The sequence below is a fragment of the Molothrus ater genome, chromosome 6 (genome assembly GCF_012460135.2).
Source record: "Molothrus ater isolate BHLD 08-10-18 breed brown headed cowbird chromosome 6, BPBGC_Mater_1.1, whole genome shotgun sequence".
Lineage (NCBI taxonomy): Eukaryota > Metazoa > Chordata > Aves > Passeriformes > Icteridae > Molothrus > Molothrus ater.
Genome location: NC_050483.2, coordinates 56,790,316 through 56,933,089, shown reverse-complemented (window position 1 = coordinate 56,933,089; position 142,774 = coordinate 56,790,316). Strand labels below are relative to the sequence as shown.

General features: G+C 45.7%; 1 protein-coding gene across 1 annotated transcript; it reads left to right on the top strand.

Annotated features, from left to right (window-relative positions):
* Positions 1-28,898: 28,898 nt before the first annotated feature.
* Positions 28,899-142,333, top strand: PRKCH (protein kinase C eta). The gene is made up of 14 exons (XM_036385078.1): positions 28,899-29,302; positions 55,598-55,661; positions 74,841-74,991; positions 75,797-75,831; positions 76,787-76,875; positions 78,472-78,601; positions 79,469-79,596; positions 81,719-81,862; positions 82,614-82,787; positions 97,789-97,943; positions 122,767-122,905; positions 123,780-123,968; positions 139,885-140,028; positions 141,323-142,333. Exons 1-14 carry the CDS (start codon positions 28,943-28,945, stop codon positions 141,467-141,469), a joined length of 2,049 nt encoding a protein of 682 aa, XP_036240971.1. The 5' UTR covers positions 28,899-28,942; the 3' UTR covers positions 141,470-142,333.
* Positions 142,334-142,774: the final 441 nt, after the last annotated feature.

The following is a 142,774-nucleotide window of genomic DNA, read 5'->3' as shown; positions in this document are numbered from 1 at the left end:
GATGTTTGTCAGTTCTTATCGATGTCACAGTCTCACAAAACCTGAGTTTTACAGCACTTCACTCTAACAAACTAAAAATGGGACTCTATCCCTCTCTCTCCAAGGTCTTTTAAGGATCAACTGTTCAATTAAGAAATGACACCTAAATTATTTTTACTTTTAATCCAATAACCAACCATCCCCATCTTGCAATGCAAACTTTTCTGTCCAATTACACAAAACCACCCAAACTCATGAAGGAGAAGATGAAGAAGAAGGACCAGCCTCTGCCCTAAAACCTTTGCCTTGCTTTATATATGTTACTGTATTCTAAAACCTTAAACTCTTAATTTTTCCACCACGTGATATTACACACTTCTAATCAAACTCCACACCCACAATCCCAGTTCTATCATTTCATTTTGGAAGCCTTTTCCACGGCCTCAGGTCAAATGCAGTGTTCTCTTGGAGGTCAGTGCCTGCCAGCACAGAAAGTCTGAATTTCTCAGCATCCAGGGTTCCAACAGGTGGAAAACCTTAAACTCTTAAGTTTTCCACCCTGTGATACTACACACTTCTATTGAAACTCCACACCCACAATCCCAGTTCTATCATTCCATTTTGGAAGCCTTTTCCACAGCTTCAGGTCAATGCAGTGTTCTCTTGGGGGTTGGTGCCTGTCAGCACAGAAAGTCTGAAATTCTCAGCATCCAGGGCTCCAACAGGAGGAAATGCAGAGGTGCAGCTCCATTGGGACTGCACCCAAGGTGCTGGAAATCTGTGTTTGTGGGCTCAGCACCAAAAGGTGCTTTGAGATCAAGCCTTTTGTGACTCACTCAAAGCCACAGAGGTTCTTGGTAAAAAAGGGAGCTCAAGTTTAGCAAATATAACACCCCAGTACCTTGGCCACAGGGCTGTGATGTCTCTGTTAACACAAGAGTAGAAGTGATCAGATTAAGGATGAGCAAGAGATGATTTTTTCCCCTAGAGAAGTTAAAAAGAGAACCAGCACATGGCAGTGCTACCGCCAAGGAAGGTGTGCCAAGGGAGGAGAGGAGCAGGACAAAGCCCAGTTTTGGATGTGGAAAGTAGAGGTGTGGTGCAGAAAGAAATGTAAGGTTGGATTTACCAACCAGGGATTGGTAAAAATTTGATTTACCAGATCAGGGAAGGGTTACAAGAGGGTCACTGCTGCTCCATGATTTCCACACACAGTTCTGAGCATCCTAACAAGAGGCAAGGATGGGTACATGGCTGTAGTAGAAATGACACTCAATTTAAAGAAATGGATCAGCTTAAAAGAATGAACAGCTTCTTACTCCTCCAAAGAACTGTAATTGAAATCAAGACAACCTACTACTTCCTGAGGGCTTTGTCATTCCATTCAGATATCCTGAGGATCCATAATTGGATTTTTACCATAAGCAAGCATTGAGAAATATGTTTCTTATTTAGGTTGTTCACGTGCTTTTTTTTTTCTTCCCTTAGTCAAGGGAATTTCTGTGGACACAAATGGGAGCAGGAAGGGAATTTGTCATGTGGGGAAAGGCAAACTTCCCAAAGTCCACAGAACTCAAAACTATTAACCTATTTTGGGTATTTAGACAATAAAATGTTTACCCTCATAAACTTGTTTTGCCTGTATTTAAACTCATTTTCTCTCCCATGCCATTTAAGCAGATTACATTTCAAAACCAAACAGATTTTCTAGGGAGCCTGCTTATGTATTAAAGAAGGCTGACAAAAGCAAAGCAGCCACAGATCAGTCCTACAGAAAGGATTTCTGTATTCCCTGCCCTCATATTTTCTAATATTTCTTCTGTTGGAAAGCATTTTAGATTTTTTTTGTATTACATTAAATATTAAATTATATATTATGCAAATTCAATAATACACATTAAATAATTTTATATTTGTATTTGTTAAATCTATTGCTTGTATTTATTTGTAATTTTGTTTGTATGTATTAAATCTACTGAAGCTAATGTTTTTTTCTCTGCCTTTCAGTTTATTGTGTCTCTGTCAACTTCCCCCAGCAGTGCATGTCTTAGGGAGAGGTTATGCTCTGTTTAGAAAACATGAATCCAATAATATGGAGAATAACTTTCTAATTTGTTGAAATTGTCAAAGAATTTGGAAAATTTGGAAAATCTCAAACTTTAAGGTCAAACCAGCTGAGAAAGCAAATATTTAAATATGCTAAATCATGGAAGATTGTGGGTTATTCTTCAAACTTCCCTTTCTTGTTGGTCTCACTTTGATGCTTAAAACTGATTCAGTTTTTGCAGACAGGGTACTGTGAATGGGAGTGAGATTCCTGTTGTATTACAGTGACAACCAAGCAGCTGGTAATGAGAAGGGAATTTTCTATTGTAAGTCAAGAGGTGCTGGAGGGAAGAGCCAAAGCTGAGCTTTCAGATCTAACTTTCCATGTTCTGACAGTTGTGTATTTGATTTTTCAATGTTATGGTTTACTGCTAGCCCAAAAGACTATAATGAGAGTTTGGAAGCACGGTGATAAAATTGGTTTGTACCAATTGTCTCTGAAAGTAAATAGCATGAAAACAATTTGGCTGCAGAATTTTAATTGAATTTAACTGAATTGAAACACTTTATTTTTTAAAGAACAGGACCGTTTGTGAATCTTCTAACTTTTTAACCCACATGCTGTATTTTTGTGCTTGTTGTGTCTTCTAAAGAGTTACATTTTATTCCTTTATCTATTCAGAAAGTTTTTGAATGTATCACTCTCAAAAAGCTCAGGGTGCGTGGTTCTGAAAGCAATTCTGAAGAACAAGTCCCATGGAAATCTGTGGATGTATTCTCACCCCATGGACATGCAAAGCAGGTCTGGATTCCCAGTGGGTCTGAGTCAAAAGCTCACAAAATCATTCTGAGCTTTCCCTGTGACTCCAGTTGTCTTTGGCTCGTGTTCAGTGAGTGGGGAGTCAGTTGACTTGCAATTCTGACCCCAACTTATTTTTATTTATTATGAGTGGACACCAGCTGCTTCTTTGTTGTCTGAAATATACTGTGTGCCCTTGAACTTTGACATCTTCCTTCCAAGAGGATGATTTAGGCTTTGTCCAGGGTTTGCCAAACCAGCAGGCTGCCCCATACTTTTGGACTTCCGACAGACCACGAGGGACCAATCCCCCACCTCCCTTTGGAGTGGTGAATAAAGTGAAATAAGGAAAACATAAATGAGGCCTTATGGAATGGAACTATTGATGGACAGGGCCACAGCTTGTGTGCTACCTTTGCTGAGATGTTCAATTAACAGTCCTGTCAAGGAGAACCTGGCTTTGGTCACTCAACCTTACTTCATTTGAGTTGATAACCCTCGATATCCAACAGTGGGATAAACCAGATTCCTCAGCTTTGTTTGTTTTGGCCTACCGTGTCTCTTTATGAGGAAAATGGTCAAAGTAAAGTGCTTCCTCTGTGTATTTTGACAGGAAACAGTACTAATATGCTTTCCTTTTGTCGTATGCCTTGCTCTTTTCTCCTGGTGTTGTTTAAATATTTTCAGTCCAATGACATATTTATTAACCCACCACTCTCTGCATGGGGTAAGACTTTGATTGGCCCATCTGTAAAGACTCTCGGTTAAGGTGGTTTTTTCAGCGAGAGTTAATAATATTACTACTATTCACGTAAAACTCTGAGACAATCTCTTTAAAAATGGAGCACATTTATCTAAAACAGCTGGTTAAGAGAGCGTGAGGGCCCAGCTAGAGTCGGCAAGGTCGGGGGTCAGGGTTAACACCAATCTCTCTGGAACTTTGAAGCTGACATTTTACAGATTATATGTGTCTCAGTGCACAGTGGGCATGGCATATAAATTGGTCTTAGAGGCCCCTATTTGTTCTCTGCATTTTTATGAGCCTACAGAGTTGTTCTTTGAAGCAGCACACACAGAAAATAAAAACTCATTTTAATGTTGTGGAACTATTTGCAGTAAATCATGTTAACATCCTGGCTTTTCTTTAGAGAGATGCAGGGTGTTTTTCCATGTTCTTGGGTGCTGTGATTGCCTCTGATTAATCCTGTAATTTTCCTTCTAATCTCACATCATACATCTTGTCTTCTCTCCTGTCCCCACTTTGGTGTTTGCACAGTTCTCCTGTGTGCCTGGCTGGTTTTAAGCTCCAAGGACACCTTAATTTTGCTCCATGCAGTGACTCAGTTATTGTAAGTGCTTACTCCCTCCTCTATCAAAAATCCCCTGGCACTATAAATCCCTTGCTATTGTATGGCACTGCAGCCTTAAAAGAAAGCATCTGATTTCAAAGAGACCAAGTTCCATTCTGGAACTAATTATATCATTTATTTTATGATTTTTTTTTAATTGCTAGGTGTTTTAACTGGAAAATGTTGAATTCTGGAGAGCCACAAGGAACAGACACTGTTAACAGAATCTGCTGGAGGTATTTTAGCCACCTAATTAATTTTCAATAAATGCTTCCAAAAGGTAATTTGCTTCTGGCCAAATGTAAATCAACTGGAGACAAATAGGGTTAAAATTGGAAATGTGTGATGGGGACAATGTTTATGGACAAAATAACCTGGCACTCCTAGAAATAACTTGCTGACAGTAATAGAAAATTGGACCACACAGATGCTAACAAAACCTGAACACTGTGTGTCTGTCACATGGCCCTGGCAGAATTTCTCCAGCTGGACACACAACTGGCTCCTGTGTGTGGGTCTCACCACACAAGGCCTGTTTTTCCTAATCCTCCTTTGGAATGGATTTGGAATGACATCCCTCAGTCTTCCTGAACCTGGCATCCTTCCTAAGGTGCCTTTTCTCCATTCTCTTTTGCAAAAATTGACTTTATCATTCTCTTGAATGTCCACGAAGCCTCAAAGACACTCCAGACAGTACAAACATCCTCTGAAGAGCTCCAAGCTTCTGTGTTCTCCAGGCTTAGGGGTCATATTTTCAGAGGTACATAACAGGTAAAACACAGACAATTGATGAATAAAGTTTTCTAATTTTTTAATTAATAATGGTACTAATCTACACCATCTCCTGAGATAAATTTAAAATTGCATATTTGCTTTTTTTAAAGTTTCCTCACCCTTTCCACATATTTTTCACTGCTAATTCCATGATAAATCCCATTGTCTTCTCCAGAAAATGAAGTCAGTATCTGTCCCTTCCCAAATGGGATGGTAAAGATTAATTTTGTACTTCCCAGTGTTTCCATGACAGGCAGCCCTTGGACAGAGCTGTCTCATGGCCAAGGTTCCCCATGAAACAACAAACTGCCCAAGTCCCTTTCCTGCCCTTAAATCCAAACTGGAAAAAGTCTGACCTGGGCAGAAACAGACTCTTGATCCATGGAAACCTTCATATGAAAAGAGAAGTGTTAAGGTTTGATGCCTTTTTATTATGGATATTAAGTCACTCATAATTTAGAATAAATCAGACAATTTGTTTCAGAGACAATGACAGGATTGAGTTACTTGCTCCTGGTGTGCCTGTGGGTGCTGGGAGAGACTTCAGAGCAGATGCCAGCTGCCCTATGAACAGGGAAATCTCCCAGAGCTGGTGCTCATGGGCAGACCAGCAGCATCCCTAATGAGATGTGGTGGAGCTGCAGTGACATTGCCATCCTGAAAAACAGGCTACAGGTAACCCTGTGGCATGAGGTGTGACAAACATGGGCTGCTGCCAAATAAACATAAGGACAAGGAGGTGTTTGGAGGTGTTTGATTGCCCTTCTTGCTTAAATCTTGAGAATTTTCTGAAAGCAAAACTCAATGTGTGGGCTTGCAACTTTTATAAACTTCTCTAAATGTAAAGGTGACAAAGCAAATTATGGCAATTATCCTGCCATTTTTCTAATCTCTGTTACTGAAAAGGCACTCACATGGTCTCAGAATTTTTCTAATTTTAGTGGATTTAGGTCTGGTCATACTCTATAGGTAGGATCTCTATCAACTTCAGGAAAACGGCTTGGCAGCACATTTTTTGGTTGATCTAGCAAATCTTTTAACACTGTAGAATCATGAGGGGGTCTGGAAAATCTTGTTCATCTTTTTGAAGTCCCACAAAGTTTATTTCTGTCACTTTTATTTTGCTGTGATGGGCAGTGTATGGAAAATGGCAACGTATCAGGCTCCATCCCTGTCTCAAGCAGCCCCAAACAAGGCTGTGTGCTGGCTCCCACGCTGCTTTCCTTCTTTTTCTTGGCTTTGCTGGCAGAGGCATTTTGCTGACACTGAGAGAGGAGTATTTATTTAGTTCTATACCAATGGAAAGTTTCTCCATCTGCAGTGCTGCTCATCAGAGATCTTAGGTTTTTTTTTTTTCAAATGGCTCAATGCTGGCAATGCCTTCAGTCGAAGATGTTTTCTCGGTGTCCCTTTTGCTGAGCAGGCAAACAAGTGGGTTTCATGACTGGACTGAGAGAGGAGGGTTTATTTAGTTCTATACCAATGGAAAGTTTCTACATCTGCAGTGCTGCTCATCAGAGATCTTAGGGTTTGTTTTTTTTTTTTTTTTTGTATTCCAAATGGCTCAGTGCTGGCAAAGTCTTCAGTCAAAGATGTTTTCTCGGTGTCCCTTTTGACACCCTTTTGTCTGAGCAGCAGACAAGTGGGTTTCATGACTGGACAACAGGATGGGCATGTCCAGCCTGCTCCTGCTTCTCTCCAGTCTAGATAACTTTGCTGGTTTGTAAGAATGCTGTCACAGGAGCTGCCCAGGAGATTACCACTGCAAGGCTTTGTGTTTTGACTGTGGCCACACCTCTGTTTCAACATTGTGCAACTGAGCAGTAATGACAATGTCTGTCAAAATGTCCAGCTCATGCTGTTCCTTCCTCCTTGTAAGGCACAGTGTTGCTCTATCAAAACCCATCCTAAAGAGCCTCTATGCTTTGGTTTCAGCTATTTGTGAGACTGTGTGGTGGGGTGAAATACCTAATACACAAATCCTTCTATATTGACAAATTGTTCTCAGTGAAAGCAGAAAATGCCTAGAGACCTTACCATACAGCTTGAAAATTCTTAAGGAAATACTTTATGATCAACAAAACCAAACCAGCTGTTCCCATTTTGCTGGGGTAATGCAAGCCCAGCTGGAAAGTGAGCTGGACTGACCCCTGCCCTGAGGAGGCAGCAGCCCACAGCAGAACAGGGTGGTGGCACCAGTGCTGTAAACATCTTTGCAAGAAATTCTGAATTGAACAAAAACAGAGCACCGTTCCTTGATTTCATACTTCTGCTTTTCCACATCTAGCTACTCTAAAGACTTTTGCATAGCTCCAGTTTCCAATGTACCTGTCCAAGCTGGGTTTGTCCTGTACTCAGGAATGCTGAAATCAGAGTGAGTTTCCCTCATTTTTGATGAGATAACAAGAAAGGCAGATAAGAGCTGAATTCAACAGGATTGTGCAGCTTGATGCAGAATCCCAAACAGATATTTCAGATGCGCTCCCCAGAGCAATATTCTAAAGTACCTAAAAAATTGATAAAGGAAATAACTGGGCAAAAATATGTTGTAAAGATGGGGACAGATTCTCAACTGGCCTAAATTTCTGTAGTTCTGCTGAAACCAATGGAGCCTTTTCATACTTTGCTATACTGGTGTTTCAGCACATAAAGCTGTAATTTTTTGTCCATCATTAATTATGACCTGTATTTTTAAAATTCATAGTTAGACAAATAGTTCTGTAATTAACATTGTCCCTAAACATGCATTTAGGGTTGCAGGAAGAGGGACCAGTTAATCTAAAGACCAATAAAAGAGCAATTCACATGAGGAAACAGAAACTGATTCTGCATGGCATTTTAAGAATATTTTTGTTCTGTATCATGAAATAGATTGATTAATTAACCCTGAATCACATTTAATAATCAAGCAATCAATTATGTGTTCCAGGAATTCAGATTTTATGACCCATCTCCCTATAATAGCAAATTACCTTTACTTAACTGTGTTTAAGATGGAGTTACCATAAATTTTTTTGACTGCTAGAAGAGCTGATGGTCATAACATCAGACAGATCAATCAGTTTTGGATAATAATCTCGAATTTTGGAGGAGGACAGTTCTACTCCTAGAATTCTATTAAGATAAATGATAGCAAGTTTTCCTTAAGCCATGTTCTACCCAGTAGTACAAGCTAGTTAATGAGGGACTTAGAAGTTGCTGGAAATACTTTATTTTTGAGTTTATGGACATTTGATACAGTGCTGAATCCATATATTGCCTTTAAATCTAAAAAGCATAACAAAACTCTACATTTTCTGCATTAATCTAGATGTATTTAATTAGCAGTAAAGCACGAGGCTGGGAGCCAGGAGGTCTGGGCTGTAACTGCTGTGGGGATCCTTTGCAAGCCTTGCCTTTGCCTGTCACCTGGGAATAAAAGTCTCTCCAGGGAGCATTTGCCACAGTGGAACTTAATTTACTGATGTTTTTAAAGAGCTTTAAAGGACTGAAATGGGAGGCACAGGAGAAATGAGAATTGTGAGGATCTATTGTGCATCCCAGAACCCTGGCAGCTGTTAATGATGGACACATGGCAGTAAGTTTACAGAATAGCTTAGATAGCCACATATTTGGGTACTTACCAAACACAAAGCTTGCTCCTGCTGAAATCAATGGAAGTCCTGTGCTAAACCTCAGGAAAGCAAGACCAGCCCTTGTTCTCTGGGTCTGTGTCAAAAAAACGGTGCAGACATGTTGTCATAAAATTTTCCCACCGGGACCGCCTTCATCACATTGAACTAGAAAGTGCAAAGGAAGAGGGAAGCAAGATATGTATCTCTTTACATGAAATGGAATTTTATTTTTAATCTCAAGACAGGCTTTTCTTGATTGCTGTGCACAAATTTGTTTTACTTTGCTATTGCCAAATTTCTTGAGCTACTGCCAGTTGTAATTCATCTGAGCTCCCATGTCATGATTAAACACGTTGAGTGACTGAATGAAGATGGGAAATGCCAGTGCACATAAATCACAACAGAATGCCAGTTGTTCTCCATTTGCTTCCTCCTGCTCCTCCTCATTGTCTCCCAACACCCATGATCAGAGCTGTTTCTTGATTGCCTCACTCACATGTGTCCTCATCCTGCCTTTCTTCCAGCTTAGTTTTCAAAAGCTTCTCTCTCATTCTGCCAAGTAATCCTTGTTTCTGGGGAAAGCCCATCTGGAACACTCAGGTGAGTCAAATCTAGTGGCTTCCATTAGCATTGCAGGGATATGTCCACATTAGTGTGAAAAACCACCTGGAAAAACCCATTCAGCTTGGCATTCCAGCCACTGAGAAATGCCACTAATCCACATCTCTGTTCTCATGCTTCTGCCTCAGCAACAGCTCCCAGCCCAGCCCAGCCCAAAGAGTCTTAAACTCACAGCCAATGGAGGAAAGTGCACAAAAAGCTGGGATTACACTTCAGCCTAGGCTGATGAAGATGAAGAATCGTGCTCTGGGTTCCTGGGAGCTGTTCCTTCCTTTGGCAGCAGGTCACAAAGATGATAAGCGAAAACTTCGAAAAAAGTGGTAAATCACTCAAGGAAAACTACATCTATTTTGTTTTGTCCTGAAGTGTTTCATTATAATCATAAACTATAAGGTGTTAAAGGGGTTAACAGGCTCTCAACTCATTGTCAACTAATTATCTTTAAGGTGTTGTCATCACATACTAATCGCTGGGTGAATGCCAGTCCCACCACGGGGAGGTGCCCAACCCCAGGGTGACCTTCTCTCACCTAACAGATGCTTACTTCATTAACTTCAACCATCACTTGCACGAAAAAAAGCTTTTAGTGGCTTTCATCTTTTTAAAAGGGCAGGGAAAAAAACCCTAATAAACTGGTAGCCTGGTTAGCAGTAGGGGACAGCTTTAGCTTCAGGCACCATGGGTGGCTAAGATGTATGAGAAACAGATGTAAGGCCTTTGGTGATAGGTCTGCACTTTCTATTTATTGACAAATGAAACAGGCAATAGAAGGCAATTAAAAGCCAATGATTGCACACAAACAGTGCAAACCACAACAGCAGAGAGGAAAGAAAAGCAACAGCACAGTGCAGCTCAGCTTGTTCAGGGCCAAGTGACATCGATTTGGGAAGCAAAAATGTGAATTCATTGCAAAGAAAATGTTTTGAGTTTAAAGCTGAAGAGGTTTGATAGCTGTTCTTGCTTTTGTATTCTGTTTTTCCCTAAGGGCTGCCCAGTTACAAGGTACTTCCCAGCTGTGTGACTCTGGTTTTCTTTCTGGGGTTCAAAGAGGAGCTTTAGTATTGGTTTTAATTGATGGAATGGATAAGAAAGATAATCAAATGTGAACAGACAGCAAAGGGACAGTCTTTCATTGCTGTGACTGAATGTGACAGTGTTTTGATACCAAACCTCAAGTTTGACAACCTCTCTATATCTTAATATTTTTTTAACAGGCAGCTGAGACCTGGACACGAAGAGATAAATTCAAATTCCTCTACTCAGGTTCTCTAGAGAGATTTATCCCTTTTCATTGCTAATCCTCTGTCCTCAGGAAATCAGCTTGCAAGATAGTTTATCTCTGAAAGAACTCGAGGAGTGTGTGCTCTGCTGACCTCCCTGATCCCAGAGCACACAGATAAGGAATGCAGGGAAGAGGGGATCTTCTTTGTGGGCATTTTAACAACCAGACCTGGGATAACACCTACTTTTCACTTAATATGATGAAGGTGCAAATCCATAGGCCCAATTTAAGTGAGTCTTTATTCTGCAAACTATAATTTTGCACCAGAGGCAAGGAGCAAACCAGCAAACCCTCCCAGGATGATGTTACGGCCGAGCAGAATCTCATTAAAAATCAATTCCTCATGTCCATAAAACAAGTTTATTTTATCTTGTGGGAGCCTGCTGTTAGCACTCACACAGTCCCATTGTGTGGAATTCCTGCCCCTAGTTGTATGCCAAACTGCACAGTGTACCATTAACAAGTTTCAATTTTATGCTAAGCTTTTCAATATTTTTGGTGTCATTAACCGCAGGTTATTTTGCCAGCATGTGGTGTCTTATAACATATGTTATTAATAGTGATGACATGTTTAGGTTCTGAAGGTTTAAACAAGACCTCCAATATTTACATTTATAAAAGGGGGAAATGATGAGAGCAGGGCTGCCATTGGCCACTGAAGGCTCCAGCTGTGCAGGTATTCATCCTAACCCTCACAGGTCAAGGCTTGCTGGCCAACTGTTACAAAAACATAATGCAAACCACATTTTATAAGCACCACAAGACAAGGCAGTACATGTTAATTATCTATTAATCTGCCCTTTTTGCAGAGGGTAACAGGAGGGACATGTGTTTGGCCTTGTGCTTTGCAGAACCCCACCCACCCAAGGCCTGCAGGGATGATGGCACCTGGGTGATGTGGGTGCCATGGGCCCAGGTGTCCTAATCACTTACACTGCCTTAACACCACAGAATAGCCAGAGCTGGAAGGGATTCACAAGGACTTTTGAGTCCAACTCCTGGCCCTGCACAGGACAGCCCCAAAAATCACCTGAGATCATTGTCCAAACACTGGGTGAACACTGGCAGAGCTCAAGATGCTCAGCAGCTCTTCTCTCTTCTTCACTGAGACCATGCCATGAAAGCAAGGTAAAATACACTCACTTCTCAAAAAGAGAGGTCTGAATTAATGCATTTGATGTCTTACTGCAACAGATTAAGAATATGCATGTGCTCAGTAAATAGTTTTGCTGACCTGTAGTGATTTAAACTTCTGTAACTTGATTGTGTCTCTGGGCCTTTCATCTACAGGGCTTTTACATCTCTCTCTTTCTGGGTTCTGGTTGAAAAATGGCATTTGGGATTTTTAGGCACTATTGTAAGTAATGAATAATGGTTTCATAATAATTTAGAAATGTCACTTTTGCAAGCTGTGAAGAAAACATCATATGTTCAAAGTATTTCTAATCTTGCATGTGTGTGTTTGAGAAGAGAGGATGGAATTGCAGTCCTTGGTACCAGACATAATTAGGATGATTAGTCAGGGCTGACTACACTGTAAATTATAGGGAGCAAAGAATGGTGCTTGAATGATGCTTTGTGGTGCTAGGAAATGATTAATGTCTAGGAAGGATAAACACAGAGTCTTAAATGAATTATCATATACTGTATTTAGTTATAGTGACAGAAGGAGTCTAATTTTCATTTTTTTAATTTATGGTGCACCTAAGATTGCAGGCTTAGGATTTTCAAAAGGACACATCCAGCTCTGTTTAGGCAATCAACTAATTGACTTTGTTTACTTAATTGAATTTCCCTTAGAAATTCCAGGGGCACTGATTTAGGTTTTTGGTTCCCAAAAAAGTACAGGCATGGAAAAATGCTGCATAAAGTGGAATTTCCTGTGAACACAGAATTGCTGTGTTTCTAACAGGTAAGTGTAGACAGCAAGGAAGTGATGGTCACAAATGTGCCTGTGGGCCCAGCTGCTGAACAGAACCAGGCATGGGCAGGGGACATCCACTTTTCATTCTTTGCATAATGTTTGTGCTTTTTGTAACAGTGATGTTATTTGCTGTAATCTTAAATGCTTCAATTAAAATACAGGTAATTTAAAATATGACATGACCTCACACTGCTGTCTCTGAAATGAATGGTCATGGAGCACAGATAAGGACTTGGTGACACATCACTTGTTTGGGTCACCAGGGAGCCCAAGATCTCTGTTCTTCAAACCTGTCTGGGCATAGCAGATGTCATGGTCAGTAAATTGAGTTTATTTTCCCATTATTTTAAATCAAAATTTCACAATAAATAAAGTGAGGGATAAAATAGAGCTGAAGTTATCCTTATGGTTTTGTATAAGGAAACAAAATTACCTGACACATCTCATGTTCCCACGTCTGTATTTTTGGCTTCCATTCATCCAATAAAAGTTGTGTGAAGTTTTTAGGGAATTTCAACCAAATCAGACAAACAGAAAGAAGATTTAAAGAAAGGATTCACAGGGGATTCCTACAGGTTTTATAGCAAGTGATGTCTGTGTAAAATGAAAACTCCTTTCAGTACTTCAAGGGAGCTTATAAAAATGAGAGTGACTTTATACACAAGCAGATAGAGGTAGGACAAAAGGGGAATGGTTTTAAACTAAAAGAGGAAAGGTTTAGATTGAAAGAAATTCTTCCCTGTGAGGGAGGTGAGGCCCTGGCACAGGATTCCCAGAGAGGCTGTGGCTGCCACATCCCTGGAAATATTCAAGACCAGGTTGGATGGGGCTTGGAGCAACCTTGGGATAGTGGAAGGTGCCCATGGCAGGGGAATGAGATGATCTTTAAGGTCCCTTCCAACCCAAGCCATTCTGTGATGATTCTGTGAAAGATGTAAATAAAAGCTCCCCCTGAGAGAGACAGGCAGCAGCACAGCTCCTGCTGTACTGACAGAAATGGGAAATACCTGTGAAACAGGTATAGTTCCCATTTATTTACCCCAAGATACAATTCCCCAATACATTTCCCATTTATTTACCCCAAGAAGAGGAGAAGCCTGTGCTGGAGTTCCGATCCAAGTATGAGACACAGTCACAGGTTTCACAAGTTATGGTGTTTACAGAACCCCTTGACTTTAGACTCTCACTCCCAAGAATTAAAATTCCTTTTGAATTCAGCATCATAAAATAGCATCTATGAAATGGAATACTTGCAGTGTGGTCAGGACACCGAAGAGTGAATTCTACTTTGTTTAAAAGGCTTGTTTTTATGAGTTTTCTCAAAGGTTACACACAGAAGAAATAATTTGTTGTTACAGTTGTTAAAAGTCAAGAAAAATCACCCAAATTTTATTTTATTTCTAGTTAATGAATTTCAAAATAATATTTATCGGAGTTTTTCAAGGCAAATGGGCAAGTTAGGCATGCATCTCCCGCTGCCTTTCAGTGGGGACTCAATAATTCATTGCCATAGTTTTTCTTTAAAAATCTCCCCCACCACTATGCAACTATTCATTTAGGCAGGGCTGATTTTGTATAGAAGGAGTGCCAGAACATTAACACAACTTGTAAATAACAGAGGGCTCTGCTGGGTGGTGAAATAGGTCCTGCCTCACCATGCTGCAGCCCTCTCACAACAGCCAACCCTGGATTCAGGCATCCAGCACTAGGAGTGCAAATTGAGAAATGCAGCTGGTGACTTTTTGCTTCATTTTTGTTTTTCTCCTCCTCTTAGAAGTCTCCAGCTAGAATTCCACAGCAAGGCTCCCTGCAGACAGCAGGAGCAAAGTAGTTGGTGGGGTAGGAAAATTTTGGAGAACCAGAACGATCTGATCTACATCGTTGATCCTTTGTTCATATTTATTTCTGGTTTGGGAAGTGTCACTGCCTCCCTAAAGCATCTCTTAAAGGTAACCTGTGGAACTTTTTGGAATTTTAAGGGTCTTCAAATTTCTCCATCTGGTGACAAAAGGATGGGCTGGCACAGGGCTGTGCCCAGGAAGGCTTGGAAGGAAAGTGTGACCTGGACTTGGGTGTGCCAGCTCCTGCTGGGGCCAGGGGTGTGTCCCTGGCACTGAGCTGGCTCTCCCACATCCCTTCATTCAGTGGGGTCCCTGCCCTGCTCCCAGCCTCAGCACAGGCTCTTGCCCCTTCCCTGACATGGGATTTACAGCACAGCAGCTGAACAGCCTCAGGACTGGTGTTTTTCTTCCTTTTTACCTAAAGCTCCTCCTCTTTACCCTTTCCAAGGGCTCTGCCCATGCAGGTCACTGTTTAGGAGGAGCACACAGAAATTTGGGTTTTGCAGCAGGTTCTAAATTCAATTATTGCTTTGAAGTCATTACAGTAATCAACACCAAAAGCACAGGGACTCAGATGCATTTCCTTGCTTTCCTCACTTTTGGGAGCTCTTTGGGATTGAGGCAGAGTTCTTGCAGGTCTGGCTCTTTCTCATTCTCATTACATCTTGTCTTCAGGACCTGGGACCCTTTTCTGTTCCTCTCTTGAACACTTTCTTTATGTCAGCTGGTCCTGAAACCAACATTCTTCAGGATAAAATCATCTCCTGTTTCCTGCACATGGTGTCTTCCCCAGATCCTACAGTCCCTTTGGTCTCTTCATTTGCAATTCCCTGCCACTGTTTTCTGCTATTCCCTCTGTTGTCAGGTGGCCTCAAGCAGCCTCCAAAGTTATCCAGGTCCCCACCTGATGATCAGCAGCTGAGTCTTCTTCCCTCCCAGTCCCTGAGATTTTCATCATGCTTAAGAGGTGAGGTAGCAGCTTTCTCCTTGTCCATGGCTGTTGCAGTGGAACAGACTTTTGGCAGCAGTGAGTGACCCCTTTTTTTATTAGCCCTGTGAAAAGGCATTAAAGTTTCTCTCATCACCTCCTGTGGATTCTGGGACACTCTAAGCCTGAGGGAGCCAAGAAAGAAAAAGATTCCCTGCTCAGAGTAGGTTTTGTAGCCTCTCAGACATGCAGAGAGAGTCCCAGAGAGCAAGCAGAATTCACAAGCCTGTGTGTGGAGAGATTGCCCAACTTGTCACTTAACATGAAATTTTACAGCCTTTCCCTAGGAACGTATATTACTTTAACAAAATAAAAAGCCCATCCCCTTATCAAGCATTATTCTTTTACATTTACAGTTGGCCTGACATACAGGAGTAATATTCCATGGTTTGCTACAACTTGTAAGTTTATGACCCTTCTGTGGCAGATCAGACTAAACATAATTCATTCACAGCTACTTAGTGTTCTGGGAAATAAACCCCTGAACTTAAATAACTATAGTGTGACCTCTGTAAAATATTATTTATGGGTTAAGAACTGTTATTATGTACATATCAAGATATGCCAAAGGTTATAAAACAAACACTAGTCAGCAAACTGCACTGTTTACTGGCCAAGTCACTCGTGGCTTGCTTTCTGGTTATAGTCCTACAAATTCTGTAAATGGAGAAAAAATATGACTTGGCTGCCTTGGTAATTAGAATGAAGTTGAAGCTATTGACCACTAAGGATTCAATAACAAATAATTCTCTGTCATAAACAGAATGCCAAAATATAACCAAGCAATCCAATGGAAACACATGGTGTTTTCCATTAAAAGAACATTGATTGCCACAAGGGTGCAGCCACTGTCCCAGTCAGCAGGGAATGACAGCCCTTCACCCACCACTCATTTTGTAAATCACTCAGGAGAAAGCTCCAAGCACACATGTGATGCCTCCAGAAGGGAATTTCAGGTTCTGGTTTTGATATCTGGCATCCCACAGGGGCTTGGGGAGCACGTGAGGGTGTATTCATTGCTCTGCCTGTTCCTGTGTAATTTACCTCTGTCAGAGCACATCTTGTGCACAAGGCTCCTGAAATGTTTTACAGGCAGGGCTGTGCAGACACATAGATCAGAAATGTTCATATCAGTCAAAACCACATCATATAATTTTATGTGAGAAATCTGTCATGGTTTATTTCCCCTTCCCCTTACTCCCCCCTTCCCCCTCCCAAATAATGGTAATAAAAGAAAAAAAAAAGACAATAAAGGTATGAATGAAAAAATGAACCACTAACTTTATCTGGACAAATCTTGTAACAGTCACATTTAATGTCATAGACAGACCCCTCTATCACTTTTTCAGACAGAGAAGTTCCCCAGGAATGTCAAAGGGATTTTAGTAATTTCTGCAGTAAGGACAAATGTAAGTACCTGCACACAGATTTTCCTGGCTCTCACATCAAATCCAGTAATGCTCAGCTCACAAAGATCCCTTTCAATTTGCTCTTTAGATATCAGGGAGGGGTTTAGGCATGTAAAGTAAATTTGTAAGGGGAAATGAAAAAATTTTTAGCCCTCTAAAGAGAAAATTTGTTTGTTAATAACTTATTATTTTGTTATTAACTATTTTCTCTTGTCTTACTACAAAACTACCACGTAAGAGAGCTGGTACCAAAATAGCCAACAGCCCTGTGGTTAGGACAACCCCTAGAGATGGTGAAGACTGAAATTCATGTTCTTTTGCAAACTTTGGGTTTGCCCTTGGTGTGCCACATCCCATGAGAGTGCCTGCTGACCAAATTCCCATGCTGGGCTGAGCCAGCTTTTCTCCTGGGAGCTGGGTGGGAACCAGCACCTTTCACTGGAATTTTTCAATCCATTTTGTTCAACAGGTCTCTTCTGCCCTGCTAGTTCATGCTTTTTCCACAGTGTTTGCACTGAAGTACCTCAGTGTGTTGCATTTCTAACATTTCCTTCCTGACTCGATCCCATTACAGGAGTGACCCTGGCGGTGACTCTGGGTATATTTAAATAAAGACCATTTTCATTGGATTCAGGCTGCTGAAAGATCCCAGTTTAGCAGCAAGGAGAAAGCAGGTCTTGCATCAATATGATGCAGTGGGAGGAGGGAGTTTGCTGCTCTATGGTCACTTCTGGATGGAGTTGCATGAATTCCAGGGTGATATCCCCAATCTGGGTGGAAAACTGGCTGTTAGCATGTGAGCCAAACTGCTCACTAAATCCCTCTGAGCTTCCCTTAGCACATGGGAAGTGCAGACTTAGCCACCAGTCTCCAGGGATATGGGAGGTGCTGGAACAGGCAGAGTTTGAAGTGCTGGGTGTATTTTCCTTTGAAAAATTGAAAAGAGGTGGCATTTCCAAATATTTGGTTGCTTTTGCTAGGTCACAGTTTAGGTTACTGTTTACTCATGCTCAGTGAGTAAACATTTCCTGTGCATCCATGTCTGTATCCTATGAGGAAAAACCCAAACCATGGGGAAACCAGGGCCCACTGTGAGCACAGAGCACCTGAGACAGTGTGAGCCAAGCACAGGAGCCTGGCAGGGGAACTGGGTGACCTGAGTCCTGCTCCTGGCTCTGTCCCACCTGCAGGGTACTCTCAGGCCACCTCTTTTCCCCTCTTTGGTCTGTTTTCCTTCTTCTCTTGTGCATTGTCTATTTTGATGGCAAGCTCTGGGGGACAAGCTGTGTGTTTCTTCCTAGGTGTTCACCCAGTTCCTACCACAGGGCAGTCCTATGCTTATTTCACTCCCCTAAGGCACCACTAAAAAGCAAGTAACATGAGAGATCTGAACATTTCTGCTCTTATGTATTTAATAAGATTGAATATGTATTTTACATATGAGCTCCTGCAGGTCTCCTGGGTTTTTTTCCTTTACACCCCAGAGTAATTTTTGTCTTTGATTGCACAGGAGGCTTTAACATTTATGTCCTTGGAAGAGCTGGAAGTTGAAAGCACAGCCCTGTGCTGCTCAGTGCAGTCCCAGCCTGCCCAGGGGGCTGCTCTAACTAACCAGAATCAAATTAAAGTGCATCATAAAATTACAGCGTGCTTTTCTGTAAAGTTTTATTTTTACTTTCCTGGGCCTGGCCTTCAGGTTTCATTAGGAGCAGTGCTCAGCAGAGCTCCCTGTGGGCTGAGGGTACCCTCTAGAGGAACAGGCACTGGCAGCAGTGAAACAGGGATGCTCTGTCTTCCCAGGGGCTTTTTTAAGGCTGATGAGAAATTAGGGAATATGAAATGCTGACTCTGGATCCTGCCCTTATGTGCTGCTCACTCTGTGCAAGGGTGACAGGGTGCAGGTGGTTTTAGGGGTCATGTTAAAGGGAGATGTGTGCTTCTTCAATCCTCCCAAAATCTGGGGTTTGTGGTTCCCAGGCCTGGTGGGAACAGTGCAGTGCAAAGAGGGACACAACACTTGGTGTTTCCTCCTGTGCATAGTGCTGGCAGAGAATCATTTAGGTTGGAAAAGACCTTTTAGGTCACCAAATCCAGCCATTGTCCCATTGTCAAGGCCACCACCAATCCATGTCCTCAAGTCCTGCATCTAAATTTTTTTGAACACTTCCAGAGACTGTTATTATTATTTCACCATTTCCCCAGCCTGTTTAGGGCAGCTTGACCACCCTTTCAGTGAAGAAATTGTTCCTAATATCCAATTTAAACTTCCTCTGGTGAGGCCATTTCATTTTGTCCTATCTCTTGTTCCCTGGGAGCAGAGCCTGACTCCCACCTGGCTCCACCCTCCTGGCAGGAGCTGTGCAGAGCCAGAAGGTCCCTCCTGAGCCTCCTTTTCTCCAGGCTGAGCCCCTCCAGCTCCCTCAGCTGCTCCTCATCAGAGCTGTGCTCCAGATCCTTCCCCAGCTCGATTCCCTCCTCTGCACCAGCCCCTCAATGTCTTTCTTGCTGTGAGGATCCCAAAGCTGACCCCAGGATTCGAGGTGTGGCCATGGTGGTCCCCTCAAGGCTTGTTCTCCAGGCTCATGGGATCATGCAGCCTGAGCATGACATTTAGGCTGTCAGCCCTCTTCAGTCTGGCCAGCCCTGCTGGGAAAATTGCTTCCACTGTCCATGGAATGGGGTAGGTCCTCCTGAAATGAAACCCCACTTTATGGGAGGAAAAGAAGTTCTTTGTTATCCAAATTTTTGCAGCGCTTCCCTCTTCATAGGGATATTCTTTAGATTCAGATCTCAGCACCCTCCAGTTGAATCTGTCTCTTCACCCCCAAACAATTGGAAGGAGTGACTCTTGTAAGCAAGGGCACTGGTAACACAGCTGGTTTCTCAAAGAGTTATGGAGAAGCTGACAGTATCTAATGACAGCACAACATGCGTGCAAAATAATGCTCCCATTCCATTCTCCCCTTGCAAATGCCTAAATTTAAATTAAATTCCCATTGCCTTGCCTTTTGGCAGTACTTCAGTGGCTCTTGCTAGATTTGAAAACAAAAGAGGCAGCTCCATCTAGAGGTCTGTGACAAGGGAAGAAATCCTGGTTCTCACAGCTCTGCTCTTAGGAGTTTCTGTTGATGCAGCATTGTGTATGTGGGAGAGCTTTCTCCTGTTCAGTGTGGCTTTTCCTTTTGTTTTCTAAGTGTTTTATAAATTCTAAGATTTTTGGAGCAAGGTCTTGAGGTTTTAGAGTGATCCTGAGCTATTCTTATTTCCCCAGCCTATTCAGAGTGAGCTGCAGCTCAGCAAGAGCATCCCTGTGTGTAGTTGGCTGCCTGTGTGCAGAGTTTGGGACAGAAATGGGATGGTCAGGGAGGTCCTGAGCATTGTTTCTCCCTGATTCTTTACAGACATCTGAGAATTTCTCAATACAGAGTGGGAGAGAGGACTGTGCTCAAGCCTGCACTGGTATTTTCTGGCTGAGTGCACACCCTGATCCCAAAGAAGGGAAGAGTTCCCCTGTGGGAACCACCATGGAGTGGGGATGGGGACAGGCAGGTAACTTTTACTCATAGGTGTGTAACAACAGAAATGTTATTTTAAGTAATTAGGAATCAAACAGTCTGACTCAAAGGGTCCTTGGGATGGCATCTTCATATCCCAGAGCTTTGGGCTGTACTGAGATTTTAAAGATCTCAGTAAAGGTGCATAGAGAGCTTTTTTCCTTCCTCTCAGTGATGATTAAAGCAAAGCCACAGAGATACATCCCAGAGTGCAGCCCTGCCACAGCCCTGTAATCCTGTGCTGGGGGCTTGTGTTGGGGTTTGGTTCTGAACCGAGGGGAGAGTTCTTTGTAATGGACTGAAGAATAAAAATCAATATTCCTTAGATGGAATTCAAAGGTCAATAATGCCCTATAGTTCCTATGTGTTTCTTTTTCTCCTGATCATCCAGTCCAGGTAATTTCTCCCTTCTCCCTTTGAGCATCCTTCATCATCATTATTTTCTCTATAGTGTACTCTCATTAGACTACTTTTAACTCCATTATTTCTAACCCTTTCCTGCTGCCTTTTCTACTTCCATCTGTACTATAGGTATTGAAGATGATAGATCTTGTGATTGCTAGAAAATGTACAGACAAACAGAAATTATTGGTCAATGCCTGCATTTCAGCAGAACAGAGTTCAGCTCTTGAGAAAGAATATGCAGTTCTTGGCAGATAGGAGTTTGTTCTACTGAGAAAAAAGAAATTTTATGAGAGACATGGCAGGAAACTGAAACATCAGGCTCAGTCTTGACTGAAAAAAAGGACTTTGAGAGCTTGTTGATCCTTTGCCAGTGTTAAAGGAGTCAACTCAGTTAAGTATTCTTAGCTAATATAATGAGTCTACAACATGTAGACATAATAGCCCCATAACATTATTACATTTATTTTTTTTCTCCTCTTTAGTCTGCTTAGTGTTAAACAATGTCTACTATTGTTTTAGCTCAGCTCATAGTTCAGTCTTTGGGGGACTTAAAAAAATGCAAAGTTAAATTATTCAAGAAATTAACAACACCCTGCTTCTTAAGGAATGACATTAATATTAAATAAACATTGCAGAGACCAAGGACATCTTTAACCAGATCAGAGCCCCATCCAACCTGACCTTGAATGTTTCCAGGGATGAGACATCCACAGCTTCTCTGTGTCAGTGTTTAACCACCCTTGTTGTAAAAAATGTCTTTCTTATACCTGATCTAAATCAACCCTCCTTTAGTTTAAAACCACTACTCTCATTGCAACAGGGTCTACTAAAAGTTTGTCCCCATCTGTCTTCCAAGCCCCCTTTAAGTATTAAAAAGTCTCCCTGGAGCCTTCTCTTCCCCAGGTTGAACACCTCCAACTCGCTCAGCATTTCCTCACAGCAGAGGAGCTCCAGCCCTCTGAGCACCTCCACGGCCTCCTCTGGACCATCTCCAGCAGTTCCACGTCCTTCCTGTGCTGGGGACACCAGAGCTGGATGCTGCACTCCAGGTGGGCAAAGACTCTGGGGTCTTTTCAGTGTTTGAACAGTCCTGCTGTTCCTCATGGAAAATCCCAGGATTTATAATGTTCCTCATGGAAAATCCCAGGATTTATTATGTTCTGAGCTGACCAGAAGCTGAAAGAGGCAGAAATGCTCTTTTATTCTACCCCATTTCCAAAAGGTAAAGAGAGTGCACACACCTGCCAGTCTGGGGCCATTCCCAGCAAGCCTCTGCTGTTCAAAGGCATAAACTGCACATCCCTGGGCTTCTTAAATACTTCTGGATTTCTTGTCCAACTGGTTCTGTTGCACAACATGTTAGCACGTGCTGGCTTGGGAAGGAGGGTGGGAAGGAAGTTGTTATCAGAGGCTGATAGGAGGGAAGCTGTACCCCAAGTGCTTGTTTATAGACAGGAGCAGATAAGGTGACTCATATCTCTGAGTCCCCAGCACTACAACGTCCCCATGCTCATACCACGTGAGACACAGGCATGGGCATACACAAGAGGCTTTAACCCCTGCCCCAGGGATGACAGAAGCACTTTTTAATCCTTGGTTGTACAAACCAGCAGTGTCTTTAGCCTGTTCTTAGCAAAATCTTCCACCTTTTTCCTCTTGATACAGGATCCATTGGCTGCCACAGCATCTGAATGGGCTTGCAGGTAGCACTGGGCTGATGTAATTTGACCAAATTTGAAGTCCATGCTTGTCCTCTGACCACTTTGTATGTAGCCAAACCATGATAAGATCCCATTTCACAAGCCAAACAGGAACAGGGCTGGTGAGGCACCTCCAGTGCAATGCATTCAGACACTGCACTGTGAATCACTTCATTTGGAGGAGTGACCTCTCCTCTTCAGAGGGTTAAGCATCACATCTGCCACCAATACCCTGTGCTGGTTGTGGACCCATCTGATCGATCCAAGCCTTTAGTGAGCAGGTTGGATCACCTACACCAGCTGTGCCTTTGTAGGAGAGGACAACTTTAAAAGTACCATTAATAACTGCAGTGTGCTAGGAAGAGACCAACAGCTCAGAAATTGAGTTATTTCAATACCATTAAATACACCCAACCACAAAGAGGGTAAAGCTCAGTCATCTCACACATCTCCACCTCTAAAGTGCTGGAAGTTGTCTTGTAACACCAATTCCACCAGCTGGAGTCCAGAAGGTGGTGTTCCCAAAGAGCACTAACAATGCATTTCTGGGTGTCTCCTCCCTCATTTGGGTGCCATGGCACTGCAGGTTGAAGAACACTGCTCAGACTGCTCCATGACAGCCACTTCCATGGCAAACTGCTGCCAGGCCTTCATGGCATTTTGACACTGGTGGTGCTTTCCCATTGCTTTGAACTGCAAAAAGGGGAAGAAAGCAGAGACAAAAGTGGATCAGGGGCCTTCAGCATTCAAAATGTGGAAGGGAAGGGCTTTCATATCTCACATGGGCAATATTCCTCACGTGCAGCCATTTGCAAGATTGTGGCTCTAAGCTTATTTGTCAGCCAGAAGAGAACTGTACAATTATCTGGACTAAATGTTAATGAGGGACAGAAAGCATTGACCCTTAGTTGACACAACAGTCCCCATGGAAGAGGAAGTAAAAGACATTTTTAAACTTGAATGTTGGATTTCAGTAGATTAGAAAGAGAAAATCATGAATGAAGCAGAAGATTCTCCAGCCTCCTATGTACACGCTATTCGATCTTTTGCTTAAATCTCATTATTACATGCACGGGTGGAAACTGCTGCCCAAGAAAAAAATACAGAAAAATCAGGAAAGTAGAGGGCACTGCAGATGCTTGGTGCCTCAGAGCTCTGTGGTTTAGAGGAGAGGTTTGTTGGGCTCAGGGGTAGGGGGCTGGCATGTGAACTGAGTGTCCACATGGATGCCTTGAACCCATTTCTGAGCATGTCCATCATGTTCGGGAATAAGTGAGAAACTAAATTATAAATAATAGAGCAAGACTGCTGGGAAAGAAATAAACCCCAGTAAACCAGAACAATCAGTTTGTTCTCCAGTGTTTCCTGTACAAGTAATAAAATCTAATAACTGAGTTGCTGTTAACAGTTAATGACCACTGCATTTGTTAATGGACCCAGACAAATGAGAGCAGTTTAATACAACAAACAGGCCATTAGCTGTATTAATGGTTGGCTTGTAGGAGTTAGAGCTCTTATAAACTATATTCTGCAGTTTATAATACCAGCACTTTATAAAATGACCCGGTGTTTTCCAAAAAATAAAAAATAATAAGGATCAGGTGAGCTACAATTTAAAAAAAAATTTAGTTTTCCAAAAAATAAAAAATAATAAGGATCAGGTGAGCTACAGTGTGGACAATCAGTATTCATGGCAACTAGGAAAAGCTGATATTAGGCTACAATATATTTTTCTCTTTTGCACTGGAATAAATCAGGATCAACAGCAAACACACAAACCAGACCTGATTCTTGTATAGCTTAAATGAGTAGCAGCTTTGCTTTTGACTCAGTGAGTTTTGGATTGATCCTATAATGATTATTATTAGAGAGGAATTTGATTTCTTTTTTCTTTTCTTCTCCTTAGACTACCAACGATTCCACATATGGGATATTCAGTCTTCAGCAGCTGTCATTGTTTAAAGGTTTAACAAGCAGTCTTATAGAAAGAACTATAAAAGAGAAGTGATATAAATAGACTAAAATTAATAGAGGAACAAAATAGAGTTAGTTCCTACTTCAATTGCCTCTACAGTTCTCTTAATTTTTGTATTTTTATAGTGATTTAGCTACAGTTTCAGTTACAAAAAGTGTCACTGGCACTTTTTGCAATGGTAATTGTGAAAGACAAAATTCTTCCATTGCTTTACAGACTCACTGCTGAATGTAACCAGTGTCTGGTAGAAATTTAATGTGGAGCAATTTAAGACTTTGCCCTTAACTTGCCAAATGAGGATGATGCTAAATTGTTACAGAATTATAGGGTACTGGGGAAGGGAATAACACACAGTTTTGTAGGAAAAAGAAGTGGAAATTTTTACAGGGTACATGAAATGGGCTCTAATTTGTGTATATCTGTAGTGAGATGAGGCCAGACTTAAATCATAATGTTACAACAGGACTTGGCCAAGCTCTTTGGCTTTGTTTGTGGATCTGAACTGGAGGTTTTTCAGACAGATTCCCAAAAACATAAGAGAGAAGTTGCACAAACTTGTCCTTAAGGTTACTGTGACCTGAAGGAAGAGTGGAGGAGTAAACTTTGAGAGTTGTTCCCATCTTTGACCATTCACCCACCTGCAGGGAATGGTGCCTAAGCCAGCCTAAGGAGGTGCCATTCTTCAGTTTTTTACTTAGATATGGAAATTGCAGTTCAGAGGAGCATAGCATGCTGACTGTGTCCCTCCTAGATCCATCATGCCTCAGCCATGCTGTCCCATCGCCTTCCTGTTGATTCCTTTCAGCTGCCAATTTGTGGTTTAAGACATTCCTGAGCCAGGGTTTATCTCATGGTCAGCAGCCACTATTAGGTCTATCCTCCATTAACACCTGCTCCTGGATAAGGCTGTTTATATTTCTGGCCTCCATTTTTTGCAATGAACTCCAAATTATAACCATGCACTCTGTGAAAAGGCATTTGCTCCTCTATGTTTTTAAACCTCTGACCTCAAAACAATTGTAAGTGTCCTTTAGGTCTTGGCTGGGAAAGAATGAAAAACCCTTTCCCATTCATACAGCTCATGTGGTTTATGATTGTACAGATCTTGCTCATATTTCCCTTTTGGTTTTTTGCTTCCCAGACTTAGAAATATCAAGCTAGGCAGTCTCTTTCCCTTCACAACCATGTTTTGTGCCTTTCATCACCTTTGTCATCTTTTTCTGTGCTTTTCCTAGAACTATTCTGCATTTTTTGAGATGGAGGGAGCAGCAGACTTGCACACTATAAATGGTATGAGTGTGTCATTTATACAGAGCCTGAGTGACAGTTTTGGCATTTCTGTCAGTTGTTTCAAACAATTACCAACAGTCTACTTGTCTTTTTGATTGCTGGTGAGCTCTAAGCTGTTTTATTTCCAGGGGGTTTTCCACTACTACACTAAAACCTTCTCCAAGAGTGCCAGGTTAGTAAGATTGCCTGTGCTCTGACTTGTTTATCCTGTAATTTACCCATAATTCAGATTGCACAGCCTTTCTGCTTTATTTTCTATTTGCTGCCACTGCATGTCTCCCACCACTCTGCTGCTCAGGCACATCAGGAGATCCTGTCAGTGGGTTCCTTGAACAGCTCTGTGCCACAGGCTGACTGCTCAGGGGACAATCCAGCTTGGCAGGAAGCACTGGGAAGAGCTCAGCCTCCCTGAGCACTGGAGGGCACAGAATGAATCACCCTGCCACGCCTGGAGCCTGATCTCCAAGGTCCTGCTGAGGAAAGGAAGAGAATCCACACTCCTGCAGACCTGGCTGGCCCCCAGAGCTGTGCAAGGAGGATCAATGCAGCCATCACCAGATGGTGCAGCTGCGTTCAGCCTTGCAAGGTCATGGTGTGCAGGGATGTTTTGATTCTTGGAAGAAAATACCTAACTGGGGATGTTTTTCCACTGCATGGATGTCTGGAGAGTAGGCAGGGTAGGTTCTGACTTCATGTCACTGCTCAGTTCTCTTTGAGAACAGGACATTTGGGCTTTGGCTGGGAGTTCAGAATAGGGGTGTGTTCAGATGCTGTTCAAGATGATCTGTTCCAGACTGGTTTGAGTGGATAAACAAAATTAATTAGATTCACATCATATGAGTCCACAGGATTGATTTTTTCCTGCAGCAGAAAACTGGCTTGCACTGCTGTTCACCAGAAATATTTAAAACTGTGGCTCACCTGCTTTTTTCCATGAGTTTTTCAGTACTTGCTAGGTTTATTTGAAGTCTGGGTAGAGGAATCACATGATTACATGAGATTCTAATGAACCACTGTATAGAAAATGTTCTTTAAGTCCTCATTACTATTATGGATGAAGCTCCAGCATGGCAAAGTACTTCACCTTGTGTGATTAAGCAGAGGAAATGAGCCTTTAACCATCAGATTTTTGTCTTCTCCCTGTTTCTGACAGTAAATATGTGAGCCAGCCATTACTTCTAACAAGTAATGCTTGGGATGACTTTCATCTCTGCCTGCTCAGGAAACTGAGGAAAAGGTAAAGGGAAATTTTGACAGTACTATGGCAGTCTGTGATTGTAATTCATGTTTATCTCTTAAGTTAGACTCTTAGTGCCTAACATTCTTCACTGCTATTGCACTGAGCCCTTTGAAAGGGCTCTAAGCAAAGTAAAATCTATATTTGATGATTTGGAATTTAGACAGTGAGTGCTCCAGCCTTTCTAAGGCCTTCAGCCTTATCCTTTGGGTACCCATGCTGGGTGCTTTAAAGTTTAGGCTGTCTTTAAACCTTGTGTGCAGCCCTGAGTGAGTCCTGGTGAAGTTTTCTAAGACCTCCAGGTTTCCCATGATGGTCAGCGTGGATTCTGCCCTGGCTTCAAGGGATACCTCATAACTCAGAAAATCAGAAGTGGTGAAAGTACAAAATGACAGATACTGATCCTCTTGAAAAGGTAAACAGGGGATGTTTTTATTTTATGGTGTCATAAGGAAGTGGTGAATCCAGACATGAAAGCAATAGCTGATGCACAGCTGATAAAAGGAAATCTTTATTTCTGACCAGCTCAATGCTGTGGGATACTGGAATCCAAGAAGGTATAAAGTTTAAAACCAGGGAAAATAAAATTACCTAGAATGATCACAGCTAATGCTAAAATGCATTTCAGAAGGAACATCAACAGAAAAATCCCAAGTCTACAAGTCTTTTATGAGAAGAGAGTACTCCATGTTAAAAGATCTGGAGCTGGTCACTCCTGGAAACAAAATTGCAGAACCTGGGGTGGCAATTTCTAAAACTAAGCCTGTATTCCTCCTCAGGATGAGCTGTCCTAACCAAGCTCAAAAAAATTTTAAACACTTGTCTTCTCCAGTTAATAGTGACAGAGCAAGGAACTTAAAAGCCTTGAAAGGAGACCTGTCAGAAGTGTGATTTAAGAGTCTACAAGTTTTTCTGGCAGAACAGTTGCTTCCATGTGAGGAGTGATCACATTACTGAACCTGTTCCACCTGCTCTCTCCAGAGGAGGCAATCAGAGACAACCTGCTTTCTCTGAGGCTTGGAAGGAGCCTTGGCTCGGTGCTCCTGTGAAACTTGGACTTCTAGAAGAAGAAAACAACGTGGAGAAGGGGGCAAGCGAGGAAAGGGGATGGCAGAAAACAGAGACGGTCTGCTAGGGAATGTGAAAGATGGCAGAGCTGAGGTGAGAGGAGTGGTCTGGAAAAGAAAAGAAAATAAAAAAAGAAAGAAATACATTAAAAAAAGGCTACCAGCTGTCAGCCAGTCTTGGCACCATCCAGCTGCGGTGGGGTCACTCAGAGGACCGCATCTTAGGGAGTGCAACCTCATTCAGATGATGCCGGCTGAACAATGCCACCGGGAAGGCAGGATTTCATTGTTCCCTACCCAGCTCACACCGCTTTGCTGTGAAATCTGCAAAGCAATTACAACTAATTAAATTCCGACTTTATTAAGTGCGATCAAACCCCCGAAGACAATCCACCCTAGAACCAAGCCTGCACGCCGAGTGCCAGGCACGTTAATCAGCCGCAATTAACCCCCGAACACATCCTGGTGTTCTCCGCGCACGTTCTCCCGGCGGAGCGAGGCGAGGAGGCGCCGCTGCCCGGGGCGAGGTGCGGGGGCAGCGCTGCTGCTGCTCCGGCTCCGCGTCGCTCCCGTCCGGGCCGCCGGTCCGAGCGGCGGGCGCAGCCCCAGCCCTTCCCGGGAGGGGCTGAACGGGGAGCACCGGAGGCTCGGAGCCCCTCGGGGGTGTCCCGGAGCTCGCCGCAGGGGCTGTGTCCTCTCTCGAGGCAGGGCAGGGGCTGCTCCTCGCTGCGGGCCGTACCTGGGCGGCAGCAGCAGCGGGCCGGGCTCCCCGCCCGTCTCCGCCCTCACGGCGCGGCCCCGCGGCTCCTCCCCGCCCGCCGCCGCCCCACGCCCAGGTGTCCCCGAGCCGGATCGCGCCGCTCCCCCGCGGCAGGAGCAGCCCGGGCCGGGCGGCGGGGGCGGGCGGGGCGGTTCCGGAGCCCCGGCAGAGGCAGGGCCCGGGGGCGGGCGCGGTGCCGCCGCCCGGCCCCCTGAGGAGGCGCGGCGGGGCTGCGGCGGGCCGGGCCGGCAGGAGAGGCTGGTGCCTCGCCCGGCGGGAGCGGGCTCTGGCTCTCCTCCCGGCTCCCGGGCGCCCCGGGGGCGCGGCCATGTCCGGAGCCATGAAGTTCAGCGGGTACCTGAAGGTGCGGATCGGGGAGGCGGTGGGGCTGCAGCCCACCCGCTGGTCCCTCCGGCACTCGCTCTTCCGCAAGGGATACCAGCTCCTGGATCCCTATGTCACCGTCAGCGTGGACCAGGTGCGCGTGGGGCAGACCAGCACCAAGCAGAAGACCAACAAACCCACCTACAACGAGGAGTTCTCGGCCACGGTCACCGACGGCCATCAGATCGAGCTCTCCGTCTTCCACGACACCCCCATCGGCTACGATGACTTCGTGGCCAACTGCACCTTGCACTTCCAGGACCTGCTGCGCTCCGCCGCCCCCAGCGACACCTTCGAGGGCTGGGTGAGTACCTGTCCGGAGGAGAAGCCGGGAGGGCTCCTCTGGGCATGGATGGAGGGCACTCGCGGAGCCGGGGCTTGTCCTTGCATGCCTGTGCCGCAGACACGCAGCCCGGTGTGTGTCTGCAGGTACACAGGTGTGTTCCTTCGCGCATCTCTTTGTGTCCCTCTGCTTCACATTTGCTGTTCCTCGGGGACCCTGAGGACCCTCAGCTGTTGTGGCTTGAGGGTGAGGACGCTGTAGTCTCCCCTGTGAAGTCTCTCCTCATGTTTGTAAATGAACAGAGACAAGACCTGTAATACGTAACTTGTAAACGACACCAGCAAATTACACAAAGGTGTTCCTCCCTCCTTTTGCTCAGCACACAGAGGCGCACTTGGAGACTTGGATACCTGGCTTGGATGTATTTCTGCCCAGCTCTACACATGCTTGCACAATAGTTTGATGTGTGCATGCGGATTTCTTTGACTTCTTAGCAGAATGGCAGGACTAGTCTTGTGTCTGTTATGTACACTGCTGCTCTGGGTCAGTGCAGTTTCACTCTGAGCTAATTCTAGGTTATTTTCAGGTAAATGTCACTTGTATGCAGCCCAGAGAACCTCATTTATGGATTAGTTCTGATGGTGACAGAAACAGTACAGTCTCTAAGGCTGTACCTTTGCTTCCAGTCTTGTAAAGGAGGATGAGGTTACTGCATTGATCCAGACAGTTTGCTGGTAAGAGTTAGTTTAATAAAAAAAGGCATTTATTCTGAGTAGAGAAGGTGCAGAAGAGCTGAGAATGTTCAAGGCTGTGATGGGTATAAACTTTTTGAGGCTGAGGAGTTCAGGATGTGTGGTCAGATAACCACCACAATAAAACCAGATGTTGAGGCTGACAGTGTAGAGAACAGATAAACATCTTGATCCTATCACTGGGGAGAATGCTGGGACTTTCTGCTCTCTGTGTCTGAGGTGTGATGCTGCACCTTTGGAGTGATAACAGACAATGATTAATTCATGTATATTGGGGCCATTTAGTTAGATACCTTGTGGATAGGTGTGAGGTTTGTGCACTGGAGGTGTTCTCTCTCAGACGGTCCCTGATGCAGTTTTTGGGTCAGACAGAAAGGTCCCAGCAATTCTCCAGTGGCTTAGCTGAGGTGCTGCTCCTGACAGCCCAGCCTGAGCTGAGGGCATGAGCTTTGCCTGGTGGATGCATGCTCAGCTTCCCAGGCTACCTGTGCCCCTGGAAAGTATCTGCTCAGCTCCTGGGATTCGTGCTAGGCCAGGTTCAAATACAGAACAGACCCCCATGGGCAAGGCAGAGGAGTGAGCTTGGGATAGAGCTATGTGTTTTTGAGGGTTTTCTTGATTTTTGAGTTGCTGGGGATGTTTGCTATTGAGAGAGGCCCAGTCCTATAAGGAGGCTGGAGTCCTGGTCACACTGGAGCTGGTGACATGTGGGGTGACATGTGCTGCTCTGCTGCAAAGGGGGTGGCCTTATTTACATTACTAAAATACCTGTCATAATACTGCTGCTGGTGTGGATGCACGTACATTTCTTTCATTTAGTCCATCCTGCAGTGCTGATTTTTAGGGCAGATGCAGACTGTGGCCTGAAATGTTCATCTGAGGTGAGGGAAAAGTTTCTAATCCTTGCAGGATAGCCATGTGTTTTATGAACTCCTGTACCTGTGAGCTGATGGGTGCAATGGGGTGGGAAATCAGTGAATTCTTTTAACTAGATTGATGTAAACTGGTTTTATATCTGGGCATGTAGACAGAGGTTAAGAGCTGCTGCTCTCCCTTTAAATGAATGTCTGAAACTTACAGCTGGGGTGGATTTAGAGGGGAATGAGCAAATGTGTGCCTTCTGTTGCCTTTCTCTCTCCCCTCCCTTCTGATTTGCTTTGTTAGCATCTCGCATAGCGTGCAGCCTGGATCACATGATGACAGGGAACAGCATCTTGCCCTGATAATTTAATATGTCTTGATAAATCCAGCAAGGCTGTCACGGGAGTTTGTGTAATCAGAAGGAGAGGAAATGCTGGTTTGTACTAACCCAAGGTCTACGAGCTGCTGGCACAATGCAAAACACCACAAGGAAATGTACATTATTTGAATCACCTCCACTCCAAAATCTTTCATTTCTGTCCTTTTTTCATCCCCAAAATAAAAGCACAGGTAGGCAACTAAGGAGTGAATCGGGTGAGAGGAAAATTGATGAATCTTCCCAAGTTTGACCTGGCTTCTGCTTACTTGGCTGTGCACAATTTTTCATTTTGATTTGAAATAGAACTTTTATGTTCACTTTTCAGAGACAGGTAAAACAGTATTTTGGTAAAATCCAAGTGATTAATAACAGGCAAACAGGGCAGTTGGCTGCTGTCAGCTCTCAGGCTCATGCTGCTCTGTTTATAAACATGGATTTTCTCCTGCTGGGAAAAAAAAAAAAAAGAAAAAAGTGATTAGTTGTAACATTGGTCAGCACCTTTTGTGAGAACTGTTGGAAGTTTCAGCGAGAGGCAAGGAGGAGCAGTTGGTGTGTAAGAGTTGGTGCTTCCCAGATGACTTGCAGGTACATCACTGCAATTATGACCTGAACACTTATGCAGATGAGTAAGTGTATGGACATGAGCTGTCTCATCAGTAATGCTTATACACCTGAGTCATCCCACTGGGTGCTGGGGCAGTGTTCTCTGTTCATGGTTTGCTTTAAAATTCATGTTTCAGAGACTTCAAAACGGACCCTTTTCCTTCCAACCATTTGGGCTGTTTTCCAAAGTCTTTCTAGTAAACACATTAGCATGGTCCGGATATCTTCTAATTTGTGAGTTTGTTGTTACACACATTTGACTAATTTTCCACAGATCAAATTTGCAAGAGCTTATTAGCTTCAAGATCCTTCTTGCTGTTTCTCCTTTCTTATATTAACTTGTCAGGTTTCAGCAAAGTAGATTTTACCAACATTGCCAATTAAATGCCATTGTGCTTTCAGCGTGCTGTGTGGCAGCCACAGCTGAGCACCATCTCCCCAGTGCCATGTTCTGGCTCTGGTAGGCATTGCCTGTGTGGGTGTGAGGTTGTGCAAACCTGAATGGTTGCATTTTACCCAGGTGTGCATGACCAGGTGCAGGGAGGGAGCTGAGCTGCCTGCTCTCTGGAGCTGTTTGCTGGGATTTACATTGGGGTTGAAACTTGCCTCTTGAAAGCATTTAATTTTGCACTAGCCTCTGCTAGAATCTTTTTACTTCACATATGCACCTTTGAAAGGTATTATCTCCTCTTTGACTGTCTCTGAGTGCAGTATAGGATGCTGTCATATATCAGTGAAACAAATGGAGCACTCAGTGTAGCTGAAATGGGAGATGTTTACAATACCTGAGTTTTATGTAGTAGCTGAAGTGATTTTTAACCTTGGGGAAAGACTCTTTACAGATACTGAATAGCATTGTTACGAGGGAATTATTTATTCACAATTGTAAAAATTATTAGTCCCTGGGCAGAGATGCCATAATTTGTAAGACTTTAACAAGGAATAGACATTTAAACTTTGAAGTAGCAAATCATGAGAGTACACAGAAGGAAATCACATAACAGATGGGCTATAAGATTAGTGAGCCAGTCACAACTTCCCGATGAATTTGTTGCTCGTGTGCAGGAAGAGATTAAGGCAATTCTTGTGAGTTCCTTCACTTCAGCTCTGTCCTTCCCTTTTTTTTTTTTTCTTAAGGCAGAAATAATTGTGTTTTACCCATGTTTACATACAATTGTATTTTTTGAATGTGAAGTTCAAGAGTTAAAAGATAAGTCACCTTCTCTCCAGAGCATCATGGCCATGAGAGAGAGGCAGGGTGCTGCAGGTCAAATATAATGTTTGCTGCTTCTTTTGGCTCCTGCTTGACTGCAAAGTTCTTCAGGTGGGCAAAAGTTGCTTCAGGAGGCCAAAATACTTTATAGCTCTTGACAGAGGATTTTGTGGTGCAGTATTTTGTGTCTGTCCAATTGCAGAGATAAATTAAGCTTGTAGAGGTGGAATAAGTGGTGTCTCCATCCACAGGGCAGGAGCAGGCTGGGGTGAAGTCCATTTGACTTCTGTTTCCAGGCATGTGACAGTGATGTACAAAGTGAAGATCTCTGATCTGTGTGAAGGTCACACTGCATATTAATTAGGCTTGAGTAAAATGAGCTCCTTCCCTAACTTTTTGGAAGCCTTGTTTCTGTAATTGTTATTGCTGATATGCAGTTACTGTGTTGAATAGGACTCGTGGAGAGAAACACCCACTGCAGAAGGTAAGGTAGGTCTGAAAGCTACTGGAATTTCAGCTTTTCTTTCTTTGCTTTAGCATAAATTTGTCCTTTGACCCTATGAACAGATCCCCTCAAAATGCCAAGAGCGACCTATGCACCACAGCTACCTGAGAGTGCCCTGCAGCCTAAAACAAAGGCTGTGATAACTAAGGGAAAAATTGTTGCTATTTGTCAGGTGTTTAATAGTCCGTGGGGGTGTGATGCTAAAAACAGTTGTTCTGATGGAGGCAGATGAGACAGCTGACTGTCACAAAGAGCTGCACATGTCCTGCCCTGTTTCAGCATCAGAAGTGGAGCTATTTGGAGTCCTGTTTCTTGCTCCTCCCCAATAAAAGGCCTGGCTGGCAGCTGTGAGAATCCTTGGAGAACATGGAGACTGTGCTTGAGAGTGTGAAGATTTGACCCAAGCATGAGAAGAGCCAGTTTCCAGTGGTTGGGGCCAGTTAGGGGGGTGTGGGACTGGAGATCATGTCCTGGCTTTGAACTGAGTGCAGCAAGATGTGGGTTTGGCTATCAAGGTTTTCTGGGGGGCAGTGAAGTGACAGTGTTCCTGTCCCCTTCAAAGATGCTGTCACTGCATTCTTTGGTGGCTGTGGCTGAGGGGGGGGGGGGGGGGAGGAATTCTGTGTCTGGGGCAGAGCCAGAATTCCAGGAGTGTAGGACAAGGCAGGACAGAGTCCAGGCAATCAGGTGCTGCAGTGACCTGGAGGGAAATGGTCCCATGGGTGATGGGCACCCTTTGGGTACTCCTGCCACCAAGAGCAGTGGCAGTCACCTCGAGGTGACTGGAATGATGTGCTGGAGTACTGGATCCATCCCTGGGAGCCCCAATAAAAGAGGAACATGGACTTTTTGGAGGGAGTCCAGAGGAGGCCATGAAGATGCTCAAAGGGCTGGAGCAGCTCTGCTGTGAGGACAGGCTGAGAGAGTTGGTGTTTTTCAGCTTGGAGAAGGCGAAAGGGAAGCCTTACAGCACCTTCCAGTGCCTAAAGGGGCTAAAATAGAGCCGGGAAGGATTTTTGACAAAGGCATGGAGAGACAGCAAAAGAACAATGGCTTTAAACTGACAGAGGAGAGATTTAGATTGGATGTAAGGAAGAAGTTTTTTTACAATGAGGGTGGCAGAGGTTGCCCAGAGAAGCTGTGGATGCCCCATCCTGGGCAGAGTTCAAGACCAGGCTGGATTTGGCTTGGAGCAACCTGGTCTGGTGGAAGGTGCATGTGGCAGATGTGGTGCACACATGCATGGTGTGGAATGAGTTGGTCTTTAAGGTCCCTTCTGTTCTGTGGTTCCATCAAGCCCTTGTTGATGTGGTTGGCTGGAGTGGGGGGCTGACTTTGATGCCAGGGGTACCTTTACATTCCTGCTGATGGTGTTGCTGCTGAACCAGTTGAAAGCCCTGGTTGGAGGGAGAAGAGGCAGCCAGGGGCTGATGCCCACATTGCCTTTGGTCATGTTAGAAGCTCATGAGAAGGTGTTTGCAGACCTGCACCCGCAGCCCTGGGGGTGCTTTTTGCAGAGAGGCTGTGAGGAGGAGGAGGGGGCAGCAGGGAGACCGCAGCACCAGTGAGCTCCGTCCCCAGCCCTGCACCCTGCTGGCCCCACCTCACCCTGTTGGTGGTTTATATTTAGCTTTTTCCACAGGTCTTTTAGTAAAGCACATTTCACCCAGACTGTCAGAGGCTTTTTGTTTGGAGTATTTTCTGAGTAATGATTTGGTTTCTGGCCATTTTGAGCTTATAGGCAATAAACTCTGCAGAATGGATCGTCAAGGGGACCATTTGAGCTATTGAAATGCCATTAGAAAGTCTACTGATTTACAGGGTAATTCAATATGAGAAACATATCCCTTACTGAAGTGAATAAGACTCCCACCCTTTCTTCACAAACTATCAAGGCTCCTTTGATGTTTTAGGCTTTAGCTATTGTGCTTTGCTAATACAGCCAGGAAATTGGGGGCCTTGTGTGTAACCATGGAGAAAAAGATGAACAGCAGAGTTGCCACATGAAATGAGTTACTGGCAGCTTTTATAAGGTTTCTGGATCAGCCATTGCACCTTCTTGCCTCCAGATTTCATCCTATTTAAGCATGCAGTTAAGACATGTCAGACCATGCTGCAAATTTAATTTCTTCTGGAGACAATGAGCAATCTTTGCTCTGATTGCTTGCTCCACACCTGTGCTATTTGTAGGGCCGTGCTGGACCCGGGCTGGAGTTGTGGATAACTAACCTGGTGCCGTGTCCTGGTGGAGATCACCACGTGGCTGTTCCTCTCCCAAGCCCTGCCTTTCTGCTGGCTGCTTGTGAGGGAAAGCCCTGCTTTATAATAATGATATCAAAGATAAATGTGTATCTGGAACAAAGAGCATCCAGAAGCATCCCATTAACATTGCTAAGCCACTTAGTGTAAACCAGACAAACAGCTGTATTTCTGCAATGCCAATGATATTTTTGTATGCTTTGATATCATGAGATGTTCTCATCACTTAGGGAGGTCAATTGCTGAGGAAACCATCCTGCTTTAATTTAGGAGCCAGCACCACGAGCAGATGTGAGCCAGCTTTTGTCATGTTTGAGCAATGCTGCGTGGGAACAAGCATCTCCCTCAGCAGCTCCTGTGCTCTTGATACTCAGTGTCTGTGCTGGGCCCAAGGTGATGGAAAAAATTGCTTTTTCACTGCCCCTGCAGGACCTTTTGTGCCCTTGTTGTGCTAGACCATGTAATCAATGCCCAGATCTATCCCTCAGGCTGCCGGAGCAGTCTGACTGGCTGATGGCCCCGCTCCCTGCGCTGCTCTGTCCTTGGGCTCCTCCAGTGTGGGGCAGGCTGCAGGCAGAAGAGTTGTTCTGGTAACTGCCAGGGTTCTTTTTGGCTGGTCTTCCTTGTGAGACCCACTGCATCTCCAGAAAGCCTCGTGCTCTCCAGCCCACCGGTGCTCTGTGTGCTGATGGAGAGATGCAGCCCTCAAGACAGCGATGAGGTGCCTGTGACCTGTGTGACAAATGGATGTCACACCCTGGGCTGGCTCCTCTGAGTGCCACATTGCAAAGCAATTAAGCCCATCCTGGGGAAGATGCTGTCCTGGGCTGCAAAGCCACAGGGCTTTTGGGAAGTCAGGTCTGGGATAAGATTTTCACTTGCTGGCTGGACCTCCGTGGCTCTGGATGGGAATTTCTGTGCTCCATCATGTGGTGTGGAGCTGCCCTTTGGGTCAGCACAGCTCACACAAAACTGAAGCCCAGCTGCTGAGACTGTGCTTACCCAGGAGCTTTGCCAGTCCAAAAAAAATGTTGGCAGGGGAAGAAGGAGGGAGGGAGGTATGAATCTGTTAGATGGCATTACATAAAGGGTTTTTCTTGGTGTTCACCTGCCCAGTTTCGTAAGTTTTGAGTTTTGTGAGTGAGTTGGTTGTATTTGTATCAGTGATACAGTGGCAGCTCTCCAGACTCCTTCCAGGTGGGATCTCCTTTCTGTGGAACAGGCAGGAGATGAAGTATTGGTGCAGAAACACAAGCTGGGCAGCTTTGGTAGCTGACTTCAGTTTGTGAAATGGGAGACAGAATAAATAATCTATTTTTTTTTAACCATGCAAATACTATTTAGGCCTTAGTGGAATTTCTCTCTTATTTTTATTTTTTTACTTTTTATTGTAGTACAGATATTTCTGTCAAAATGGGGAGAGGAGGAAAATGCATCCATGCAGGACACGTTTCTAAATGTGTGATTTGCTGTATGAGTGTTGCATGTCTGCTGTATGTTTAAAAAAAGATGAGTACAATCATTTGCAGTGTGAAATCACTTAACAGATCAGTAGAGCCCAGTAACCTCTGAAAATGAGGCAGTAAAGGACAGGATGTGAGAAATAGGCTGTGGGTCTCTACTGTCCCAGGACTTTACATCTAATAGTAAGAATCACAGTGACAGATTGTCTGATACTGTGCATCCAGGGGCTGAGGAGAGGTTTGAGCTGGAACCTCCATATCTGACACTGTGGTGTTTTTCCTGCCTTTCTCTCATATATTCTATGTTAACCATTCTCAGAGACAGGATTTTGACTTGCCAGCTGGTCTCATTTGGTGTGAAAAAGCAGCTCACACCTCTCTAACACCACCTCTGTTTTCTAGCTCTCTCTCACACTCTGGTCTGCTCTGTGGTTTTTGTTTTGCCTTTGCTTGTTTCTTTTTTTTTAATTCCTTCAGTCTGCATTTTAGCATAGCACAGTCTTTTGCATGTTTTTTCATGAGAACATTTAATTTTACTCTGTCGTGTAAGCAAGACATCCATTGGAAATTAAATTCTTCATGTACATCTCCACTTGCTAAATTTAGTATCTTAAACCTCCTATGATAGCAGTGGTTTAGGGAACCTAAACCTTAGTTTGGGAATCCTTTTGTCATTTTTGGATAGAAAAATGCTTGCCATCCTTCACAGCCTTATAGATGCTGTAGTGGGTTCAAGCAGGACCAGTGGTGCTGGGTGCTGTGGGTGTGAGTCAGAAGGAGAAGTGCACAGTCAGAGGGATCATTTAGGGTTGTGGCAGCTCTCTGGAACTGGCTGGGTCCACAGTCGGGATGGGAAATAGGATGACAGTTTAACTATGACAGTAAAAGTCAGCATGGGATGTCTGTGCTCCAAAGTGCTTTTATCTGACAAAATAGTTGCAAATCAATGCTGTCTCTGATAGCATTGGAACTGGCTTGTCACAATGTGTGACTTAGTTCCTAGAGGGATTCTCTCCACCTAAACTGGTCAGTGTGCTCATGCCATGCTAAATGTGTTCAGTTCTGGGCTTTGCTCCTTCAGAATAACAAAGGTGTTTAAATCAGGAATGACTAATGCAAGACTAGCTTGTCCTGTTTGAATTCCTGCTTTGTCCTGCATTTGCTTTCTTGGTAAACAAGGACATATAGCTTCTTGGCCTTTTCTCCAGGGCTGAAGAGCAGAGGAGAAATAGAGTTCCAAGTAGTGAAATTTGGGATTGATTTACTGCATGTTTTCTTCTATCTCATATCCTTCAATTCTTTTAAATTCTACATGCTTTACATGTTATCCTTCCCTCACATATAGAGTGCCACATACATGAAGCTCTCCATACCTCACTTCTTTCTGGCATCAGTTTTTAATAACATCAACGTGAAAGTTGCCTCCTTCCTTTCTCACTTGTTTTTTAAAACTTTGCCTGTGTCTTCTGTGAGATTCCAGCAGAACAGGAGCCTGGTGTTTGCTTCTGCTGTTGTTTGTGAGGTTCACATCAGCAGATTCCCCATGGCTTCCATGGAATTACACTGCCAGCTTTGCACTGGCTAACTGGGAGAAGACCTGGACACGTTTCCTTCCCCCTTCTTGCATGCAACACGAGTTGATAATGATGGCTGGGTTGTACATTATTTATTGGGCACAGTGAGTGCCCATAGTGCTCTGAGGAAGGGGAAGGAACTGGCTTCCATCAATGAGTTTATTATCTAGGTCATTCACAGACTGAGGCATCTCACATTAATGTATTCAATGAAAATTTATTCTCTGAGGCAGTTTGCTCATGAGCCTGGAGGAAGATATAACCATGTGAGGAAATGTTCCTGTGCAGTCCAAATCCATGGTGGGATTTCTTGTCAAAGCTGCTCATTGGAACACACTGCTAATACAAAAGTTGCAGAGCTTTGTGTAGGATGAGCTTCCATCTCCTAATAGGGCTTGGTGGGAGTATTGCTGCTGATAATCAGTTTTCTACATGGAGGCCTATGCTTATCACTTCATTACCTGTTTACTCTGTGAAAAGTCCAGCGTTAGGTACTTCCCAGGAACTGCTCACCAGACTGGTTTGTATGGAGGGCAGTTTACTGGAGATGGTTGAAAATGACCCTGCAACGTTTTCTTTTATAGAAGTTTGTCCCTTGTTTCTGCAAGGGACTCCTGATGTGGCAGGCAAGAAGAAATGCTGGTTTATTTAGCCTTCTTTAATGTGATGGGATGTAACTATGGTTATTTAGTAGCTACTCTGCAAGAAACTAAGCTTTTCTCAGCTTAGAGTGGAGCAGAACTGGGTGGAAAAGATAAGTCATCTTCCTATCAGAAACTGCCCCTGTTACAATAATCCTATCAATACCTCATGATAGTAACTCATTTTTACCAGGCTTTCAGACAATTAGCTTGAGTATCATCTAGCCTGTCTTGCCAATAGGGATGATGTTTTCACCCCGTTTCCTTCATTCTAGAAAGGAACATGTTCTGCTTTCCTCTTGCTGAAAGGTTTATCAAAACCTAGATCTTCAAAATTCATGCTCATGTCCAAGAAAGGAGCAAAGTCTAGAGCTGTCCTCATGAACCCAGACAGTGAGGCTTTATTCTTTCCCTTTGAGGGACAAAAAGGGTATGATGTAGGCAAAGTAAATGGTAAAGGAATAGATAAAAGTTTCTTTGGCACGTTTGCACTTTAGGTTGAGGCCGATTTCTCCAGCTCTACCTAAAGCACAGTGGAATCCCTCCCCATGTTCACTCTTAAGGAGCTGTCTCTGCAGGCCAGGACTCCTTGTGTCCACATCCTTAGGGCTTGTCATCCTCTGGGAGTGACAGTGTTGAACTGAAGGGCAGACCCCTGGATTCTGGAGGATCAGGAATAAAGCATCAAAAATCCAGGCTATGCTGCACATCCTCCAGAGTGTTTTTGAGCCCCTTGGAGACAAAACATGTTCATGTGCTAGTATGACCCTTTCCATCTGGGCTAATATAATACTTAGGAAGTCCTCCAGTGTAGGAATGAGTTTTGTGTTTAAATGTGATGGAGCACTTTTTCAGCAGCCCTGTGGGCTCTGGCAGTTTGTCCAGGGCAGATCCAGGAGGGCACCCAGCGGGTTTTTGCCCTCCTCTGCTCCACGGGCAGTCACTGTGCAGCAGGAGTGGTGGAGAGCTTCCTGCTTGAGTCTCTGCTTCTCTCCTACCCCATTTCACAGCTGAGCTTGCTAAAGAAACCATCAGCCAGGCGCCAGGCCAGTCAGTGTGGGGGGCTGTTGGCTGTGGTTTTGGAGTCGTGCGAAAGCGCCCGTCCCTTGTGCTGCCTCTGCACGGGAGCGGTGGCGGCCGGAAGAAGAGGCGGGAGCAGAATTTTGGGGCAGCTGGGGCCCTTAATCTGCTTTTGGTCAAAGCTTGATGCCAGCATGGCTTTTCCCTGTATTTTGTATCTACCAAAAGCCTTGGTTAGTGATTTATCAGTTCACAGAATCACAGAATGGTTTGGGTTGTAAGGGACCATGGCAGGGACACCTTCCACCAGACCAGGTTGCTCCAAGCCACATCCAGCCTGGTCTGGAGCACTTCCAAAAATGGGCCAGCCGCAGCTTCTCTGAGCAAATTGTGCCAGTGCCTCACACCCTTGTAGGGGGAAGAATTTCTTCCTAATCTCTAATATTTACCCTCCTTCAGCTTGAACTATCATCAACCCTGTGCTTCCCCAGCAGTTTCTGATGACCACGGTACCAAGCCCTGTTCTGAGGTTACCTGTGCTCCTCTGGATGGGTGTTGGGAGCTGTGGTTGCTCTCCTCTCTGTCTTGGGTGAGAGTTGCTGCCTGTGGCTGCCCATCTGCAGGAGAGCAGGGTGTTGGTGCTGTGGTGTGGAGCTGCCTGTGTGCTGTGGCACAGACAGGACACGATGCACCTTCATTTTAGTTCTTGCTTGGTGCTGTGTCTAGCAAGGAGAAACCCTTTTGGCTGGTTATGTTCTTTCTGGTTAGTACTATCTTGGTTAAAATTCTTAGAATTGAAAGCTTTAGAAATTCTGAGAAGGAGCTTAGAACTGAAGCTATGTCTAAAATCATCACTTGATTCATTTTAGAATTGCATAATTCTGATTTAGTCAAGAATAATATTGCAGGATCTGAGTGGATTTCTTCTGAGGAGCAAAAGATCATTCAAGTTGTCACATGTTTTGGCTTATGTGGATGTGATCTCAGAAGGTTTCTGGTGTGTCCTTGCAAGTTTGTCATTTCCCTTTGTCGTGGAGAAAGCTGTGTCTGTGATTAATACGAGGTCACTGATGTTATTTCTATATATAAATAAGCTTAGTGCAAAGATATTGCCTCAGCAATGCATATGCCATACTCATTGTTTTTAAGCAATGCACTTCTTATTTTAGCAACATTTTTGAAGCTCCTGTTCCTGTTTTGGACACGAACATTAGGTGAGAAAAGAGTAACTGAGCTTGCAGGTTTTAAGTAGCCCTTGGTGTCCCTGTGTTTGGCTTCTGAAAGTTTGCTCTGAAAAAATTTTGTGACCTCAGAAAAGCTCATCAGCATTTTCTCAGTATAAGTTTTGTGGTTCATTTCTAGGTTGACTAAACTATCTTTTTATATTAATAGTTCTGGTCGGGGGAAATTTCATTTGCAGAAAAATTTGCAGATCTCTCATCTCTGGAGGTGTGAATTCAAGGCCAGGTTGGATGGGGCTTGAAGCAACCTGGTCTAGGTAAAGTATCCCTGCCTGTGCCAGTGGGGTAGGAATGAGATGATCTTTAAGTCCATTCCAAACCATTCTATGGAATTTGGGTTTGCTGGTTTTGGGGTTTTTTTTGGTTTTTTTTTTTTTTTAATTACTCCAGTTGCACAAAAATATGCTGTTTCAGTGCCTGATAATGTTTTTTTTTGCTGTTAACAATAAGGAATTTTTTCTCTTTTGAATATATATGTATATTTTAGTCAGTAAATGGGTAGTTGCAAAATTCTGTACACCTATAGCATTTCTTCTTCCGCCATCTCTGACAATATTAAGCAAGTGTTTCCACAGGAACAGTGCTCTTTACAATAGACAGTGTTGTGGCTTGCTTCAAAGCCACAGCCAGAGCATGTAGGTGTTTGAAGAGTACCAGATCTTTCCATCTCTCGCTGTGAATTTTCCAGTGGGTCAGTACTTGTTCAGACTTTCTATCTCAGTATCTGAAACCACCCCCCTGTTTCATGTTGCTCTGTGTGGTAATGCCCCAGAAGCCTTTCAAACTCTGCTGGGCTGCAAGAGGAGTTTTTTTAGAATCACAAAAAGTTGAAATTCGTGGTGCGGCCAAGATCTAGTCAGCAACTCCAATATCAATTGTTCAGAGCCAGGCTGGACAGGGCTTGGAGCAGCCTGGTCTAGTGGAAGGTGTCCCTGCCCATGGCAAGGGGTTGGAACTGGATGATCTTTGGGGTTCATTCCAAACAAAACTGTTTTATGATTTTTTTTTTTTTATGGTTCCATCAAACCCCTTGCTACTGTAATCTTATCTCAGCTCTGTCAATGTAAAGTATATCAGGAGTTGAACAGTGTTAGGTGTTTTTTTATCTTTCTTAGGGATGTGTGTTTGTAATGTTTCCCTTCACTGAATGTGGGTCAGTCATTAAAAGGGACTGGATCTCTTAATTTACTTCCCTCCAAGGTGGCTGCTGAGAGGACAGGAACTGAGTGGCTTCTTGGCTTTGTATTACAGGGCTTGGTAAATCTTAAAGAAGGAAGGGAATTTACTTTATTTTCAGAGGACATAAATGCTGTCCAAGGGATTTCTGTCCTCAGCTGGTGAGAATTAAGGTAGAAGACTAAAACTGATGTGACTTTTCCCAGAGTGAATAAAATCTTGCTTTGGGAATTATGGGAACATGTCCCCACATACAGCCAGGGCTGTTTGTCTGCAGGAAGAGGAGCATGAGGTCCACATTAGCAGTGCCACCCAGGTGGGGATGTGCTTTTTTCCAGGAGGGAATTTCTACTTTAAACACATTAGTGTGCTGGAGTTAAAAGCTTATGTGTTTGTATATAAACCACATGCAACACTCTGGCACAGATAAAATGCCAGGCCTTCCATTCACAAAGAAATAAAACATTAAAACATTGTCAAGGAGGGAACATGGCAACAGTTGTCCTAAATATGACTGGCTTTGTAGGTGAGGCCGTCCTGCTCTTGGCTTACCCAGGATTGCCATGTGCTGGGGCTTGTGGCAATCCTCAGCAAATCTTTGTTTGCAGAGCAGAAGGCTCATCTGCAGGTTTGTGGGTCATGCTGAGTTTGGAATGGGAAATGTGGTCAGCACCTAAGTTATGTTCTCGATTGACCTGTCAGCAAAACCACTCCAACCATGTTCTGACCTTTTCCTCTACATACCCTTTCTGGGTGTCTCAACCCTCTGGTTTATTTAATCCATGGTAAATCTTGGTCACGTTGGTTCCTCATCTCGAAACCACACTTTGGAAAGAGAAAAAGAAATACTAAAAAAGGGGAAATACGTGACAGCGTGCTGCTGGTAGGTCCCAACAAGCTGCCTGTCAGCTTCCAGTTGTTCACAAAACCCTGGAGAGCCTGCTGTCCTTCAGAGGGAGGCAGCTGGGTCAGCTGAGCAGCACATTCCATTGACACTGCACCTCGTCACCATCCGGTGGCTAGCACCAGCCAGTGCTGTGCAGCTCCTTCCTGCCTCAGCCTCATTGCTGGAGTCACAGCTCTGACTTTATGGTCACAAGTGGGTAGTGAGATCATCTCTCTCATGAGGTAGATGAGGAAAACTGTAATCACAGACTTGATAGGAATAAAAATTGCTTGGTCTTGGACAGTCTGTCTCTTATTGTAATGCTTGGCCTCAGGATTTCAGGACAATTTTTTTTTTCCATATTATTTTTGGTACTGATGTCCAACCCACTGTCCTTCCTCGTGAAAAACCTCACTTCTGCACCCTTTTTTTCTAACTGCTGTTTCACAGAAATTCACAGAAATATTTTGATTGTACTCTTCCATCATCCCCACAAAAACAAAAAGCCTAAACAGAAAACCAAACACATAAACAAAACCCACTGTACAAATAGGATATGATCTAACTTGGCAAAGCAAGTGTTGGCAGTGGCGTGTCCTTTCTGGGTGTTGTCAGCTGCAACCTACATTCTTTTTGCTGCCTGAAGACTTGATTGTGGCTCCCAGCACTGGACCTCATGGGATTGGAGCAGAGACATGAGCAGTAACATCTGGACACCAGGAGCAAGCATCATACCTTCAGGAATGCTGGGGGAGTGCATGCCTTGGCACTCCTTTTTTTTTTTTTTTTTTTTTTTGTACCTTTGGAAGTATCTAATTGGCTGTGCAGCCAGAAACTGCTGGTGCTTTTACATGATGTTCTGGGATGTGTGTACCAGGGATATGGGGCAATCCCATAAGTGGCTGTCAGGGAATGGGAGAGGGAGTATGTGGGCTAAAGTACTTTTAAACCTTTCTTTTCATCTTTCCCTGTGTCCCAAGCAGGTTCTCTCCTGTGACATGCCACTCATATTTGATAGTTTGCTTTTCTTCCCTGTCTCAAATCATTGGGCAGATCATCTTGCAACATGGAGAGGGGACATGGTAGATTAATACTGGCTGGGTATAAATGTTAGTACTTTATAATTTCAGTGCTAAGAAACTGCCAGGTGAGGAAGTGAGAGGAGGAAGAAGGAAGTCACTGTGATCAATTCCAGATCTGGGAACAATTATCAGAGCTGAGGTGCTTAGGCTTTCCCATGGTGTTACAGCCCATGCCAAGGTTTAAAGTTTCTGGATTTAATCTCTCCTTTTTGTATCCTCACTAAGGATGGGTAATGGGATTAGCACTGTAGGTGAGAATATGAGCTGTGTTGGGAACTGTACTTCTAAAGACTGCCATGCCCTTGAGACACACCATTTGAAATCTTAGGATTTCCCAGAAATATTCCTGACAACTTGATCCTGCACAGAAATGAATTCATTGTGATGCTGGCAGGGGTGGTGTGTGCCCCTCAATCGCTTGGCTCAAGGCTTTAAAGTCATTGAAAAGACTGAGGGTTCTGGTGCTTTGGAGCAATTGACTCTTCTTGATGCCTGGACTTCTATGGAGTCCAGGTACACGTTGTTTATGTGGGCTTTGCTGAGTTTCCCTTGCACTTTCCAAGCAGTGTGACTGCTGTGCAGTGAGCTAGGTCTGTTTCTTGAAGACCCAAATCCCTGTGTCTACCTCTGCTCCTGCCATCCCCATACATTGCTTTCCTTTTCTGTGAAACGGATGGTGTAAGATTTGCTTGGCACCCAGAGGGGCTTTGCTGTCTTTGTTTGGAAAGATGGAGATGTGTGGGAAGGGTTGGATGTGGGTGATGTGTTTGGAGTGCACAATCTCCTGTGCAGCTCCTTCCCTCTGTCAGTGTTGGCTTCCAGCACCGTAGGAATGTGACACCAGCATGGCAGCCTGGGTGACAGCCAGCACTGTGGGCCTTCCTGAAACTTCTACATCCACTTTTTAGGGGTCCAGCTGTCCCCAGTGCAGTAAAGATCAATAAAGGTCTTTTCAACACTTGGTGTTGAAGGGAGGGGAGAAGAAGGAAGGTGCCTGTAAATCAGGCCCTCTGCAGAGCTGTTGGTTTGTGTCTGTACCTCTGTGTTGTGGAATCCCATCTTCCTGGCATCGAGATGCTGAGCACATCTCACTCCAGAATCCTTCTTTTGTAGCTTACAGTGCTCATTATTAGTGATCAAGCATCATAAATGACTGAACTTTTCCATCAGACTGCCTTTTGCTGCAGCACCAGGACTTAACTTTTAACTGTTGTTAAAAGGATGGTATTTGGCTCTTCAGTATCTGACTGAAATGTTTGGAGTAGGAGACAGTTGTGACCTTTCCCCTTTTTACCTGAGGTGTTGAGAAATTTGATGGATTATCTTGAGGACTAATGGATTTTAATGGTTCATGATCTCATCTGCTGTGGCCTGGTTTTAGAAAAAAGAAAGAACTATTGGACAAAAATGGAAAAGCAGCAGTACACCAAATGAATTACATGTAGTAGGAAGATATTTTAAAAATAGTGACACACCTAATGGAGACTCAAATGAGAATAATTTCTCAGAACTTTAGGATTATGCAATAAAGCCTATGAATAACGAGAAAATATTTCCCAGCACTGAATAGTGGAGAACAACACAAATAGGTGAGTGAGCAAAGTTCTGGGGAGCCAGCTGCAGAGGGGATCTCTGCATAGAGATGCAGCTGGTTTAGGGGCTCCTGCTCCTTGGGTTGGGTCCATGAACAGGGTATTGGGGGCTCTGCCCTGTATGCTGTACATCAGTACAACCAGTGGATTGCCCCTAAGTCACCCCTAAATTCTGTCCTGCTGTAGCTGTGCAGTGATGGTCCCTGGGCAACCAACGAGGCACAGAACCTCAGACCATGTGCAGACTGTGCTGCTTAATGTAAAGTCATAAATGATTCATAAAGTCTGCCTAGATTTGTTAGGGAGGTTAATTAAAGCTGAAGGTGAATGCTGTGCCTTGGATGACTTCTCAAGATTGAGAGAACTGTTGTTGCTTCTCTGCCCAGTCTTTTTGTTTCTCCTTCTGTATTTCTGCCTGGTGGCTGTTCTGTTCCTCTCTGGGGCAAACCCAGGTCTCTGGTGTGCACTGGGCTTGTTTTTTCACTGCTCTTTCCTTCCTGGGGGGCATTGCCTCAGTTCTAAGCACATCTGTGTCACTGCTTTACTTTGAGGAAGCTCTGCTCAGCATCTCATTGTGGTGGCCCTTGGAATGTTTCCATGTGGGAAGTGCCACCAACTTGCCTACTTGGCACCAGTCAATGAATTTATTTCTTTATAACTGTAAACAGAAAAAGTGGCACAATTTCCTGTGTGTTCTGCCAAGTTATGTTGGGTTTGTGTAGGAGACAGAAAATACTCTTGTTGATAATCTCCAGATCTTGGAGATAGAGAAGAGCAATTCCTCTATTGTGTGCTCAGTGATAGACCTAAAACGTGAGCTGTCAGGATCATCCCTTTGCAACTCCAGCTCTACAGCTATGGAAAGATTTTTGTTTTGCTGGTAATAACTGGTTGTTGAGGTTTATTGATATGTTGTCACTGATAATTGAACGGAAATAGAAGATTTTTGTTGTTTGGGTGTTGGTCAATGCTTTGAAGTCCCCTCAAGAGCAGAGACCCTGTCCCACTGTCAGCCTCTTTTACCTGCAGTTGCACACACAGGTGTCTGCAGGCAGATTTCCATACCTTGCATATGCAAAGCTGATAGCCTGATAGCAGCTACTGAATGTCAGCATGGGTGGATTTGCTGTAATCAAGTGTTCAGACAGCTGAAAATGAAGCCCTGCATTTGCCATCCTTTAATTTAGTGGTCCTGCATTGATGTCAGCATTTGCCTTTGGGAAATTAAAGTAATCTATGATTTTCCTTCCCATCCCTTCCAAAAAAAAAAAAAAACAACTAGCTGTAGGAGGAGGACAAGAGGAGTTGGAAGGAAAATACAGTGATGGACTGGACATGATGGTATTTGGCATGGTGTTACAAAGATGCATGGTGAATAATTAAGGTTTAATTGTGCTCAGCAGAGCTAAAGCTGTGCTTGTATGTGCTTGTGGTAGGGAAAGGCAGCATCCGTCCTGCCCACACAATTCTGGTTTCACACGGGCTGTGGGAGGCAGCTGGGGGGTTCCTGCCCCTTCTCTCTGCTCAGGGAGGCTCAGAGCAGCCTTTTCTCTCTGCCTGGCATCTCCCCTGGCCACCATGTGCTGTCACTGGGGGGTTCCAGCAGCTTTGCTGTTCGTGGCAGTTCACAGAGTCATCCCACGCTTGGCATTTCTGTGCCCTCAGGAAAGGGACCCTCACTAGCAGGGTCTGGTCATCCTTCATGTTTTCTGCTCAGCCCATTGACCAGCCTAGCCATTTCTAGCCCCACACTTGTAGGAGGTTGTGGATGAAAGCTCTCCCCTGTTGCAGACTCCAGTGTGTGCATGACATTATTAGATTCTCCCACGTCCCCCCCATTTGGTTTTGAATTTCACTTAAATTTCTAAAGGAGTGGGTTTTTACTCAGTGCTGGTGCTGTTGGGATCAGTGCCTCGTCTTCAAAAAACTTCAGTACCATGGGGTTTGTAAGCAGGCAATTGTATCCTCTGCCCCTGGCACATAACTTGGGGAAAAGAGTAAAAAATCCCTCTGGAGAGTTGTTGTTGTTGTTTTCTTTGAAAATATAAGGAGAACAAAAACATAATAGTCCCTGAACCAGTTGAGTCTGTTTCTCTCTTTATAACTTTATAACTTATTAATTTTTTTTTTCAAATATGCTAAAGAGCATCTTCCTGCAACCATTACTTGTAAATCATTCATTGCTTTAGAGGTATTTCTCAAAAGCAATATAAATTGCTGTAACACCATAGGAGCAGGCTCTAGCTCCTGCTTTCAAAAGTTGTTGTGGTTTTTTTTTAAGATTTGAAACCTCCTTTTTTATCTGTATTATATTTGTAGCTCTTCAAGCAGGTTTTCTTGACAGGAATTTTCATGGGATAAATAAATCTTGTTCCCACCTCAGCAAATCTCCTGTAGAGGTGGGTGATCTCTTGATGAAACCAGACTAAAATTGATTAAAGAGTCCAGGATTGGCTAAGAGTCATTAGTTATGCATACTTGTTCATGGCTGGTGCAGAGCTTATAATTAGGCAGCTCGAATGAAAACAAAAGTAATATTTTAAGCAGCTGTCCTGAAACAAAAACTTAGAATGACAATATTACAGTAATAGCTGGAATAACTGGTTGTGGGAGTTTTGAGAGAGACTGACTTTCCACCCATGTGTGAGTTCAGCTGCAGAGTATGAAACTTTGTTCAGGTGAGCTCTGAGGGCTTTAACACTGGGGGTACCCTGGACCTGCTGACTGCAGGTGGGACTGGCAGCTTTTCCCAGTGCTGTCCAGGTCTGCCCCAGCACCTGTGGTGGGAATTGCTGCCCTGAGCACTTGCCAGCCTTTGCAGCAATAAGAAGGTACTTGGTACACTGTTGTGTGTGTTTGCTTTTTTATTTTTTTTTTAGGCACCCTTATTTGAATCTTAAAAAGTGCATGCTGTGCATTTGTAGGAAAAGCACTTTAATGTGTCGGTCTGGAAATGCAAAATCCCCTTTGTACTAGACAGCCCTGAGGATTTTCGAAGGTGTCTGACTTGATAGGCAGGTGTCTGTCAGCCTCAAAAAGTATAAGAGGGACTGATTAATCCAGAGACTGTGTATTTGGCTGAGAAAATTGCCATTTGACCTGTCCAAGGAGGTGCTGCCTTATTAAAATACAGAAAGATCTGACATTCCATAAGCATGATCTGGTAAGAGCTTAAAACAAGAAAGATGACAAGAAATAACTAGAGGCATGTGAAAAACCAGCTCTAGCCTAACCCAAATTTTCAGCTCTTTCGACTGAGCCTTGGGAATTGCCTCTACAAACGACTGATTACATATGCAGTTCTGTTAATTAAAATAAAAATTATGGAAGTAGGAAGTCAAAAGATATAGCTACTTGTTTAATTAAGCTAATGAAGTCCCTAGGTAGCTTTTATATTTGCTTTACTCACTCCAAGTGTCTGGCCTGTTCTGTTTTTGAAGCCGTGTCAGCATTGACATGCCTCAGAAAAAGGCTGTACTTCTAGGATGGGTATGGATTGTGCCTGTGGGGAAGGAAGGACAGAGCAGCAATGGCAGAAGGGATGTTCTAGGCTCCAGGGTAAACACAGTCATCTCCTGTGTCTGATCCAAACACAATAAAAAGATTCCCACTGATTCTGATGTGCTTCAGATCAGACTTCTCAGACTGGATTATCTGTTGAGGGGATGGGAGGGGGAGAAAAAAAAAATCTTATAAACTTATGTGAGATGTAGTGCTCTTGCCAGGTGCAGTGTTGAAGATGTCTTTTCATCCTGGAGGCCCACCTTATCTACCTCATCTTGAGTTTGGAGAGTGAGCAACTTGCAGGCAGGCACCCTTTGGATCTGCCTCTTCCCATCCTTTCCTGGGGCAGGCTGGGCTCTCTCAGAGGCCAACTCACTCTACCTGCTCTTCAAGTTCAGTGGATGCTTCAGCTGGGTGTTGATATGTTGCCTGAGAGATTACCCTCCTTCTGAATTTGTTTTCCAAACCTCTTCCATTGATGAATCACGCACGGCCAGTTTTTATTATATGAGTGAAGGCATGTGATTATGGAGCCTTGTTTTGGTCTCCCTGCATCTGCTCTGCTCCTGTACTGATTTCTTTTTTTGTAATGCAGAGAGGGGGAGTCAATAACACCTGGCCTGTTGTTGGGAAGGATGTCAGCACAGCCCTTTCCTGGGGAAGGTGTGTGAGATGGTTCACTGGGGCCCCTCCTTGCGGGAAACCAGTCCCTGGCAGCTCCCTTTGAAGTCACGTGGAACAGCAGGATCCCAGCAAGTTCAGGCATGGGGCACCATGTGAGTGGTTTGGGTTAGGAGTGCAGTTCCTAACTCCCAGCACAGTGTCCTGGCAGAGGCCTGTGCCTCACAGTGGAGGTGTAATGAAGCCATGGCTGAACTCCTCATCCTTACCTGCCCCTTTCCAGCCTGCCTGCCAAAATCCTCCAGTGCTTGTTTTCCCTGGTTGGGCTGTGAAGTTCAGCAGAAGTTAAAGCGTGTGCTTAGCTCTGGGCCAAAATCCTGTGCTGTTCTCACAGGTACAGCTGAGCTCCAGCAGTTGATCTTTTCCACCCCTTGTGCTGTGGACCAGCGTGCTGCCTTCATTTCCTTGAGGGTGACTAAAGGATTTACTACACTGATAAGCACACTTTCCTCTCCCAGTGAGCTAAAACTTGGCCAAGTTACCTCTAAACCAGCCAGAAAGTCTGTGTTTTTCCCCCTGGTTCTTCCCTGGGGAACCAGGCTGAGGATGACAGTTCTGGAGAGGAGGGGGTAAGGTGATGATTGTTTACAGGTCTGCCTGCCAGTGGTATGATGCTGCACACCACCAGTTTAGTTTGATTTATTCTGAGATCACTGCGCCTCACAGCAGTCACAGTAACAGGCATGCATAGAATTTCATAATTCTCCTTTGCTCCCAATACAACAGGACTTTCCTTTGGCTTTGATACTAAACCTTCCAGGCATAAGCTTGTGATTCCCTAAAATTAGTTATCCCATGCCAGATCTTTGGCATTAGGAAACTTTGTACATATTACCCTTTGATGATTGTGTCAAATGCATCTGGATGGTTACATTCCTGTATCACTTCTCTTATGCTACGGTGTAGGAGTTCCCCCTGAGCATCACCTGTGCTGCCTTCAGGCTGTTGAGCTTCTCTGAGCCTCTCCTGCTTTCTTTAAGAATGAATATCAGCTGCTTTGTTGACCCAAACTGATTTCATGGTCTACTTTGGACTTTATCAACTCTGTCAGGATTAATACTGCAACACCCTGTTTCTCTGTAAAAATGGAGGGGTTTTGCCTTTAGTGTCAGTGCTGGGAAATGAAAAACAGAGAAGAAGTGAGGAGTAAAACTTGGCATCTGCGTGGTGCTTGTGTTCCACCCCTGCTGCTGTTGGGAGGCTGGATCCTGAGGGTGTTTGCTGGTGCTGGGAGGTACTGGCATCCCTGGAGCTGTGCCAGCATGGAGTCAGGGCTTGGGCTGCCAGCCCAGCTCGGGTTATCCCTTCCATGGCTGGAGGGCCAGTCCTTTGGCAGCTGCTCCCTTTGGAAGTGCTCAGGTCTTGTTAAGTAACAGAACACGGTGAGAAGCCCTCTCTGTCAGTGAAAGTAGGTGCTGGTGCTGGAAGTGCTTTGGTCACTGGAAAGGTGGTTGAAGGAGGGCTGGTATCAGGAGTTCTTTCTTTTGGGGACACAGTGGAGTGCCAGACTCCTGCTCTGTGGGTCTCTGGTTTCAGCTGGTTCTGGACAATTTCTGCGTGCTCAGCTCTGGCTGCAGTTGCTGTGTCAGGAGAGTTTCCCACAGTGTGTGCTACAACTGTGGCTGCACTGCAAGGCTGAGAGCGGTGCTGAGGGTGTGAAGGTGATGCTGAGGGTGTGAAGCAGGGGCAGGAGCACCGGAGGCTGTGCTGCAGAGCTGCCTGGGGTCACCCCCAGGGCCTGAGCAGGGTGCTGGCTGTTCACACCCAGCTCAGCTCGTGGGGCTGCACCAGCACTGTGGGTCCAGCAAGTGTGAGCAGCTCACAGGTGTCAGCTGCTGCCAGCACGGGGCCGCTCTGGAGTGTGGCCATGGCTCTGGTGTCCCCATGATGGTGGGAAGCACGTCCTCTCAGGCAGGTGCTGCTCTTGGGGAGCTGCTGATGTTTCTCAGGCCAGCTCAGCTCTGTGGTCAGACGTTTTCCTTTCAGGTTTTTAGGTCAGGCGTTATTTTCTGTTTCGGGCACATTCCACATGTCTGAGAGTTATCTCAGGTACCGAGTTGGCTGCTACTTAGCTGGTCAAATTCATCCTTAAAGGAGATCACAGCAAGCCCAAAAGCCACTTTTCCCTGTGGTCTGTTATTTCATTTCATGGTATGTTATCTTTTGTTGTTTTGTTGCTATCAATTTAAGACTAGAGAAGCCCTTACGACTGTCTGGTTTAAACCCTTGTCTAGGATAAGAATTCCCCATTGGTCCTGCATCCATCAGCGTTGCTGTGCCAAAGTTTCAGCAGCTCCTGGCAGGCTGGGGCTTCAGCCTCATTTGGAGCCTTTCAGCTGTAATTTTTAATTAGATCGCCCTTAGATGTTCTGTAAGAAGATACTGAGTGTAGCTCAAGTCCTCTTGGCTGAGTGCTCTTGGACTGTGGTTCAACATGAGCACAGCTGCTTAGTAGGTGTAGGGGATTTGACTGGTCTTTAATCTTGGAGTCTGGAGGGGAGAGAGATTGTTTTATAACCCTCATAAATCTCCTACTATTGCTTTCTGAATTAGTTTGTTTCTGTTTTGTGAGACTGCTGTAGGCAGAGGACTGTGCTGTGCTAGGGGCAGAGGAATCCTCTTTGCAGAGATGGAGAACAAGGTGTGTCAGGACTTGGGCCAGTTTTTGTCTGTGTCCTGTGTTGAAGGTGGATGATGCTTTTGTTCCATCTCCTGGCCTCATCCCAGATGCTTGAGTCCTGACAATCCTTTGCTTTCAAGACTGAATAAGGAGTGCAGGATTTATTCCACATCCCAGCAGAGATACTGTGTGTCAGAAGAAGGGAGGAAGGATCCTGTTTGTCATTGTGGAAGCAGGACTCTGACATATCCTGTATGGAGACTGGCAGGAAAATGATAAGCACTGAAGAATGGTTTTGGAAACCTAAGTAAGTAAGGATTTTTTCCATAAAACCTGAATTCTTGGTATCCCATAAATCAATTTGCATGATTCTATATTATTATATATTATTATATATTTTGGAAGGCACTATCTCTTTAAAAAGCTGCACATCCCTCCAGGGAACTGAAATTTAGGCAAAAATGATGCATGATATTGCTGGAGTTGAAATCTATTTGGGAAATGTCTTCAATATTAATGGAGGCAGAGGGTTGTTCAAACACAGCTTCCTGAAACCAGTGTAATATGCAGTGCAAACAAGGACAAAAATTAATATTGAGTCAAGACTAAATATTTGCTTTAAAATTTCCCTGTGAGACTGATTTTAATTATTATGGTTTTTTAGTGGAGAATGTAGTGTCCATAAAATCAGCATTTTGGTAGGATTTTCCCAAGCAGTTGTAGCTTCCCTCTTTTGTGTCCCACTGATAGGAGTGTGTGTGTGGACCTGACAACCATAGCTGGAATCATGTGAATGAGATGTTTGCTCATTCTTTTTCCTGAAAATATTTCTTCTGCTCATCCTAACAAATCCCCAGCAGCTTAAATAAAACAATCTCTCTACTTCTGCAACAAATTGTGGGCTAGGGCAATGTATGGCTGGCTGTGCTTCCCCTTCACTTTCCCCAGAAGGCTGTTTTCTCTGGGCTGTGTCAGCATTCTGTTCCTTAACCCTGCAGAGTCAGCCCAGCTCAGACACCTCCTCTCACCTACACTTGTGCAGGTGCTTTGCTTCCATTTCTGGCTCGGCTGTTTGGCTTCTGTTCAGGGTTCACCTTTCTGTTTTTCAGTATTTTAACATTATTGCCTGTTAGGTTCATGGCAGCGGCGTTTTTTGGAAACCAGGAGCAAATGTCTGGGTCAGGGGTGGTCCACAGCCCTGGCCTGGGGAGCTCAGGTTGGTGTTGGGGGTTTATTTCAGTGATGTGCTGGGTGTTCACACTGGAGAGGAATCAAAGGGCTCACAGGGTACAGGAGGCAGCCTGAGCTCATCATTCTGTGGTTGTACAGGAGGAGCAGCGAGGGTTTGGATCAGCAATCCAGCAATTCCCCCAGAAATCTCCATTTTCAAAACTCCTGTTCTGCACAGGTGATCCATACCCACCACGTGTGATGCTCCTCTGTGCTAATTTTTACCTTGAAATTTGTGGGAAATCAGGGTGTGCCTTGTTACTTCTTTCTTTGTTTTTGTTTTTTTAAGTGAGATTTCTGTGTGACAGCCTGACTCAAACGTCAGGAATCCTTAGCTGGTAAATAGAAAAGAATAAAACAACACCAAAAGCAAGACCTTTATTAAAAATGTATCTCAAAATGAAAAATCTACTCACCAAAAAATAAATGCTTTCTTTCAAGGACAGGCTGACTGATGCTGGGATTGAATCTCTGATCCCTAAAATTATGTTCTGTATCTCTATCTCTATCTAATTTAGATTAAACGACAAGAAGTCCTTAGGTAACAGCACTAACAATTTTCTATTTCCTATGGTTTAAGGCCAAAATGTGATTTATGTAAGAAATCAGCATTTGCCTCAGCAATGATGGTATTTTGAGAGACTGAAACAATTTCACTGAGATAAAATATAATAGAGAGGAAATATCCATGTAGTTCTCGAAACAGCTGCACATGGATCTTTTCAGAGAATTCAGTGTTAGTCCTGCTTCATTCACCTCACAAATTGGAACACTATTAACTGTATTTTATTTTTTTTAAATTATTTTTTTCTCTAGCAAGGCTGAGTTTGTTCAGCACTTCCAGGAAAAATGTAGGACTCAATTTCCTTATTTTTTATGGAGCCCTGAATGCTGAACAATTTGGGCACCAGATGCTTGATTTTTTTTTTTTTTTTCAATTAAGGTGTGCATGAGAATATATACACCTTCAAATATTATCAAATTTCTGCCTCAAAGAAACCAATCTTCTAACATTTCCTTTCCTTTTTTTTCAGGTGGATTTGGAGCCAGAAGGCAAAGTGTTTGTTGTCATAACTCTTTCAGGAAACTTCACAGAAGGTAAGGGACTTGCTCTGGCTTGTTTCCTTTCAGAGCTGGACTGCTCTGTGTCCCTGCCATCAGTTCCAGAGCAGTGCAGGCATTTGGATTTTTCAGGGGCCACATGCTGGGGTGTGCCTGAGGCTTCCTGAGTGATGGGGGAAATCTGGAAGGGGCTGTTGGAGGCAGCTGGGGCTGTGTGTGCCCTCTGCTCTGATCTCAGACCTGGGGAGCTCGCTGGTTGTGCTCTCTGGTTTATTTCCCTGAAGCTGTCCTTCAGACAGGCTGTTTTTGTCACTGGTGCTTTTCACCTGGCTGCCTCTCCAAGGGCAAGCTGAGGAGAAGGCAGAGCATGTTTAAATGGAACATGTTTAAAACATCTGGATGGGTTTTGTTCTTTAATTGTTCACATCTACTTCATGACCATTTCTGTTTCCTGGGTTCACTTTGCACAGGAAGCTTGCAAGTTTTTAGTGTGACAGCTGCCCTAAAAAAGTATCTGGGCAGTCTTTTTTTTGGTAACTGTATTTAATAGTGTGATGGTTTTGATATCCCTGTTGTTTATTGTGGTACCAGTTATAAGTGTGGATGTGAGCTGTGCTGCAGCAACCCAGGAAATCTCTGTATTTGTAACCAGAGAGCAGGAGAATGCCAAGGTGTGCTGGGGAGGCCTGGAGGAATTTCTTGCAGGGATGAAAAGGGCGTTAGAAATTGGCTTTAATGTCCTATGACAGAGCCAGGGATGGAAAGAGAAGAAACTGGAGGGCTTTTACTGACTTACATCCCAGTTAGTATCCACATGCAGGAGTGTCATGCTTGGCCATTTAAAGCATGGTGGGCATGAGCATAAATGCAGAGCGTGTTTCAGACCTGTGCTGGTGGCTGAGCATGTTGCTGACAAGGTCTCAGAGGCGAGAAGTGCAGAACTCAGATGTTTGTACAGCTACTGCTTTCCGAGGGGAATGGAAAACGTTGGAAATCATTTACTTCTCTTTCCTCTGTTGTTCTTGAGGATGTGTAGACTTACAGAACAGGAACATCAAAGGTGGCTCTTGGGTTTTTTCCTGTCTGGTTGTTCTCATGTATGGTCACATTTAGAGTTTCCAAAAAAAGTCTTAATCCAGGGCAAGCCTGATTGCAGATACTGACTTTTCCCAGTCATTGGGTAAAGGAGGTATTCATGAAGAAGGGGTTTCCCTCTGATACACAGAGAGGTCTTGTTCATAATATCATATTTAATTCTGCTTTTGTCTCTTTTGCTGGAAGTATGGAGGCTCTGAATGCTATTTGAAATTGTAAGGGTTTTTTGGAAAAAAGTCTGAGAATAATTCACGACTTGAAAGCTCAAAAAGTGGCTTCCCACTCGTTCCCCTGATCTGGAGGGCAGCCACTGCCACATCCTTCCTGCTCCCTATGACTTCTTATGCTGAGATGGTTGTTTTGGTTATGGAAATAGCCAAATTCACAGGGTCTCAGGTACCACTGTCTACCTCCAGTAAAGTAAAAGGCAAAAAAATGGGAAAAGAGAGGGAGGAAGTAGGGGGGATAGGAATAAAAATTAGCAAAACCCAAAAAGCTCCCAACAAAACAATTGAGACTGGGGTTTTATGCCCATGTGAGACTGCCTTATTTTGTTTGTCCTGTTTTGCTTACTCAAAACAGGCAGTCCTGGTGGTGCTTGGACTTTACCTTAAGGAGTGGTGGTTTTTTGGTCTGATCAAAAGTTCTTCTGACCAAAACCTTAATTTGGTTCTGCTCACCTACAGCAGGGATGGGGGAGCAGAATGTGACTCCTGGGAGTCTGACAGAGGCATTTGAGGACTGTCAGGATGTGAGGGCAGTATAGCAAACATGCAGCTGCAAAGGGGTCAGTTCTTTGCAGGTTCCCATATGGCTCTTCTGTCCATCACTGCTACCCTGCTGTTTTGAGGCAGGGAGATCTGCCTGTTTGATGTGCTAAAAATACATGTAGTTTTTCAGCAAAAGAAAGGAACAGAGCAATAGGAAGTGAGGGAAGCCTAGAGAAATTATACCTGCCTCTCTTTATTTTCTCTGCTTGCATATACTTGCTGTGCTAAGCTGTATTTGATTATATTAACTACCCTCATTCAGCTGACATTTCCTGTGTAAAGCAACCAGTGCAAAATTAAAATGAAAATCTCCTTACCTTGGGAGGAGATTACCTGTCACAGAAATCACAGAATACTCTGAGTTGGAAGGGACCCACAAGGGTCAGCAAAGTCCAACTCCTGAACACCCCAGGGTGACACATCCCTGGTGGCCCTGGCACCCAGCTGGGGTGGAGGGAAGCACCCTCTCCCCCAGCCATCTCCTCACTGACCCAGGAGCTGTTTCAGTCCAGGCTGTTTTATAGAGAAGGTGAGGACTGACTTCTGCCTGCCATGCTTCAGGCATTGCTTAGGGATTGATTTCCTGCCTCTTCTCAAATGAATTTATTTACTGTTTTCTGGGTTGTCTTTCTTTCACCCTTTTAGGATTTTTTTTTTTCAAGTCATCAAATTTTTTTCAAGTCATACAATTCCTTTTGAAAACTTTCTTATTCCTTTTACTCTGGGTATAAATACGATTTTCCCCCCCACAAGGGTGTATTCAGCATTCCTTACCTCTGTCTCTGTGTCTCCTTGCTTCTGCTCTCTTAAAAACAGTGAATGTGCCTTCTCTGAGGTGTGTTTTTGCTGTGGTTGTGTTGTCAGCTGAGGAGCTGAAACAGGAGCAGGGTGCAGTGTGTGGGACCCCACCAAGCTCTGCCCAGCCCTGGGGACTGCAGGAGCTGTGGTTTAACAGAACCCAGAGAGTCCTGCTTCCCTCCCTCCCTGTGATCCGTGTGTGTGCCAGGAACTCTGAGATAATCCACAAGACCTCAACTCTTGCAGGCCCTCTTTAAAGGGAGGAAATCTGCTTTTTTGCTCTCTTACACACGTAGGGCTCTTGAGGTGCCCCAGAGGGTGTTGCTCAGCTGGTGGCATGAATTCAGACCTGCTCCCCAGTGCTTGTTGCTTTTCCCACTGAATACTGGTTTCAGCTGTGAAAGAGCAAACCCTGAATTAGCTCTTCTTGGGCAGGATATGATTGATTTAAAATAAAATCCTTGCAGTGAGTGTGGTGAATCCCTGCTGTGGTTTGTGCCTCCGGGCCCCTGTGAGAAGTTAAAAGAGATTCCCCAGAGCTGGTGATGGTGCTTGGGCCAGGCTGTTTGGCTGCAGCAAGGTCAGGCTGGACACTGAGAGGCCCCAGGTGTGTCCCTGGATGGATTGAACCTCTCCCCTGGAGTCCCAGAGCAGCCCAGGCCCCTCACAGCTTTGCCTGCAAGGTGCCCTCGGTTTGCCACCTCTCTTTCTGTTTGCCCTATTCAATTCTGAGCAAAGCTAATTAAATTAATACAAATGAAGTATTTGACTGAATTAATTAATGAAGCAAGTCCTGTAGAAAACAGAGTGTTTCTATTTTAGTGCTTTGAACTCTTGAAATGTGCCTTTTTTTTTTTCACATTGTCACTCAAAATTATAATTCTGGCTTGAAGTTCAGTTTTAATTTCATCGTTCTAAAATAAGTAATGGTTGTTTCTTTTCTTTCAGTGTCTGTAAAGACAATGACAAATTTGAGTTCTGGGCAAGAAATAGAAAGACAAGAATATTGAAAAGCCAAGTGAGTCGGCAGAGTGGATATAGCACCTGTTACTAAATATTTCATGTTGGTAGGGTTTGCAGCAGCAAGGAATCATAGAATCATATTGGAAGGGACCTTTAGGATCATCTAGTTCCATCCCCCCAAGGGGGAAGCTGAACCTGCTTACCTACAGGTAACCTAAGAAGCAGGTTCAGGAAGCCCAAACCTGTTTCTGGACCAGGAAATGCTTCTTTGTTTTGCAGCTGGCACATTCAAATAGTTTGTCCTCAAACACAGAGACTCCTGGTCTTTTGCTGTCATTTTTCTCAGAATACATTTTTCTAACACAAAGTTTTTAAAAAGAAATAATGTTTTCTCTGACAGGTACCACTAAAGATCTGCAGCCTTGAAGTGTCAAGTGGAACATAAATATTGTGTTAACAAGATCCTTGCTCTGCACTATAATGTAGCTCCTCAGCCCCATAAAATTTCTATTGACAGGTCTGTTATCAGGTTCTTGCACAAGAGGGAGGAGAAAAAGAGTTTTACCAATCCTCTATAAACTGCAATAATGACTGCTTTCAGCCTGTCTTTTATAGTTAAGGGAATAAATACTGGAAACTAGGAAGCAGGAATAAAAAAATGCCCTGTTCTCATGCCCTGTTTTTTTGGGCCACTCTTCTCTTTTGGTTTACATTAAAAGCAGAGTTTTAAAGCTTGTAGTAGCCACCACCTAGAAGACCTGCTGGTCCATACTGAACATATCAATGCAGAATAAGATAAAGTTCTGCTGTCTTTGGTTCACAGTCTGAGGACATGGAAGCCTTTAATGGCTAGCCCAAGTCTTATGTGGCAGAGACCAGCAGGAGACTTGCATTTCTACACTCTTGTATCTTTTTTCCAGTATCTACAAGCTTTTTCAGTGCTTTACACTTGTCACACCTGTGTGCTGTAGGCAAGGGATTTCCAGATCCACTCCATGTTGATTCAGCTCTGCATTTTCACATGGAGATAGGTCAGGACAGTTTTGAGTCCCATGGGGGAGAAAATACATCCTGAGTGTGCCCTGAGAAGACTGAGCCCTTGCAGGGACCAGGAATGTAATCCACAAATGCTCTGCATCTCTGTGGGGCAGGCAGGAGAACTTCAGTGGATCCCCAGCCTTGCTGAAAGATTTCAGTCAGGTTAAAAAATAAAATGCCAGGTTAAAGAGTAAAAAGTTTCCAGAAGATGATCTTGAAGTCCTGAGCAGGTATTGATCTCTTGGAGGTCACACTCTGCACACCCCAGCAGAGGTTTATCAGCCAAGCAGGGGGAGAAAGAGCAGCTCTGTCCTTGTCCTGAAGCCTCCATGAGTTTCTCTTTTTTTGTATTTCAAAGTGAAACTTTCAAAATCTGCACATTGTGTTTCATGTGTAAATATTGCTGAGAGAACCCGAGAGAACTTACACCCTGGAACTCTGATATCTCACATGTGTCTCTCTGCCTTTAAAAAAAAAAAAAAAAGGAAACAAAACAAGGCAAGTTTGTTAAATTCTGAATTTTCACAGGGAAAAAAAATTCAATAGGGAAGTAAACAAACAAAGCTGTTTATTCCTGGTAGCAGGAAGAGCCAGACCCTAGGAAATTAAATGATTTGCTTGGTGTTTATGGAGGGCCTGTAATGCAGAGGCAGGAGGAGAACAGCACCCCAGCCTGTCCCGTATCCACAGGACTGCTTTTATTTTTCAGAAAATGGTCCATGTGAGTCCCACAGCTATTGCAGTGTGTCTAAGGCCAGGAGGTTTTTGTCAGTATTTGTGACTTGCCCAGATCTGCCAACTGCAGAAATACCCAGGCACTGTAAAAATGCAACAAACAGCAATACCAGGGTTAACTTCACTTCCTCAGTGGGCTGTGTTTTGTCTGGGCTCTGAAACCTAGAGATAAATACCCAAGCTTGCAATCAGTGGGATTTCAGTGTTCCTGGCTGTAATGAGGAACAGAGGTTGCTCTGCTTTATTTTCATGTGGTTCCTGGAAGAGGTGATGGTAGTTCCCAGGGGAGATGAAACCTCCTTGGCCTTGGAGGACAGGGCTGTGCTGGAGCTGGTGTTTGTGCTGCAGTGGGGCAGGATGGGGAGTGTGGGATGGAAGGAGAGGAACATGAAGCTATAGGAGGTGAGTGCTGGGATCCAGGGATGATGGCACAGCCCTGGTTGCTGCACCCTGATGCTGCTTCATGGCCATCCCTCTCTGGACCCAGTGTGGTTGAAGGCACCTGGATGGTACCCTGGACTGGGATGAAGGGGATGCCCTGATAGTAGCACACCTCAGACTGTGCCTGAATTTCCCAAGACCACAATTTGTGAGGTGCCTGACTGATGGAATAGGTAAATGGCTGTCCAAAAGCTTCAGTGCTTTACCAGGGGTCACTCTGTAAATCTGTGCCAGAAACTACAGGGAAAAAAAACCAACAAAGCCATGCTGTTCATTTTTTCATCCATCTCTCTCTCTCTCACTATATATATATATTTACATATACCTTCAGCTCCACCAACTATCAAATTAATATCCAATTTAATATCTGTATCCAGTTTAATATCTGAGTCTCTCAATTCTGGCTGCTGGGGGAAACTCCTGATTTAAGTGGTACCACCCTAGTCAAGGGTTTTCCTTGTGTCTGGGTGCCTGGCAGCCCAGCCTGTCCAGCATGCAGAAGTCCTTGTCCCCTGAAGGTAACAAGTGCTCTTGTGCTGCAGTGTTTAATTACCTCAGTTTACCTGAGAGGTGTTCAGGCATGGTGAGTGCTCCTGGGGAGACCCAAGGGTCCCTCTGGCTCCACAGACATGAGGAGGATCAGCAGCATCAGTCCTGCTGCTTGGTGAGGGGGTTGTGCAGTTCAATCCTGCACCTCACTGGAGGGGGACAACATGTCCCAAAAAACAAGGGCTGAACTGGGTGTTCAGCATTGGGTGAGCTGGCATGGAGCTGCAGGAATCAGAGCTCATCTTCTAGCGGTGCTTTAGGAGGTGAATACTCACACTTGCATTTTATACACCTCTGTTTTAGGTTGTTCCAGACCATGCCCAGCAGAAAATAATGAGTTTCCTGCTCTTCAGTGCCAGCTGTTTTTGTTTCCTGGAGTGCTTCAGCAGCAATGATTCTGTTTGTTTTCCAGAATGAAAAGCTGAATCAAAACAAAGCTTTGAGCAAAGAGATCCTGACGTTGTTTGGCCAGGGTGACCTCAAGCTTGGCAGAGGAAAGAGAGGGAAGGATGAAAGCTTCTGCTGTCCCTGTCTGCTGTCTTTGGGGAATATTTACTCATCTGTGGTGTGGGATAAACTGCATGCCATCAGCATGGCTTGGGGGGCTGTGGACACCACCTGCACTGAGCCACCTCAGTGGCTGCTGCTCCTGGCACTGCCAGCACTGCTGGGGCTGCAGATGAGGGAATAATGAGGCAGTTTCATAATTGAGGGTAAATCTGTCTGTCTGAAAAGGATGCTCTTGGGTTTCCCTGGGGCTGCCTTGAGTGAGGCCAGTTCTGCACCAGCTGTCTGGACTGGGAGATTGGAGCAGGGCTGTGGTTGGGTTTTGGGCCAGAATTCCCCCTGACTGAGCTCAGCCCTGCTCTGGGTGCTGCAGTGAGGCAGGAGGGGAGCCCCAGCAGTGATGCAGAGGAGGGAGGAAGGCAGGAGGTCTGGCTGAGCAGGTGTCCTGCTCTCCTTGCCCCAGCTGCTGAGACAAGGGACAGGGGCACTGAATGGTGCAAACACTGGGAAAAGTTGCTTGGAGAAGAAATAGAGCCATAAGGGTCTGGAAGAAGGACAGAGATAAGGAATATAAGGAGAGAGAAGGAGGCAGGAGATTGGTCTGGGCAGTGGTGATGGATGGGTATGGGCAGGAGTAGTCAGAAGGAAGCAGCTTAGAAGAAGCCCAAAAGGTTAAAGGAGGTGGGAGGAGGAGAGAATATCGACAGAGGGGATTGTAGAGGAGCTGCAGGGGACAGGGAAAGGCTGCAGTAGCAGCATAGCTGTGACCATCAAAGTCAGCTTCTTGCTAGAGCCTGGAACTGTTTTTAATGCCAGAATCTCAGCTCTTTTCTGCCGTCTAGCTGCCAGACTTGTTGAGCATGTGTGTCTGTCAGCAGCACTGATCCCCACACTAAAGCAGAGTCCTTTCCTGGCAAGTGTGTTCTCCTGGTAGTGCTCTCCTCTCTCCCTGGAGCTGTGTGTTCAAAACCACAGCCTTGCTGCTGAGCCAGGACCAAGGAGACTGCTGCAGTTCCAGCAGATGAACTTGCTTCCAATAATAACTTTCTTTGTTTATAAAATGTAGGAAATTGCCCTAGAGCCAGAAATCTTTTCATTTGAAGGATATCACTGGAAAATAAAACTCTCAAAAGTCAGGCAATGCTGAATTTTTGCATCTAAAATGTGTCCTTCCTGTATGTTCACAGTACAGACTTGCAGATCACACTTGCAAGTCAGCAAGGATAAAGGCAGAAAAATGTTTCTTGTCCAGCCTGCCCAGCTCAGAGTTCTTAGGTGTTCAGTTGAGGAGTCCCTACTGAGTGATGGCCTCAGTCTAGTCCTACTCCTGTTGTTACTTGCATTGGCTCTGGTTCTGTGTTTCACTTGTGAATGGGAGGCAAAGTGGGAAAAACAAGCCCATCAAGGGAAGGGTCCAGTTGCATCCAAAAGGGCTGATGACAACTCGAGCATGAAGGCTATGGCAGAGAAATCCCTGTGTCCTGTGCTGTGGCTGGAAAATGGCTCTGTGGGAAGGCAGTGCTGGAAGGAAGGCAGGGTGCTGAGTGGGGGGAGAACTGCTTCAACCTGTGTGAGAGCTGTTGTGACCATCAAACCACGGGCTGGCTTTCATCTCCTGTCATTTGAGCCTAAACAAATTCCCTCCTGAACTGTTCCTTCCCCATTGAAGGGCTGGGAAAACAGATGAAGTGAGGTACAGGTTTTAGGTGTCTCTCACAAACTGTTGGGGAAAGTGACTTTCTTCCTGCTCACCCACATCTACTTTTTTGTTAATTGAGTGAGATGGGAGAGCCCATGGGGAGGCAGGGTATGAATTTACTGCTGTTCTTACACCTGCTGGAAAGGGGCACCTCTTTGGGAGAATGAAATTGATGTCACATCATGGAAATGCTGACACCAGACTGGCCAAGCAGTCTCATGGTGAGTCACCATCCCTGGAAGTGTTCAGGAAACAGCTGGACATGGCACTCAGAGCTGTGGTTTTGTTGACAATCTGATGTTTGGTCAAAGGTTGGACTCAATGATCTTGGAGGTCTTTTCCAACCTTTATGATTCTATGAGCCTGAGCTGAGGCAAGCAGCACCCTCTCCATGTGGCAGCCAGCATTTTTAAAGCTGTATTTGTTTGGGTTTGGGACATCTGCTTTTGAAATCCCAGAGACATATTTCAGAAGTGGAGAAATATGTATTGCAGGGTGAAAACCATGTTTGGGAGGAGATGGGGAAGGGGAGAGAATCAGGTCTGGCTGTGTTAGCTGCTGGGAAGCTGTTGGGGCCAAATGCATTCATTTCCTGAAGGCCTTGGGAAATCCCTCTGGGAAATCCCAGTAATCCCCTGGCACTGGGAGGGCCAGAGCACTCATGGTCCCTGCATCTGCAGAAGTTTCAGGGTGGATTGTGCCATTCCCAGCCTGAGCACTGAGCATTTCCTTGTTGCATTGCCAGGGAAACTGGGGACGTGTTGATGAGAAGAGGTGCTGCTTCTTGGCAGAGCTCTTCCCAATAAACTGGGAATACAAGAGGCTGAATTTATTTTTCTTGACAGATGCTTTGCTGTGGCAGTGTCTTACTCAGCCCATGGTGTGTGGGAACCTGCGTGGGAGAGCAACCTGGTAAACAACCTGCTTTTTAAGGCTGTGGAAATTAGAGGCCTCATTGGCAAGCTGCCACATGGAAATCTCCAAAGTTCCTGGGTCAGCTGTGGGATCAGAGCTGAGCTTGTTGCTGGACCACTCGGGCTCCTCAGCTGTGGGGTGACCAGTCCACCAGGAGAATCCAGGTGTGGCAGGGTGGTGATTCAGGTGTTGATCATCCTGCCCAGCGAGCCCAGGGCCAGTGCAGCTCCAGGGGAAAAGCTGAGGCCTCTCATGACAGCAGTCAGAGGCGCCAGTGGCAGAAAAAGGGGAATGTTTAACTTGTCCTGTTGAATTAGCTTTCCCAGGTACTTTGCTCCTGACTAGATTCCAGTTGTGCTTTGGGATCCAGTTTGCTTTCTCATGGAGAAAAGTGCGGTGCCCTTGGTGAGGAAGGTTTGAGATTTCATCCTAGGGATGGCTGCTTAGTTGAGTAACATGGTTACTTATTTGTGGAGATGCTGCAAAACTTTGGGACCCTCTGAACACAAGCTGCTGGATATTCCCATCTCAACTGGCTTTTTGTTCATCCTGGTTGCTTTGTGTGATTGTCTTTGTGTTCCATAAAGTGTTCTCCTGCTCCTCCTTCTTTTGAGGTTGATTTTCAACCTGTGTCTCTAGCAAACTACACTGTCTGGACATAAAAATGTGAGTTTTCAGCAGATTTACTTGATTGTCAGACATTGTGTGAACACCCCTGTTTCAATACCAAAGCAGCCAACTTCTGAAGCTGCCCTGTGCCCCAAAAGGGGGATGTCCCCAGAGCATCCACTTGAAAAACAGCTTTAAGCTGCACTTGGTTAAAAATAGGTTTGACTTGGATCTCGTGCTTCCCTGTGTGGGCAGGGCCTGCCAGGAGTGAGTTGTGATCCCTGCTGTGGAAGCACCCACAGCATGTGAGCTGCTGGTGGCTGTGACAGCAGGAGCCCCCAGGCAGCAGGAGCAGGGGGGGTTCAGGATCTCCCTGCCACCAATTCTGCTTTTCTGGAGGATTTTGCACAAGTGATGGGAGCTCTGACTTATAAATGCTGTCACTCTGTTCCTGCTACTTCTGCAGCCAGTGTGGTTTGAGATCTTCTAAATCAGAGGGCTTCTGGCACATGAATTAATCATGGCAAAGATCAAAGTTGCTCTGTTAGTTTTATTTTCCTGGTTTTAATGAATAATGTATTAAAATGGTTTCCTTCCCTAGTAAATCACATCTCAACGTTTTTCTCTTGAGTTTAGTAAGTGGGAAGGACCAACAGGAGGTTTTACAATGGAAATTTGCTTGCCTAAGCCCAAGGAAATAGTAATGATTGTAATTGTGAGGAGGGAGAGGAATCAGTTTGTTAAGGCTCTGATGCAGTGAGAAGTGGTTTGGGTTTTGTTGGGGTTTTTTTGTCTGTTCTTATGTAGGTCAGTGTGACAGGAGTGGGTTATGGAGCAGGTGAATGCAGGTAGGTCTGAGATGGCAGGGAGGGGGCTCCATTGTGAGGAGGAAACAGTGGGCCTGGGGTGACTTTTAGATTCTGCTTCTGCTGGAAGACCGTGTTCAGCTTCAGCCAGAGGGAAGCACCTGTCTGGGATACAACCAGACTAATTTATTTTGCTTTTTGAAACTGTGTCTTGCTGGGTAAGGGACAGTACAAGGTGGCATTCTGGTCACAGTGCCAGTCTGGGGCTCTGACGAACTCAGTTCTGTGCTCAGGTTTCTCTTCTCTCCCTCAAATCCCCCTTCTGATTTCTAAATAAAATCCTTTTCTCCTGGAGTCTCCTCTCTGTGCCAGCCGAGATGGTTCTTTGCCATTGTTGCCCGAGCCTGGCAAACAAATATATCCTGAGGTTTTGCAAATGAATTCAAAAACTTGCAGAGATGGAATGGTAAGGTTACTCACTATAGAAATGAGTGGAAAGGCTTTTCCACTGACATTTTTCAGCCTTGTGCAACATACTGTGGTGCCTTGCTTCAGAGCTGTCAACATCTGCAAGCAAATGTCTAAAACCAACTTTTCTTAGGGGAAAAAAAAGAAACTTTTCCAAGAAAAGTCATGTAATAACAAATGTGGAAAAGCTGCTCTGTGCACGTCTGAAAACCTGTGTGGCAGTTGGGATTAAAACTCTATGCAAAATAACCTGCATGTTGTTCATAACAGGTTGGGAGACTTGAAGAGGCAGAAAAATACTTGTTTTAGAGGTTCCCAAGCTGCCTTCTTCCTGCTCTCTCCTGTTCTCACAGAAGTTATGCAAACAGATAAAAAGCAGCTATTCCTGCCTCAGCCCCAGCTCAGGGCTGCACCCTTGGCTTTGCAGCCCTCTCCCCTCCTGAAGATGAGGATGCTCCCAGCAGCCACACACTGGGAGAGCTGCAGAGCTGTCCTGCTCTCCCTGTGCTGCCACAGTCCAAGAGGCTGAAGAAAACTGAGATCCCCCAAAAGTTGCTCTTCTGTCCTAGCTACTGGTACTACCAGAGCTTTGGCATCATTGTGTAATTCTAGAAATAAGCCTGTGGGTTTTTTTTTTTGTCATGCTCACCAGTATTGTTGTGTGAACCTCACTGATCCTGTTCTCATTGCTGCCACACTGAAACATTCATCCTTCAGTCCTCAAATGCTGCTATCACTGAGAGCTGAGATGAATTTATGGCCTGGATCTGGCAAGAAAACAAGGAAAATGGATCTGCCCTGCTTCAGCACTTGGACAAGAAACAGAGGTCTTGCCTCCAGTGCAGAGTTCTGTGTGATTTGATGCAGGGATGATTACATGTTTGCATTTCCAAGACTGCTGATAGTGTTGTTTCACACTCCTGAGTGGGGAAAACTTTTTTTTTGATTCAGAGCATCATTGTTCCTTCTTTCAGACAATATTGACAGGTTGGCATCTCAAAAGATGAGCTGGCCTTAACATGGCTTTTCTGTGAAGTCCTGGAAGACAGCAAAGTGCTGCCAGCCCTAGCTGGCTCTTTCTCTGATCTTCACACAAAACTTCATCCAGTTTCAGAGGGCAGAACAGCAGCTGGATCAAACGTAGGTCCCAGCCTGTGTTTGATGTGCCACATGTTTGCTTTGCAAGGAGCCTCTCCTGGGGCTGGAACCAGAGTGCAGAGACTGGATTGTGCACAGACTGGCAAAGGCAGCAGAAGGATCCACTGCTGCTGGGAGAGAAAGCCCATGTGGTCACTTCTTTGTGGAGGTGGCTGTTTTCCACCTGGCTGATTTATGCATCCAACTTAACTTTTGAGAGGAACTGAAGAAAAGCTTTGTAATTTAAAAAAAACAGGCTTTCACTCTGCAGCACTAATGTTAGGGAAACAGAATGGGATGTTTAAATCTGCTTCCCTTTTCAGGGTCAGGCTGTCAGACTTCTTCAATGGTGTGTTTGTGTTTATAACATTTTAATTAGCAAAGCTTCCCATGGTTTTGACCATCCACAGGATTATGGTGATAAAACTCCTGCTTAAAAGATGCAAAACCTTAGTAAGGGATTTTTGTCATAACTTACATGTTTTCCAGCCAGAAAAATAAACATATTGGTTTTAGCCTCAGTTTATATTCAGTAGATGTGAGGAAGCCCACTGTTAGGTAAATATTGAGAGAACACCTACATACTGATAGCTGGAGGGTGTAGGGGGGTGAATTCATTTGCTTGATCTGATTTATGTATTCTTTTCCTAATACACCCACTACTACTCACTGTTAGGGCATGAGCTAGATGAGCATTTAGCATGATCTGAGATTGTTGTTCAGTGCTGGAGTGCTTGTAAGAGGTGAGGGATCTCTTAATCTTCTATCTTGATTTTTATACTCCAGTAAAATCAGTGGTTGGTCTTTGCTCTGTGCTTGTGTGTCACTCAGTGCAAGGGGAGCTTGCCTGCAGTGCTCCTAGGGGAGGAAAATGTGTATACTGCTCCTGGTACTGATAAAAAAAAAGGCTTAATTAAGTTTTTACTTATTAACATTATTGATTTAAAGCTTTTACATTGCTTTTTAAAAATATCTTTATTTCTTCCAAATTAAAATACCATGGTGCATGTGGGAGTGTAGCACTAGGCACTGTCACGTGTGAGGAGGTGCCTGGCTGACCTTTGCTGTGCTGCTGTTACAGCAGGGGTCAATAGCAGCACAGTGAGATTTATTTCCAGCAGATGAGACCTGACTCGAGTCAAACAGTTCCAAACACACCATTTCATCCTGCAGCCCTTCCTCTTGTTTCCCTGCTGTAGTTATACCACCACTGTAAGGATTTGCCTGACATAACCCCCTGGAATACACACTGGGCAGGGGGGAAAGGAAGGATCTCTGCCCAGGAAGCTCAGGGGGCAGGTGGGGTGGGGATGTGCTGGTACTTGCCTTTGTCCTCAGATGACTTGGTGGGTTATTTATTCTCCTCTCCCGCTGCATGTATAATTTCCACTGCCATAAACACATGTTCAGTTTGAGTGCAGAGGAAGGGAAGGGGAAGAGGCTTTTTAGTGTTGAACTTTGTAGTTAAGGTTTGCACATAGGCAGGCACAGTGGATACCCCATAGTTACAGATGTCCCAGTTGAGCCACGGATGTGGAACCTCCCTTCACTGAGCAATTACTTGTCTGCTTTTATAGCAGTATTTGGACATTTGAACTGTTCATGGTGGTTGTTGCTTTACCAGAGGTTAGAGGCTTTTAAAAGTCTGGGTTTCTTTAATTGTCTAGAATGGCTTTGTTTTGTCAAACACTCCCTGTGTCCAGAAGGAAAATATGTATCCTATAGGAAACTGGCCAGAATGCAAAACATGAGCTGGGAAAACATCTCTGAAGGCTTTATATCCTCTGACACCAAGGATGGGAGGCATGAGGGGCTGCTGCATTGTCACAGAATCACAAACTGGTTTGAGTTGGAAGAGACCTTAAAGATCACCTCATTCCAACCCTCTTCTATGGGCAGGGACACCTTCCACTAGTGCAGGCTGCTGCAAACCCCATCCGGCCTGGCCATGAACACTGCCAGGGATGGGGCAGCCACAGCTCCTCTGGGCACCCTGTGCCAGGGCATCACCACCCTCACCAGGAAGAATTTCTTCCTAATAACTCATTTAAATCTATTCTCTTTCAGTTTGGATCTGTTCCCCCTTCTCCTAGCGCTACATACCCTTGCAAAGAGTCTCTGTTCAGATTCCTGGTAGGCTCCCTTCAGGTACTGAGAGGCTGCATTAAGGTCATCCCCAGAGCCTTCTCCAGGCTGAGAAATCCCAATTCTCTTGGCCTTTCCATTAGCAGGCTCAGTGCTGTGTTGGTGGATGATTTCTGCCCACAGCCTCTCACCCAGTGGCGCTGGGACCTGCTGAGCAGATGTGCTGGGTGTGAGCTGAGGAACTGCCATCCTGCTGGTTGGGAGGAAGGAGGTTTTGGTAGCCATATGTTTCACCATTTCAAAATCACTTGCAGCTTGTTGGAGGGCTGAACTTGCCAGCTCCATGGTGTGGTGTGTGGGATGCATGAGCACCCAAGCCCTGAGACAGAGGGATTTATTCTGTGGGATGTGGTTGTATATGTAGATCCACTGAATCATGTGATGGATGGTCTCCTGCAGCTACACCTGGGCTCAGGGTATGGCTGAGGTTGTGCTGGGCTCTCCCTCTCCTTTTCACTTGAGCCAGCACCAGGAAATGGGAAGAAGAGTGCCCAAAAGAGTGGATGGCATGTGGAAAGTAATCCAGGCCTTCCTGAAACCTGCTTAGTAATGCTCAGCTTTGTTATATTGTAAATTGAGGTGAACATAAGCATGGGTGTGAGGATCACCTGAAAGATGTGCAGTATCAGCAGAACATTAGCAGGGTCTGACAGCCAAGTAGTGGGAGAAAGTGTGAAATTTGAGGAGTGTCTTAAACATGAGTCAGCTTTTAGTAAAGGCAAATACCCCAACTTGGGACATGTGCATTAATGGCAAGCAGGTCTGCAAGATGGAACTGTTGTGCTGTGGGATTTGGGTGTCTGGAGAATGGGGGATGGAAGGCAAGTACAGCTCCAGGGAGGAGGCTTCAGGCTGGCCCTGGATGTGATCCACCAGTGCAGGCAGCATGGAGACTCCCTCTGCAGCCCAGGAAAAAGCAAGTGCCTGTAATTTTTTGGGCTTTGTGAACTGTTTCAAAATTGCAGTCTGTCTGAAACTGGGCAAACCACAGGGATGCACAGCAGTGTCCCATGGGTGGCTTTGCAGGCTGTCATTGACTGTCCCCTCCCTATTCCTGGTGCCAGGGATTGGTTCCCCCTTGCCATGTGTGGTCTCCACTGCATGGGAGAGCTCCAGGGAGGTGATTACCCATGCTGGTTCTTGATGGGAACCATAAAAAAAAACAGAAGCTGTAAGAACTAAATTGGGAATATATTCTTTTAGTTCTGCTAAATGGGGGCTTAAAGGGCATTAGCTGTTGGGCTTCTAATGGAGCAGCTGGCACGGAGCAGGCCTGTAACTGGATTGCTTCTTTAGGTGATTTACTCAGGTCCCCACCACCCACTCAAGCCCTGTGCTTCCCTTCCATGCCTCAGAAGTTCTCCTCTGCATGCTGAACACCCCTACAGGACACTTTGCCAGTTGAGGTGTTTGGCCCTGATCCAGGAAAAACATTTATGTGTTTGCCTAAACGTAGATCAAAGTGATGATCTCTTGAATTTGAAGTTGGGCGCATTCGGTAATACCATAAGGAATTTTTTTTTTTTTTATTCTCGCATGAAGTTGCAGGAGGCTCAGGGCTCAGCAAAGCAACTGTGTCTTCATCTTCCTTTTAGAGGACCTTTTGGTTGACCTCCTGAGGTTCTTCTTGGGCTTGTTTCCTATGGTAGATAGCAAGGCAGTTGAACTTGTGCAATGATGGTTGAACGTTTGAGAGGAATATTAAACCTCCACAAATCAGACCTCGCTTCTGGAGATCAAAATGACATCTTGTGTGTGGGAAAGAGGCAAATCATCTCCCAGCTGCAGAGCTTCTCCAGCTTGCTGTCATGTGTTTCTGGTTGCCCACTGACAGAGGATGCTGAACTAGATGGACCAATGTTCTGATCCAGTCTGGTAATTCCTGTGGTCCCCTGAGTCCTGTTGACCTCAGTGGGAATTAAACACATGTTTAAGCACTTCCCTACAAAGGCAGGCTCTTCTGAGCCACTCTGTGCCCAGCTGCTTGGAGCTCTGCACTGAAGAAAGCAGATTTCTGTTAAATGCTTGGATCAGCCTTACCACATCCTTTTTCTTGGTGTGTTGAAATGGGAAAATCCTAACATGTAGCATGCACTTCCATTTAAAAAATAAATGCAAGCTGTCCTAAGGTCAAACCATGCTCTGTGTCACAGTGATGCCATTGGGTAGGACGTTTCCATCAGTGCCTGTGGAAGGGACATGTGCACAAATGGCTGGGAGAACTCAGCAGAAAACCCTTGGGCTTTATGGCTGGCTTTGCTTCTAATCCTGTAGCAAGAGTACCAAGAGGAATACATCCTGTGGCTCACAGCCCCTTGAAGTGGCTGGGCTCAGTACTGACAGGATGGTTTCCCTTATCTTGACTCCTACAAAGAGGACCAGGAATTATGCCTGTGATGTGGGATTCCTGCATTTCAGGCCTTGATCAGGTTGACAGCTTTTCCTCTATTTCCAGCACGTCCCTCCCCTCAGTGGTTAATCAGCAAAGCCAGTTGAAAGCACGGAATTGCTCTGCCCCCTTTTTGTAGGAAGATGAGTGGGAGGGTGACAGCTGTGTTTGGGTCCTGCTGCTAATCCACTGCTCTGGGAGTTCACAGACCTGTCCCTTCCTGTGGAATTATATCCATGCAGAGGGTTTGGCAGGAGCTGGCTTTGGTCTTGTGCCAGTCCATGCTCAAAACAAGAGTCCTGAACTCAGAACATTGTTGCACAGTCACTTCTGGCAGACTGGTTTGTTGTCCCCCCCCAAGAAAAAATGCACTTGTTTTCAGAGCCTTTACTTTGCAAATTAACTAACTTGAAAACTACAGACTTCATTTCTTTCTTCTGAGGCAAGTGTGCCCCAGATGAGGCTTTGATCTGGGAATCTCAGCTGAGTCTGCCCAGGTCTGTGTGAGGATCCCAGAGACCAGCTGGCTGGGATATGCAGTCTGGACAGCTGCTCCCAAAATGGGAATGGCTCTCTTGATCTAGAGCTCTGTTCATGCCCTTGGAGAGACACTTGTTTTGTGTAAATTGAGCTTTGCTAGGAAATTGTTATGTGGCTGAACTAAACTCAGTGAAAAGATTAGATTATATTGATAGATAATTAAATTGTGATATTAAATTGTGCCAGAGGAGTTTGGACTGGACATAAGGAAGCATTTTTTTAATGAGAGGTGATTCAGACATGGAAAAAGGCTTCATAGACACGTGGTGAGTGCCCACAGCCTGTCATGTTTAAGAGATGTTTCAGCAATGCTCTTAAAGTACATAAATTTTTGGTTCATTCTGACATAGTCAGACAGTTGGACTGGATGATTATTGTAAGTCCCTTTTAACTGAAATAGTCTACTCTGTTCTAAAATTAAATTTTATTTTTGGTACAATTCAGATTTGAATGCCAGCAGTTCCTAGATCCCTGCTTTCTAGAACTATCAAATATTACCTAACATTTGGAAAATGAACCCTTTAGAGGAAGCTGTGTGGCACATATCAAAGAACTAGCCATCACTGAGAAAGTAGCCTATGGGTTTTTTTTACCAACACAGGAAGTATTGGAAGCATGTAAAAATGCTGCAAATAGTGATAAAGAAATGTAGCATGAGAATACCAAAGGTGGATGAACACTGATCTCAAAGAAAGGCACTGCTTTTACTCAGCAAGAGTGGTGGTGGTCAGCTGGTCATGTGTAGTCATGTTTTCAGGAGTTATTGCCCAAAAAGCTGTGAGTTAGAACAACTCATTAGCATTGAGCTTCTGGTCTATTTACATCTTGTGAGTTAATAGCTTACTGGCGTGTCTCAACATGGGAGAGGAGTGAGGGGAAGATAGGAAAAGGCAGATATTTCTAGATAAAAAATACAATTTTGAGCTAAAGAGAACATTGCAGTGAAGTTCTGTACCTGCTCCAGATGCCATCCTTGTTCTAGACCTCAGTCCCCTGACTTCTCAATCAGGGATGTAATTGTGGCTTTTGAAAGCATTTTATCATAGAATCATAAAATGATTTGTGTTGGAAGGGATCTTAAATATCAACTAATTCCAACCCCCTGCCATGTGCAGGGACACCTTCCACTAGACCATGTTTCTCCAGGCCCCATCCAGCCTGGCCTGGAACATTTCCAGGGATGGGGCAGCCACAGCTCCTGTGGGCAACCTCTGCCAGGGCCTCACCTCCCTCACAGTCATTAATTTCTTCAAAACATCCAATCTAAACCTCCTGTCTTTCAGTGTGAAGCCATTCCCCCTTGTCCTGTTACTCCATGGCCTTGTCAAAAGTCCCTCTCCAGCTCTCCTGTAGCCCCCTTCAGGCACTGGAAGGAGCTCTAAGGTCTCTCCAGAGCAGTCTCTTCTCCAGGCTGACCAGTCCCAGCTCTTCCAGCCTGTCTTCACAGCAGAGGGGCTCCAGCCCTGGCATCATCTCCATAGCCACCTCTGGGTCCACATCCTCCTTAGGCTGAGGGCCCATACTGAATGCAGTAGCAAAACCAGAAGCAAGAACTGTGTGTGATGACCTCAATGTTTTGTTGTCCTTTTTTCTCCTCCTCCCCCTGCACAGGGACCCTGCAGAGGGACCGGATCTTCAAGAACCTGACTCGGAAGCGGCAGCGGGCGATGCGCAGGCGGGTGCACCAGGTCAACGGGCACAAGTTCATGGCCACCTACCTGAGACAGCCCACCTACTGCTCTCACTGCAGGGAGTTCATCTGGTGAGAGCAGCCCAAACACCCTGGCACAGGGCTCCCCAGTGCTTTGTGTTGTGGGGACAAGGCAGCCCCCCCCAGTCCTGAATGTCACTTAGGACTGTACCCAGGGCCTCTGATGTGATGCCTTTGGCTATGAGGTTTGGGAGGGTACATTTATGCTGCAGAGAGGCCAGAGGTGATGTGTATCTTGCATGCTGAAAGCAAACTGGCTTGGTGTGGGGATGTGGCAGTGTCCCTCCCTTGTAACCACAGATTATTCCCCTTATTTCAAGGGAAAAAAAATATGAAGCAACATGAAGAAAGACCCAACTCACTGGAGTGGAGTGTTGAGATTACACTGAGAAAAAAAAAACAGTTGCTTGAAAGTTTAGAGAAAATTCCTGAGAACAGAAAAGCCATCAGAGAGGTGTGAAGTGATGCACGTGGAGGAGTAGGCAGAGCAAGGAGAAAAACCTAGATATGCCTCAAAAGAACATGGAGTGGGAGAAATAATAACAGGGTGTGGGCTGCTGGGATCAGTGTAATATGTATGGTGTGTGTTGTAATGAAGTGAGGTATCTGGGAAATGAGAGTGAGGGGGAATATGGGGAATACAGGCATGTTGACAGCCTGCCCTGTGAGCCGTGCCTGTGCAGTGCTTTCCTGTGCTCTCACACCCCTGGGCTGGATTGCACCCCTACTGCTGGGCAGCTCTGCCATGGGATCTGATAATTTGGGATCCTCCTGCATTTTGGCTCTGCCCTCTGTAAACAATCTGCAAGATGACCATCCTTCCCATTGAACTGTGTCCATGTTTTCTCTTGGCCAGGGGCGTGTTTGGGAAGCAGGGATACCAGTGCCAAGGTAAGGTGCTCTGCTCCTGCGTGGTGTGTGTGTGGGATGTGCTGCTTTGGGAGAGCTTTCCCATGCTGCTGGGACATCCTGCAGCTGTGAGCTGCTCTGGAGTCCCCACTCCTCTTCCTCCCCAGGCAGCCAGACTGTACTTTTGAGCCTCTGTCAGGTTTGCCACTGACATTCCTGCAAACCCCTGCGTGCCTGGTTGCTGTTTCACCCTTTGCAGGTTCACTCAGTTGCTACATGCAACACCCAGCTGGGCTTGAGGCACCCAGGACAGTGCTCAGCTGGTATTGGGACACAAAGTACCCTGCTGGAATGGCCACCCTCCTTTCTCTCCCTATGAACTTCAACAATGTAAAATTTGGGAGTTTGCACTTCGTGGGCTGGCACAGCACTTCTGCCTGAATGCAGAGTTTGGTTGACTGGGTGTGGAGATGTATGTGGTGCTTGTTTGCATTTAATTATTGTTCTGCCTTTCCCTTTATTTTGCCTTTCCCTTTATTTTGCCTTTCCCTTTTTCCCAGAACTGCCTGCTTCATGGCCATTCAGATTAGCCTAACATAGCCTGTTCCTGGGCAGTATAGTAGGGCACTGGTGTCCTGTGAAAGGAATCTGCATGTAAACAAATGGATTGTGCTGTGTGAAACACTCTTCACTGGATAATTATTTCAACAGCATTTTTGAGTATTTTAGAAGCTACATAGTTGTTTTTGTGTCCATCACCCATATTTGATATAAGCAACTGTTTTCTAGACTGATCTAGAATGATCCAATGCAGAATTTTTTGTTGCAGTATGTTGAAGATACATCTCCAGATCTGTTGTAAATTCCAAGCCACCAATTATTTTTCACATCTGTACTGTGTGCTGATGATGCAGCTGAGCCTTAAGGAGCCCAGCTGGTGGATTGATGTGTTCTGAGTCTTCCAAGGGCTCTTTTCAGTGTGCCTCTTTTATTTCAGTGTGCACCTGTGTTGTACACAAGCGCTGCCATCACCTCATTGTCACAGCTTGCACGTGCCAAAACAATGCCAGCAAGAACGATCTCAAGGTAAAGTCATGTTGGTTATTTTGGGTCATCAGATTTTGTCTGGGTTGCTGGGGTTGTCCTGTAAAAGAATTTACTTTGTTATCTTTATTCATGGGTTTAAAAGTGAGAAAGGGTGAGAGGGACCTGCTTAAAAGCCATGCAATGTCATCCTGTTGTTCTGTCGATGCCATTAACTCTTTGGGCTAGCACATGGTTTAAGAAGTCAGGATATCTTCACTGGAAGACATCAATAAGTAGCAAATACAGTGTTTTCCTTGGTAATTTTCTTGCATGATTAACTGTGGTGCAATCAAAATCTGGTGTCCAGTTCTTAATGTGGATTTCTCTGGCCAACCATTGGTCTTTGTTTTCCCTCTTTTTTCTTTTCTGATTGCCTGAAGGGCTCATTTAGTTGTTGCTCCACACCCTTGCTGTATGAAATACATTGTAATAAAGAACCCTTGCATAACTTGTGTTTCTGAAGGTTTTCCTTCCTGCTGGTTTTGGCTGTGTTTGATGGGAGTAACATCCCCACCTAACACTGCCCTGTGCATCGCGTGTCTCATTTCTGGAGCTGGAAATGGTTCAATAACTGAGGAAAAATCAAATCAAATCTGTTTATTCACGAGGCAGCTCTGTGTTTTGTGCCATGCAATTGCCTTTGTTATTTCTTGCCTCCAAACTGCTGAGCTGAACTCCTTAAAATGACCCCTTGACAAGCCAGATGGAAATGAGTTAAGAAGCCTAAGGGTAGAGTGCAAGTTAAATAGTGAATGTCCTCACCCCTCTCTTGGGATTATGAAGGTTTTATGACACATTTAAACTACTTTAAAAGAAGCCAGAAGTGAGGAGGCACCACTCACCTTGAACTTCTTGTTCCAGTCACACCCCTGACTTTTCTTTAATAGAGTTGTGGGTTCCGCCTCAGCTTTCCACGATCTGCATGTTGAGAAACAAAGTCAAAAGTGATGAATATGCTAAATGGGGACTGCTTTCTTCAGCCATTGAAACATTTTTTAAAGGTGCCCTTGAGATCTGAATGATTTACAATTGGAAAAGAACAAGGTTAAAAAGGGGATGAGTGCAAGTGATAAATCGAAATGTGTGCCTGAAAGGCTGTTAGTTACAAAGAGGGCGAAAAGAGGAATGAGAATTTTAGGAGGAGCTGTGAAAGCAGTTCTGTATTAAAATTATTAAAATCAACAGTTTGACCTAAAGTTACATGTTTTTGCACATAGCATGTAAGTCAATAATTTTGAAACTGTGTGATTAAGAAACGCTGTAACTCACACTGCAGTGGGATTGGTTTGTTTTGAGGTATTCCAATTCTAACTTGTCTTTAAGAATTTAGAATTGGCTAGGGAGCCCTTCTTTTAAAATCTGCTTTTCCAGGTAGTCTGGCCTGGCCAGCAAGGAAAGCAGGGCTGGCTCACAGCAGGTGAGGCTGTTAATTCAGTATTCACTTGCTGTAAACCTCAGTGAGGTGATGGATTGGGACATTTTTCTGACTTGAAATTATTTTCTTAGATTTGCACTCAAATGCCTGTATGCAAATGAACACCAGCTTATAACTATATGTTTGAATTTTAAACCTGTTCTTTCCTTTCGGTGCTGCAGGTGACTGAACAGAGGTTTGGGATCAACATTCCTCATAAATTTGGTGTCCACAACTACAAAGTCCCGACATTCTGTGACCACTGTGGCTCCTTGCTCTGGGGGATCCTGCGACAGGGTCTGCAGTGTAAAAGTGAGCAGCTTCTCTCTGTTGCCTCTTCACGAAATACATTTATTTTTAGACTCTTGATGCACTGTGTGGGCTTGATTTGTGCAACCTTTAGGAGAAAGCTGAGTGATGAATATTTATCTTTGTAAGAGTTTGAAAAAAAGGCTGATCTCCTTTTTCATCTCTGCCTGCCAGAAGGACTCTCCTTTGCACTTTGTTTCACTTGCATTATTAAAAGTATTTTGCTTCCTGCATTCGGATTTTCCCTTTACCTGAAGGTTTTTCCTCAGCTAATGAGATAAAGCAGTGAAAAGGCATCTGAGGGGAAAAAAAGGTCATTGCTTTAGGTTGACTACCCTGCCTATTAATTGATGACTAAGCATGTTCTGGTGTTAAGTTTTTGTTTCAGTGATCCAGACTGTAAAATCCTTGCCTTCATCTCCCACAAGAGGGTGTGTGTGTGCCCATGAGTTAGAGCAGAAATGATTTTTTTTTCCCCACTGAACACTGCCTTTAAAATTAAATGCAGGAAAATGCAAGGGACGTTTGTTGCGAATTCTGTGGCATTATAAATATTAGTTGTACTTAGAGACATAGCTGCAATGGTAGTTTTGCACCTCAAAATATGTGCTTATGAAAAGCTTTAGGCAATAATGGCATCCTGCTTGGAGAGTTTGGGGTCTGTTCCTGGTTTTCAGGAGTTTATTCTCTTACAAGAATCGTAATTTTGCTTCTTAGATCAGTGGCAAAAATCCCTCTAGTTTAAAGATGCAGGGTAGGCCCAGATGGGTGTATTTCCTGAAGCAGAATTAGTAAATTGTTTCTCAGCAGTAAATCCCTCCAAGTTATTTTACTTGTTCCTTTGCTTTTACTTTCCATTGCCCCTGTCAGTCTGTAAAATGAACGTCCACATCCGATGCCAAGCAAACGTTGCTCCAAACTGTGGGGTGAACTCAGCAGAGCTTGCCAAAACCTTGGCCTGCATGGGTCTGCAGCCAGGAAGCATTTCTCCAAATTCAGTGAGTATTTCTTTTTTTTTCCTTCTCTATTTAGAACATTTACAACTGAGTCTTTCTATGGGTGTAGGAGGGGGCAGAGGCTTGCCATAGGACAGGTAATATTGGGTGGGGGACTGCAGGAGCAGGTCTGTGGCTTGTGGCAAGGATCTCACCTGGAAAACGGATATCTGACATCCAGGTTTTAATCTATAGGTGTTGCTTTGCAATGTGCTTGTGTTTCACAGTGCTGTGACTCCTCAACACACTTTCATCTGCTTATCACAAATGAGAGCAGAATAAGACCCCCTGACTAATTAGTGATCAATATGGTTTGTAACTAATTAGTGAACAGTATGATTCCTGCCACGCTTTTTTTTTTACTGCAAGTACAAATGCTATCTGCATGCATGGGTTGTGATAGAGCAAAAGAGCTCAAGAAGAAGCTTAGTTCTTTTCCCAGCTTTGTTACTTCTTCTGTGTGATTTTGGGGAAACCATTTCACTCCTCACTACATCCCTGGCCAAAAATCTGTAGTCCCTGTTAACATAACAAAAAAAAATATTAAAACCCAAACCATAATTTCCAGATGTGGTAAATCTTTGGATACAATTGGCCGGCTATGCTGATCAGCCACATCAGGCTGTATCAGCCTAGCAGGCTCATTAGGCTGTGCTGCCCCTTTTGATTTAGGTTGGTTTGTAGCAAATTCTTATCCTTGCTCTTCCCTCTGTAGCAGTTATCCTGGGAGTTACAGGGAAATCCCATATTCCCTTCTCCATTCTGCAAAAATCAACACTTGTTTGCATCATCTGCGCATCAAAAGGAGATGAAAACAACAACAACAAAAAAATCTGTGCTTGGTGTTTAATGACCTCTTGTTATTCATGCCATAAAGGATCTAGGAAAATGCTCAGACTGTGCTGTAAGGACAACCCTGAATGGCTTTAAGCTGAATGAGGGTGGCTTTAAATAGTACATTAGGAAGAAATTCTTTACTATGAGCCTGGTCAGGCCCTGCCACTGGTTGCTCAGAGAAGTTGTGGATGCCCAATCCCTGGAAGTGTTTAAGATCAGGTTGGATGGGGTTTTGAGAAACCTGGTGTGGTGGAAGGTGTCCCTGCCCATGGCAGGGATTTGGAACTAAATGATCTTGAAGGTCCCTTCCAACACAAACCTCTCTGTGTTTCTGTGACTGCTCTTGCTTCTTTGCTCATGGTGACGAGTCTCCTGTGCAGAAGGAACTTTGCTGTTCACCAAAGTAGTCACAAGATGGAGCTCACGAAGTCCCTGTGACTTTGTCCAGACCAATAAACTGCATTGAAGTGCTCGTTTGTATGCACCTGCATAGCTGGAGAGCTGTGAGCAGAGGGCACTGGAGGTTGGCTTGATCTTTCTGACTTCAAAATTAAGAGCTCTAGAAATGTGAGCTGATACTGGTACAACTCCTGAATATGCAGCACCTCACTGCTGGCATGGGAATGAACAGCTTTCCATCAGATTTGGAGCAGTGGAGCAAGCCAGCAGCCCAAATGTGGAAAAGAGACATGTTTTGAAGTTGGGATCCCACTGAGCTGGGCTTTGAGCAAGAGTCTTAAAATCAAGTAGAAACATAAGAAATTCAAATGAGATCTGCTAGGGTTCTAAATCTCCACAGCACTTTGCCTATTGCAGAAATGATGCAGTCCTCCTTACTTTGCTGGTAAATAGAAGACTTGGATTTCCCCACTCATTCTCTTTAATTTTTTGTGGGGAGTAAGGATGGAGAGAGTCAACCTTGCCTCTTCACTCTTGGGGATGGTCCTGTGCAGGGCCTGGAGTTGGGCTTGATGATCCTTGTGGGTCCCTTCCAAACTCAGCATATTCTGTGATTATGTGGGATGTGCTGGGCAGTGGGTGTACAGCCCAAAATGCCATATCAGGAGCTGGTCTTGAGATGTCAGCACAGCCCTGAGCAGTGCTGAGTTTGGCTGGTCACATGTGGCAGCTGTGTGATTCTACCAACACAACTTTCTGTCTCCGCAGCCATAAAGTGCCCCTGGAAAGGCCCCAGATACCCTGGTTGGTGGATTGACTACCTGTGAGCACCTTTGAATGAGAAGTACAATTCCTCTGCAGGCTGATCCTTCTTTGCTTTCTTCCACAGAAACTGGTTTCCAGATCTACATTGAAACATCAGGGAAAAGGCAGCCTGAAGGATGGCAACACCATTACTGAAACCTCAGCAAGCAAACTCGGGATCAAAGACTTAACCTTCCTTCGTGTGTTGGGAAAGGGGAGCTTTGGAAAGGTGAGAGTTATTCCTGGCTATTTTGTGAGAAACCACATTCCTTATTTAAGAAGCCCCAAGGCAGCTGAAGTGATTTCATAACATGCTACACAGGCTGTCCAGTGGTACTCCAGAGCAAGTACTAAGTGGTACTTGCTTTGTGCAGCAAAGTTGGTTACAGAGAGCAGGGAGAAAAGAGAAGAGAAAGAAAGCTGACAACAAAGTGAAGAACTGGCTATCACAAAAAAGAAGTTAGGACCTGAAGGAACAACTGCATGCCAGGGCCTATACCAGGAGCTGCAAGTGTGTGTTAACAACCATTTGGGCAGCATTTCTTGGAGCATGTACAGACTTTTCCTTTAAAGGCAACAAGGCAGTGGTTTCAAATGTGGTGAGATGGTGGTTTTGTTTCTCTGCTTTGCCAGGAAGATGATGTGAAAGAGTGTGTTTGAGTTTTATAACTGAGGAGGGAGGTGGAAAGAAAGGCCCTGCTCAGGCAGTTTGTGCTGGCACAGTGGGTGACCTTCAACCAGGCAGCCCTGTGCCAGACAGGAGCAGCATGGGGGCATGTCTGTCCAGAGCAGGCTGCTGCAAGCAGTGCTGTGTGTCATTGATTGTACACTGATGCCCATGCTGACAGGCTGACTCACTTTGGTCCACAAACCTGGTTGTGAGATGAGTGACATTTCCAGCCTGGGAAGGTGTGAGAGGCTCTGTGCTGCTCAGACACAGAGGGCTCAGCCCTTGCCATTCACCTTGCTTTTGGTTTTAGGTGATGCTTGCCAAGATAAAAGAGAGTGGGGAGCTGTATGCAGTGAAGGTGCTGAAGAAGGATGTCATTCTCCAGGATGATGACGTTGAGTGCACCATGACTGAGAAGCGCATCCTCTCCTTATCCAGGAACCACCCCTTCCTCACCAAGCTCTACTGCTGCTTCCAGACTCCTGTAAGTATAGCCCAGGCAGTGGCCAGCCTTCCACCTAGCACTGGTTGCCATGAGGAACCTTGCTGTTTATTTGGCCCCTGGCCTGTTATCAGTGTCCACCTCAGACCCAGGAGAAACCTCTCTGCTCAAGGATGTGTGGCAATGTTCCTCACTTGGGGTCACCAAATGTAGAATTTGCAGGCAACCCCGACATGGGAAGAGATGAGAATCTTGACTCCACGTTTCAGAAGGCTGATTTATTATTTTATGATATATATATATATTATATTAAAAGAAAATTATATACTAAAAACTGTACTAAAGAAATAGAAGGGATTTCATCAGAAAGCTAGAATGGAATGGAATGGAATGGAATGGAATGGAATGGAATGGAATGGAATGATAAGAAAATCTTGTGACTGACCAGAGAGTTTGAGACAGCTGGACTGTGATTGGCCATTAATTAAAAACAACCACATCAAGACCAATCAAAGATGCACCTGTTGCATTCCACAGCAGCAGATAATTATTGTTTATATTTCATTTCTGAGGCCTCTCAGCTTCTCAGGAGAAAAATCCTAGCAAAAGGATTTTTCATAAAATATATCCGTGACAGGGATGAACAGAGCACTGTGCTGTATTGCACCTCTGACATCTGCTGGGCATTTGGCAAACAAAATCCTGGCCTTTTCTGAGCTCCCTAACAAACTGGTAGGGCACAAAGCCTTTCTTTGTGTCTTCCCTAGAAACATCTCTGTGCCATTGAACGTTTCCAAATGCAAATGTCTGCACACCTGCAGTGTCCTCTGGTTGGTCTGGGATCTCAGGCTCTGCTCTGTTGCTGCCTGAATTTTTAACAAGGCTGTATTTGCATTGAGTTTTCTGCAAACTTTAAGATTTGCACTTGGAACTGGAGGTAGCCTCCAGTCTCTGCCAGCCTTTGTAGACTGCTCAGAACTGAACAAAAGATCCTTTAGGGGTTACTGGAAAGGGTCTGCCTGACAGGGGTGGACACTGAGTCAGATCCATGTATGGCTGGTGTTTCTTTTTGTGTTGGGCAGACAGATGGCAGCATTGCTGTCCCTTGTGCCCTGTGTACCTAGGTGGAGGACAGGACCTGGCCTGAGTGCCTGGCTGGGAGCCTCATCTGGTGTGTGCTGGTGCTGGGAGCCTCTTGCTGGTGTGGGTGGTGGAGGGAGGAGTGGCTGAGATGGAGGCAGTGGCCACAGCCATGTATGGCAAGGTGAATTTGGGAATCCCTCAGCTAAGCTGTTATTAGGACCAAAGCATTTCATGCAGTGTAGCTCTTCAAAACTGCCTAGGCTCCTTTCCAGTTGTATTTTGTTCTTTGCTAAAGGGCAGTGGAGTTTGTTTTCCTCTTACAAGAAGTAGGAGAAACTTGCCCTTTTAATTGCAGCTTTGCTCCTCCTACATAAACCCAAAATACCTTAAAAAAACCAAAAAAAGAGCAGACAAATGTATTCAGCCACCCACCCATTTCTCTTTTCACAGGGGTGATGCAACAGTTAGCTATGGAGGTGAAGAACTGTGCTCTTTTAGGGTGGAGCCTTTGGGTAGACTCATCTAATAGAAATGAGTGGTTTGTGCTGGGTTTTATTTAATGCACAGCTCACATGGTTCACAGAGCAGCTGTGCTGTATAGCAGAAATGAAACTTAGAGCTCACTGTTGTCACTAGTAACCAAAGAAACTTTTATTTTGTGATATTTCAACTTGTAATGGCTTTCCTGAAATATCAGGAATGTCCAGTATTGATGTGTTATGTTTGAGGTCAAATGTGGACTTTGCCACTCATTGCTATGGCCTTTGCTATGGCTTTGCTTACTAAACTTGCAGTGTGGATGTGAGAACAGCAAGTGTGCTCCTGGGCTGTGCAGAGTGCTTCTTATGAACTCAGGGAGGATTCAAGGTCACTGTGTGAGCAACTGTTTGTCATGTTCAAAAAAACTGAACACAGTCTGCTGTAGGTGCAGGCAAGCTCTTCTGGGCTGCTGAAGTAACTGCAGAGTCTTTTGCAAAGAGGAAGAAAAGGGGAGAACTCAGCCTGTTTAGACTAGCAAACTGAAAGCAAAAAGAGGATCTGATTGATGTCTGCAGATGTCGAGCACTGAGGAGGGAAACAAAGCTGTCAAGATGCTGGTTAAGATTAAATGAGTCTAGACTGGCCATGGGTACAGTTAGACTGGAAATTAAAAGGGGGTTGCTAAACAGTAGAGCAGCCTGGAACAGGAGTTTCTGGACCAGCTTGTCATCAGAGGAGCAGAGGCAAGAGCCCCTCAGCCCTTGGTGCCCTGAACACAGAGCTGGTCACTCCTTGAAATGGTGCCCAAGGAGTGGTGCTTGTGTAGCAGGACCCTGCTATTTCCAGTCTTTCCTGGGTTCCTCTTTCACTTGAATCCCGCTTCCCCTCTGCTGATAAACAACACAGAAAAGGGAAGCATTTTTAACCAAAAAAATGCAGATTTCAAATTAAAGTGTTTCATGACATCTTTTGCCCCTGGTCTGCATTCAGTGACACCAACTTCAGTCCAGAATAACCAGGTTTAAATTGCTTACAATAACACGATTAAACCCCTTTGCTGTAGCAGAGAAATTATTGCAACAGCAGGGTATTCACTGGTCACATCCTTCCAGGAAGGCTTAACCAGGCTGATACAAACTTGGGGTTTCTGTTTATTGTTTTTATGGCATGGAGATATCCCCTCCATTAACAAGACCTTGGCAGAAAAAGATATCTATCAATATAAACCATTATAGATATAAAAAGAGTAACCACTTATTCAAAATGTCATCCTGCAGCCATATTTAAAAATTTATGGATTTGGGAGCATGGTATCACAAATACTCAGTTTGCAATTACATGAAAACCACATCACATGTATCACAGTTACAGCCCAGACACTTAAAATGTGGTATTAATGGTTCATGTTATAAAAAAAACCCCCACAACTCCAGTCTGCCATGGAGACCCTGGATACATAATGACCTACAGGGCCTGCCTTTTGGAATTTTTCAAGAACTAGCCATTTTGAAGCCTCTTACCATTTGTCAAGGCCAAGTCGATGCCTGATCCCATAAGATCAGGCCAAGCTGGGACTGACTGGCAGAGGAGAAGCCCAGCTGGGAGGCAGACAGGGCTAGTGGTAGGTGCCAGGTTCAGTCTGAGCCAGCAGTGCAGCCCCATGGAATGTGAGCTAAATTATGGACCAGGCTGCTTCAGGAACTTGGAAGAGTCATTATCCATTCTGCCTGGCACTGTTGAGGCTGCACCTGACACAGGGGTGTCCAGTTACAGCCTCCCCCATCCCAGTTCAGGAGGAAATAATGGAAACTCCAAAGGAAGGCTCTTGGAAGCACCCGAGATGCTGTTGCAGTTTGAGGACAGAGCACTCACAGGATCTGAGAATTTGGCTGGATCCAGGGCCACTTGAATTCTTTCTTTCACAATATCCCACCCAAAGCAGCAAATTCTTCCCCTGGCTTAAGCAGCCTGGGGGTGACTTTATCAGCCTGGGACATGTCTGTGCTGCACAGTGTGATGTCATGTGGTGCCAGGAATGCAGCATTATTCCAGGGGTGCCCCATTTCTGGAAGTGTCCAAGGCCAGGCTGGATGAAGCTCTGAGCAACCTGATCTAGTGAAAGGTGTCCCTGTACAGGAGAGGAGGGTTGTAATCAGATAATCTTTAACATCCCTTCCAACCCAAACCATTCTGTGATTCCATGATTAGCTGAGCAGGCACAAGTACCCAAAGCAGGTAATGACCTGAGCTCATCTGTACTGCTGCTACCTCTGCTTGCCTATTTTAGAGCTGGCTGAGCTTTTTCTGAGCTTACATTAGCCCCTGATGGTTTTCAGAAAGGTTTTCTGTTCTCTTGTGCTGCCTCTGTGCTCAGTGCGAGCCTGCCTTAGTCTCAGCTGCAGCTTCAGTGATGCCCTCCAGCAAGGGCAGCTTTATTTGCCCAGGGTGGACTCCAGGCAGCCTCCCTGCTCCATCGGGGCTGAATCCTGCAGCCACTAGGTGGTAGGAGCTGCAAGGGCTGTCCCTGCCTGCTGTGGGTCACAGTCTTCAGAGTGTAAAGATGAAATATCAGCAGCTCAGCAGGCTGGCAGAGGCTGGATTTAGCCATCCGTGTGCCCAGCACTGGGCTGGGCAGTTTTGGACTTGCACCTCTGGATTCCTTTCCTATGAAAGGCAAGGAAGGAGTCCAGATGCTCCATTGCAGGGGGGAAGTTTAAATCTTGCTTCAGCTGCATCTGTGGGAGGTCTTTCCTGCTCACCACCTCTCTGTTTTTTTAATTTTTTTTTAGTTGAAGGACTTGCCCTGGGAGCTTTCCACCTTGCCTAAGCCATTTACCTCTGCTTTTTCTAGGGCCTTAGAATAATTCTTTAGTGCCAGAGAGGATTATGCTCCTGCTCTAGTAATCTGTGAGTTGCTGACAGGTGCTGGGACCTGCGGATAATCGTGGATCGTGGATTGGGGGTGACAAGCATCAAAAAATGTTTCCTTTTACCTGACCCTGGTGTCATCCAACACCTCAACAATACTGTCCTAGGAGGGGTGAAAGAGGCTATAGGTATAAATAGCTAAGTCAGTAATATAATCCTGGGGAATGTGAATCCTGGAATCTTTTAATTAAAATCAGTTTGCAGTAAGCAGGTCCTGTCTTAGGGGTTTAGGAGCCATCCTTCCTGCACAGGTGGTTTGCTTTTAAATCCTTTTGTCTCCACTCATATGCATGAGAATGAACAGGGCTGGGGGAGATCAGCTTCCCATGCCAATAGTGTTGAATAGCTTCTGGTTTTGGGTTTATGGCCCTTATCCCTTTTCTCATGACCAAAGGGTCCTTCCAGGGGACTGTCCCCCAGGCAATGCTGTTCCCAGCACTGTCCCTGTCAGCCAGCCTGATCATTATATGGATTTGCTTTCCCTCTGGCTCTGCTGACAGTTGCTGAGGCGCAGAGCCTGCCCCTGTTGTTCCAAAAATAGTGAGACAGGAGCACTTGGCAGCAGGCTGTGATTTTCTATAACGAGTGTCCTTCAAGATAATGACGAGCAGGGGTGCTCTTCAAGCCAGGCAGGACTGGCCTGGGACTCCAGGACAGCACAATCATGGAACTGCTCCCGTTTTACGAGGGCAGCTGCTGTTTGGCACTCAGCTTTTTGTCCCCATTTCTGGCTGAGGGCTCATGGCACGCTCTCAGCGTGGAAGGGGAAGGCTTCTCCACATCTCCACTGGCTCTTGGGGTGCTCAGGCAGTTCTGCCAGGGTCAGTGTGGTCATCTTGTCAAGGGTTTAGAGATATGAGCCTGTATTTCACCTCCTAGAAGTGCTAGAGCCTGACCTGGAGCCTTCAACAGGAACATCATTTTCAAGTGAGGGCCCTCAAGCCAAAGTGCTGGGACTGAGAGGTGGCAGCTCACCCACCCCTGGTCTCCAGGTGCACCAAGGGAGGTCTAAGTGCCCTTGTATGTCCAGGGGAGTCCTCAGTCCTGGTGCCCCCAGGGGATCTTCAGCATCAGCCTGGTTGTCCACCAGCCACTCCAGCATCACCAGACGGGCAGAGCACAGGGCAGAGCCCGGTGTGGTGAGGTCAGGGAGGCTGGAGAGGCAGTGACAGCCTTCCTGGGGCTCTGGGAGATGAACAAGTGCCCTGACACAGACTTTGGAGTGTGCTGGTAGGCGTTCAGGAAGCAGTGAGGCCTCTTTGATGTTCCCTTTGAAAGGCACTGGGAGGGAGCCCTTTGGGAGCAGAGAGGATGGCTTTGATGCACTCTCAGGCTCTGAACCCCCAGCATTCCCTCTGTGGCATGTTGTGGAGGCACAACTCCATGTGTGCATTCACATGACAGCCAAATGCATGTCTTGGGTGCTTTTCTGCGGGCATTTTTCTCTTACTTTTGAGAAAAGACTTTTTCTCTTATCTTGAGATTTGGCACCTGTGTTAGCACCAAGCCACTCTGCTGGAGACTCTGCAAGTCAGGCTGGCAGGAGCTGCAGTTGTTCTTTACCTGGGGTGGCAGGTTGGTTTTTGAGGATTCTTGGACAGGGAGGTACAGAGGAATTTCCTCTCTCCCCCTTCACTCTCCAGTGCAGATCCTGCAGCTGTGTGCCCTCGTGTTGGCTTTGTGACCACAGCAGGGACAGCCAGTTTCTGCTTTCCTCTGGCTCCTGTCTAGCACAGAATAAAGGCAGGCTGGTTGAAAGTGCATCTTCCTGTGGTTTGACAGTGTCCACATCACCAAAACCCCCTGATGTGTGCGCTGGCAGGCTGGTTCCAGCTGTCAGTAAACCTGACATGCAAGGCCTGTGCAGCCCACTCGGAAAATCTCTGCTTTTTCTGACACCTGCAGTGCCGCCTTGCAGTGGTCACTTCGTTGCAGGAACATTTGAGGCCAGGGGTTTTTTTGCAGGCAGGAGGTGAAACAAGATCAGACTGACATTTGTGACTCTAAGCTGTGAACTTTGCTGGATGTCCACGCTCGGGCTGCACCCTGAGGCAGTGAGAGCTGAGGTGAAAACATGAGCTGCAGGGTTGGAAGGGTCAGCTGCCATCGTCCTGTCGTAGTCCCCAGTGTAACCTTCCTGACCCCAGATGGTTGAGGGACTTTGGATATTTGCATTTTCATGAAGCTGATATAAATGCCTGTCTCCATCTGCACTGGCTTAGGGAAGAGACTGTAGCTTGGACAAATCATCAAGCTCACTCCAAGAGTAGGCAAGTGTGTTGCCTATGGTTAGCCACAGTATGTGAAACTAATGTTTTTTGTCATTAAAATCAAGGAAGTTGTGGCTTGAAAAGAGATCAAAATGGAAGCAAGCAGTTCTCAAGCAGCCCTGAGCAAGCAAGTGCCAGTCAGTATTGAGGAGGAAGGGGAAGAAAAAAACAAAGGCAATCTAAGCTCAGAGAAGAGGTAACTAACTGAGGTGTGAGCTGGTGGTGCTTTAGGTCTCAGTCTCTTTGAATCCATATTGCTATCCAGGTGTTATTTAAGGTGAGAAGGTGATTCACAAATCCTCACAGCAAGCTGTTTCCAAGTGGCTTTTGGGTGTTTTGGCACTCTTAATTTTTGTGAAGACCTTTGGCTGAGCTTGTAGAGGTCTCTAGCCTTCCCTAGCCCTGCCTGAGCCAGCAAATATTGCAGAGCTCAGTATTTTGTAAAATGGGAAGAGCTGTTGCAGGTTGGTCCCTCTGAACTGAAAAGATCATTTTCAGTATCTTTTTTGAGTTGAGGGCTGTAAAAAAAGAGTGGTATTTACAGGGCTACTGTCTCCTGAGACACCAAGATGCCAGCAGCTAGCTGAGGGGTGCAGATGACCTGTAAATCTTTGATTAACAGGTAATGTCTATAGTGTCATACACTCTAGTTCCTTATTTCTCAATTCATTCCCCTCTAAGTTCACTCAGTCCTTTGAATTTTTGTAATTTTTCAGGTGGGAAGAAGTATTTCTTTCTTTATCATTTTAAAAGGTCTGGGCGGGAAGATTTTGTGTTGCTTCTTTCAATTTGTTTTGTATCCTTTTAATATTTCATTTTAATGATGCTCAAAGTGTCTTTTTGTTTTTTAATCGAGATTAAAAAACCAGACTTTTTTCCATAATTGATTGGCTTATCTGAATTTTGGGTTCTATTTCTAATTTAGGTCTGGTTGTGTTTAAAATGGCACAAGTACAGGTGAACAGGATAATAATCCTTCTGCACATAGGGTGTGTAAAAGTTTCTGGTGAAAAGATGAGCTAATAGTGTAACACTACTGTGAATTAGGCTGTCTTGCAGGGAGGGGATGAGGAGGAAGGATGTGTGTATGCTTCACTTCAATACCCCAGAAGATGCATTGTTCCAGACAAATGACTGAATTTGCCTGTTACAAAAACTCTCCAGCAAATGAGCTTGACATTTCAGCCAAGTGGTTGAGAAAATAGGGGCAGGAATTTGGAGGATGCAGTTAGATTTGGGCTTGTTTGTTTTGTTTTTTTTTTTTCCCTGGGGCAATTGGGAACCCACAACCCCCCTCAGCTCATCCTGGTTTGTGGTTGTCATCCTTGAGCTCCTCTGGAATGAGCTGGGTGTTGATGTGCACTGTGCACCCGAGTGCCAGGGCCACCTTCACCCCCAGGGACCCTGCAGAGTTTATTTATGTAGGTGACAAGAGCCAATTTATGATTCTCTGGGCCGTGTGTGTGGGCCTTGCTGCAAGTGGCCTCACAGGGAGCCTCGTGGTGCCCACTGTCAGCAGTGTCAGAGGGCAGAGTGTGATGGGTGATAACCAGTGATAACTGCCTCATTTAGCTTGGTGACTCTTAATTTAAGGACCTAAAAACGAGCCTGGTGTGGGGAAGTGACCTGAGATTCTCAGAAATGTGCTCACCAGCTGCCCAGCCTGAAGGAGACATCACATGCACCTTATGCCCATTCTGAGCTGGCTTAATTTCCACTGCACCTCCTTCTAGCTTAAAAAAAAAAAACCACCCAAAAGCAGCAGAAGAGAGAAACCTTCCCTTTCTTAGCCTTTCAGCTGCATGGCACAGTGAGCCCTCACTGGGTAACCCCAGGGCTGTGTGTGCCATCTGTGGCCTGGTTCCCTGAGGCAGAAGTGGTTCCTGGGGCTGGCAGCAATTCTGCAGCCACTGGAGCGGGGAGGAAGAACAGCTCAAGAGAGCAGCTGCCTGTAAAACCTGCTGCCTCTGTGTCTGGGAGTCCTGGGCCACATGGGGTTCCTTGTGAGGCAGCATGGGGCAGAGGTGTTCCTTGATGTTGCTGTGATTTGAACCCAAAGGACCAAATCTTCACCTGGCATCAGTCACTGCCTTGCTCCGCTGCAGTCGAGCGCGAGCGGCTTCGTCTGGGAATTTGGGGCTGAGCTCATGAGGTCTGTTCTTGTGCTCACACTGGTGTTTGTGCAAGGGTTGTTGTGGTGGGGCTGTTCACATGACACCTGTGATGCTCCTTGGGTTTGAAACCATGTATAACTCCCCTGTTCTCCCTAACCCTTGGAGCTGGGAGCAGCAGTAGCTCCTGGGGTGCAGGGCTGCCTTGGTCCATGGCTGGCTATAGAGGGGAGGCATTTCCAGCAGGAATTCATAGAATCTGTGTGTTCTGTGAAGGGCTGGCTATGGAATCATAGGCTCATGGAACAGCCTGAGTTGGAAGGGACCCATCAGCAGGACTGAGTCCAGCTCCTGGCCCTGCACAGCCCTATCCCCAGGAGTCCCACCCTGTGCCAGGGAGCATTGTCCAAACCCTCCTTGAGCTCTGCCAGCCTTGGTGCTGTGACCACTGCCCTGGGGAGCCTGTTCAGTGCCCAAACACCCTCGGGGTGAAGAACCTTTTCCTGATATCAACCTAAACCTCCCCTGACACAGCTTCAGGCCATTCCCTTGGGTCCTGTCACTGGGCACCACAGAGATCAGTGCCTGCCCCTCTGCCTCCCTCATGAGGATGCTGAAGGACCTATGTGAAGGAGGGGAAGCACTTCCAACAGTGGATACTGTGGAAGGATGTGCATGGAGGCATTTCCAGCAGGAATTCATTGGTTCTGTGGAGGCCTGGGTATGGAGGATGGGCATTTCCTCACAGAGCAGCATCTAAGAGTGGGGCATGACTGTGTTAGTCCTACAAAATTTCAGCTACAAGCCTGTGTCTTATTTCTCCTCCACATCCTGTGCTTTGCAGTGCCTTGACCCAGATACAGATGGCCCCTTGCACTGCTGGGGATTGGACATGTGGCTTTCTGGAGCCCAGGGCTGAGAAATGATGGTTTATTTGCTTGCTCTCAGCAAGACCCAGGGCAGATTTGCTTTGTGTGGGGGTTGTGGACCACGAAGGGAGAACATTGGGAAGACTGAGAGAGCCTGCCAGCTCTTGTAATTATCTTGTAATGATTTGCTTGCAAGCTTCCTAAGCCCTGCTACTCTTTTTGGAAACAATAAATTTTCTCTGGGAAGCAGTGACACAGCTGTCTCTGTTTGGGGATGATTTGGAAAACCTCCCTTCTGCTCTGCAAAGCATAAACTACCAAAACAGGGGAAAATTACTCTTTTCTTGGGGAAGCCCTTTGGCTTCAGTGAACTGAGATTGAGCCCACAGCTGATTTTCTAAGGAGTTGTGTGCATGAATTATTTCCAAAAAGATAAAATGCAAACTAAGCAGAATTCCTGAGCCAGGCGGATTGTTTTTTTGTGGGGAGGAAAATTGGAGCCTTGTGATTGGTGATAAGGTCCCAGGAGGTCTTGTGTGGGTTATAAATGGACATCAGCTACAACTTTTAAGTAGAAGAGGGTAGAAGCTGGCCATCACACTGTCCTTTTTGGGCATGGGGAGAAAAAGGATGCTCTGTAAATAAAATCTGGATTTTCTTTTTCTTCCCCTGTGATGACAAAGAGGAAAGGTGTGAGGATCCAAAGCAACTTGTAGAGCTGGTGAGGACAAAGGGCTGAAGTGATGCTTGAGATGGATTTTAGTGTTTGCAAGGGGAGTAACCAGTGTGTGGTTTGTCCTTCTTCGTGGCTCTTGCAGTCAGGGACTTTCTTCAAGCCCCACAAAACTCCCTAAGACAATGAACAAATATAATGGGTGTATGTAGCTGCTGTCAGCCACTGCCGTGCTTCTAATGCCCTGTTAATGGGTGAACAAATAGGGGTGGAAAACTGAAATGAAAAAGAAATAAATTTTTAGAAAAGCCAAGAAAAATAAAAAAGACAGCTCTCTGGTGTGAAAATTGACAGGATTAATCTCTACAAGTAGGTTGAAATAAACCTGCCTGATCCCATGGATTTTATTTCCTCCAAGTGTTTTTTTAATTTACAGTAACAATTGCTCTGAGAGTTTATTCATCCTGATCCCAGGCCAGGAGTGGTGCAATGTGATTTCCTCCTGTGGCTGCCACTTGCTGTGAAGCCTTTGGTGTCACTGTTTCCTGTTGACTCAAATGCTCCTTTCTTACCACGTCAAACAGAGATACCACATCAGGCAGACTTCTGGGCAAAGCACAATAGAAAAATAGACATTGAGGAGTCCAGCATTGGGCCCTGTCAAAAAACAATTCGGGTTTCAACTCCTCCTAATTCCCACTGATTGTACCCAAGAAAGGAGGAGACCCATAACTGACTCTTAGGTCAGATTTGCAAGTGTCTGAACTATCTGCTGTTTTAAGATCTACTTTTCCTGGCCCCTTCTTAAGTTATTTACTCAGTCTTACTCTTCTGGCTGAAAATTGTCTTCTTTTTTTCTTCTTTCCTCTTTTTTTTCTGTTTGTTTCCCTCCTTCCCTCCCTCTTCTCCTTTCCTCCCCCTGCCCTTCCCTTCCTCTCTCTTCTCCCCTCTTTCCTCCCTTCCCTCCAGCTCCCTCCTTCTTTCCCCCTCTTTTCCTTTCCTTTTCCTCCTCTTTTTTTTTTTTTAAGGATACCACTGTTTATTTTATTTCTTAATGATTCCTGGGAGAGTGGTTGGTCTTTGCAGTTTTGCAAGCTGATGGTCTTCCTTAAGAGTAAAAATGGAAGCCTTTTCCTGGCTTCTAGATGATTTTCCCCAAAGGATGGTCATTAGTGCTGATTTTCCAAATGCTTGTTGCCAGGCTTGTAGCTGACCAGTGCACAAATGCTGCATTATAAACCAGTTGTAATACCAATACAATAAACCAGTTGTAATACCTATCCTGCTCTTTCTTTCAGCAGCCCTGTGGGATTTCTAAGTGTTAGGAAACTGGATAGACAATAAGCTGGACCTCCTTAAAATAAATTGGAAAAATAAAATTAAAAAGCTGCAGTAACCCAGAGCTCTGTATCTATGCTTGACCAGTGAAATGAGTCCATGGGTGGGTGTGACTGTATAACACGTGCAGTTATACTTGCTCAGGTTTGCAGTTAGTCTGAAGCAAAAGCAGTTTTTAGCAAAAAAGCTGCTAGTTCAATGGCAGCAGTGATGTGAATTTTAAAATCAGCTGTTCTGGTGCTTACCTGAACATTTAAGAAGAAGTAGTGTCTTCTGTAAGCATCATAGTAAGGACTAGTACAGGCAGAAGTCTGAGGTGGGCCATGGAGTTTTGCCTGCTCTGGTGAAGCTGGACATACATAGTTTAAGATAGAAAGTGTTAATTTTGTTTCCCTGAAGGTCACCTTTAAGGAAAGAGTAGAAAATCCATGTGTGTTCCCCTAAGTGCATGCATGTTTATACAGGCATATGTATCACTTACATAAATACACACACACCATCTCTCACCAGGCTGCTGGTAAATTAAATTGCTTCCTGTTAGGGATCTGGCAAGAGAGATTTCTTTTTAAGTATGGGCTTAAGGAGATGCCTGGACAAGCTGGGCTAGATAAGCGTGTGTCATGTGGAGAGATCAGCAAGGAAGGAGGTGGGAAAGAATAACAAGATGTAAAAGCTGGCCTGACTGGAGAGGCAGAGGTGATACCTGTGCTGCAGCCAGAGGAACAGGCAGGCACAGCACAGCCAGGCTGAGTTCAACCTTCTGCAGTGAAGATGTGGCATTGGAGGGCTGATGTGGGCTGAAGAGCCAAGGCTGGTGGTGGGTTTGCACAGTTCATGCTGCTCTGGCTCAGGCTGCTGCCTAGACAAGCCAGCTCAGGTGTCTTTCAGTGCCCTCTCATAAAGACAGAGTGAAACAATGAGGTGATATTGTCTATATGGACTGGAGATCGAGTTCAGCACATGGCCTTGGTGCTGCAGGAGTGTAGTGGCAGTGCTGGGAGCAATGGTGAGGCTGCACCTCAAATTCCGCATCCACTTTGGGACCCTCACTGCAAGAAGGACAGTGAGGTGCTGGAGTGTGTCCAGGGAAAGACAGAGGAGCTGGGCATGGTCTGGAGCACAAGTCTGATGGGGAGGAGCTGGAGGGGCTGAGGCTGGAGAAAAGGAGGCTCAGGAGGGACCTTCTGGCTCTGCACAGCTCCTGACAGGAGTGTGGAGCCAGGTGGGGCTCAGGCTCTGCTCCCAGGGAACAAGGGACAGGACAAGGGAAAATGGTCTGAAGTTGCACCAGGGGAAGTTTACATTGGATATTAGGAAATATCCAATATTAGGAACAGTCTGCCCAGGCAGTGGTGGAGTCACCATCATTGAAAGTATTTAAAAGGTGTGTAGATGTGTGGCACTTGGGGACATGGTTTAGTGGTGGGCTTGGCATAGTTGGGTTAGTGGTTGATGGTCTCTAAAGGTCTTTTCCGACCCAGATGATTCTGATTTCATGATCTTTACCTTTTGAAGGAGCCCAGGAGGAGCTGTTGGGCAGAGCCCAGGTTGGCTGTGTGAAGAAGGCTGTCCTCATGTGTTACAAGCCATTTGCTTTCCTGCTCATGTCCATTGAGAAATTAGAGAATTTCTGGTTGTTTTTCTTCTGCCATGTGCATCTCAAGATGTTAATACCAGTAGTCATTTCAAGCTGGCTGGCTGCCAGAAAGTGGAGCACGACAATGCTTATCCTCTTAAACTTAGAGAGGGTTTAAAAGTAGCTTGTAGATAATTAGCATCAGACCTGGGAAGAGGCTTGTGGGAAAGAAGGGCAAATATTACCATTAAAAGCCTGGCTGATCTCAGTTGAATTCTATGCATGTTTTCCAATCTGCTTGTTCCTGATATTCAGAGAAAAACTCTAACAACAAATACTGAAAGTCCTGAAACAATTGCTGAGAGAAATTTTTGAACTGGACGGCAACAATTCCAGGGTTTATTTTTGTGCCAAATCTCTCTATGTCCTTCCTCTCACAATCAAGTGAAATCATGTGAAACCCCTACTCACTGTGGAGCAAACAGCTTAAGCAAGTTCTCGCTGTCTGTAGGCTTTTGCAAAAGCCAGAACAAAGTCAAAAGAGAAACCTCAGAGACCAACAGCTGTGGTTAATGAACTGAACTTCATCAAACAGGTTGCTTTTCTGCTCAGCAGAAACTTTTATTTATGGTTCGTGCTTATCAGTTCCTCTATTCCCCAGAGGTGTCTGCAGGTTAGTCAGAGGAAAGCTGGAACCTAAGGGCCCAAAAAGCTGCTGCCATGCGAGTGTATGGCAGGAAATCCCATCCTGGAAAACAGCCCACATTCTCCAGAAATAATGCTGGGATATCCTCGAGACAGTTTTGTGCTGTTGTGGTAAAGCTGCAGTCTGGTTATGCACATTGTGTTATGGAGCAGCTTCCCCCAAGATCTGAGGTGTTTACTAGGGAGTGAGTGATTTTTTTGCAGATTTCTCTTGTGCCACACAGCTCAGAGAGTACTGATGAAGGGCTGTCATTCCCTGCTGGTTGAGGCTAAGGATAATTCAGAGAAACCCAATGGGAACTGATTACTGATGAGCACACACTTACTAACATGCCCAATCCACATGTGAACAGGAATTCATTCATTTATTTGATCACTGGGGTCAAAACTTTTGGGAGGAGTGCAGGGCAAGGAGATACTAAAGGTCTTCCTGGCATTGATTTGATTTCTCCTGAAAAAATCAGCCTTTTCCCCCACTCAGTGTCTCACGCTTACTGTGGGATTCACATTCTCTGAACCTGAGAGAAGCAGTGAGAGAAGCAAAGAAAAGAATGATCAAAACAATTCTTATCTCATTCGCTGCTCCTGTGTTGTGCCAAAGTAGAATGCAATTTTATTTTTTTTTTTACCCAAAGTGATGGTGTTTTGTTTCCTTGGCCTATCAGGGCCAAGCGTGTGTGTGTCAGGACTGTCGGCTGACAATCATGAGATTCTGTGCAGTTAAATTAAGTTGGGTGCTTTGTGCAAATTCAGTTTAGATGTAATGTAACATAGTATAATGTAATATAGTATAATATAATATAGAATAATATAATAAAGTAATTAATTAGCCTTCTGATATCAGTGGAGTCCTCCTCGACATTCTCTCCCCCTCATCAGGGTTGCCCTGCTTTTCTGATAGCTTACTTAATATTTTTGTTTGGGAGAAAATAGTTTTGCTAAGACTTCTCCAGGCCTGAGCAGAGCTGTGATTAATGCTGTTCCTGTTTGTTGTGTCTGCCTGCGTGTAGGATCGCCTGTTCTTTGTGATGGAGTTTGTCAATGGTGGGGATTTGATGTTCCACATCCAGAAGTCGCGGCGCTTCGACGAGGATCGGGCCCGGTTCTATGCTGCAGAAATTATTTCAGCCCTCATGTTTCTCCATAGCAGAGGCATCATTTACAGGTGAGCTCTGCATTCATGGCCTCCCCTGTGTCTGAACCCCACGTGTCAGATGAGAGCTGCAGTTTTCTGCTTGAATAAAGAAGTGTCACTTGCTGCCCACCAGGAACGAGTTGTCAGCTGGGGTCACAGTACCTGCACATTCCCCCTGCACGCTGGCCAAGGTGCAGCACTTTCCAGGGGGGAGTGAAATTCCTGGGCAGGCATTAAATGAAACCTTCCCAGATTTTCTGCAGGGTGAATGTAAGGATCTGCTGCTTTGGCCACAGTGTGCCATGTTATTTCAAGGCTAATACGTGCTGGTGACACTAAAGCCTGTGCTTCCCTGCAGTAGCTACTGTCTTTAAAATCTATTTCACATACCTATTATTCAGTGCCACTCAGCCACTAAAAGTGTTTTCATTCCTGCCATGGTCCTACAGTAGGAGTTTTTCCTTCCTGCCCATGTCTGGCATCTTTGTGTTTGCAGCAGGATTGGAGCATTGTTGCCTCCATGCGTCAGCCTCCACTCGAGGTCTCAAGGTTCTTCTCAGGAAGCTGTTTCCCATACATAGCTCTCCTTTGTTATTTGTCATTTTTCTGTACTCAGAGGGGCAGTTTGGTTATATTTTTTCCTTTCTGTGCTGCTGAAGTGCTCCCCTGTCAGCTCAAGCATAAAGGCATAGGGCAGTCAGCATGGATCAGAGCCAGGCTGCCGTGCAGAGCCCTCTCTGGGCCAGCATCACCTTTTGACCAACATCCTCCCTCCTGCCCCAGAGGCAGAGCAAGACCTCTTCTGGGATGGAGCAGGACAGCTGGAGCAGAGAGTTGTCAGCACTGAGACAGTCTGGTTGTACAGAAAGGTTTCTTTCTGCCATACTTCACACAACACCTCTGGTATCCTTGTGCCCAGAGCACTGGGGAGGAGGAACAGGCTGTTGTTTTCTTTGGAATGCTGCTACCTGGAATCCAGCAGCAAAGCACGTATTTTTGAACATGGCCTGATGTAGCCCTGCTCAGTCCCATTTGTGGCATGCCAGCACTGCAAAGATTAATGTCAAGTCTCTCTTTTTTGCTGCTTGGTTCCAGTTGTACTGCTGGGATCCAGAGCTGGGTGCAGGATGGGACAGTTCCAATCCCAGTCCAGCTCTGTTAATGCCATTTCTGTGGGTTGGGCCAAATGTCATCTGATTTGGGACATAGTTTAACCCAGTCAGTAGGACATCCTCCCATGACAGATAAACTCAGGTTTGAACTCACAAAAACCAGAATAGCTGAGGGCTAAAATGACCAAAGGGCTGGGGGCTTTGCAAGGGGCACTATCTGATGGACACATGATAGGATCAGCCAAGTAAAAGCAGCTTCTCTGTCTCTTCCTAGCTTGAGCTGCAGTAAGAAACAGATGGTCAGGTGAGGACAGAGAATATTAAAATATTTTTAAGTATGAACTCATGTGACATAAATGGTGCAGTGAAATAGAGAAGGAGTGTCATTTTAATATTCTCCATGTCCTGAGAGCCTGAGGATGAGTAGTGATATATACCCTGTGTATCAAGCTCCTAAAGCACAGTGATTGTCTGTACAGAATAGCAAATCTCCTTACTCTACAGCTGGATTTCAGTCTAATTCTTCCCTTGTGAATAATGCCAGCCACTGAGGAGAGACCCTGCCAGATAATTACACAAATGACATTTTCCTTAAAATAGTGACATCCAGTAGTTATTGTCAGTCATTCAGCAGCAAAACTGGGTCTGTGCATAATGTAATGCCTTGTGCTTACAGCTTGTCCTGTCTGCCCCAGCCTGCTGCCTGTCACAGGGCAGGAGTAACTGATCCCTCTGGGTTTTGGCACTCTTCAAGTGCTGCTGTAATTCATGATAAAAACTTGAGGAATAATTGGAAAGCTCCTCGAACAACTGCACAGGCTTTGATCTTGTTGAGAAACTGGTTAAGCTGTGGGGTCAGGTAACTTCAGCTACATGGGGCAGGTCTGCAGGGGGGTGGGTGACTTAGTTTCTTATAATTAGTAGGGGTTCTGGAAGATGTAAGAGGAGGGACCTGCTGGCTGAGGCTGTGCTGAGCTGAGGTGGCTTCTGTCAGGTCACAAACACCAGGCTCTGGGGGGAATGTGCAGGATAGAAGGGGGTATTCAGAATGGAATCACTGCACTTGTGTAAGAGAGTTTGGATCAGATTTTATGATCAGAATGTGAGTGCTTGCTTAAGGAGCAGGGGATAGAGACACCAGAAATAGCCTGACCAGAAATGGTTTTACCACAAGCTTTTCAAGGTGTCTTCTTTCTGGGTATCCAGGGTCAGTGGAGGAAGAGGGTTGCTGGCCTAGAATACTCTGTGGCATTTGTTTTTCTTCTAGGTTTAACTTCATAATACTCTATTTTTCTTTGCCCCCTTCAAGACTGAGCAGTTCAGGAAAGAATCTGCATTCACCAGTGCAGTGAGTGTTCCCCTGCTAAGTCAAGTTGCATTTGCCACAAGTGCTGCCAAAAGCTGGGTTTTCTCTTCTTTGAAATGCTATAGAGGTTTGGGAGACAGCACTGAAAGTTCATCAAGAAGCAGCTGAAACTTGTCATTGTGGCCTGGCAGGATGGTGCTGGTGGCTGCTAAAATCAGGTGTTCATTGATTCCTTTTTCAGCCACACACAAGCAATTTGAAATAGCTGTAGAGCAATATTCTTGCATTTGCTGCTGTAAGTCCCTGAGAATGGGCTTTTGAGGCAGATGAGGCATTTTGGCTATATGTGATTTTTAATTTTAAAACTGGGCTTACACCTGGATTGGTTCTCTCATGAGATGATTTTCATGATTCAACTGAAATTTTCAGTGAGTTTGCTTCTCATTTTGAGGAAACTCCTTTTTGTTCTCTAAAAGAGAGCTTTCAGTTTCCAAAACCTTTTTTTTTCTCTCTTCATTTGCAGCACTACAAAGGAGAGGTGGCTTTCTGGACTTATCAAGGAAAGGTCTCTGTCATGCCCTGAGCTGATGTTTAGCTGTCAGCTTAGCAGCACTTATTTATAGTTGCTTCCTGAAAAAAAAAAAAGAATCAGCAAATACATTGGGGTTCCTTAGCCCATCATACAGGGGAGTGCATCCAGACATGAAAACAATCTTTTTGTGTGTCACATCACAGTGTATTGTGCACCCCTAACCACAGAGGAGTAGGGCAAGGACATGTATGGGATCAGCTCATGCTGGATGCTGCCAGGAAAATGTTAGGTAATAATCATGCTTATTGTAAATAAAATCTTTGCTCACAGGGCAATATTTGTGCACTGCTGCTTTCTCTAAGATTATTTCTAAAGGAAATTACAGTGCTGGGCTCTATTGCAGATAGGTAGGTTGGTTTGTCATTTTTTTCTAATGGCTGGATTGTGCTATTTTTCTTGAGGCAGCTCTTGCTGACTTTGACTTTCCAGTTCAGCAGTTCCCAGGGTAGGGGAAGCATATTTTGGCTTCTGTGCTTGCCAGAAACAAAACAAAACAGCATATCTGAGCAGAATTAGGTTACACAGTGGCTTACTCAGTACGAGGGAGCTGGTCCACTCACAGTCTGCTAAAAAGCACAGAGATAGTGGATGACGGCAAGGGTTTATTTTAAAAGCAGGATATTTCCTCCTGAGTAGCACTACTGTAAAAATGGCTGGTCTGCCCTGCTGCCCTCAAATTCAGACCTTGGCATGGGCTGAGGTACAGCTATGGGAGTGGGTGGATCCACATGCCAAGGTCACCTACTTGAGTATTGAGGCAGGTCCAAGTATTTCCTTAAATTTGATTGTGGCGGGGTTGGATTTTTTTAGAGGAGGGGGCTTTGAGATTTACAGTAAAACACAGTAAGACCTTTCTAAAGGCAACATAAAGCAGTCAGCCCAGCCTAGTGGCACAGCCTGAATTTCTGTGACCAACCTTTCTCTCTCTGCAAATGTCTCACTAGCGGGATGCTAGAGGGCTGAGAGGGTCTCTTTTCAGAACACACCCCCACTGCCTGCAGAGGTGATACAGCATGCAGGACACAATGCCAGCTGTGCTTTAGTGGTGGTTTTGCCAGCCTGAGGTGTAGATTTGGACACCCCCATGCCCCAGCTCAGTGCTTGGCACAGCACAGGGGCAGATCCATCCTTAAGGCTACAGGTGGTGTAGCATGGAGGTCATGCAGTGGCCAGGAGCCAGAGGAGATAAAAGGCTGGTGGGAAGGACTGGTTATTGGCTGGCTGAAGAACCTTGTTTTTATCCTGAGGGCTCCTGCTGGTCAGCTCATTTCACTGCCTTTGTGTCTGTATTGGTGTTCCTAATGCAGCTGACCCCTCTGGAGAGGCTGGGGGTCTGCTGGTGCCCTGTCACACCTCTGGGTGTGGGAGGGGGTGCAAAGAATCCCTATGCTCTGCTGTCCTGTGACTCAAAGGTCTTTAATAGGATGCCTGGTCCTTTTGGAAGGCAAAAGATAATTATGTAATTATCCAGATGAGAGCATGGCCTGGCCTTGGGGCTGAACTCCAGCTCTTGAGGAAAATAAGATAAGCATATTAACAGGCAGTGTTTGCTCCTCTGTGTTTGTTACCTGAGAGCATCTCCTTACTGTGGGGGGGACTTCTTATGACAGGGAAAAACTTTCTCCTGTGGGATCTGGAAAGATTGCTGGATACTGGCCAGGCCTCTGAATTCATCACCTTTCCTTGGTGGAGGAGACCCATCAGGTCTGCAGCTCTGTGTCTCATGACTGTTGGCTTTTATAGGGAATGGGCTTTTTGCAACAGGGTAATTCCCTGCCAATTCAAACAATGAGCCTGTGACACTTGAAGGAAGCTTTACATAAGCCTTTTATGGAGACCAGTTTTGCTGGAAAGACTGCTGTTAACTGAAACAACACTAAGGTTTCTTTCAGCAAAATCAATTAAAAATTACATGCTGAAAACAGGAACTGAATGCCTTTCCTAATTACATACAGCCACTGTTAACAGAGCAACTTTTATTAGTGTGCTGTTTGCTTTTTCCATGGGTCAAGACAGTGTACACATGGGATTCCTCATGTTCACTCTTTGCTTTGTTTTTTGGTTGTTGGTGTTTTGTTTGGTGGGTGTTTTTCAGCTGGTGATTTTGTTTATTCTGATGCCCTTTTTCACATCTGGAGCCAGATCTTGTTTCCCCTGAAGTCAAGGGGCTTTCCCCAGGGAGGTAAATGAGCAGTGGAACTGGATCTGTGGCTGATAGCAGCAGTGCTCTGCAAGGCAAACTGCCTGGCTGGGGGGCTATCCAGGGATTACTGGTGGTTTGCTTAGGGGCTGTGCATAGCTTTGTTTTCTTGGTAAATAAAGATAAGCCTTTGGTTCAATCAGGTGTTTTTAAGCTTTTCTGAAAGACCTTATAAGAAAGACCTCCAGGCTGCTGCCTGGAGACCTGATAACAGCCTTCCAATATCTAAGAGGGTCTACAAGAAGGCTGGAGAGAGACTTTTTGCAAGGTATGCAGTGATAAGACAAGGGGGAATGGCCTTAAGCTGAAGAGGGGTAGATTGAGGTTAGATATAAAAAAGAAATTCTTTACTGTGAGGGTGTGAGGCCCTGGCACAGGTTGCCCAGAGAAGCTGTGGATGCCTCATCCCTGGAAGTGTTCAAGGGCAGGTTGGACAGGGAAGGTGTTCCTTCCCATGGTAGTGGGGGTTGGAATGAGGTGATCTTTAAGGTGCCTTCCAACCCAAATTGTTTTATTGCTCAGTGAAAGTTTTTGCTTGAATGTGCTGCAGTTGATGCCTCCCTAGGTAACTGTTGCTGATTTTATGTATTTTATGCCTCTTTTCCCCGTGGATTTGGCTGTGGGGGCAGAGTTGTTTGCATCTGTGGTAAGGGTGGGAACAGCTCAACCAGTGCCAACATGGGTGTGAGTCTCCATAACCTCAGCTGTGGGATCTGCTCTCTGTCACTTCAAGAACTCTGTTTGGGGGAGCTCTGGGGCTCAGTGCAGTGTGGGATTGGAGCCCCAAAGACCAGAGGAGATATAAATGTAGGCAGGGCAAAATGAGGGATGTGCTGTTTTCTGAGAGCAGCCGAAGGGATGAAATAAAAGCTGATTATCTGGTGAATGAGTGAAGCAAATCAGCTAAAAGCTGCAAACTGGCACAGAATACCCCACCAGCAATCCCATCCCTACAACAACTGCTTAGTGTGGAAGAGGAATTTTCATGCTGGAGTCTCTGGAAACACTTCATTCAGCTCTAGGAAACATAGAGGGATGTGTCTGAGGGTCAGGAGTGTAGTGATGTCTGTGGCTATTTTATCTGACAGTCAACAGCTCGTGTAGACTGATTTGTGCTTCTAGACAGTGCATCTTGCACAGAGTTTTCCCCTCTGCTGTGGTTGTTGCATGCCTGTGAGATGGGCTCTTTTACAGCCTCTGGCATGCAGTGCTTAAAGGATTGTTTCTCTGCACTTGATCAAATGGAAAGTGCAGAGAGGAAAAAAAAAAGCCCAGCCTCTCACGTTTGTGTGTCATGTTCAATCAGTCAGAGTGCAGGACAGCTCAGGCCTGATTTACAGTTGTGCTTAGCAAGAGCAGTCCTGTTTGGAGATGCACAGATCAGATCTCTGTGCCCCATTGACTCCACTGTATATCGTCTGTGAACTTTGGTGGAACTTTCCACATGACTAAGGACTACTGAATAGCCCACAGAAGCTGTTGGCTCTGCTAGTGTCTACTTTTCCTTTATGGTTATTTAAAGGGGCTGATTTTAAAACCTGCAAACCCTGCATATAATGGCTTTGTATAAATCATTAAAAATCCCAGCTCAAAGGGGCCTCAAGAGTTTGTGTAGTTCATCCACCTGCCCCAAGGCTGGAGAACCTTTGCTGAATGCCAGTCTCTCATACTTTCACTTTTTTTGGGTGTAGCTGCTACATTCACATATTAAAACATGTGAACTCTTACAGGCACAGACTCATTTAGGGAGTGCTTGCAATGAGAGCTTGGTGTTGTTTGAGAATTCTGATGCTGGTGCAATAAAAATATAAAAATAAAAATAAATCCCCTCATCTGTGGAGGGATAGGTGATTAGATGTGAGATGTGTTCTGGCATTCCTTTTGTGACTAATAAATCCCCATGGAGGCATTTCACAATTAAAGAGCATGCAGATGCAATTAAGAAATAGCTATGTGTAACAATTATAGACAAGTTTGCAAAGAACGGAGACTTGGAAACCAGAATTAGGCTCAATCTTTAAGTCCTAGAGCACTAGGGAATATTTAGATTAAAACTTTTGAAACAAAGAAACTTTTCTACAAAAATACTGGTTTTCTGTCTTTCCTGCTCTCTTCTTTCTATTTTAAAGGCATAAAGGTCACCAGAAGGAGAAAACATAAAAGCTTAAATATATTTTATGTTACTTAAAATTTATTTTTAAAAACTGGCCCTGAATATTACTGTTATGTTTTTAGCCAGAACTGCTCATCTGACTTTTAATATGTTCCCTGATACCAAGGGCATTCAGGTGTTTGATTTCACAAATTTTGAAAACATTTGCTCTGAGCTCTCCAGAATTGCCCAGCATTAATCCAGTAATTTTATTGATTTTTGTACCCATCTCAAAAGGAGGAAGCTTTCAGTGTCACTCTCTGAGAACATGAGCCCTGGGTTGGCATTAGGGAGGCTGATATATATAGCTGGGGAAAAGGTCTCTGTCAACCTTAATAAATGTTTTGTACAACTTCTTGAAAGAAGGATTATGCTGACAAAATGCTGTTGCATCTGCTCCTCTGACTTGCTGAAATGGAAGATTTCTTGCATCACAACGTGTTGCAGTGAGTGAAGTTGCTGTATTTGTGAGAGACACAATGAGAGACTCTGTGTTGAAATATTTGGCCTGCAGCAATAGCTGCAGTTAGCCAGGGAGAATTTGACTTACTCTTTTAGCTGCAGCAAGATTGGCAACTGATGTTTGCTTGGTCAGTAATCCCAATGTTTAGATCTTGTTCTTTGTGCCAGGGAGAAGGTGGGTTACTCTGCTTTTATGCAAGCAGAGGAATTTTTTAAAGCCATCCAGCAACCTTTAATATCAGTGGTGCATCACTGTCACACCTTGTCTATAGATTCTATTTCAGAGCTGCCTGTAGTGATACAGATATAAACTAAAAATAACAACACAATGGAAAATTTCAACTATGACAGGGTAGTGCTGCAGTAATAAGTGTTTTACAATTCCGAATTTCTGTGGGAGAGATGTCCCTCTCCTGTCAGTGGTAGCCTGGGCAGGGTGGTGGGCACAGCTTTGTGTGCCAGCTGAACTGCTGCTGGGGCTTGTCCTTAGCTGCTGGTGCAGGCCAGGCTGCTGTTTATGGGGCCTATTCTCATGGAGCAAGGGGAAAGCATTGCTCACCATTTGGCCTCTGAGTCACGGCACCTTTGCTGTTAATAGGTTAATAGGAGAACCTCCCCTTTTATGAGGCTGTGCCGAGGGCACAATTTAATCTTGGAATTGTATTACCTGGTTATTATTCCACTGAAGAAGCAGTGGCAGTATTCCAGCTGACAACAATGGAAAGGGGGGCAAGCCTTCAAGTGTCAACTGTGTACAAATGTGATGTGTTCAGAACCACAGAGATCCTCCATGCCCTGAGCTGATTCCTTCTGAATCAATTAAAGTTTCACAAGCACGATTTATTATTAACATCCAGAGCTGCTTTCACAAATCTCTCAGCAGCATGGTAGAGGAGTGCTCATGAATCAAGAAAATGACTTCCAAGTAGGAGAGGTTATTTACTAGCTAAATCCCTGATCCAGGCATTCTGCCACGGCTAAGTCTGTCCAATAGGATGTGTGCATCCACATCTGAAGCATTTCTGATCTGAAGCATTTTTGTCTTGGTGCCTGGCCAGAGTGGGTCATGCCGTCTTTGGCTGTTGTGCTGTAAAAGAAAGGAGGATGGAGGAGGGGGTAAATGGGGAAAAGCAGGGTTAGCTGTGCAAGGGAGCAGGGGGACATTATGCCATGTGCAAACCTGTGTGGCAGCAGGGGCAGGAGGAAATGCTCCCTTCACTCTCTCCAAGGACATTTCTGTCAGCCAGCATGGGCTGTGGCAGTGAGGCTGCCCTGTGTCTCTGTGTCCAGACTCTGTGGCACTTGTGCTGAGAGTCTGAGCTGGTGTGTGACATTTAGCAAGCAGGCTTTGGGTTTTCTCCTCCCTTCTCTGGATCTTGTTACGTTCCTTTTGACATTTACCTGAGCATGAAAATGTAGCAGGGTCCCATGTCCTCGTTGACTTGTGCCTAAAAGCTGAATTAGTGTGCTTTGTATTTCTGTTTGTCAGTGTCTCTTAGCCATAGGTTGAGGAATTGTATGCTTATCTGTGCTTTGGGGATTTTGACACAATCTTATCAACTTTGTAACCTTTGACATTTCCTGCACCTTCTCTCTTTTTTTTTTTCCCCATTACTTTATAACCATTCTTCCTAGCTGGAGTTCCCCATTCCTGTATCACTCATATAATTTCTCATACATTTTGAGCAGTAGCTTGAAACTTGGTGCCCAAACAGCAGCTTTACAGCCAGAATTTCTACCTTTAGACCCTGTTGAGCACAGAAGGAGCAAAAACCTTGACAGCTGAGTCCTGCTCCTTGCTACTCTGTCTAGCCTTGATAAATGAGAAAGCCAAGGAGAAGCTGTGACTGCTGCCAGCTGGCCAAGCTCCCAGAGAGACAGTCCATCCCCTGGCAAGGTCAGGGGGCAGCACTGCCCAGCCACTCCACCCTTGCAGCAGCACAGAGCCTGGAGCCAGAGCTGGGCCTGCTCCTGCTGGGGTCTCTTTGGGGCCAGGGACAGCCCCCACAGGAGGGTGACAGCTCTTGGTGTCCCTTGTGCTGCTTGGGATGCAGCAAGCCAGGCAGGTTCAGGCAGTCAGCTCATGCCTGGCACTGCAGAGTTAATTTTGACCCATGGATGGCAGCTGACCTGCTAGTGGTAGGTTTGAGATAGGAGTGGTGTAACTCCAGCCTGAATTAATGTTTTTTTCCCCCTATCCTTACACAAAGAGAAAATGCCCAAGTAAGCCTTTGTGGCACCATATCTGTTAAATAAATATCTTTTATCAGTGACTGAGCCACTCAAAACCTAGTTCCCTGTCTGCTGTCAGAAAAGGCAATACTAAACTGTGCTGCTTCTTGGAACTCGTGAGGTTTTGGAAATGAGCCAGAGCAAAGGGAAAGCAGCTTTCAAACCCCAAAAGCCACAGGTCATCTGTGGCTTGAGTGGGCTGAAGTTGGATTCATGCATGGAAAGTCTCTATGTCACAGATTCCCCTGCACTCTTTTGATCTTGTGAAATTGCTCTGCTCACTCAAACTGGTGGCTGCCCTGACAGGGATAGTCCCAGGGGAAGGACAGCTATTTGGGGTGATAAAATTAATGGGACACTGTCTTGCAGCCTGCCCTCTCTACTGCCCCTCATCATCTCCACTCAGAGCTGCCTGGGGGTCCTTCAGGACTGATGGTTTTCCCAAGCCACAGAACAGTCAGAAATTCCTGCCAGAACTGTTGGATGCTGCTTCTTCCCAGCATCAGCCTGTGGCATCTCTGGGTCCCTGCTGGCCAGGAAGCAAGGCAGCAAATGCCAAATATTGCCAGTAAGCTGCCATTGGAATGGGGACACATGGAAGAGAGAGGATGGTCTCTGGGGGCCTGGCTGTTGCTGTGCATGAGTTAAATGTGGTATGGAGTATTGGCTATCTCATGTTCTGTCATGTCTAGAACAGGGCAATTGAAGTCACTGTTTGATTGCCTGAGAGCCTTCCCTAATTTCTCTTCATTTTCTTACAACCAGGCTCATGCTGAAAATCTCCACCTCTTCTCCAGGGAAGCTCCTAATATTTCCAGGTCTTTGTTTTCCTTGGGACCTTGCTGTGGTTTGGGGCAGTTCAGGCTGTTCTCCTGTTCCCTTGGGGATGCAGTTAAAAGAAGCTGTCCTTAGCAGAGCTGGGTTATAGAAATTGGCACATCATGCCCAGACAATCCCTATTTCCCTGAAGCCCACAGCGTGTAAGGGTGGCTGGAGCCTCTGGGTGTAGCACAGGCACTGCTGGCTCCCAGGCTTTCTCTGGGCTCTGCTGGCACAGCTCTGCACAGCACTGGCCAAGTGAGTGTCTGTCCCAGTGCTGTTATGTAAGGAAGAATTTCAACATTAATTACCTGTCTTGGCTTTGGGTTTCTTAAGGTCTCTGCTGACACCAGAATGAATCTCAGAAGATTCAGCGTGGCTTCCTCAAACAAAACAAACAAACTTTATTCCACAGGCTCTGGGCTTTGCTGATTTCTGCCAGGAGCATTCACTCTTCTGGGATGTTTTCCCTTTGTTTCCCTGCCACTGAGGAGGGACAGCAGTTTTTCTGGAGATGCTGTTGAGCATAGCTAACATGCTTAAGTATTTGAGCTGCAGGGAGGCTGGCACTTCCAGTCAGGCCAATTAAAAGGGAAAAATTAACATTTCCCTTTGCTCTCAGCCACCTTCCTGCATTCTGAAGGGCTGGAGGAGGGAGGGATGCCATCAGAGCTGTGGAGGTTGGCTGGAACAGAAGTGTGTGCTGGGCCAGAGGTATCTGTGTGGATCGTGTTCTCTCTAATGGCTTTCCTCCCCCCTTCTGAAGTCATTAATGCTCCTTAAGCCAGGATGGAAACAAACCCAAACAACAACAGTCTACAAAATAATTCCATCACTCCAGACTGGTTCTTTTTTTTCCTCCAGTGAAGCAATTAGTCTCCTGTGATCCCATTTTTAGCCAGGCTGGAAACAAGCAGCCGGACAATAGTGAATTCCTCTTCTGGCAGAGCAGTCATTGGATCTGCTCCCTGAAGGGAAAGGTGAGGCGAGTCCCCTTGCCTGTCTCTAGGGGAAGAATCTCCCTGCAGAAATCCCTGTGGGTCTTGCTGAAAGCCCTATTTTTGTGCAGCCTCTCCCAGTGAGTCACAGCCTCTGGCTCTCTGGCTACTCTGAGAGCTCTCAGTACCATGGCTTTTCTGCCAGCCCACTGCAGGGTTAAATTCTCTGTGGTTTTGCTCTCATGGGTGTACAGCCCTTCCCACTCACTGGCTGATGATGCCAGTTGTGGCTGCCAGAAAGTCATGAAGTAACTTGTGGTTTATACCAGCAGCAGAGCTATGTAGGACTTATGTGGAGGTGGGGTGAGACTTCCCAGTCTCGCTCTTTGAGTGGTTCTTGGAGCTAGGAATGGCTCAGCTTGGTCCTGGGAATGAATGGCTCAGCTTGGTCCTGGGAATGGCTCAGCCCGTGCTAGGGGACAGTGCTGTGGAGCAGTGGAGTGTGATATGAGCAGGGTCTGGCAAAATTTGGGGTGTGTGATAAGGAAGAGAGGGGCTGGCTGAAGTCACTGAGGCTGCCACCTGAGCAGGCTGCCCAGAGAAGCTGTGGATGCCCCATCCCTGGAAGTGTTCAAGGCCAGGAGCAACCTGCTTCAGGGGAAGATGTCCCTGCCCATGGCAACTGGGTTGGAATGAGACAATCTTTAGGGCCTCTTCTAACCACAGCCATTCTGTGATTCTCCTCTACGATTCCCTGAAGTCCTGGGTAGCACCACACAGGGCTGTGGGGGGAGCTTGGCCAGAGCCACCCGGGAAATGACTCCATTCCTGTAACTGCTTGTAACATGAGTAAGGTGAAGTGCTGTCCTCTGCCCGGGGCAGAGCCTGCAGCTGTGCCACACACAGGGCCTTCCTCTTGCCTTTGAGGTTTTTGTAGGGTGTGGGGAAGCACTGGGTTCCCCCTCCATCTCTGCAGCACCCTCACTGCCCTGAAGAGCACGGATGGGACAGGGTGTGACAGGGCAGGTACAGCTGGAGAGCACTGTGGCTGTGCTGCTGGAGCAGGAGACTTAAATCACCAGCAAAAGGGATCTTGCTGTCTGTAGGTTCTGAAAAGCAGCCCCACTGTCCACCTTAGAGCTGGACAGTGCTAAACCCCCACACCTCCCTTTCAGGATGCAGGAAGGCTCTAAGCCCAAATCCACGTTTTACCTCATGCACACGAGGTAAAAGCCACAGGGTTTCCAGTCAGGTGCCAGGAAAAGCTGCAGCTGTCCAGAAAAGGGCAGCTGAGGACAGAGGGGAGCTCTGCTCGCTGGCTGCTGGGATTAAGAGCAGCTCAGGGCGTGTTTGAGTCATGTGTCACCAGCTCTGACTCCTCTGGAATGAAGGTGCCGTGTGGGCACCGGGGCCGGCGGGCTGTGCAGTGCTCCTGCTCCATATGGAAAGCCAGGGTGGAGAAACACTTGCCAAAGAATTCTGCCAGGCAGGCTCATCTGGGGATGTGCAGAAAAAGTGTTTCTGCCTGATCCCTGCAGCTTGGATCAGCTCTGGGACACAGCCTGCTGCATCCGAGCATCATCCTGGGTGTCAGATCCATGCCTGGGCAGAACTGCCCTGGTTGCTGTGGAGGGATGAGAGGCTGTTGATAAACATTATCATCTTGTTGGATGTTGTCTGGTTTGAGTCATTCCAGCCATGGTGAGGGTTGCTGGTGGTGCCAGGAGTGCCAGCAGGCACTTGGGGTGAGGGCAGCAAACCAAATGCCCAAGGGTTGAATTCCAGGTGGGTGGGATGGTTGTGGGATTCCAGCACAAGTGTGCGAGGGAAACTCAGGGATTCCAAACCTGCAGTGCCAAATTAAGGGATTGGCTGGAGAGGAAGCAGGATGGGTTTGCATTTGTATCACTGTGGTGCTTCCCAAGTCACCACAGGGACAATGGGAGGTGGGAAGTGAAGTAACCCAGAGTTCAAAAGCTGATTCCAAATGCTCTTTGACATAACCTTGATGGGAAAGCAGCCACTCTGTCATGGTGTGGTTGCTTTCCTGTTAACAGCCCAGGACAAAGCACACTGCAGCACCCACAGCACCACCCCCAAACAGTGTCCTGTGCTCTCACAGCCGTGGGATCACCTCAGCTACTGTGGAATCATTCCTCATGCAAAACCATGGAGAAGTTTGCAAACCATTTGTGAAGCAAAGCATTGTGGAGTCTGTTTGAGAACAGAGATGGAGGACAGGTAAATGACAAATGATGTCCCCAAAGTGCAGAGGGGACATGGGCCATCTATTGCTCCATGTCTGCAAATCCATCTAGAAAAGTTCCAGGGGTTCATTAGCTTTAATGTGTCAGTTGTGGGTGATGCATTTCAGCATGTTGGTATTGAAATAATGCCCTTTTTATTCCTTTTCCTAAGGACAGTACAGTCATTCTGCTTTCCCTGAGCCTCCATGGTTTTCCATTAGTCCTCAATCAATTATTTATTCATGGGAGAGTATCTGAGAGCAGCAGTCCAGTCTGAGAGCAGCAGTACTTGACTGTGGAGATGAGTTTGAAGTACTTGATGGCTGAACCCACTGGAATTGTCAATAACATTAAGAAGTACTTTCCTGCCACAAAATAAAAATGTGGCCTTGTAGGTGGAGAGTGCTAAACTTTGATGAGGACATGAGGTAAAAAACAGTGCACTTTGGATGCCACCTGAGTGTAACTTTAGTGGGGACAGACAAGGAGTTTTTTGAGAATCACCTTGCCTTCAAGTTGACTAAATATTGTATTGTAATAGAAAATATGTATTGTTGTGCAGTTCTGGTCTGTGTTGTAAACGTGGGAGGTCTGGGTAGAAAATCTGTAATTCTGAGTTTTGATCTGATGTGGTGCCTCAGCAAAAGGCACACAGGTTTTTGCCTGATGTTTCTTGTCTCTCTAGACTAGAAATAAGTTTTGGTGGGGATTTATGATGTCTTCTTCCTGACCAAAGGGATTTATAAGCAAGACATATAACTGGAACCTGTGTAAGCAAGAGGGACCTGATGGCTTCAGATCTTCCGCAGCTGAAATAGTAAAATCTGAATATGTCAGGAGGCATATTTCCAGCTAGAGACACAGCACCCTGGGCATCCTTCTCCATGGTCACACATGTCAGAGGCCAAAGGGACTTGCTGGGACTTGATGTGTGAATGTGCTAAAAATTTAAAAATTCAGGGGCTGAGCAGTGTAAAGACAGACTTTGTTCACTCATGTCCCTTTTCTGTTTTTTCCTTGATGGGGTCACTGGAGACAGTGCTATTTCATTTGGTGATTAATTTGTTTGATACATAACAGGAGCAAGGCAGCTGGCAGCTCCTTGTGCCTGGCAGCTGTGTCAGGTGAGCATCACTTGACTCCTGCTCTGGGTTACTGCTGCTTTACTAACAGGAAGCCACCTGAGGCACCTAATTTGGGAACTTTGGTAGCCTTGTCAGCCGGTGAGTCAAATTTAAAGGGTCTGAAGTGGCTTGGGAAAGCATCTGTCCCCCTGTGCCAGCTGAAGAGGGAGCCCAGCCCAGTGAGACTCGAGGGTTAAATACTTGATGTGCCGTGGGGATAACACCAGCCAGCGTTGTTGGTGGGCAGTTTGGGGTCTGTCTGATGCTGTGTGGCATTTGGGGTGACACATGGGATCTGGTGTGTCCCTGCTGGCCTGGCACAAAGGTCAGTGTCACTGGTTCCTGCATGCAGGCAGCCCGGGAGGAGTCAGAGTGGGACTGCAGAGAGCTGAGCATGCCCAGCCAGGAATTCCACCTGGCTCTGCCCTGCTTATCCAGGATCCTTGGGCTTCACACAGCTCTGGGTGAATCACCTGTAACGAGTGAGTAACGACAGTAATTCACATGAAGTGAGAAACTAAATCTCGGGATAATGACCCATCTTCTAGGCTCCTACAAAAGCCTCTTCCATTTTATATTTAAGTGATTGCTGTGGTCAACAGCAGAGAGATCAGAGCAGTCAGGAAAGCACCGTGTTTGCCTAAAGGTTCCCTGGAGTCTTAGGAAAAAAAAAAGAGCCAATTCTATCAGTCATGGTGTCAGTTTGGTTTTTTAAGGAACAGCATTGCCTAGGAAATTCATTCATTCATTTCTTCCGAGGGGAACCAGGCAGGACCCCCTCCTGTGCAGCAGTGGGGTGGCTGTGTGCTCTGTGCCCACAATGTGTCACTAGCAGGGAGACTGTTCTTTTGCTCTGTGCATAAAAATTCAGTGCAGATGGTGAGATTTTCAAACCCAGCCATGCTGGGCCAGCACAGATGCTCCCTCAAAAGTTAATAGTAAGTTTGGCAGTGGAAATTTACAGGCCAAAGGAAGGTGCTTTAAAAATCCTGTCTAAAAATACAGTACTTCTGCCTTCAGCTTTGTTTATTTCATTATAGAAAGGAGATTAGCACCTATAGCCTTAGCTTTATAAATCTGGATCTGTAATTCAGAGCCTTAATAAGGTTAAGTAATTTATTTTTTTTTCTCAGGGCAGGGCCTATTTCAGATTTGAGTAAACTTGACAGGAGTTGTTTTTTTTCACTGATTTCCCTGGATTTAGAGTCAGGCTCAGAGTACAGTGAACCTTGCCTGTATCAGATGAATGTGGAGAAGTCTGCCTGACCAGATTTACAGGTTTCAGGCAGGAGTGTCCTTCCCACACAGCCCTGCTGGCATTCCCAGTACCAGCACAGGCTGGTTTGCTGCCCAAGCCAGTGCCAGGGGCAGTCTGCACACATCATCCTGATGGATAGGGACACCTTCATTTTTATTTTCTTTGATATTTCTAGGAGTGAAATATTCCTCCTAAGACTGTAGTGGGGAGGGTGGGTTCCATGGCAGCTGTGGGAAGAGCAGAGCAGGAGAGTCCCTTTGGTGTGGGCTGCTGGCTCATTCCCCCAGGGCAGGGTTAGTGGCACACAGTGGGGACCTGTCCTGTGTGCTGAGGGAAGCAGCACAGGCCAACCCTGGTGCTACCAGGACAGCTTGGAGCCTTCACAGCCCTGTGGTGGGCTGTGGGCAGCTGGTGATGACTAATCCTGGATAACTCTCACTCCATCTTGTAGTGTTGGGACCGTGCTGTGCTGCGGGCGCAAACCTGATTTCAGTTTGATTTCCATATCAGGCTTTGAATCAACATTGATCTATTTTTGTCAAAGTGACACAACAGGCTTGTGCTTTTTAACCTCTCCTAGCTCCATCAGTCCCCTGATTCTTGTTCCTGCATTTGGGTCTTGAGTCTGTTGTGTGCCTCCTCTGAAGACTTCAGGCAATGGGATGCACAAAAAGAAACATTGTGGTTGCTGGGGTTTTTTTCTTCTTTTTTTTTTTTTTTTCTCTTTTTCCCTCTTTTTCTGGCAACAGTAAAATGGGAGCTCTGTTGGGAGAAACTCAGCAAGTAATGTTTCAGGGCCAGCAAATTCCAGTGTTGCTGGCCAGTGGGACTGAGGAGTCCATCACAGGACTAGGCTGGCAGCTCATCCAGAGAGGGAGAGCGTGGCATCCATACCAAAAACTGCACACGAAGCCTTTTTCCATCCACCTCTCCCCTTCCTGATGTAAATGGGAGGACAAATGCTCTGGGATCCAGGGAAACACTTCTAGTGTAGCTCTTCTTTCCTGAGTAGAGTCCCATATAAAAGTGCAGCAAACAATACATAGATTATATGTAAGTATCTATAAAAAAATGCACGCACACCAATTTGGATGTTTAAATAAATTATAGGGGTTGTGCCATCTTTGGGATTACTCCAGTGTGGCAACCTCCAGCACGTCTGTGTTTCACCAGTAATGGCTCTGGCTCGTGGCTGCCCCATTTCACACGTCCCCCATGTCTTTTTGCCCTTGTAAAGCTGCCTTTGGACACTGTCATCAGCCCTCTTACAGCTGCTCTGGGTGTAGTAAAGGGAAGTTTGTGGGCGTGCCTGACCCCAGAGGGACTCAGTGAGGTCCCACTGGGTCTGTACCACCAGCCTGGGGGAAGCTCTGTGATCATCTCTGGTGGTGTGCCCAGGGTTTTTAGTCTTTATACTTGAGCCTACCTGCTCTTGTTTTAACTGGAGGATGAATCAGCAGCAATGAAATCCTGTGAGTAATTGTGTTAATCTTCCACAGGTGCCCTTCTGAAGTGCCCAGAGGCAGGGGAGGTGGGAGTCCTGGTGCTTCAAACCACCAGAGAGGTCTTGGATGCTGGGTGATGCCATCTCCTGTGCTGGAAGAGAAGTCAGAGCCTTGGGCGCTGCTTTGTCTCCAGAGCAGCAGCCCGGGGCTTAGCAGGAGAGGGCCAGTGCTCTGATGTGGGCTGGGAGCTGCTTCCAGGGAGCCCTGCAGGCAGGAAGGGGTCAGGCAGATGGACAGCCAGCAGCACTGGGTGCCAGCCCATCTCTGCCAAAAACCCCATGGTGCTGCCTTAATGCAGGCAGAATGCTTGTAGGAACTTGTGCTTGTGCTTGAAGGGCTGCTTGACTTTAAAATAATAATGACAGAGCACTTCTGGATGCAGTGCTTGCTTTTTAGTCTGAACAGCAGCAGAGCAAGAATCAGACTTAGCCCATGAGTGTGCAAGACTGATACCAAGTGCCTTTGGGCATCCTGAAGAGCACAGATGCAGGTGTGAGGATCTGTCTTGGGCTAATTCACCCACTCCTGACCTTGCCCTCAGGCACTCCTTGGCCATGTGCTGTGGTGAGAGCTTCCAGCATGTTCCAGGGCTGTGTCTGACCCTGGACTTGAGTCCATATTGCATCAGGCTGTAACATCTTGTGTTGCAAGAGAGGTGGAGCCTGCTTTGGAGGCTGAGTATCCCTAATCCATCACACCTTTATCCCAACGCATGGCTGCAGAGCATTCCCAAAGCTCTGTGCTCTGTGTGCCAGCGGGGTGGGTTGGGTGAAGCAGAGACAAGGCAGGAGGCTCTCGTTGTATTCTGCCCCATTCCCCTCCCAGGAGTCTGCAGGATGTGCTGTGGTGGGATGAGGCTGTAACAGCCCCAGGAATGTGAATGGTGCTGGGCTCCTGGCTGGAGCCCTGCTCACATGCTGAGCTGGCTGTAGGATGGAGCTTTCCCACGAGCCTCCTCTGGCTCCCGTGGCCAGCAAGGACAGGCACCTGAACACTGTTCAATGGCCCAGCAATGAGTGTGGATTTTCAGTGGAATTTCACTTACTTGTACCACTTACCCCGAGTCTGAGTTGGATCCTTGAATCATTAGATCACATTTCTGCTATTGCTTTCTTTGTGAGAAATGAGAAGGTCAGCCTGGAGCCGTGGTGGCTGTATTTACAGTCCCTAAACACTGAAGTCGGGTCAGATTTTGAAAACAACTCTTGGCTGTTAGGCCAGTGTAGAAGGGCACTTGCTATGTTTCATTCCTACTTTCTGGTATTTACGAATTACAAATATCTGGAGAGATCTTCCCCTCATTTCTGTCCTGTGACACTGCACTGCAGGTTGCAGTTTGCTGTAGCCAGGCTGTCTGTGTGGCTGACAGTGGGCTGGGTGGGTTTCATCTCAGAGGTTGTTTGGAAACCAAAATAAATGTTTTCTTTACCCAAAGGAATGTTTTTCAAGGAAACAAAGAGTTGAAGTTACGTTTTGCAGTCGCTGTGTATTTTGACATTCCTTCCTGCAGTGCTGGGGAGGATGGGGCACACGGACTGAATCCCATGGGATTTTGGGAATTGTGCTGGGAAGCTGCAGGTGTGTAAAGCAACACTTTCCATCTCAGCCTGCCATGCCCACACAGTGGTGTGTGCAAATGCCTACACACTGCTTATATGCTGGGTAACAACAGTGTCTTACCTCTTTTTATTTGGCAGCAAAACTCAGGATTTCAACTCTTTTTCTCCAGCTTGGTGCAGCTTGATCATTTTCTGATCTCAGCTTTGTGGTTCCCTTTATCAAAGGCCAGTAACCTGGTGTTTCATTTGTGATTTCAGTGTTTCCTCCTGCCCTAAAGATGTGCCTAAGCAAATACCAGCAGCTCAGCCTGGGTTTTTATGTCTTAGCTCTGGCAGAATATGTTGCAGGTGTCAGCCTGTATTTAATGCTGCCACTCAGCTTTACCACTGCCTAGGACATGCTTAACTCTTCCTTGGGGCTATGAGAGTGTGAGGTTCTGGTTATAAAAGCTTACTTGATCATAGAAATAAATAATGTTTGATTGTTATTAGAAAAATGTGGGAGATAGGAACCATTTTCTGTGAGGGAATTTACAAGCAAGCTCTTACAACCCAAGACTTAGAGTAGAAACTGCCTTAATTCCAAAATCTTGGTATAAAATCTTGGGGACAAAATGTGGAGATCCCTCATCCAAAGCTGGTGGGAATAGATTCATGAAAATAATTATTTTCTTTGAGTTTCCTAACCGAGTCTCCAAGATTTAGTATGGAAAGAAAAGTAAAAAATAGTTTTGTGGGCCCAAAATAAATGTTAAGGCTTTTTAAAAGCATTTTTTTTTTTGCAAGTCAAGACAGCATTGGTTTCAGGTAAAAGGAAGTATTTTAGTTTGGATGTTCCTTATGAATGCAAAGGAAAATGGGAAACATTATCAGCTTCACAGGAGTATTTAGGGCTTTACATAAAACTGAGACCTCCATCTGTTCTCCTCCTTACTTAATCAAAGTATGGGTTTAAATCTCTTGTCCACTGCATTTGGAGCAAAGCCTCCAACTTGAAAACTACTGCCTTTTCCTTAACTATCTTACCAACTGTGCTATTCTGCAGGTTGTACATCTTTCATTCTCCTGTGTTGAAGTTGCTTCATTAAAAAAAAAAAATTACAATGTTTTTGGAGCAGAAGTTGGAAATGTATATTACTTTGGCTACCAGACCAGGCAATATAAATGCATTTTTCTGCATCATGATGGAGATTGCAGTATTTTTGTGAAGTAAAATGACTTCAGCAGAAGAGGTGGAGAAAAATTAAAATCTCATCCCTGCTTGCAATGGAACTTGAATGCACATTTGCTCACCCAAATGTGTTTCCAAGGAGTGTCTAAAGGGAAAGTTTTCCCTTCAGAAAAGCCAAAATTACTCATTTAGCTAATTTCAGGTTTGGGGATTTTGTTTTTCATTGTGTATTTTTTGAAAACCATTTGGCTGGAGTTCCTGTTAGCCACGCTTACCTTTGTGGCTGGCACCACTGAGTGATTTGCATTGAGATGGGAGCACCAGACTTTAATGAGCTTTAAACTGGACCTTTGAGATCAGCAAACCTGGGATAACCTTGAGGGGAGGCAGGAAGCCAGTGTCTGCCACCCTTACACCTCTGGCTCTTTACTACATGTACAGCCCTTACCAAAACAGGGTGATGAAACCAAAATAAGGGAAAAACTCTCCCAACTTCATCCTTTCAATTACAGTTTCTACATCAGGAGATGGCAGGTATGTGTATCACACACATTCCCTGGCAAAAGTCCCTGGTGCAGGGAAATTGCATTTGACAGATGCTTTGGAAAAGGACCAGATCATCTGCAATTGTAATTTTGGGTTTTTTACAAACGTCAAACTCGAGCAGCAGATGTGCAAAGAACACCTCTCTCAGTGAGTGACACTGAAGCAGCTCATTTTGTCATTTCTTCTGGGTCTAGACTAAACAAGGCCATTAAGCCAGTGTGCCATAGCTGAGGGTGAGGACAAAGACAGCCTTTTCTGAGTCAGGATGAAGCCTGTTTTCCAGGGAGGCTTTGCCAGTGAGAGGCAGAACCTCAGCTGGACCTTAGAAACGCAGCCTCAGAAAACCTCTCTGCCGTTACTGCTTCATGGAACTGCTAAAAATATTGGATGGAAAATGCAAGTATTAAGGAAATGAGGTAGATTTGGCCTTTCTGAGCTGGATGGCTTCCAGTTTCATCAGCTTCCCGGAATCCTTGCTGTGAAAATGAAGAGCTCCTTGTAAATCTCAGAGAGCTGTCAGTGTTTTTCCTCTCATGTGGCCGTGCTGGCTTATGGGGAGACCTGTCAGCATCAAGCAGTGAGTTCAGAGCTCACAGCTGCTGGGATGGCTTGGGACAAATGGTCAAACCACAGCTTTCCCAGGGATTTATCTTATGGGGCAGCCAGAGAGAGCAGGCTCCAGAGGAGCCCGTGGCTGAGGCTACCACTGTGCTGGCCCATGAGACCTCCAAGAGGGAAGTGTAGGATGATCTGCTGTCACTTTGCTGGGCAGAGAGCATTGAGCAGCCTTCTGTGGTCATGGGAGGTCCTCTTCTGAAAGGATCTGCACGTAGCCAAGGGCCTGAGCAAGTGAGAGCCAGAGTAACGTCACATTACAGGTTATGTGAAAATAGAAAATGCGAGTGTTGGGTTTCACGCTGCTGGACAGAAGTCAGGAGGAGACAACAGACACTGTTAATGGGTTTAACGTGCAGTGTGGAGGAGCCAAGGGCTGGAGCTCTGCCTCATGTGGTTAGAGCTACCCAGAGAGAGGCAGACAGTTTAAATTTAATGGTAATTACAGAGACAGAGGCTCTCTGGGAGGACACAGCCAGCACAGCGCTCTCACACCTGCAGCGCTCCTGCCATCTCAGAGCTGGGGTGAGCATGGTGCCCTGAGATCTAACAGGGGTTTGGGACATCTGCAGCATGTCCTATGGGGCAGAGGCTGGGAGGTGCTCAGCAGAGCTGGCCCAGCCCCACAGGTGTCTCTCACCTCTGCTCTTCTGCATTTGGGACTGTGTTTCTGCTGGCTCACATGTGAGGATGGTGTATCTTGAGGTATGCCCAAAATGTTCCAGGATGTGGTGGATGTTTCAGGGAACAGAAGGAGGTTTGCTAGGGGGATCTCCAAGCGAGTTTACCAAAATTCCCCTTCAAGCTGTATCTTTAGGGGCATATCACAACAGTCAGCACTGCCCGGGATCCAAGAAGGTGTTTGCTGCATTTAAACCCAAGCCAAGAATAAACTGTCCATTTCAGCCACATCGTGGCAGATTCCTGAAAACAAGGCCTGCCTTCATGCTTGGAGGGCTTCCTTGCCCTGCCAGGAACCACAGGGAAGAGCAACAGGAGCTTTGGCTGTAAACTGCTGCTGAAGATGGGCTGTCGTGGGCAACCACGCACAAACCTCTCCCTGTGCTCCCCTAAAGCCTTTCCAGGACAAGCCCTTGCCCACATGCCTCAGCCATCATTTGTGATTCTCAGAAGAGAAAAAATAAGTGTCTTCTGCTGAGAATCCTGCCCAGAGCAAACACTGCAGCATGAAACAGGCATGGACACTGTCCTTGGCACCCAGATTTCACTGGGCAGCTCGTGGGCCTGCTGGGAAGGGCAGCAGTGTTGCAGAAAGCTTTTTGCTGGCTTGTGTTGCCAAGCCATCCTAAAGTTCAAGGGAGAGGATGTGTGATCTTGTGATTAAGATCCAAGCTGTAATTCAGGAAGCTGATGTTCAGCCTTGTCTCTGGGGGACACAGGCAAATTTCTTAACTTCTATCCTTTGCTTTCCCCTCCATTCAAAAGAGGCTAAGAATACTTCTCCTTATCTCTTCAGGAGATGTGGCTCTGATTGTCTTACACAATGTGTCCTTGATCTTTCCAGAGTGGCTGAGGGAGGGCTGTCTGGAGTCCCTTGGGCTGTGGAAATGCCAGTGCACAACAGAGCCATCAACCCCCTGATTCTCACTTTAGGATCATGGATGGAGGATGAACAGGATCAAGCTGGTTTCAGATTTCAGCTCAACCATAGGTTTTTATATTGTTCTGGAGATGTCACCACTGATGTTACCACCCTTCCTAGGGAAACAGATTATCCAACTAAAGGGCAAAATGGATCTAGAGCCAACATGAAGGGTTTCTGAGACCCTAGAATATATTTAGTTTTTTGATCCTGATGTGGGCTGTGAATGACTTTGAAGGTTCCTTTGTCAAGCCACCCCATCATGGTGCTGCTGTGAGGATTCTGGGCATATCTTGGGCCAACACCTGAGACAGTTCAAAAACTGAGCTGTGACCTGTTTGTGATGCACAGAGCTCCCATCAGAGCTCCTCTCCTGCATCTGCAGTGCTGCCTGCAGCTTGTTTGGCAGCTGCAAAGCAGAGGTGCTATGAGCTGGTGTATTTTTAGGCAAGCATTGCCTAAATCTGCAGATGACCCCGTGGTGTTCCTGACAGTGCTTCTGGCTGCAGGTTATTCCCTTGGGCAATCTCAGGGTCAGGCAAGCTGATAAGCTTTGTTAGGGCTCTGTCATTTTGGCAGCTCTGCTTTCCATGAGGAGCTCCCAGGCTGTTAGAGGTGATGGACTGGGAAAAGTGTCCCCCTGCAGCTTGTTGGGCTGCAGGTCTCTTGGGACAGTGACAAGGAGGTCCCCACTCCAGTGAGGTCTATGGGGGATGTCCACTGCTTATATCAGTGCACTGCTGGAATTGATACAGCTGGGAGGACTTTAGGAGTTTGCCTTATGATGGAGGCATCCTGTGCTGCCTGAAGATTCCCCCTGCCCATGTGGTGTGATGTCAGTAGGGAGTTTCTTCTCTTCTCAGCTTGGATGATGCTCCAGATGGGGTTTATCAGTCAGGCTGATAACAAGGAGATCAGGGACTGAGGCCCCAGCACCTCAGGAGAACAGGGAAGGTGCTTGCCCTCTGCAGAGGCCTTGCTGGGCTCCCCAGCTCCAGTGTGTGCTCCAGTGCAGCTTTGCTGAATCAGAGAGCAGCCTGTGTGCAGCATTCTGCTGCATCATAACACCCTTACACAATCTGACAGCTCTGGCAACCTCTGCTCCAGTGAGTCCCTGAGCTAAACGAGCAGGAGCCCTCCCAGCCAGGTTTGTGGTGTGTTTGGAGACCCATGTGGGCAAACTCCTGCAGCACCTGCCCACATTAAATGGCACTGGCAGAGTGATGCTTCTTCCTCCCTCCCTTTTGTAAGAGATGAAGCAAAAGAAAACCTCTCCTGCATGACTTTTGTTAATTATTTTATGATGATGAAGCTTGCCCAGGTTGCAGGTTGAGCTTCTGAGGCCTGGGATGGTGCCTGCATCTGTGTGGGGCTGCTCCAAGCACACAGCGACTCTGAATATTCTCATTTTAGGGACTTGAAGCTGGACAATGTGCTGCTGGACTACGAGGGGCACTGCAAGCTGGCAGACTTTGGAATGTGCAAAGAGGGCATTCGTGATGGCATCACCACAGCCACCTTCTGTGGTACTCCAGACTACATTGCTCCAGAGGTAAGGAAACCTTTCCTTGGTCAGGAAAATGGCCACCATGTGAAAAGTGTAGGTTAGCATGGAACTGCCAGTGTCTTTGGCTTTGCCTTATTTGATTGCTGAGCTCAAGGTTTCCCCCTTAGGTGTATTATCAGCCCCTTGTGAAGTAAAGCATGAGTAAATCTTCAGGCTGCTGTATGCACCAAAATAAGCCTGTATTTTTCTCTAGAAAATATGAGGTGAAAAATGGAAATATGGCTGCAAAAATCTTGAGAGGCACATAGAGATGCTGTCTCAGCTAGATTTGAAAGGAGATTGAATTCTCCTTCATTCCACAGTTCCTTTTTCTACCTCCTCACACTCTGTCATTCCCCAATCTCACTACAAAATTAATAAACACCTCTTTAAGGAGCAGCTGCCCTCCAGATGCTGCCAGATGTTCCAACAAGGTTTCACATCCTTCAACACAGTTGAATTTCTGTCTGTGGTTGATGTTTGCACCATTCCCCCACACTCACACTGCTTCCCCTCTGCAGAAAGCCTTGCAGCAGGAGCCAGGTAGGTGTTTTCTTCCCAAGGGCGAGGCGGAGGCGATGTCGGCTCACACACGTGGCTGCTCAGCAGGTTTTGCTGGAGTGCCCCTTCTCCTCCAGCTCATCCCCAGCATCATTCTAAGGCCTTGCTTCCCAGGTGACCCAGCCAAGCTAATTCAGCCCTTTGTGTACCTTTGTGCTGATCTGGGGGTTCCCAGGGTGAGATCACTTCATGTTCCTGGACATCCTAACAGTGACCGCTGTTAGCGAGAGCTTCTGCGCTACCATTTCCAAATCCTTCTTTCCTCCCCTGCTGCCATATGAAGCTCCAGGGTCGGTGTTTCTTTCCTCCCGTGCTGCAGATCCTGCAGGAGATGCTGTATGGCCCTGATGTGGACTGGTGGGCCATGGGGGTGCTGCTGTACGAGATGCTGTGCGGCCACGCGCCCTTCGAGGCCGAGAACGAGGACGACCTCTTCGAGGCCATTCTGAACGATGAAGTCGTCTACCCAACGTGGCTGCAGCAGGATGCCGTGGCCATCCTCAAAGCAGTGAGTTCCTTTGGCTGTTTGCTCCCTGTCCTAGCTTTCTCCAGCCTCATTCCAGCAAAAGAGAGCAGGGCCAAGGTATTGGCACGTTGAAATCGCGTGAGATCCTGACCCTGACCCTCCTCTTATCTGGGATTGAAGGGTAAACAGAAAGAACATCCTGTCACACTTAGGTGTGTTTGCACAGTTATATGGTTTAGTAGCCAACTTGGCAAGCAGAATGTGAGCCTGTCTGTATGTCTGGGAACTCCCCTGCTTGCTTAATGATTGACAGTGTGTGGTCATCTCCCAGAACAGAAGCAGCAGGTAAATACAGGGTTTAATCAGTAGCAACCATATGGCCAAGAAGTGAAGGCGTCCTGATAATCCTTTCTGGTAATGCCAACATCCCCCAGGGTTGCTGCCTATCTGCATGCAAAGACAGGGGTTTGATTTTTGTGAGTTTGGGAGGAAAAGAAACAGCAAAAAGTTTGAGGAGAGCTATTGCTGGTGACACTCTGTCCTTGTCCTGCCATCTATTCCCAGCTTTTTCCAGGAGTTCTTTTATCCACGTGCCTCACATTTTTGCTTGTGACATAGGCATTAAGATTTTGGGCTCTGTGTGAGCCTAATGCACTGGAACTGCCTGGTTTTTCTGTAAGGAATCAAAAGGTGATTTATGACAAGAGTGTTAAACTATGAACTGGGAGACCTAACTTGACTGTTCTGCTACTGACTTCTTCCTGACCCTCATCACATCACCAAATATCTCTAAGAACCTTTTAGAAAGAGAAGGATCCGAGTATTCCCTTTTCTTGAGAAAGCACTGTGAGCAAAGATGCATTTAAGAGTGGATACCAGTAAATATTATGGTAATAGAGGACCTAAAAAATAATTGGATAAGGTAGTAATTAATAGAAAGTCATGGAGCACTGGCCCAGAGAAATGGGGTAGTCAATGATGGGACCATTTGAGGGAAAGAGAAGAGTTTTTAGTTGTGAAAATGTGGAAATTTTCTGCTGAAGGGTTTCTGTTGTATGTGAGTGAAGCAACTGCTTCCTGTAGCTGAAAATGCATCTGATAAATTTCACCAAAGTCAACTGACAATAAAATCCACTCCTGGAGGAGTAAGAGGAGCATTGAAACACTTGTTGTGCTCAGAATTGATTGATTGTGATGCTGGAGGCCCTCTTGGGTTTTGGAAATAACTCGCTACGTATTTTAAATATAAACATGAACTTCAGACTCATTGCAGCTTCTGGAGCAGTGTTTATGTGGTTGAACTGGAACTCTAAGTACCTCTTAAGTACCAATTCCTCTTCTGCAGTGACAAGTACTGGAGGAGTGGATTTGTTGCAGGTAAATTGCATAATTATGAGACGGAGGTAAAATGTGGTCGTGTAGATGCTTGTCATAACAGGAATCTCAGGGTGTAATAAAATATGATTTGTGTTTTAGCCTCTTGATGAAATGAGTGTTTTCCTCATGCTGATAGGGCCTCCCAGAAACAGCCAGTGCAAGCTGCAGTCACCCCAGGCTGCTCTAGTTTGTGTTCAGAGCCCAGATTTTAACAGCTTAAGGTCCCTTCTGTGATTAATAGACAAGGAATTTGATAAGGGGCACTGGAGGAAGAGGGCCAGAATTGAGCAGGGAGCTGGGAATTCAAATAGAAAGCATTGAGCATCTCCAAAACCCAGTCAGCTCAGTGACTGCTGCTTCCTTGCCTGAAAAACAGTCTCCACTCCAGCCCCTCTGCTTGTCTGCTGTATTGTGTATTGCTGGTGACAAACAAATGGAATCAAAGCTGCCTCTCTGAAAGGCACATGCACTGCTCAAGAGCAGCACTACACCGTGTCTGCTCTGGGGAAAAAGGCTGAATTTTGGGGCATCCACCAGGAGTCTTGGGATTGACTTGGGAACTGACAGCTGAGATGCTCACTGGCCTTCAGCTCCTCAGTGTTTCTGCTCCCTGGGTGGCTGCTACCTGGAGGTGATTGCTGCATCTCATTTCTCAGCACTGGGGATAGCTGCCTGCAGGCTGAATTTCTGCAGCTTCACAGGAGCTGCTTTTGGGCCAAGAGCTGTTCACTGGAAGAGCTCCTTCTTTCCTCCTTTCCTTCTGAGTTCTAAAGAAGCATCAGAGCATGTTGGCTTTAATGGGAAGGACACATCCTGTCAAGAGATTGTCTGGGGCTCTAGATTAAAATGGAAGCCACACACACAGACACTTTGATTTCTTCTGAATGATAACAAATGTTATCACTGCTGAGGTATTACATTTTTTATTATATTTTTTATAATATTTGGTCAGTATTTTTAGGGGTTAGTATAACACAGAGTGGTAAACCTGTTTTTTTTGAGAAAGAGTAAATTTTCGAGCTGCTAAGTATGTAGATTTTCTTTTTTACACACTTTTGATGCTAATATTTCTCTTAGATGCAGCATTATGACTAAATGAGCATCTTTTAATTGCTATTTTGTTTTTCTCCAACAAAACATGCACTTGAGCTCTGATTTAGAGCTGTGACAGTGCTTTCTAACCATGATGCTAAGAGCTCTGGAAAATCAGCATCCAGCTACTTCAGTGACATAAATGATTGTAAGTAATTACATGGCATGGGAAGCCTGTGGAAGATCAGGGAATTAAACCTGGATTCTCTTGTATTGCAGGCTAAGGCCTTAGTAGCCTTAATAACTGGATTATCCCCTCACTAAAAGTTCTGGTCTCTAACCTTGAGCAGGACTAGTGAGAATTCACTCACTGAGTTTGAATGGTACAAAGCTCTGAAATGAAAATCAAATTGTTGGGTGTACTTGGGTACAGGTGCTTAGAGATGCTCTACAAATAGATGTATCTAGTTTTAGAAAGCACTGGATCCATCTGCCTTTGTGAAGAGCTTCATTTTAAACAAGGATAGGAAGTTTTAGTACTCATTTCACAGATGCTGTTGCTCTGTTTGGCTTTCATTTTGCGTAACTGCATTTCACCAATTTCCCCCCATCAGAAACCACATGATTTCTGAAGATTGCACCCTGTTCATCTTTGCAGTTTCTTGATAATAACAAAACTATGTTTTAGGACCTCATTTACGTCACTGGGTGTTCCTGGAGGGTTTGTGAACACTGGTACCAAGGAAAACAAAGCTAACCTCAGTGCCCTGGGACTTTGTGTAGAATTGAAAGCGGAAATATTTGTGCTCCAGAAAAAAACCTTTTTATCTGTTTCCCTTTCTAATGTTTTTTTTTTTTTTTTTTTTTTTTTTGTCCTTGAAATTTCCCTTGGAAGGCTGGGGAGGGAGTAGGACAGAGGTAAATCAGCAGGGGTTTGATGGAGTGAGTATTCTCAGAGGAGGAAAGTTGAACATCTCACTTGTGTACCCTGCCCTGCTGAATGTGTCACTGGGGAATTCAGGTACTGGTGCTTCAAGCCAGGAGGAGAGGGCTCAAACTGAGCCCTCCTCTGCTTGTGTGAGCAAGTCAAACTGGGCATGGATTTGCTTGTAGGAGTAATAAAAGTGCAGAGGAGGAGAATTGCTGCTGAATGGATTCAGACCACTTCAGCTTATTCTAGACATAAGTTTCGCTTTGATTTTAATTCTTAATTTCTCCATTGCCCTACCTGAATGCAGTTACGAGGAGTTCATGGCAGTTCAAGGAGCTATTGGGTTTCTGTGTGTCAAATAAATTATTTCAGATACTGCTTGCCATCAGCTGACAGAGCAGTCACCAGGGTCTGATCATGGAGAAACTGTGTGAGCATGCAGAGAGCAGAGACTGCTGCACCAAATCTCTTACAGGGAGAGTGTAGCTAGAGATTACTTTGTTACAGCCTATCAATATTCTGAATTTGTTAATTGTCACCACCAAAAAGTGCTGGAGCAGAGAGGGGAGCTTTCCAGGCAGGCTGAAGCTTTGAGATTCAGCTGAGTGAACTGCAAAATGAAATACAATCCTCTTGCTTCCCATAAGCAGGGTGGGTTTTTGGCAGCCTGTTACACTCACTTTGTTGCATGCCTTTCTCAAATGCAGTTCAGCTACCCTGCCTGGCTCACAGGCAGCTGAGTTTGAGGGCAGAATGGAGGGACACACTGAAAATCAGGTCTCAGAAGTCGATGGTGTAATAGGAAGGAAATTCCCCAGGAAAGCTGCAGGGATTTTCCTTTCTGAGCGTGGTTTCAGATGAGGAGAGAAGGGCTCAGCCTATGGAGTCACTCCATTGTCTGGTGATCTTAAGTGGCAATGCTTGGCCCCCAAAGGCTTGGAAATTTGGATGAGAGATTGCAGCTTAGATGTTTTCACCCTCAGAGCCTGGTAACAGCAGGGGCTGGAAAGCAGCATCTCCCTAGGGAAGTGTTAGCACTGCTCTGTCTTCTGCACCCTGGATTTCCAAACTCCTGTCACAGCTGAGTTTGCTAAAGCCAAGGATGTCTCTTGGCATTTTTATGCTAACCCCCAGTCTTAATGAGAGCTCTGAAACACTTCTGGCCTAGCTGAAATGCTCCCTCCTAAAGTGAGGCTTAGGCAGCCTTGCCTGTAGCTTTATGTTTTGGGGACACAAATGAGACTAAAGCCTGTTCTTCCTCTAGCTGGTTAAAGATGTGCATTTTGAGAAAAACACTACTTGAGTGAAGAGAGTGGGCAGAAGTGGTTATATCCACCTCCAAGTGGGTTTTGTGTGAAAAAAAACCCACCAGACAAGAAAAGAAGAAGGTACAGAGGAAATTTGCTGTGTTTTTAGCAGCCTGTGCTCTCTCTCAGCACAGGTGGAACAGCACTGGGGAGCCCAAATGCCCCTGAATTAGTGTGAAGAGTAAGAGGGCTGGGAAAGTGAGGGAGCTTGGCTGAGGGCAAGCATGAGAAAAATTGCATCAGTACTACAATGCCAAGGATGCAAAAGTAAAACTTGAGCTGTGTTTCTAGAGAACAGCAGCCTGGAAGTGACTCAAAAGGCAAACGGTCTGGGTGAATGAACTCTCTCCTGCTTTGTGTCACTGAGTTCCTTTCCCCCCTCCAGACACCACTGAGACTTTGTTCTTGCAGAATTGTGTAAAATCCCCTTTGCACTGTCAGGTTAACTCCAGAGGCTGTCCTGTCTGGGACTGGTGCTTCAGACTCAGCTGCAGCAATAATGGTACTTTGAGGTCAGCAGGAGCACTGCTCTGATGATCTGTGCTTTATGGACTTGTTTCTGGCTGTCAGACTACAGGGTGAGGAAATTGGGATTTCCTGTGTGTACCCATGTGCATACATAGAAATAAGTTTGGTGGAAGTTAGGAAAGTGTGTCTAGGTGTATGATTTTCTTCTTCCCTAAACTTGCAGCTGACACTAGGTGAGCAAAAACTGTATTTGAAAGGTACCTTCCTCTGTCCCTCCTTGTCATGAAAAGGAGCAGTGTTTCCCATCATTTTTCAGGGATGATAAAGTGAGATAAATTTTATTACTATGTGTGTGTGTGTGTGTATGAGTTGAATCCAGGACTCCCTGGGGAGTACAAGTTGTCATTCCAAAGAAATACTGAGGAGTGAATACCTGTGTCCCACGTGGCCATTGCACAGGGCAGTCCAGTTTGGCTGGATGCAGGATAACAGCTCCAGCAGAGCCCCTGGAGATTCAGGCTGTGCAGGCAGGTACCACAATGGGGGCTGAGAAGAAAAGAGTGGAGGGATCACAGAATGGTTTGGGTTGGAAGGGACTTTAAACTCCATCCAGTTCCTACCCCCTGCCATGGGCAGGGACACCTTCCACCAGACCAGGCTGCTCCAAGCCCCACCCAGCCTGGCCTTGAACACTGCCAGGGATAATTCACAGCTTCTCTGGGCATCCTGTGCCAGTGCCTCACCACCCCATGGCCAAGAATTTCTTCCTTATATCTCATCTCTATCTCTTATCTCAGTTCAAAACTGTTCCCCTTGTCTCTATCTGCCTGTGTAAAAAGTCCCTCTCCCTTTTTTTTATAAGCTCCCTTTTAATACTGGAAGTGTCCACATACAGATAGAAAAGAAAATTCCCTGGGACACTTGATCTAGGGCTTACTAAGGGAGAGAAAGCAAAGTGAACTGCCCACCCTAAGGGTGCCCCCCTGTGTGCCCAAACCCCCTTATTTTCAGAAACGCTTTGTGGGTGGTGAATGCTCTGTGCTGAACCAGACCAGCCCCACCACTGTGGGCAAACTGAAAATGCCTTGATGAGGAGAGGAGGCAAAGGGATGGAGCTCTTACAGCAGAAAGACGTAGAGGCAGATTTTTTAATGTAATCAAAGCAAGCAGTCTGCTGTGACAGAGGGGAAAGGGTTGTTTCCAAACTGCTGGCGAGGATGTCTGAATTCAGGAGAGGTGTGGATGATCCCAGCTGCCTGCTTGCTGCAGCTGCTCACCCCTGACATCAGCAGGAGGGCGAGGTCCTCTGGACTTTGGAGAGGTTTATTCTGTTCATATTCTGCAGTTGTTTGGGGTTGAGCACCTCTGGACAGGGGGAGGTCAGAAGCAGCTGCCTCCTCTCTCAGCACATCACTCATTCCAACATCTCTGTGCTTTCTGCTGCCTTCATGCCTCACCTTTTCCCTAAGTCCTGGGCAGTCTCTTTGACCCCTGTGTAAACTCAACCAAACCCCATTGTTTGTCCTTCCCAGCCCTCTCCTGAGCACCTCCAAGGAGTGAAAAGGGGCAGCCAGATGCTGATGGTGCCCTTGTGTCACCCCGCTGAAGTTGTGTCTCCCCTTTGCGTTTGTTTCCTGTAGATCTGGGCCAGGTTCTTCCTTTCCAAGTGACAGAAAAAGGCAGATAATCTGTTTCCCATTCAGTGCTGGAATAGACAGAATGAACTTGTTTCTGAATGAGCCAGATGTATTTTTTAGGCAAAGTTCAAAAGGAAAAGGATGATGGTGGACCCACTGAAATCAAAGAGGGAGCTGGATGAGCTCATTGCTTTATCCTCAAAGCTGAGGAGCCTGCTAAAAAAGGCAGATAGATATTAAAAGTGCCTTCAAATGCCAATAAATTATTCTCCTTGGCATCTCTTCAGAGTTGGCAGTCTCCATAAATTCCCTTGCACAATTTGATTAAGCCTTGGCTTTCAGCATGAGGCTGATATTTAAATCTCTCTGTGAAGCTCCATGTTGGATCTGTGTACACATTTTTCCTTTATATTGTTTTTCAGAAATGCTTTTATCTTGCATTTCCTGGTTGGCTCCACAGCCACTGCTGCAAAAGCAGGGCTCTGGAGCCTGTTGTTTCCCAGCTGGGGAGGAGCTCTGCAGTTTTAAATGACCATTTCTGCCATAAACACGCCGTGGTGAGGTGACAGGGCTGTGCCCCACCACAGCTTGCCTTCTTACCTCTTTTGCCTTGCACATCCATATCTGTAACCTGCTGTCTCTTACTTTTTCCCTCCTGATTTTTAAAAAGCAAAGAGCTCTCCCCAGTAATTTTAATCTCTTCTGTTGATTGATCACACCTTTTTCTCAAGCACTCCTCTTCCCCACAGTGTCCAAGCTCCTGAATAATTCACTTTGAAAGAAAACTACAGATACCTGTATAGAGCTTGCCCAGGCCAAATTCATCTTGAAATAATCATTAGGTCTTTTACCATTCCTTTTCCAACAGGCTGAAATTAGCTTCTCGTTTAAGTGTGCTTTGTGCAAGCTCAGATTTCCTTCAGAAAAAGCTCCTAAAGCAGCCTGGTGTGACTCATCCTCCTGTTCCTGCCAGAGGTGGGGGAAGGTGAAGGTGTATTCATTGTGCCAACATTGTCTTCTCCATCTTCTTTTCCTCCTTACTCCCTGGTGCTCAGGAAGGAGCAATTCCCATGTCTGAGCCTAAGACTTGTGGCCCAGGCTCCTTCCTCAGCTCTGCCCTATCTAAACTGATCTTAAAGACTCACAAAAGGGGTTTGGTAAAGTCCATTAAAATCCAGTTTTGGGGCAGGTCCTAAGGATTCCTTTGAGAACCTGGGTCCAGCCTGGGTTTGGGAATGATTGCTGTAGGACTGGGCCAGCTCTGGCTGTGCAGCCCCTGGCAGAAGGGGCCAGTCCATCTAACTGGGAGGTCTTCACACTGTGATAGAGGTAACAAAACTCTGACTGACTGAACTGTCCAGGGCTTTAGGTCTTACTCATCCCTCCAGCTTTGAACTTTATGACATGCTGTGTCTTCTCAGGAACTTTAAAATTAAAAGAATTTAAATATAGCCAGGACTACAAAATAAAAAAAAAGCTCCTTTGAAGTTTTTTTTTTTTTCTTTATTGGACTTTACAGGTTTGTTCAGGGCACTTTGGTCCCCTTTGTACTTGACCCTATGTAAATAGACCACCCAGGGTTGTGTAACAGATTCCCAGTTCCTCTTGACAGGACTATCAGAAAAGGATTAATTGTTTTCCCCTGCAACCCAAGGGAGATTTTACTCCTGCTTAAAATGAGAGTGGGATCATGCTCCCAGTCTGTTAATAAGTGTGATGCTCATTTTGCCTTCATGTTTGTGCTACTCTGATTGATGTATTGATTTAGTAATGGACCTGCATATCCCCATGCTGTACCTGTAGGCTGACTGTGGTAATTGAAAACCAGCAGGAGGATTTTGATATTGTCTGAGCAGCCCTGCAGCTGGTGACCCCTGTGGGGGTGTCTGCTCAGTTCTGAAAGCACAGCTTTCTGGGGTGTCATCCTGACTAAAACCTTTGTCAAATATTCCATATAGCCAATGACTGAAGTTAGTGTCTACTCATTATTACTGATTACAGAAGTACCAAGTGTCAAAGTGGTAGTGTCAAAGCAGAAGTGTCAAAAATCAGCAGTTATCCTCAGGAGCCAATGCACTTGATACTTGTCGCCTTTTTATTCTACATTGGTGTTGATGAGTGGGGAGAGGCAAGGAAACAAGTAGATTTTAGCACAGTGAGGAAGTTTGTAGCTGTTCAGACAGCATTTCATTGTGGTAGTCAGCAAAGTCTCCTCAGTTCACACCACTGGGAGATCTGGAGCCAGATGTGTCTGTCCCACATGGGACTTGCTCTGTCCACCTGGGTTTATTTTGCTAGTCAGCCCACCTTGGTTTATTTTGCTGTTCTCTTGCTCAGCACTGTTTGCAATCCAGTTAATCCTTCTTGTTCCCTCGAGCTCTGTCTGGGCAGCATCAAGCAGCCATTTCTGTACCAGGGGAAAGTGAGATCAAATTTATCTGCTTAATACCCACTGCACTGACATTTTGTCCTTCTTGCCTGGGGCTGGCACATTGGACATGTGACTTCTGTCATGCTTATTGTTACATTCTTCTGGCTTTTAGGGAGCTGGGCTGAAGACTTATTTTTACCTCCCTTCCCCTCTTTATCTGGAAAAGGAGATAACAGATATTTCACACTCTGTCTCCTCCTCCCCCCTCTCCTTTAAATGCTTTCAGGGCAGTCTTGTACTTCTGAACCCTGGCACTGTGCTTGCTGGACCTTCTCTGCACTGAAGGATTTCACCTGCTCCCAGTTTGGGGTAGGCAGGGCTGCAGCAGGGGGGTACCCACACCCTGTGGGGTCACATCCTGCCTCAGCACCACTGGATTGCACTGGTTGCAGTCAGGGCTTCCAGCAACTGATCCCTCTGTGTGCAGGAGAGGAGCAGGAACACCACATGGCCTCTGATGTCTGCAGTCAGAGCAAATCCCCAGATGAGACAGAGGTGGTTTTTGGGAGAGCCACAGTGACTCCAGAGCTGCCCAGCAGCACAGTGCTCAGGGAAGGTCAGGAAGGAGGATTCCAGGTTCCAAGAGCCTGGCTCACAGCCACAGCCAGGCACTGGCTGAGCTGCCCTAAGCACGAGGACTTCATGGGACAGCTCTCTGACCTCACCTTGCAGTAAAACTGTGCCTCCCTCACCTCCTGTAACCCACTGGTGTGTCCAAGCCCTGGAATGCTCTCACATGGGCAAATGAGGCACATTTGTGAGCACCACCTGGCAGGACTGGGATGGAGGCTGATGGGAGCTTTGCTCAGGAGAGCGAAAGACAATTCTGGCTCAAAATGAGCAGCTTTGTATTAAAAAAAATAATAATAAAAAATCTTGGCTTCCAGTCATTAAAATAATACAGGCATTAACAGACAGAACCATAGAACCATCTTTCTTCTTTGTTTGAGGGCTAATGACACCCCAGACTGTGGGTTTGTTTGCCTTACATAATGGGCAGCCAAACTGTTTTCAGCAACTGCAGCATTCAGTCAAGAGATTCATGTAGGGAAGCCTTAATTAGAGTAATTGCTCTATTTATATAATGATTCCCTTTTGTCTCAGATCAAATGGATCTTTGAGAAATCTTATTTCCTTTCCAGTTAATTTCTGCCCTGTTAGTTTAGCTCATGAATCTTAATGAAGAGAAGCACCTTGGGTATCTCCTGATCTCCTGCTCTCCCTCATTACTGGGGGAGAGACTGTGGGGCATTAATCTCCTGTGCTGCTGCTTCTGCTCTTTACTTTGGTACCAACATGAGAGAAACACCAGGCAAACTTTAAAACCATGAACAGGGAAATCTTCCATTCCTTTAACAGTTTGACTTGACTATTGCAGTGCCACAGTTTGAGTAGGGGCCCTGTGATGCAGAGGAGGTGACACTGAGGTACTGCCACCCTCTCTGTGACAGGCTGCCTTTGGGCTCCTGGCAAAAGAAAATGATGAATTTTCCTTAGTCTCTGTTCCCTGCCTGTATGATTAGGAATATCCTCCCTCTCTGCTGTGTGCTTGTGTTTGAAGGATGAGCTGCTGGGACATAGGATTTCTCCTACGGGGTAAATACAGCAGAGTCCTGGTGGGAATTGGTGTGTTTAAAAGGTTCTTTTGTCCAAGAAAGAATGATTTCTTTCTTATCCAGATGGCTGACAGTGTGAAGGGACTGCTTGAGCAGAAAGTTGTATTTCTCTTCCTGAAGTGCAGTGACAGGATTGAGCCTTGTTAATGTTTTCCTAGAACATGATGCAATTTCACGTAATCCGTGATATTACTCATGAAATTAATTGTCCTGATGCAAATAACACATACATCAGTTGTGTAAAACCAATCAGGGATTCCAGTGTTGAGAAAGGAGACTTGCAATTCAAGGAAATAAATCAGCAAGGAAATGGCTGATTTGTGCAAACATCCCTGCAGTGACTCCCAGGCCATTCGACTGATTTGCAGGCTCAGCCTCTTGAGACAGAAGTTGCAATGCTGCATGTGAGCAGCACTGCAAGAGTTCACCACAGCCTTGCCCGGTGTCCTAGGAGTCCTGGAGCCCTTCCCAGCATGGTCTGAGCTGTGGGTGAAGGGGAGGACCAGCACAGATCCCCTCACCTGCTGCAGGCTGAGCTCCCAGGGCTGACACAGATTTTCCCCAATGGCTGGCACTGCTATGGCAGCATTTTTTCCTTGTAACTTCACGGGCTCTCTGTGGACTAATCCCCAGATTTTAATTTCTTGTCATGGCTTGCTGCATTTTCTCTCAGTAAAGGTTTTCAAATGATCTCATGAAGTCATGGTTTTGGCTCATGCCAGCTGCTGGTTTTGGCTGCAGTGCTGCTGGGAGGGTGAGCTGAGGTCAGGGAGAGCCTTGCTCCAGTTTGCTGCTCAGCAAACTGGTGTAGCCCAAAGGATCCCAGTCTGAGGATGCTCCCAAGGGGCTCCTTACCCTGGGAATGGGGTAATTTCCCATGGTTGGATGTGATCACAGAGCAAGGGCTTGACAGCCTGGTTCAGGTTTGAGCTTGATAGTGTTGGTATTGGTTTTGCTGGGAGGCATCTTGGATTTGGGTTTATTTTTGCTCAGGAACATCTCTGTTTTGCCTTGTTGTTGTTACTGTTAATTTTTTTTTTTCTTTGTGTTTCTTCTTTTCTTCATCTGTGTGCCAGAGGCTGAGGTTTGTGCTGCATTCATGGTTATTGTGGAAAAATAGAGAGAATTAAGCATTAGGAGATGACATCTTTCCACAAAAAACTTTCTGCTGAACATCTCTGACCACCTGCATTGGAGAGTTGTCCTTGGAAGGACATTGAGGGCTATCAAAACTGTGAAGCAAGTGTCAACCTCTGGCCTTCCCAGGAATGCCAGGAACAGCAAACACTTTGTAGGACATTTTCCAGCTGTTTCTGAGTGCAGCCAAGGGGATCACAGGGAAGAGGAGCTACACTTGTGAAAAGCTTCCCCCTCTCAGCACTTCACCCCTCCTGCTGCACAAAAGCCTCTCACATGGTCAGGACAGGAGCATGGGCTGCAGATACTCATTTCAGAGATGGAGGCTGAGCGTGTAATTAGGTTTTACAGAAATCTTGAGCTCTTTGCTTTGCTGTTAGTGCCATCAGACAGCAGAGGCAGCACGAGATGATCTGCCAGATGCTGCCCTGCTGCAGCAGAGAAATGTCAGTGCTGCCTCAGGCAGGGAGGAAGCAGATTCATGGGTTTTGGAGCCTTTGAGAGGTCATTGGAGTATTTCGGGTTTTTCTGCCTACTGGGCAACACAAACTGAAAATTTATCATTTCTGTGTCAGTGCAGTAATTCCTGGTGAATTCAAATAGTGTTTGAGAGGCTTTGTTATTTGTATTTTAGTGCAAGCAGGCTTCAAAAATTTCATTCTGTCATTTTATATACCTCTTACAGCAAAGCAGGCAACTGTTGCCAGTGCAGAACATCAGTGCTGTCTCTGTTGGAGTCATCATTTGCACTCCTGCAAATGATAAAAGACTGTGATAAAGACTGGAGCCTCTTGCCAGAGAAACACACCCCCTTCACCAGACTGTGATGGGCCTGCCACCTCCAAAACTCACCAGGAGATTTTATGTAAGGGAGGAGCAGCCATGGGCAGCCCCTGGGTGCAGAGGTGTGTGTGCAGCCAGGCCTGGGTAGCCTGGCATGGTGCTGCACTGCCCAGGCTGCAGGGCTGTGTTTCACATGCCACACTGCCCAGAGCTCCATCCAACCTGACCTTGAGATTCCCTGGGCACCTGTGCCACATTTTGGCTGAAGCAGAGCAGTGTGAGTGTGACTGCCATGGAAGGGGAGCCTCTTCACGTTGTGTTCATACTCCTGGTAGAGTGCATGGTCTATAACTCACTTCCAAGGTCCTGCTAGCTTGCACTGGCTGCTTCCAGAACCTTGGGAAAAGGCTTAGGCAGTGCTCTCCAGAGTGGTTCATGATGCTGTGGGGTCACTGCAGCCCCTTGTGCTTCTCAGCCCAGTTTTTACAGAGCCAGAGAGGCAGCAGCATTGACCATAGGTCAGCTCATTTCTGTTGGAGGCAAGGAATAATTCAGAGGGGTTTTGTGGAAACCTGGCATCAGTTTCAGGAGCCAGCCAGGGAAATGTGCTCCAGCAGCAGATGAATTTGAATCCTTCGCTCTTCTCCTGCCTCCTTTGTGGGGTGGATGGTGCCTAGAGTTACCCAGCTGAGGTTTACCAGTCTTTGGGTCCAAAAATGGAAAAATTGGAGCTGGCCATTCGAATTTGAACGGTTTTGGTTTGAATGTTGTGTTACCTTAAGGGATGGCCTTTGCCTAATCCTCATTGTCCTAACAAAAAGGGTGTTTTAAGCAGCCAGAAATGAATTTATGTTGGCTCTTCACTTGTTGCACTGGATTTCTTTGCTTGGTGCAATTTTGGCATCACATGGAATACATCAAGCAGATATGAATATAAACACACTTTTATATCCCAGGGCTCTGAACTGGCCTGGAAATGGGCAGTTGGGTTCAGGTTTTGGTCTTATATGGTTGGGCATGAATGGGAACCCAAGCAAAGTTTGTTGCCAGTCCTTTTCAGAGTTTATTTACTTTCATGATTATTTTTTTCCTTTCCACATTTAACAGAAGGTTCCTGGTGTGATGGAGGTGGCGGCAGGGCAGGAGCCAGGAGACATGTGATGTATTCCCAGATCTTTTCTCCAATTTTTTCTTGTCTTTTTGGAATGTTTCAGTCTATACCACTCCCAGCACCAGCATGCTCTGCTCTTGTTTGAGCTTTCTAGGTGTTCCAGCAATGCAAATCAGAGCTAGTGAGGTGCAGATATCCATCTGTGGGGACAAAGAATGAATCTCTAGAGAAAGACAGGGCTGCCAGGAGGTTTCTGGTCTGTTTTGCAAAACAAAAAAGCCTAGTTCAAGGCTTGCAAAGGCTTGTCTGAACCAGGTCTCTCAGTCACTTTGGCTTGACCCATTTCTTGTTTGGAAACCAAGCTGTTTCTGGGGATATCACTATCCCACAGAAATGTTGGGGCAGTCTCTTGGAAAAGAAATTGTGTTGAAGTTCTGATGGTAGAAAGGGTGAAGAACAAGCTGGCAGCTTTGGGGAGACACAGAAGTTCTGCCTGTCCTTGAGCCTGACCCTGGAATTGCTGCATCCCCAGGAGCTGAAGAGTCCAGAGGAGCATGGGGAGAGCCCAGCTGCAGCAGCCACCTCAGCTTTGCCCCTGTCCTGGTGGCTCCTCCTGCAAATCTGGGGGCACCTTGCAGCTCTTTCTACTGATGTTTTGGGTAGAATGCTGGAAAATTATTCCGCTGTGGGGGATCCTGTGGCAGCACCTGACCTCAAAGGGTTCAGGGGGCCAGGGTAGAGCTGGGAGGTTTGTACTGATGCCAGCAGACTCTGGGGTCCTGCAAGGTGTCAGCTAAAGATGCCCCATCTGCTTCATCCCTGCAAGCCCCCTCAGAATGGGGTGTTGGGGAGAATTCTATGCATCAGGCAGTCATCTTTCTGCTCCCCACCTTCTCTCTAGATGGGGAACGACTAGACCCTTTATCCTCTTGTCCTAGGAGAGTTTGTATCTTGTGAAAGGCTCTGCAGGCAGAATGAAGCTGGTTTCTCACTGCACCTCCCCTTCTTTTCATTCCCCCATTGCTGAGATGCAGCAGACTTGGTCATTCCCAAAACAGTGACTGATTGTCTGCTTTGGCTGCTTCAGCTGTTTGCTAAACATAATGCTCTTTCATCTTCCAGGAAGTCGTCTGGACACCTCCACCAGAGTGCAGCTTGCTTTATGCTGCTGTCTCAATAGGCAAATAAAAGCAGCTATTTTCCCAGTTTAAACATAACCTGATTTCTCCAGTGAATTGGAAATACTTGAGGGAGGGGGAAAGATTGTTTATTACTGAATTTTCAAGAACTGTAATTCTAAATTAACAAGCCAACCAGCTCTTTTCCTTCCTGGGGAAAGGATTCTCCTCCTCCCCTTTAAGAATATCCACAGCACTCACACTTCATCATTTTCATCAGGACCTAAAGAGCACCCACCGGGGCCCTCTCACACCATCTGTGTGATGTTTGCCTTTCCTCATTGCTCCCTGGCAAGTCAGGGCACTTTGGCTGAGGTTTGAGATTTCTTTTTGCTGCCAGCAGAATAAAAATGTTACAAAATGAAATCCTTTATTGGTGTTTCAGCAGCAAGAGAGGAGACAGTCACCCGTCTGCTCCCATCAGCTCAGGGTCAGGGGGCTCTAAAAGGCAGAGCCTTGCCCATTTTCCTCTGTTTCCTGAGATGACAGGAAGGAAAGTGTAGGCATCTGGCAGGGCTTCAGCAGGGAGAGCTTTAGGAAAAAGGCACAGCTCAGGATTGAGTCCAGGCCAAAGCCTGACTGGCTGCTGGATGGCGTTTGGGAGCAAGCTTGTACTCCTGAGAAATGAATACAGAAACAAATAATGACCAAACACACACTGGGCAGTATTTGTAATATTGCAAATGATGCAACTCAACTTTCTTTTCTTACTGTGGTAATCAAGGATTTCACCAAAAGCCAAAGCACCAGGGAGAAACACACCCCAGCTTCTTCCTCTGGGGAGCGAGTCAAGTTCCTCACACGTGGTTCCATTGCAAGGAGCTTGAGCTCCGGCCAGCAGCCGAGTTCAACAGGAAAGCTGAGGACAAACTTTTGTGTGGCTGCTCACGGGTCCCTCTCCCGTGGCCCCGCCGGATGGGAGGGAACAAGGAGCCCTTTGTGTTTTGCAGTTCATGACCAAGAACCCCACGCTGCGGCTGGGCAGCGCCGGGCTGGGCGGCGAGGGCGCGATCCTGCGGCACCCCTACTTCAAGGAGCTGGACTGGGAGCTGCTGAACCGGCGGCAGATGGAGCCCCCCTTCAGGCCCCGCATCGTACGTGGGGAGGGGGCTGGGGGAGGGCATCCCTCGGGGGTTTTCCCTCTGCTGGGCTCTGTAAGCAGATTTGTTGCCGTGAGACAGCAAAGAGGTGAAGGAAGGGAGGTGAGGCCTCTGACGCTGGCTTGGCTGCTGGTTGGGCACCTGCTGAGCTGCCTCTTTTCCCCTCCGTGCTGGATTTTCAAAGGCAGCTCAGTGAAAAGATGCAGATGTGTAAAAGCAGTTGCAGCAGGTTAAGCCCTCAAGTACCCTTTGGCTTGCCCCAAAGATAAAACAGGGTAAGTAACCCTCATTCAGCACAATGCTCCCTGCCCAGGCCACTGTCAGTGAGAGCTTCAAATGGCAGACAGGCTGTACAGGGTACAGTGCTGCCCCTGTCCCCAGTGGTGCCACACAGCCCTGAGGATGCTGTGTGAGAGAAGAGTGCTGCTCTTCATGGCTAGCCTCTCTGGGGTTGTCACTGTGGCTTCCTTGTCTTTCAGATCATTGCCTGGGGTGGCTTGTCTCATGCTGTGGTCACTCTGCAAGCTCTCAGTGGCAATGGGTTCAGGATCAGGTACCTGGGCAGGTGTGACAGCTCACATGCAGAATCTCGAGTTGCCCCTTAACCTGAATCAAAGGCTAAGGCAGCCTGCTCAGTCTGCCACAAGCTGGGCAGGATCTGGGAATGTTAGACTTCAATGTCAATAAATTTTATTGACCTCACTGTCAATAAAATATCTTGCTCTGGGAGCAGGAAAAACACATGCCTCATGAAAATGTGCCACAAACCCAGTTTGTGTGTGTGCATTCTAAGCAGCCCCACTCTGTGGCACACAGCAAGGAATCCAGCAGCTGGAGGCCAGCCATTTGTCTTCCCACGGCCCAATAATTCAGAATTGTGCAAGTTTAATGGCTGGCACTAAGAGAAGTGCCCTCCACCCCTCCCCAAAACCCAGCTGAGACACTCGGCAGATGAGGAGGGACTGTGTGGAGTCAGCCAGTTGGGAACACAGCTGATAACTGTGCTGCCACTTGAGGGGAGGGACTGATTCATGTGCCCTGCCCTGCCATGTCTGGCCAGGGAAGCCCCAAGAGTTGCTGTCAGTTAAATCTGAGAGGGGGTTCCCTGTCAGAACCTTCAGAGGTTGGAAAAGGTTTTGCTCTGTGAGAGGCAAGCCCAGAAAAAGCTCTCAGTCGGCTCAGCCTGGGTTATGGAAGTGATGGTTCAGTGCACTCAGATACAGAGCAAGGATCAAGCAGATGATACATACTTCTGACTTGTCTTTCTTTTGTGTTTTCCATTTGACAGAAATCCAAAGATGACGTGAGCAACTTTGATCCAGATTTTATAAAAGAAGAGCCCATCCTGACCCCCATTGAAGAAGGGATCCTTGCAATGATAAACCAGGATGAATTTAGACACTTTTCATTCACCAACCCAGACCTGCTGGAATAGCTGTGGCTCTGGAGAAAGGCTGATGAGAGGACTGGGAGGAAATCAAATGAAAACCAAGTTTACCAGTAATTTCATTCTCAAGGAGTAGCAGTGCACTGACTGGCACGATACAGCAGCACCACTGTCAGTGTTACCTTAATGTGAAATTGAAACCTTCCTGTGTTTGTAGGGCTTCTGCAGCTCTTGGATCAAATATTGACAGGGGTGGAACAAACCTGATATTGTAAATAGCTGATGCAGACAGAGCATTGGATGCTGAGCTGATTGGCTCAGCCTGATGTCACTGCTTGCCATGGATTCCAGGAGTCGGCTTGAGCATGGAACAAGTGTCTTGCAGCCCTGAGCCAAACAGACTTGTGACAATGCTGATTGTTTGCAAGACTCTTTTGAGGAGTCCCAGCACTGTCCAGCGTTTTGGAGATGTCATCCAACATCCCATGGCCTGACTGAACCAGATGTTCCCACTGACTTTACCTGTTTCCTGCAGTATTTATTTCTTTCCGAAGCACAGATGGCTCTTTTTGACACTGTTTGGGTTCCCATGTGAAATATTTCATTGTGCTGACTAGCAGAAGGAAAAAAAACCAAAACAAATGCCCTGTGGCCCACACAGATACTTCCAAATCAAAGGGAGGTCATGTGCTCGTAGTGTTTTACTCTTTGTGCGTGTTGAAAAGTTTTAGTGTTTGCATTCTGTGAAATGCCTTTTTACATCATGCATCTTCAATGCTCCTTTCTTTGCCTCCCAGCTGTTTTCAACTATAATATAACTTGTTGTACTGTTTATTTAGGCCCTTTCTATTTAATTATGTTACACAGAGCCCCTTTTGTGGGTTTAGTGCCTCATTAAAATTTTGATCCAAAGTGGTAGCACTTAAATTATTTGTAGCGTTATTGCGATGGGAGCCACAGAGCTGGCAAGCTGCTTGAAGGCAGAGTTGTCAACCAACAGGTAATACAAAAGGACAGCTTTTCTCCCATCAGAGTGATAAACCTTATCTAAAGATACACAGTGACTTGGTTTGGTTTGGCTTTAAGAGCTCATTACTCACAGGGCACTTCTTATCAGTTGCATCCTCAAGCTTCTGCCACAGGCAGTCTGAGATGATTTTTCAGTGCAGATTTTGGAACCCAGATGCTCTGGGAGATGGTTCTGTGCTTTTCCTGTTCTCCTTGAAGCTGGATGATTTTCCTGAAGCTCCTTGGCACACCTTTGCACTCCTTGCTGGGTTTGAAGCTCTATGGCAGGTTTACAGCCTCTTCCTTGGGCAGATACGAATTTCTGGAAAAGGAAAAGGATTTCTA

Bases quoted from the DNA above. Each gene is read 5' to 3' on its own strand.
- PRKCH (XM_036385078.1), top strand. From the start codon at position 28,943: ATGTCCGGAGCCATGAAGTTCAGCGGGTACCTGAAGGTGCGGATCGGG. The intron at 97,944-122,766 runs GTGAGCTCTGCA...TTCTCATTTTAG, and splicing joins AGCAGAGGCATCATTTACAG to GGACTTGAAGCTGGACAATG. The intron at 123,969-139,884 runs GTGAGTTCCTTT...TGTGTTTTGCAG, and splicing joins CCGTGGCCATCCTCAAAGCA to TTCATGACCAAGAACCCCAC.